Source organism: Phyllostomus discolor, chromosome 6 (assembly GCF_004126475.2).
Source record: "Phyllostomus discolor isolate MPI-MPIP mPhyDis1 chromosome 6, mPhyDis1.pri.v3, whole genome shotgun sequence".
NCBI classification, from domain to species: Eukaryota; Metazoa; Chordata; class Mammalia; order Chiroptera; family Phyllostomidae; genus Phyllostomus; species Phyllostomus discolor.
Window position 1 is genome coordinate 162,627,806 of NC_040908.2, and position 124,575 is coordinate 162,752,380.

The 124,575-nt window shown below is 59.6% G+C and overlaps 1 protein-coding gene and 1 long non-coding RNA gene across 12 annotated transcripts; one reads left to right on the top strand and one right to left on the bottom strand.

The window, feature by feature from the left end:
- Positions 1-930: 930 nt before the first annotated feature.
- On the top strand, positions 931-14,919 carry LOC118501368. Its single transcript, XR_004904012.1, has 3 exons — positions 931-1,063; positions 13,509-13,514; positions 14,906-14,919. It is a non-coding gene; the product is annotated as an uncharacterized LOC118501368 (long non-coding RNA).
- SYT7 (synaptotagmin 7) lies at positions 1,070-59,182 on the bottom strand. 11 transcript variants are annotated; one of them, XM_028517148.2, is made up of 13 exons: positions 58,790-59,182; positions 34,848-34,951; positions 30,501-30,580; positions 26,885-27,016; positions 25,740-25,964; positions 21,604-21,972; positions 17,857-17,979; positions 12,744-12,879; positions 8,665-8,935; positions 5,573-5,742; positions 5,019-5,133; positions 4,265-4,464; positions 1,070-2,040 (listed from the first exon to the last, which is right to left on the bottom strand). In XM_028517148.2, exons 1-13 carry the CDS (start codon positions 58,818-58,820, stop codon positions 1,936-1,938), a joined length of 2,061 nt encoding a protein of 686 aa, XP_028372949.1. In that variant the 5' UTR covers positions 58,821-59,182; the 3' UTR covers positions 1,070-1,935. The 11 variants fall into 11 exon arrangements, with proteins under 11 accessions (XP_028372949.1, XP_035885434.1, XP_035885435.1 ...); XM_036029541.1 differs by lacking the exon at positions 26,885-27,016; XM_036029542.1 differs by lacking the exon at positions 25,740-25,964.
- Positions 59,183-124,575: the final 65,393 nt, after the last annotated feature.

The following is a 124,575-nucleotide window of genomic DNA, read 5'->3' on the forward strand; positions in this document are numbered from 1 at the left end:
ATAGAGAAAAATGTGGATTTACAAGGAATGTGGGTGACTATCTGCTGTACATGAGCACTTCTCACTCTACAAAAGGATTCACCTACTTTGTATGGTGTTCCTCCAGATCCAAGGGGAAGGGATGGGGGCAGGAGTGAGATTCAACGTCAGAAAATTTCGATATGGGCAAAAACGTGACCCGTCTACTGCAGAATGCTCAGCTCAAGGGGAAGCCTACTGAAGGAGAATGGTTCTCAGATGCCCATACTTTTGCTTTGCTCTCCTTTCCTGGGGCGGGGGGGGGGCGGGGGGGGGGGTCAGCCCCATCTAGGGTAGAACTGTGGTCAGAGGCTGCGGTCACCGACTGCGGTGTCCGGGCGCCACCTGGCGGTGTGTGCTGGGAATGTCAGGTCCGGACTCGCAGACCTCTGGACTCGCAGCTGTCCCCTAGCAGTCTTGTATCAATACCAGGACCCGCATGGGGATGAGCGAGTGTAAGCAGGGATCCTCATGAAATCTGCCGTCTCCAGGGGGAAGCCAGCTCTAGTCTCTGCAGCAACGGGGGCAGAGAAGCCATAGCTTCTGTGTGCGTGGGGCAACCTCAGAACTCACAAAATCCTGGCGTTCTCCCTGCTTCCTTGGCCTGAACTGAGAGGGGCAGAAGGAGCTGCTCTGAAGGGTGAGGGTGGGGGGGAGCAGTGGAGAAGGTGAGGAGACACTCTTGCAGAAGGCTGGGTGGTGCAGGACCAGAGACAGTGACCGGGGATGGAAGGGAGGGTCTGTGAGCGTGGAGGATGGAGGGGTGGAGGAATGTGTGTGTGTTGGAGGGGGGGGGGCTCTGCAGACAGAAAGGGTGAAAAGGGAAGGAAGCTGGGAATCATGTGGAGTATTGCCAGCGGGGCTGGGATGTGAGATCCGGGACGAAGAAGGGTGTCTCTGGGATAAGGGTGTTAGGGAAGAACTAGTGGGGGCTTGGGACCCCAAGGAGGAAGGGAGAAGGTGGGTCCTGGTGGAACGGGGATACACACAGTAGGTGCCTCAAAGGTGTGAAACCATGTTCACTAGATGAAATCACTGGGGAAGGGTGCGGGAGACAGGAGGGGAAACAGTGGGAGGCAGCCCCAGTCTCAGCTCAGCTCAGGTCTGCCCCTCTGCCCCACCCTCCCCTCCCCCATCCCTGCCACTCAACCTCACCTGCCCCCTGCCCTCTGCCTCCTCCCCTGTCCCCTGGCTCAGTGCACTGTCCTCTCCGGGCCTCCAGCCCTGCCCCGCGTCACGAAACCCTGCCCTCTCCTCACAGTCTTCAGCACTGCGGGCCCCAGGGGGACAGGGAGCGAGCTCCCCACCCCACACAGACATGCACACTCACACGCACACACACACACAGTGGACACGACACAAGTACACAGGGCTGCGGCTCCAGGACCCCAGAGGGCGCTGTATACTATCCTTGGCATTCAGGGCCCAGCCGGCACCTGAAACTGCCCTGGGTCAGGCCTCTCCTGGCCAGGCCGGGGCCAAACACCTCAGCCTCCCCTCTCCTGGGCCCAGGCCGAGGGGGCAGCCTCTCTCCACTCCAGGCACTGCCTTAAAGAAAACGGGGGACCGTGCCCACCTGGCGGGCCTCTGGAGGGAACTGCTTGTCTGTCTGCCTGCCTGTCTGGCTGTCTGGCTCTCACGACCTCCCCCACTTCTTTAGTATCAGCAAGTCAGGAAGGAAAGGGGCAAAGCAGGAAAATGGCTCCCAGAGCCCCTCCCCCAGAGCTGGACTGGCGGGGGATGGGGCTGGTACTTCCTAGAAATGGGGCCCAAGTGCTTTCCGGGACCCCTCCCTGGCCAAGCCGCAGGGTCCTCCCCTCACCCACGGCAGGGGGACCAGGCTGGGCGTTGTGCATAAAGTGGCGAGGGCGTGATGGGGACCCGGTCCCTCGGCCCCCTGGGCCTCCTCTGGCCCACTCAGGCCTTCAGCTGGTGCCACTGGGCCACGGGCTGCCGGGGACGGGCAATCATGTCCTTCCAGTGCTTCACCTCCCCAGGCCCGCTCTTCCAGGACAGGTAGATCTGGGGAGAGAGAGTGGCGGGGGCAGCATTAGTGGCTCACTCTGAGGCATTGTCCCCTGCCCCCACGAGGGGCTGACACTCCATCTCCACAGCTCCAAAACGGCCCCTCCCCTGGGACCGGGGGGGGGGGCCAGGGGGCTTCCTCAGGCAGGGACACTATGGGCCCTCAGGTGGGGCCCTATGTCCCAGAGCCCCACCACCCCCACCCCGGCCTTCCCCTGCCAGCCTGACCGACTTTCTTCTGGGAGCCAGGGCAGGCACGGCCCTTCCCAGTTAGACCTCCAACCTGTTTTGCAGCGGGCGGGGGCGGGGCGTAGGGGCGTTTAAGTGGGGGTGGGGGCAGTTGGCGTCCATGCTCTCCCCTCCCCCGAGGGTTGGGCACTATCTCTCCTTGACATGACCACTCCCGCCCCCTGGGCCTTGACTACACCCTGGGAGCTGAGCCTGGAGCTTTGCACACAGAGGCCATCAAGTCCCGTCCTGCGAGGCAGGTGTATTATCTCCATTTCACAGGTGGAGAAACTAAGGTGCGGAGCGTTAAGAGACTTACTGCAGTCCCAGGATTTATAAGTGGTGCCGAGGGATTTAAGCCCAGGCCTGGGGCTCGACACTCCCAGCCTGATCCCGTCGGCCTCTGTGTTAGGGGGTTCGCAGCCTTAGGGGGGGCCACACGCGTGATCCCCAGCTTGTGTGGGTGGCTGGCTACGGGGCTCCCTAAGCGACCTGGGCCAGAGCCAGGACAGACTCACCTCCGCCTTACTTCAGCCCACAGACAGCAGGGCTGCTTCAATGGGAGCTATAATTGGTATCTACGGAACTCCCTACTCCAAAAGGCTAAGCTGCAGAACAGCTCAGAAGTAGGTAACAGTTCCTTGGCCCAAGGCCCTCAGCCTGCGCCGGTCAAGGAGGGGCCAAGCAGGCCCCAGCCCCCACCCAGAACACACAGTCCTGCTGGGATTTGGGTGACCTGCTCCTGGAGATCTATCTCACCTGGAACCGTCTCACGGGTGACCACAGGTCCACCAGCTGTGCGCCCTGGGCCTCGCTAGACAGCAGGCAGGGCCGGCCCCCCTCTGCGAGGCTGCTGCTTCCCTCACCGCCAGCGGCTGCATTCTCCATCCCCTTCTGGGGGAGGGACGCCTCCACCTGGGCCCCCTTCCCTGTGGGGATTCTTCCTGTTTCCCCCACATGGGGCCAGGCCCCCCCCCACTCCGGCTCACCCAATGTCTGCCCTTGCCTGCTCCGGGCATCTCCCCTTCCTCTCTGCCCGCCCTGGTCCCGCACGGTTCCAGGTCAGACCTCCACATCTGAATGCACGCACGGGCCCTTCGTGGGGCGGTTTCAGAAGTGACTTTTATTGTAATAGTAGCCAACCTGCACGATCCGAGTGCCGTGCTACGACATGTCTCCCCTGTGTTCCTGAGCCCCCCAGCACGCTGCGAGGCTGGGGCTGTCCTGCTCAGTTTAAGGGGGCGGGGGATGAGGCTCAGGAAGGTTACGGCTGTCAGCAGCCAGAGCTGGGACCTGGACCCTGGCAGTCTCACTCCCAAACCCACCCTCCTAACACGGAACCTTAAAGAAGCACAGCAACGAACATTTCAGAGTAGCAACATGGAAGGCTGTATGGATGTCACGGGAGCACAGCCTGGAAAAACCCAAGGCCAGGCGCGGATGCGCTGGCTAATATACGAATAGGAGAGGCCACTTTTTACACGGAGAACATCCACCTATCGCAGCCACCCTTACACCGCCCTGTGAAGCGCTGCGGGGTGGGTATCGGCAGCTGCGTTTCACAGAGGAGAGTGCTGAAGCTCAGAGAGGCAGGTGACTTGCCCGAGGTCACACAGCCTCTTAGCAGCAGGGGAGGTGGGAAGTGCAGCCAGATGTCCGGCGTCTGCGGCTCCCCACACGGCCCCCCGCAGAGCCCGCCCTCTGCAGATGGGACCCTGGGCGACTCTGCTCGGAGGTCCTTCCCCTGAAGGTCTTTTTGGGATCCCAGGCAATTCCTCCTTCCATGTCCTCTCCCCGCTGCCTTTCCAGCTGTCTGTCTCAGCTGGCGGGTCCACAGGACGACACGGGGGGAATCCCGTCCTGTCCCCTCATATTCAGAGGTCCACAGCGGGGAAGGGACTGACCCCGTCTCTCCCACTGTGCGGCCCTGGGCTCAGCGGCTACCGCACCCCGCTGCTCCCTGGGAGCACACACCCTGGCCGGGCGCCCCTACCTTGCCGATGACGTCGTTGCGGCTGAGCTTGTCCTTGTCCATGACGGTGATGACGATGGTCGTCTCCCTCAGCTTCTCCGTGGGGATATCGAAGGCAAAGGACTCGTTGAAGATGGGGTTCAGGTTCCTCTTCATCGTCACCGTCTTCTTCTTCTCCACCCGCTTGTCCTTGTACATCAGCCACACCTTCACGTAGGGGTCTGGGAACCAGGGGGGGGAGGGGTCAGGGGAGCAGCGGGGTGGCTCCCCAGGATGCCCTTCTCCCTCCAGGGGTGGGAGCTGGGGCCGGAGGGGCTGTGTGCTTTCTGCAGAGGGCCAGGAGAGCCCCGGGCGAGCCTCAGGGGATCAGCGGGTGCAGGAGTGGGAGGGACCTCAGCCGTCACTCCTTCCTTCCTTCCTTCCTCCCGTGAACACGGACGAGGAAACGGGGCCCCAGAGAGGCCAGGTCCTGCCCGAGGTCGCAGACGAGGCGTGTCGGAGCTGGGGCTGGAAGCCAGCTCTCCCCACCGCAGTGTCCCCTTCCTCACCACTGTGGGACGGACAGAGCCCACGAGGACGCCAACCCACAGGCGGCTCCAAAGGGGGCCACGCCCACCCTCCAGGGGAGAGGAGTTGAGGCCGGAGAGGGGGTGGTGGGCGTGGGAGTCGGGGGTGATGGGGACAGTGTGGACCTGGCCGTCCCCACCCAGTGTGACACCCGTGTCCCCAGGACCTCCCCAGCCCGTCTGCCTCCTGCCTCCGGGAGCCCCAGAACCTGATGTGCCCCCGATGTCCATGGCTTTGAGGTTCCGAGCTTTGATGATGTTCACGATGATGGAGTTGGCAGAGGGGTTGTAGCAGAGAGACAGGAGCAGCTCCCCCCGGCTCCCCTGGGAGGCAAAGGGGACGGGTGAGGCCGGGCCACGCCTCCCGGCTCCCCGCAAAGGGGACCAGGGGCAGGAAAGGGTATCCAGCCCTCTGACCTGCCCCATAGTCCCAGGCACCCCTCCACCTCAACTTGGGTGCTTGCGCCCCCTCTGCCTGTCACCTCAGTCCTGCTTAGTCTTCCCTCCTCTGGCAGGTCTGTGCCCAGCCCCCTCCCTGAGCAGAGCCAGGTTCTTCGCCACAGCTCAGGTGGGTCCCCCGAGTGCCAGGCCCCGGTGCTGAGAGTGCTGGCGGGAGCTCCGCCCCCTCCAGGCTGCCCCTCTGCACCCCTCTGCACCCCTCTGCACTCCTGACCTTCCCGAGACCGAGGGGCGACCAGGCCCGGGTCTGTCGGCCCTGTCCGCCAGCTCCCCCCAACCAGGGGCCCACCGCTGGGGGCCTTACACTCCCATCGCTGCATGGCTTCAGATCCTTCCAGAAGGTCTGCATCTGGGTCAGGTCCACCTTGTTGAGGGGGATGGACACCTCCCCAATGGGGTCGTTGCGGCTGAAGCGGTCATAGTCCAGGACCTGGAGGTAGAGGACCCTCTGCACCACCTTCTCGTAGGGGAAACCTGAGGGACAGACAGTGCAGGCGACCAGTGGGACGGGGGGCCCCCTGGGGCCTGGGCGGCGGTTGGGGGGGGGGCTTCTGGGCAGGAAGGCCAGTGAGGAGGAGTGGGGCCGGCTCTGTCCCTGCAGGCTGCTGCCCGCCCAGCACAGCGGGCCACACCTGCATTCAGGCCCTCCTGAGGCCTTAGCCAGGACTGTCACTGCCTCATCTGTGTCTCGCTACGACGGTTCTCCGCGGTGGACGGCCTCCTGTCCTTTTGACGGGCAAGGAGACTGAGGCTCAGAGGGCTTGCATCACCTGCCCGAAGTCCCACAGATACCGCAGAGCAGAACCGGCACCATCCATTCATTCGCTCATTCATCTCGCCTCCACCTCTGGGGCTGGACTGCGGTCCCCTCGCTCTGTGGGCAGCCCTGCCGCCACCGATTGTCCTGAGGCAAGTCTGGGCACGCGGCCCAGCCCGAGGTGAGCAGGGCGGCCACACAGGAAGCCCTGGAGGGCCCCGCAGAGGGAAACGGCAAAGTCACCACCGTCCGAGTGGACGTGGGACCTGGGGCTCCGCACTTCCCTTCTCACCCTCCCCACACATCAGCCTGTCCTTCCGACCTTCCTCCCCGGATCCCACAGCTGTCCCCTTCTCCACCGTACCCTCCCTCCTCCACGCCACCGGCACCGCCGGCCAGCCGAGACAGTCACAAGAGTCTCCAAACCGCCCTCCCCGCGCGCTCACTTTCTGCTCCTGTCCATTCTCAACACCGTGGCCAGAGTGAGCTTTTAAAAATAGAAATCGCATCATAACACTCCTGCTTAAAGCCTCTCAGTGGCTCCCAGTGCACTTAGAATAAAAGCCGTGCGCTGAGCTCGCTCCCACAACTTGGCTGGCTGCGCTGGCCCGCTCGTCTTGGGACCACTCTCCACTCAGTGGCTGGGCTCCGGCCACCCCCCAACCCCCTGAGCCCCAGCCCCCTTCACTGCTTCTCCTGCTAGGCAGCCGGGCTGGCCCCCACCACACCCCGTCTCCACTTTCTCTCCTGGCATCCCGGCCAGGGTCAGGCCCCCTGTCCTGCATGCTGACGACATATTCCTTTGGCAGCTGACATCACAGGCTGCGATGGAGATTTATCTGTTTCCTTGAGCCTGACTCTCTCACCAGGCTAGGATTTCCAGGAAGGTATCTCGGTCCTCAACCACCGGATCTCAGCATCTAACGCTGTTTCTGGCACGTGGTAGGCACCCGATAAATATTTGTTAAGTGAATCGATAACTGAACAAGTAAGTGCCGGTGCAATGGCCCGATGGAGCCGCGGGTGTGGGCTGTGTGGAGGGGGAGCTGCGGCTGGAGGGGGAGCCAGGGAAGGAGCTTGGATGGGAGGGATGGGCCAGGTCCCAGGACTCCAGGGGATGGTCTGAAGCTGGAGCTGTTGGACCCTGGGGGGAGGGGCCGGCCTGGGAGGTGCAGGGCACACAGACCAGCCTGGGGGCCTGCGGGGATCAGACCCTGAACCAGGGTAGGAGCAAGAAGGAGAGAGGACACCACACCTCAGCCCAACTGATGGAGAGGGTGAGCTCTGGGGGATTCTAGCGCCATCAGCCAGAGACGCTAGGAGCGCAGAGGAGCCTCAGACAGGAGCAGGTGCACTAGAAGATGACGTCCTATGTTCCTTGGACATCTGGCCTCATATCGAGGGGGACTGTATCAGCTTGGAGTACTCCAGGGACCTTGCCCAGGTGGCCCTTGGCATCTCTTCAGGTGACTTGCATGACAAGTGTTCTGGCAATGCTGCAGGTTCCAAGAGGCCCTTGCACTTGAAGAGTTAGCTCTGTTCAACGCCAGAGGAGGCAGGCTCCTATTTGGCAAACTCCTATTCATCCATCACAACCCATCCCGAATGGCCCTTCTTCTGGGAAATGGTCTTCAGCACCACCCGGGGGAGCTCATACTGGTGCCTGCAGCACCTGTCACGCAGTGCATGGCCTAATTATTTACACATCTCCACGTCTCTGTCCTCCATTCGACCAGCAATGCCACCATTCTGTTCTTCGCCCCCAGTGCCCAGAAAGTGCCTGGCCCAGAGTTAATGCTAGAAGGTTCACGAAGGGAACAGTGGATTAGGGCTGTTCCCATAAGCCTGACCCCACTAACTGGCCCCACGCACCTCTGGATGGCTGAGCCTCTTGCTGGCTGCGCCATCTCTAAACCGACCCCCACGCTCCCCTGGGGAGGAGGAAGGTCCAGAAACACAGGAGCACCCACTAGCTCACCCTCAATGGTTTATTTGGTGGGAGAGCTGGCTGCTGCCTTGCAGAAGGGGTGGGGTGCCAGATCACTGGGACACCAGGTGGAAGAGAGTCCCCGGGGTGCATACCGAAGGTTCCGGAGAGCCAGGGCCCTGGGATTTGCTCTCACTGGTGGAACAGGGCTGTTGGGCGTTGTTCCCGTGCATCTGGGGGGCACTGTGGTGAGCACAGAGAGGCTCGGGAACTTGCTCCACATCACACAGCTGGTAAGTGGCAGAGCTGGGATTCAAACTCAGGAAGCCTGGGCCCTACATACCCTGTGCTCTTAATCACTACCCTGTGGTCGCTCCAGGTGCTCCCCCTGCAGAGGCTGTGGGTGCCTCCCTCCTTCCTGCCCTCCTGAGATGAGTCCTGTGTTTGAGCCGAAGGCCCGGGGGCAGCCCAGCTCTCCTCCTGAGCCTCTGGCTGTGAGGCCGGCTCCACCCAGCGCTCTGGCCTCATCCCAGGTCGACATGGCACGCAGCAGGTTAACTGGGCAGGGCACGAGCTGCGAGGGCCTTGTGTGTGTATGTGTCTGCACACGTGCTTGTGTGCCTGTGGTCACGTGTATACAGGTATGTGGTGGGGTGGGGTGATCATGGGGGGGAGACAGGCCCTGGGTGGGCGGGGGCAGCACCAGCCTCACCTTCAAAGAGGAAGGTCTCGTTCCAGTGGGGGTTCAGGTTCTTCCTCTTCACCTTGGTCTCCAGCTTGTGCTTCTTGTCTGGCAGCAGGTAGATCTTGACAAAGGGGTCGCTGGTGCCGCTGAAGTCCTTGGCCGGCAGCTCCTGGGCCTTCATGATCTTCACGGTGAGCGTGGACTCCTGGAAGTTGTAGCCGACGCTGAACTGGATCCGGCCCAGGTTCTCTCGGCTGCAGCCCTCGTGGGCCTCATCCTCCTCAGAGCCTGGGGAGAGCTGCGGGCAGGGCAGAGGCCGGCAGGCAGCGTTGGGGGGGTTCTGCTTCCCCAGAGCCCCCCCCACTGCAGCCCAGCACAGTTAGGAGGCCCCTCTGTGCCCCAGGCCAGGCCAGCCCGGTGGCTGAGAGAGCTGCACTCTTCCCAGTCACCATGGGGGGCTGGGGAGGCCCGCCCCACACTCACACCCAGGTGAGGACGCTGAGACACAGGGCAAGTGCCTGGGAAAGGCTCACACAGGGAGGGAGGGCGGGGCCAGCCCCTGTCTCCTGAACCCCAGGGCAGCACACACCTCCCTCCCCAGCCTCCCCGGACGCCCCGGGTCTGCTGCCCTCTTTGCTCCGACACAGGCCGCCCTCGCCTCCGCGGTCACCCCTGAGCTGGCTCGCCCTGGGCTCCCTCCTCCAGCTTCCCACCCTCCCACAGCTCTGCGGGGCGTTTTTGTGTGTTTTGTGAAACACACCAACCCAGGAAGCTGGGCTGCCAAACCGAGGAGGGAGATTGTTCACGTCTCAAAAGAACGGGCCGTGATATTTCTCCGGAAAGTGACTTCCTCAGAGTTCTGAGGGAGATGTGATTTATAAAATGAGAAGAGGTGAGTTTTCAGAAGCGATGCCTACGTGCGTAAGGCAGGGGCATGACAAACACAGAGTCCCGGGCCCGAGGCGCTGGGAACCTGAGGTGACCGGGTTTGGGGACCTGGGGGATGGGCAGCAGAGTTGTTGAGAAGATGCCTCTGAGCGCTGCACAGCTTGCTGAGGACCGTACCCCACGCAGCCCCCGCCCCTCAGGGGCCCCACTTGGGCTGACCCGGCCACCGACAGATATGCGGATGGGGGTTGGGGTGCACGGGCGTCTCACTCCCAGGCTGACACTGAGGCAGGAAGCAGCTGGGGGCGGGTCTCCCATCCAAGCCTTCTCAGCGGTGGCTGCTCACTGGGAATATCTGGGTAGGCCCTAGAACACGGCCCACTGCTGGCCACCTGGGTGCCACCCTGTACCCCGCCCCCCAACCAGGAGGTCCATATGGCCCTTCTTTCCTCCCGGAGAGGTGGCCCCAAGCTCTGAAATACTAAATAATGCAGGTGATAAGAATATGTCTAGTGTGCACCTGCCACGGCAAAAGACTCTTACATCACCTTCTTACCTATCCCTGACAACAGCGGCAAAGCGGTTATCACCACTCTTGCTGAGGAGACTGGCTCAGAGAGGCTGAGTCACATGCCCAAGACTGCACAGCAGTGTGAACCCTCTCTGGCTGGAAGGCCCACTCTTTCTACCAAAACAGGTCCACAGCCCAGGGTAATGTTGGGTACCCCCCCACGCCAGCGAGGACGCAACTGCCCCAGGTGAGAAGCATCCAAGTCATACAAATAATAGGATCTGCCACGTGCCTGGCCCTGCCCTGTGCCGGGCGCCTGGCCCTCACACTCCCTGGCCACCATGAGCACCCTTCCAGCTCTCCTCACTGTCACTCTCATTTCCCGCCTGGAGCTGGGAAGGGGCTGGGCGGCCCGCCACGACCCTCTTCCTCACAGTGGAAGAGGGTCCCTCCGGTCCCTGCCCGCTGCCCGCCCCCACTGGCCTATCCAGGCATCCCTGCAAGCTCCACCCCACGGGCCCTGAGAGAGCGGCTTCCCTACCCAGACCCAGTCCCCCCCCCCACCTGCTCCTTCCCTCTCCAGGCCCCTGTGAACTCGGTTTCTGTGTCCACAGAATGGGACCGTGAGACCTAGCTTGTGGGGTTCCTGGGAGGGTTAAACAAACGGGTTCTGGCCCCTGCCACGGTGCTGCTCTGCGGTCTGGGCCCTGCCACTGCTGCCCTGGGGCCTGCCAAGACCTCTAGTCCCTTCTCGCTCCTCCCACAGTTGGGGCGGAGTCCCTGGTGACTGGAGTCCAGGTGGCCCCAGCCCCACCTGACGGCTCTCCGGTCACTTGGCTCTTGGCTCCCCAACAAGATGGCCTGGGAGTGGGGGTGGGGTGGGCCAAGTGGGCTTCACCATGGAAGCAGGCAGTGAGTTTGTGCTGGCTTCCAGCCCTGGAGCCCTAATTAACCAGCTGGGGCAGCTCCAAGAGCTGTTTCCAAGGCAACTGGGCTGGCCACCCCCACCACGCCCCAGGGGAGGTGCTGTCTGAGCCCCTGCTCAAGTAGAAGCCTCCAAAAGCATTTGAGTAGCGTTATGGTGGGGTGACTCGGGTTCGGGCAGGGGTGTGGCCCAGCCTCCCCTCTGACCCTTCTTCCTCTGGCCAGCTGTGGGTGCCCCCACTCCTTTTCCTGACCCTCAGCTCCCGACAGCCTGGGGCCGGGAGATCAGACAGAGGTTTACTTCTGGCCTGCTTGGCTGCTGCTAATGACCTGCCTTTGGCTGGGCAATAGGGCCTGCCTGCCTTTCTCTGAGGGTCCTGTGAAGGGGCTGGAGGCCTGTACTCCCTCCCTCTGCCCAGGCTGGCGGCCCCTCCCTGGGAGCCGCAAGGGGCAGGCAAGCTGGCTGGGAAAGGACTGTCCCTTCTGGGAACCTGGCTACTGGGGAGCGGTGCAGCTATTGCAGAGAATGTGCAGAAAGACAGGACGGCCTGTGGCGATGGCCTGTGCAGAGAGGGCAATGGCCGAGCCATCCGCATGGGTAAAGGACAGATGAGACGGTCAGGGAGAGCCAGGCACGCGAGGGCCTGCAGGGCAGGGCACAGGGGAAAGGTGAGGAGGCCCAAGGAAGACCCGACCTGGAACAGGGAAAACCTGATGCTACAATCTGCACCCAAGGGAAACGCAGACCCTGAGACCCACCTCAGGCCTGAGGCCAGGGGGTCTGCATTTTAACAAGATCCCTGGGCTGGGCTAGAAAGCATGGTGGGGTGGGCGTGCGGGTGGATGGCTAGGCCAACTGGAATCCTAAATGGCAAGGGGTGGGGCCTAGGGGCTCCGGGGGCCTCAGGGAGGGTGGGGGCTGCGGGGCCAAGGCAGTGGGCAAGGGAACTCTGGATGGAATGGTGTCTGTACTGGCAAGGGCCCGAGAGCCACCCCACCCCCTCCTTTTCTCTGTGGGAGGGGAGCCCAGTCCAGGGAGGGGAGGGGACTTGTCCCAGGTTACGTCCAGCAGGAGCACAGCTGGCACTGGGTTCCCACTCTCACACCCTCCCCAAGCCCCCCTGGGGCTTCTGAGCTACAACAGCTGCACTGACTCCTGCCAGGCCTTTGGAAAACATAGGCGGGGCAAATGGCTGTGACTCGTTGATGCTGCCACCAGGGGGCAAAATGTGAAAGCCCCCACCAACTGCCTGGGTGAAAAAAATGCCCCAGAATCCCAGGGCTGGGATCCTGGTGGGGTGAGGTATGGACAGGAAAACTGCAGCACCCACAGTTCCTGCTCTCCTGTTCTCGCTGGCCCAAGGCAGTGGGGGATGGGAAGGCCTTTGGGACGCGGGTTCGAGGCCTGCTCCAGAGGCAGCTCTGCCTCAGACCTCTGCCCAAGGGGGTGCCCCTCTGGGAAATGAGGCACCTCCTGTCTCTGGTCCTCTGCCCACTGGCCCTTCCTTCGAGGACCATGAAGCCCTCTCCCGTGAGAAGGTTTTCTCAGGCCCCTGTTCAGCCCGGAAAGATGCTGGAGGAGGGCAGTGTTCCTATTTCCACTTGACCAGTGAGGAAACTGAGGCAGGAGAGCCCGTTCTCATGAAATAGCTGGGCATCACGCTGGTGCCCCTACCTGAGTGGACGGCCCCCACGCTGTCCCCAGTTTCTGTACATGCAGCACCCCCCCATGCCCCCCGCCCAGCTGCTGTGTGGGCCCCCGGCCGCCCCCTACCCTCCTCACCATGAGCATCTCGCTGGTGAGGGAGTTGACGAGGTCCGAGACGGAGGAGCGGGGCTCGGTCCGGCGGTCCGACTCGTCGTGAGGCGTCTGGCTGGGCACGGGGGCCGTGGTCACCGCCTTCCCTCCTGCAGGCAACCTGGGGGCAGGGTGGGGTCCCGGGTGAGCGGGACTGGAGGTGGGCGGGGCTGGCAGGGCGCCACGGCCTGGGCGGTGGTGGCAGGACCTTCTCTGAGACCTGAGCAGCTGCCACCTCCTGCAGGTCGGCAGGACCTGTGCTCCTGTGCTCAGGGAGGTCTGGCTCCCATCCCCCTACCCGTTCCAGCGCAGTCAGCCTTGGCCGCCCCTGTATATGCTGTATGGGGGGGGGGTCCTCCCACTCCACCTATTCCCCAGAAAACCCCCACCCCTCACTCACAACTTGCCTGGCGGTCTCCGAGTGTGCCTCCCTCCCCAGAGGCCCCCGGCATCCCTGCCCGCCCCAGCCGGGGAGGGGAGGCTGCGGGGTGGGTGTCCAGGTGGCCTCTCTGCATCATTACCCTCCGCAAACACACCCCGAGTGCCTATCTCCCGGATGCCCCACCTGTGTTTGTTCGGGCTCAGCCAGCACACAGGTGCCCTTCGGGCACCAGGCTGACCAGGTGAGGTCAGCACCAGTGTCCACACAGCTCTGTCCAGCAGAACGTTCTCTGGTGACAGCAGTGGTTTATCACCTGTGCTGCCCACGGGTGGCCACGGAGCATTTGCAATGTGGCCGGTGCGACTGAGAACTGAGTTTTTCATTTGGTTTGACTGAAACTCACTTAGAGTTAAATAGCCACCTGTTGGGTAGGGTAAGCCGTCACCCTTGGCTCTTCAGTCCCCACCCTCTCCCGGCTCGGAGGCCTGCACACTTGAGAAGGCTCTCCCTCAGGGTTGGAGAAAGATGGGGTACCGCCCAGAAACCCCTGATCTGACCGTTCCACGAGAGGCCCTGTCTGCACCCCAACTCCACACTGTTTCCAGGGAGCCAGACGGTCTGGCCCAGCAGCTGGGTGGTGAGCCCAGGCTCCGTCTCACTGGGCTCAGGAAGGGGGACTAAAAGCCTGTCCAGGGACCAGCTTGGAACATCCCATGAGGAGGAGAGATGGGGCAGGCAGCATGGAGGAGACCGGGACACTGGCAGCGTGGGGCTCGGGACAGGCTACAACGGAACAGCTTTGAGAGGGCCAGAGCCAGACGTGGAGGCCACACAGGCTGGACACAAGCCACGGCCCTTGGTACGGACCAGCCACCAGCACACAATTGGCCAAGACAGACACAGACAGACATGCACGGAATAGGCCAGGTCCTGGAAGGGAGACACCAGAATGCACGGAATAGGCCAGGTCCTGGAGGGGAGACACCAGGACCCAACACACAGCAGGGTGCGCGTGCGCACAAACACACCCACACAAGTGCACAGAAGCCCGACTGACACTCAGGGGACAGGGAGAGAGTGGCACAGGCGACAGGCAGGTCGACCAGAGCAGCAAGGTGACACCCGCCCAGGGGTACACACACATTGAGCCCAACAGGAAACCCAAGGCGGGGGGAGGCCCGAGCATGCCAAGGTGTGCTGGTGCGTGGGGACGGACTGCAACAGGAGAGCAGGGCGCAGTCTCAGGGACTCGCACCCTGACGACCGGGCGCCGTGAGAACTGGGCCTTGCCTGGACGACACGGAAACGCCCCCGCCCAACGCGGGCACTCGAGGGCGCCCCTCCCAGAGGCGCGGCCACAGCAGAGCACGCACGCACGCACACGGACACACCTGGGCAGACACACACATACACACACACACACGCACACATGGGCGCACACACGGACACACGGGCGGGCACGTGCTCACGCAGGCAGGCACGGGGAGGAAGAGGAGACTGAAATAGCTGGAGAGGTAAAGTCAGGTTAAAAATAGAGGGTAGAGGAGGAGAGAGCGGAGATTGACTGCTGAAGGTATGAGAAAGTCAGAGTTATTTTGGCCACACCACTGCATCAGCACAGCTGCAAAGCAGCCTGGGAAAAGATGGTCAGCGCCACGGAAGCTACTGGAGGTTACAGGACAGAGAGAGACAGAGAGACAAGCGCACAGAGAGGCGGAGGGAGAGGCGGAGGGGCCCGTCACCGGCCCAGGGGCATCCCTGTGAGGAGCAGATGGGAGGAAGGATGGGGGGAGAGAGAGAGGCCAAGAAAGGTTAGTTGGAGACGAGCGAAGGAGGCTGCAGGGTGCACGAGGGGACAAAGAGGAGCGAGGCGCCGAGAGGACAGGCAGAGAGGAGGCGGGGGCACACACCGCAACAGGAGGGACACGGTGACTTTGGGGCAAGGAGAGCGATGGGGGGGCGGTCAGGTCCTGGCCTGGGCCCCTGGCCCACCGCGGTGGGGGCGGGGCCATGATGGAAACCATTTGGATCCCAAGCAGCAGTGGTGAAAGGGATGGCTGACAGCATGAGGTGGGGATGGTGCAGGGCGGATGGGTGAAGGTGCAGTGGGGGGCGTGTGAGTGCCAGGGGCCGCCTTGGCCTCCCTCCCTCCCTCCCTTCCTCCCGGGCCCAAGATCAATCTGAAGTCGTTGGGACCCAGGGCACTGAGGCCCAGGGGCCGGGAGATCCTGCACAGGGGGCTTCCCAGCCACCAAGAATCCTGGGAGTAGGGACAGGGACCCACCCCTTCCGTCTTCGAGTTTCTTGCTAGACGCACCCCCATTTCTCATGGGACCTGAAGGGGCCGCTCTTCCCACCCCTACCCCAGGGTCCTCCTGTCCCCCTGGAGCCTTGCGCTAACAGACCCTGGGGGCAGAAAGTCCTCCCCAACGACAGCCAAGGGCCCCCCAGCCCTGATCCCGGAGACGGGGTGGAAAGGCGGGCAGTGGGTCTGGAGACAGAAGCCGAAGAGGAAGGGACAGCTGACCTACGACTAACACTCCAAGGTCCCAGGAGCCGGGGGCCCAGAGGGCTGAAGCCCTAAGGCAGGCGCCTGGTGCCCAGGGGGTGGGGCCGGTGCCAGCCCTGGGGTGGGCAGAGTGCTGGAGAGGAGGCGCTGGGGTATGGACGCCCTTGCAAGCTCCCCGGAGGCCATGAGAAATGAGCGCCAGGATGGATGGGGGTGACCGGCTGGGAAGAGCGTGGGGCCACTCGGAAAGTCAGGCTGGGTCCGGTGAGGGCCCCGAGGCCGGCACCGCCACGCCCCCTTTCCCAGAAAGGCGGGGTGGGGGGGGGGAGCTGAGGCAATGATCAGAAAGGATGGCGGTGTCATAATGTGGGGTGAGGCCTAAGTGGCAAAGAGGTAAAAATAGGCCGGGGGGGGGGGGGGGCGGGGTGAAGATGGAGCCGGTTAATTAACACATGGGTGATGTGAAATCTCGTTTCCAGCCTGCATCTGCTGCCTCACACTTCACACCTTTCCAGGCAAGGGCCCGGGTGCTCCGCAGGCTTTCTGAGCCCGACCCCCACCCCTGCAGCCTCCCGCCCGCCCACCCTCTGCTGCTGGCCCTGGGCCCACGGCCCTCAAGCCTGCCCGTAGCCCCAGCCTAGGAAGCCAGGACTTCTGTAGCGCCAGGTGAGTCGGGGTGGCGGGCTCTGTTCCTTCCAGACCCCAGGGCTCGGGCTCCGGGTGGGATACCACCTGTGTCACCGAGTGACAGAGCTGGTCCCCCCTCCCCTCCTCACCCCCACTCTGTGGGGGACTTCAGCTTTGCCCAACACACACATGCAACTGTAGCCCTGGACGGGAAGACATGAGAGGGCTGGTCCCCAGAAGCCACCGGAGGGCCAGGCAGGTCAGCGGTCTCGCTGGGCCCACCCTTCCCTAACCCCCAGGCCCCTGGCAGCAGCCTGGGACCGTCCCTTCCTGTACCTGAGGGCCTCGCAGGGAACAGGTGCCAGGGTCCCTGCCTGGCTGGTGGGACCTGACAAGTGTCCAGCCTGAGGGCCTGTCCCCTCATGAGAAACTTAGCGTGTCTGAGCTGCAAAGGGCCACCCCATCCAACCCTCCCACTGATAGACAAGGAACCAGTGGCCCAGGAGGGGCCGGGACAGGCTGAACCGGAGCTAGAAGGCGGGGTCCTGGCCGCCGGGCCACACGCTGTCCTGTATGCAGCTCAGGGCTTCAGGCTGAGGAGAGGCAGACCTGGCCAGAGTGAGGGGCCCTCCTCCCACGAGCACGGGCGTGTGGCCGGGTGAGCGGGGGGCCACCAGACCAGACGCAGGATCACCCCGCCTTCCTGGTGCTGCTGGAGCCTGGGCCTTCCAGCTCTCCCCGTCCCCTTCGCCACGAGAATGCTCCATGCCCTCCCTGAGATGGGGGCGTCCGGAGATGCTTCCCTGAGCCCCCCGGTGGCCGAGGCTGTGGCCGGTCAAATGCCCAGCCCCCTGTGTAGCCTGCGCTGTGGCCACAGGGGCTATCACTGGTCCCCACGGGGCCCTGAAGCCAGCGGCTGGGCTCCCAGTGACAGGTTCCTCTTGGCCCCTCACCCCGGCCCCTCCTCTTGGTACCTCAGGTTCAGGGTCTGCCTCCCTGGTTCTTTCTGGCCACCGGGCCCTTCCCCTGCCCCAGACCCTTCCCCACCAGGGACTCTTCTTCCACCAGCGTGCAGCAGCTGGCCACACCTGTGCAGCAGGGGGTGCGACCATCGCCCCAGCAGGGCCTCCAGGCAAGAGGGAGGTTGGGGTGGCGGGGATGAGGGAGAACAGGCTGGCGCCCCTTCCCTGACATCCCCCCCGGCCCACCAACCACCGAAGAAACTGGGATTTCTGGGTCAGGGCAGAGATGAAAGATGAGGGGGCAGCGGGAGGGAGCCAAGCGGGAGAATGGGGCAGAAAGGCTGGCTTGCTCCGGGCGAGGGCAAGCATGCCCGGGGAGCAGGCTTGATCCAGAATGGTCCCAGGACGGCCGCACTGGCCTCAGACCCGAGAAGCACCACCAGGGTGGCCGTGTGGGAGGGCGCCGGCTGGGGTGGGGGGGTGGGGGGGCAGTCCTGCCGCTCCAGCATCCGTGGAAGGCACCGCCACCTCTTCCAGCAGCAGCCGGGCCGGTCGAGGCGGGCAGCCTCTCTGCGCATCCTTCTCTGCGCCGCGGCAGGCCCTCGCCTGAGCGCGTACCTCTTGTCCCCCTGAGCGTTCTGGTTCTGCTGGGTTCCTGGGTTTTGCAGGTCAGGGATATTGGCAAAGTCATCCTGTTCCGAAAGCCCTAAGACCAAGGATAGCACCACCATCCGGCCTTCCCTGCCCGGGGTGGGCAGCCCGCCAGCCGGGGGAAAAGGAGGAGGCCCCACGGACGGGGGCAGGGAGGGGAAGGAGAGAGAGACAGAGACAGAGACAAAAAGAGAGAAGAAACAAGCGTAAGAAACGGGCCCTGCAGGAGAGAAACCGAACTTCAGCACTGTCAACAGCTGTAGAGCAGAGCAGGGGGCGGGGAGGGAGGCGGGCAATGGAGGACGGGGCGGATGTCCACGGTCTGAGACCCAGCGAGCCTGGGCCGGGGGGGGGGGGGGGGGCAGGGGGTGGCGGGGCAGAGCGAGATTCTCCGAAGAGAAAAGGGGAAGGGGGTCAGGCAGAGGCCTGCTGAGAATGGCCTGGGACAGGGACTCCCTGAGGGGACCTTGGGGGAAGGCTGAGGGGAGTGGAGCCCGGGCCCTGAGACGTGGCAGACTTCCAAAGGCTAATTCGTCTCCAGCTGAACCAAGGCCAGGGGCTACTGGCTTTGACCATCTGGGCCCCCGGGAGGAGAAGGAGGGGCCCCGTCGCTGTCCTGCTGTGGGACTGTGCAGGCAGGTGTGGCTCCCAGCTGGGAGATTCTTAGAAAGTTTGGAAGTCCAGTGGGCACTGCGCTCTGTGCTTATGGAGAAGCCGCTCGGAAAGACATGTCTTGGTCATGGCCAGCTAGGCGTGCTTGCTGCCAGGAGGGGTCTTAGGAGCTTCCTGCCCTGGGTGTCTGGACACACAGCCCATCAGAGGGAAATGGAGGTCCCTTCCGGCGTCTGGTGTACTGGCCAGCCCGGGCCTTCTGTGTCCCCTTCCTGGAGATCCAGGGAACAGCTGCCAAGGCCATCCCTTGGGGAAACAGTCCAGAAGGCACCAAAAAGCAAAGACGGAGTTTGAGAAAGTGCAAGAACTTGGCAAGTCTGGAGACGTCCCAGCAGGACTCGAGGGAGCCCGCGTCTGAGCCAGCACAGCCCGGAGAAGGCGGGACGGTCCAGGCAGAGCAGCGCGAGCAGACCAGGAAAAGGCGAGGCCGTTGTCTTGGAGCTCACGTGTGGGCAGCAGCCTGGGGCCAGAGGTCAGGGTGGGACATCCTTAGTGTGGAGCATTCTCGGAAAACTGCTGCTGGGCAACTGCCCGCGTGCCTGCTGCCCCTCAACACCACCTGAGTTCACAGGCATTTTCTGGGAGCTCATCCAGCGTCGGGTCTCTCATCCGACGAAGGGGAGGGAGTCTCGGGTGGCATGGGCATGAAAGCATCTCCAGAGGGTCCCAGGGAAAGATGCTATGTTGGCGGAATATTCTGGAGAGGGGTGAGATCCTGGGTCAGGAAGTCCACCATTTCCACCTCCATCCAGGAGGGCAAGGCAATGATAAGCAGCTGGCTAAGGCTTTGTCCCCAAGAAGGTGTCAACTAGGGAACTCTAGCAGGAAGGATATGACCTCTGGGGGGAGGGCGGGGCACAGAGGTCTTGGAAAACGGGAGCTGGCATTGGGGGGATGGAAGAGGGGGAAGCTCAGTGGTCGCACGGTCTTCTCTGTCGCTGTGTCTTTGTCCTAGGCATGGCCACTCCAGGCTGACACTTGCACTAGCATCTACCTTTGGGGACGGATCCTCACTTCCTTTGTTCTCTGCCCACCGGTACTGTTTTGGAGTTGGTAAAATTCCATTTGGCTGCTTGGGAGCTGGTTGAGCTGGGGGAAGGCAAACCCAGCGAAAACAACATGTTTTTATCCTGGTTAATGCCTTTTTCAGACACTCCTTTTGCTCTTCTTAAAAACAAAACGGCTCCTCTGCAGAAATTCCCGATTTGTCATTCTCTCCGACTGCAGGCCAGGCAAGGGCAAGAATGGGGGGCAAGACGGGGAGAGTCAGGGGGAAGCTGGTGGTGCTGGGTGGTCCCATCCATTCAACAGGAGAAACGCCTCCCTCCCTGAGAGAGGGCGTGGGATTTTGCGGGGCTGGCCGTGGCTAGCCTTCTCACCCTGACCCTCTCTCTACCTGGGCCTTAGAAACTAAACTGTAAGGCAGGGGTCAGGGGTCAAGGGGCAGCAAACGACAGCTGGCGGCCTATGTTTGTACAGCCCGCATGCCGAGAACGGTTGGCCCATTTTTAAATGTGATCAAGGCTGCAACGCCTAAAATACTTCTGATCCACCCTTCACGCAACTGGCCAGCCCCTGCTGCGAGAGACGACGAGTGGGGTTGCCGGGGAAGCAGGGGGTGCAGGGGCCTGGCTGGCTTTCGGCTCCGTTCAGGCCGCAGCAGAACCAGTTCCCTTCACTCTCCTGATCCACGCCAGGGCCGCCGCACCTGCCTCAAAGCAAACTGCAGCCTGGAAGCTGGGAGGCTGTGCTGGGCCCCTGGTCTCATGCCCAAGGGTCCCCGGGCGGGGAGGAGCCCCCATGGGTGTGCTGCCTGGAGTTGCCGGGTAGAGTTGCAGGTGGCACGTCCCGCCAGCCTGTGGCCACCGGTCACTTGCACGAGTGAGGGAAGCCAGCGTGGGCACGGCCTCTTCCGTTGGATGCTTCTGCCAGGGGCCGTGCTCCCGGCTGCCCTGGAGACTTGGGCTGGGGTCCAGCCAGAGAGGCAGAAAGCCCTGAGGGACCTGCTTGCCTTCAGAATGCCCACATCCTGCCAATGAGCTGAGGCCTTGAGCTTGGCCTTCTCCTTCCTCCTCCCTTTCTCTTCTCCCGGGCTCGGTGTGCTGGTCTCCTGCTCGGGAAAACCGCTCCCAAGAAAGACCTGGGCGAGGGGAACGGCCCCCAGAGCCTGGAAGGAAGGTCGCGTTAGGCCCCAGAAGGCGGTGACAGGAGGGGTGGAAGACCAGACCTGCCCTGGGCTCTGAGAGTGAGCACAGGGGCCCAGAGGGGGCGCTGGGGAGCGGAGTGGGTGCTCCAGGTGGGAGGGCCCTAGGTGGGGCGGGGGCACGTAGCTGGGGGAATGGCTGAGGTCAGGTACTGATGACGAGCTGTTACCTCTCAGACCTGTACACTTGAAAGAAGATTCTGATTTAGCAACAAGGTTCTCTAAAGCACTGGGAGGAACACCCGAGATTTTTCCTCAGGGGATGGATGGGTCAGTATGGGAGCCAGGGCCTGAGCGGAGGACAGCTGGCTGGCTGCAGAAGGTCTGAGAGGCAGAGGACGGATGGGGCCTGTGGTAGGGGTGGGGCAGGGAGAGGGAGGGAGGAAGTGTGGGGGAGGGAGGGAAGACGTGAACTGGAGGGAAGGAGGCAGGGCCTGGGAGGCAAGTGGAAGGAGACCAGGTCTGGGAGGAGGGGAGGGCAGAGGTCACAGGAGGAGACAGGGAGGCTGGCAGGGAGGCCACAAGCAGCCTGGGTCTAGTCCGGAAGAGGAGACAGACCTGGGGCCTCAGCAGCTTCTCTAGCGCCTCCACTGACCCTTAGGAGGGAGCTTCTCCGAGCCCTGAGACGCCAGGGTCCTCAGAGGGGCGGCTCAGACACGAATCATTCTGTGGGGGGCTTCCGGCTTGGACTATAAGCCACAAGAGACTGGAAAGGGGGTGGCCGAGTCTGCCGGGCACCCTGCTCCGGAAATGGAGGGCCAGCGGTTCCCAAGGAGATGTAGGGGAGAGAGGCTGGGTCGGGGGGGTGGGGGGCCGGCCGGCTCGAGGGGGGGACTTACAGGAAGGATTTCATGTCCAAGCCTCGGTTTCGAATCTGCCCCACCACGTGGTCCCAGCTGCCCGGGTTGGAGCGGCTGCGGCCAGCAGCCGCCCGGTACTTGGAGCCGGCCGAGGCGCCCTGCCGAGCCTGGCCCCTGCCATAGGCCCGGGGGTTGGGGCCGGGCGCTGAGGCCGTGTGGGCCTGCAGCTGGCCCAGGCTCTGGCTGGTGGTGGGCTGGCTGGGCTGCCGGCCCCGCTGGTGCTGGCTCAGCGGCTGCTGCAGGCTCTGCTGCCGCATCAGGGTGCGGGGTCGCTGGCATTTCGGCTCTCCCGTGGAGCTGGGGATAGACTCAAGGGTAGTGGCCGTGGACAGGGTGGAGTCCTCGAAACTTGGGGTGGGTGGAGGAGAGGAGAGAAAGGAGAAGCAGGTGAAGGGATCACAGTGGAGAAGAAAGAAGCCTAGAGCCAGGACTAGGAGGCCCGAGGGCAGGGCGCGTGCTGCTGGACCTCGCCGGGCCTCCATCGCAGTTGTCGCTGCTGCAGTTGCCGCCGCCGCCACCTCACCCAGGAGGCCGGAAAGCCCCGAGCCCACCCGGAGGCCCCCAGGTTGGCCCCGTCCAGCCCTCCCTCTGGCTTTGGCTCAGCTTAACGCCCAGGTACCTCCTGTCTGAGCAGACCTCTCGGCTGGTCTGATGGGCCCCGGAAGCTTCCGAGGCTGCTGCATGGCGAAGGCAGGTCCCCAAGGCCCTGCGGCCGCCTGTCATGTTGGAATGAGAGGGGGTGGGGGGAGCTGCTGCCGTCCCCGCCCGCTGTCTCACTGGGGGACCACAGGAAAGTCTGCCTCTGTGTTCTAAGTGCTCCTGGCCTTTGGGGACATGAGGAAATCCAGGCCAGGGCAGAGCTGGCCTAGTAATGCATGGTGAATCGAGGGAAGGTGGCAATTCACATGCTTTGTCCACAGAGGCTGGGAGTGTCCTTGGGCTCCCAGACCTCTGTTCTGTGGCTGGGGCTACCTCAGGATTCAAGTTCTGGTGCAGATCTTTGCCCTCCTTGCGGGGGTTACTGTTCCCGAGAGGAAGCGTCCCCTCTTGGTGTCTTTGGGAATGGCCGCTAGTTGGAGAAGGGAACCCAGGGGAGGGGCAGACGGGGTGGGAGCCCCAGGGACCACTTGTCTGGCCACTCTGCACACTCCTGATGGGAAACAGGGTGACTGTCCTGTCCTCTGTGCATCTGAAAGAGGGCATTTCACGGGCCCACCGGCCTCTCAGAAAAACACTGGGACGAGGCGGCGGGCCAGGACAGGAGATAGGACAAGGCTAATCAGAGGCGGTATGAGGTCAGAGACCTGGGTTCAAAGCCCATCCCTGCCACTTCCGACTTTGGGGACTTTGGAAAAGTGAGTCCACCTCTCAGTTTCTCCATCTGTAAGATGGGAGTGAAAAGGAATCTGAACTGCCCCTGTCGCCTGGCGGCCGTGAGGACCTAACGAGGCCAGAGCCCGGGGTGTGCGGTGCAGCCAGAGCTCCCGCGCCAGGAGTGGCTGCAGCGTCTCAGGGGACGGAGGCAGACGGGGTCCGAGGCCCCGGGCCTCCCCTGGGCGGCTGCCTGCTTCACGGCCCAGCTGGAGATTTTAGCACATCCAATGGGCAGGGCCTGGGTCTCCGGGGTCCCAACCTCTTCCTCTGTCCCTTCCCTCTGTCTCCAGGTCCAGTGGTCTAGGGCAGGGGTGGGCAAGATCTGGGTCCTGGGCCAATTGTTTTTTTTAAATAAAGTTTTATTGGAACATAGCCATGGCCATTAATTTATAGGCACACCTCATTTTGCTGAGTTTGCTTTACTGTGCTTTGCAGGTATGGTGGGTTGTTTTTTCTTTTTTTTTACACACATCGCAGGTTCGTGACAACCCCGGGTTGAGCAAGTCGGTAAGTGCCATTTTTTTTAGCAACCAAGTATTTTTAATCAAGGTACGTGCATTCTTTTGAGGCATAATAGACAACGGCACAGTGTAAATGTCACTGTTATGTGCACTGGGAAACCAAAACAAATGCACGTGACGTGCTTCATTGTGACGCACGCTTTGCTGCGTGGTCTGGAATGGAACGGGAAGGATCTCCGAGGTTTGCCTGCACATCCGTCTATGGCTGCTCTGGGCTGCAACGGTGGGGCTCGGTGATTGGGAAAGAGAGACTACATGACTGGCAAGGCCTATTTCCTATCGGGCCCTTTGCAGAGAAAGCTTGTCGATTTGTAGTCTAGGGCCATGGGGCGGCCGTGCACCTCAGAGCTGCCCAAGGGAGGGGGCCCCAGGGCCCTTGGAACCGCTTTCACCACTGCAGCCAGACCTCAGCTCTGTTCACGCCCTGAGCCTACCCTGGGAACCAAAGGACAACAGTTAGGCTGCCCCTGTGGGCTGAGAGAGAGAGAAGAGAAAGAGAGAGAGAGAGAGAGAGAGAGAATAAGAGGGAGAGAAAGTCAGAGAATAGCAGAGAGAGAGAGAAAGAGAAAGAGAGAGAGAGAGAGAGAGAGAGAGAGAGAGAGAGAGAGACATGGCTTTAGCCGGGGTCTTGGGCAGGGAGCAGCCTTTCCTGGCTCAGGCCTGGAGTCAGAGCTACCCCCGGGTGGGAAGGGCCTGGCTGGCCAGATAGGCCCACGGCTCTCTGGGGAGGGCAGAGGCAGCGGGAGGACGGCACCTAGGTGGCCTCCTCCTCCCTGCTGACCTCATTTTGGTTTCCTATCATATCCAAAATTAGTCCGGTTTACAACCTCTCCGTCACAGGGAACTAAAATTGGTCTCCCTAGGCCTGGAGCCAGGGGATGGCACGCAGGCGTCAGCCGGCCTGGAGTCTGTGGTCGGAGCAGCCTGGCGCAGGCGAGCGCTGGGCCTGCCTTTCCGGGGGAGCGTGGCCCTTCCCTCCGGCCTCTCCTGAGGACGATGTCAGGGGCAAAAAAAATCGGCCTGTCTTCCCCCAAGGCCAAAACAGCAAAGGAGACTGCAGCACGGTGGGCCTCAGAGGTCCCCATGGTAGAAATCACAGGCCTCGGGAAGAGAACGGGGAGGGCCCAGAACTGAGCAAACAGGACAGCCCAGCAGCTAAGAAGGGGTCAGGGCTGCTGGCCTTCTCAGTGAGAAGCTGGCCCCTCAGCCAGGAACAAGGCAGTTCTAACAGCTGGGATTGGAACCGGTGTCCCAACAGGTGAGCGTGGTTGTGGTTCAAAGGGTTTCGAGCCCGGGGGGACGCAGAAGCTTCTGAAAGCCGAGATGAGACTAAGGCGTCCCCACGGTGGGGCAGAGGGCAGCACACGATCTGCCGAGAGCAGGGGCCAGCCCCGCATCCATCGCCCACGAGAGCGGCTGCCCGTGCCTGACGAGCTCAGACAGCTACTAAAAAGGAAGTGGTGCCTCAGCCTGACATCCAGAACTCCCTTGTCAGAAAAAAGGAGCTGGCTGGGCCTCGGTGACCCAGCCTCCAGGAACATACAGCCCCAACACCTGACAGCCTGCTGACCAAGAGCGGGGACAGCCAGCGGGGGTGGCTGAGATGAGGATGAGCCAGTAATGGGGCCGGCCCGGCTGCTGACGGCGGGCCTGTGGCACGGATGGCGTTATGGTGGAAGCAAGACTGAGACAAGCCAATGGAGTGGCCCGATGGTCAGAAATGGCGTGGCCCAACCTCTGGGTCTAGAGCCACCTGCTGGCTGTAAGAGGGAAGGCCCGGTGGCAGATGAGTGGCATAAAACAGGCTGAAGAGTGGGGCGGCTCCCCAAGGATGGGATGGTCCAGGAGCTGAACGGCCAGCTGCCCATGGTGGGGTGGGTGACTGACGGCTGAGATGCGGCAGCCAATCGAAGAGGATGGGATGACCCAGGGGCTGAAATGAAGCTGCCTGGGGGGCAGGAGATGGCATGACCTGGTCACTGGGCAAAGGAAGAGACTGATGGGGTAGCCGCCAGAGGCTGAGACGCGACACTGCATGGTTGTTGGTTGTGCTGGATGGCAAGGACGATGGGGGGGGAGTCTCATGAAGGGATGGAATGAGCCAGGGGCCGAGGACGGCACCTCTGGGGGCAGCAGCGGGCATGCCGGGGGTCCCGCTGTCCACCCTGGCGGGGACAGGCCTGAGCTCGTGGCTCTGGCGGCCGTGGGGCCATCACTCACTTGGACAAGTTGAGCTTCCCTGCGGCCAGGTGGCTCTGCACCGTCCGCCAGCGGCCTCTCCCCGCCTTGCCACCGCTGCCCGGCTCGCTGGGGGCGGTGCCGCCGCTTCTCAAGGCGTCCTCTCCAGGTGGTGGCCCCGGTGCCGGCTTCTCCCCCAGCCGGCCTTCCCGCTCCACCGCCAGCCCCGCTGCGGCGGCCACTTTGGCGCCGGACAGGAGGGTGCCACTGGAGGCGTGCGCGAGGCAGCCGGGCCAGAGGAGCACCGGGGGTGGCGGTGGGGGAGAGAGGGCAGGACACACGTGGGGGTGGGGGTGGGGTGGAAGAGGAGAAAAAACAATCACAGATAAAAGGAAGAAAGAGACAGCGAGAGAGGAGGAGGAGAGAGACAGACAGACAAGAGACAGACAGAGAGAGAGAGAGAGACATCAGCACTGCAAATGGGTTAACCGCAGAGCCTGCAGAGAGGAGAGAGGGGCACCGGCGGGCTGGGGCTGGAGAACAACGCACCACGACAACGGAGGGGGGCCCCTCCCCACCGCCTGGGGAAGGGGCGGCGGGGGTGGGGGGTGGGCAGCCACCTCCGACTCTATCCCACAGGACAACGAAGGGTTAACGACGGAGGAAGAGCGGGCTGTCCAGGCCAGGAGGCCCCCAGGCAGGGAAAGAGAGAAAGCCGAGTTAGTCAGAGTTCATCACCACCACCACCATCACCGCCACCACCTCCGCGACCGACCGGAGACCACCACCACCACCAAGCAGCAGGGCAGCAGCACGCAGCAGGGAGGGAAGCTGAGCCACACCGAGAGGGAGGGACCAAAACGGGCAACCCCATCCTGACTGCACAGAGGGGTGGGGCCCCGAGGGGACCAGCGGGGGGGGGGGGGGGGGGGGCTGGTGGTGTGGCTGCGAGGGGGCTCTCCTGCGTGGCTGGCCCTGGGGTGGGGACGGGGGACGGGCGGGCAGGCGAGGGAGGGCGCAGGAGGGGTTGCTCGTCTCCATGGTCAGCCTGCCCATGGGGTGCAGGGGGAGGGGAGTGGGGGAGGGGAGCAGGAGGAGGAGAACTGGGGGGCTGGGGAGGGGAGGAGGGCGTGCGCGGAAAACTCGATACTCGGTACGGTATGATCAAACCAGGTAAAGTCACTCACTTGAGGGACAGTCGTGGGTCGCCATAAGGGGCGTAGGGTGAAATGTTTAGAATAAACTCCTTGGGAGGGTAGGAGCTCCATTTCTGCTGCACTGTGCTCTCATTGTTATTCCAAAAGTCTCTGTCTAGGTCGCTGGAGGGGCAGAGAGAGAGGGGAGAAAACAGGGAGATACAAGGAGAAACAAGAACTGCCAGTCCTGGGGGGGGCAGAGGGGCCGGTCTGGGCACGCAGAGGGCAGGATGGGCCAGGATCGGCTCCTGCGGGAGGAAGAGAGGCAGGCGGGCTCCCGGCCGGCGCCCCTGGCACGGGCACACGCACACACGTGCCCACACACACACACACGCACACTCGAGGGCGGGAGAAGCCCATGCGGAGAGGAGGCAAGCTGCAGGAGGGTGACTGGAGTCTCGCACCCTGGGAGGCTGGTGGGAGAGAGAGAGATGGTGAGAGAGGCGGGGTGGGGGAGGGCCTGGGGAGCAGGCCCCGTGGGATGCAGTGGAGGATGGGGGGGGGGGAGAGGCTGCTGGTTTCTGGCTAAAACGAGCTGAAACGTAGATCGGATCCTGCTGCCAACTTCCTGGGCCCCGCCTCCCATGGCCTCAGTCTCCCCACCTGTCACACCGGGAGGCTGGCTGTTAACTGCTAAGTCGTCATCTGTCCCAGGGTGGGCCAGGGGCCGAAGTTCTGGACCCCCAGGTTCTCCCCTTTTCCCCCCACCTCCACTGAGCAGCCCCTTCTTTGTCTCCCTCCCACTGGTCGGAGGACCCCTAGTCTCCTCTGTTCTCCCCCTCCCGTGGCAAAGGCTGGGACGCAGCCTCCACAGGAGGTGGGCGGGACCTCAGCCGAGTTCGAGACCCTCTGCTCATTGCCAATATGATGGTTGGGTCACCCCCCACCCTCCCCAGAAAAGAGGAGCATCTCCAGGCCCCTGACCTTGCTGAGGGTGTGACAAGGGCCCTTCGGGTCCTCTGCATTGGGGCCTGTGTGAAGGGAGCCCGCCCCTCTTCGAGGGACAATGGGCAGACCCAGCCTCGGACCCTCGGCACGTCCCTGGCTGGGCCTCCTGGCCTGGAAGGGCGCCTCTGCCCCGGTCTCCCCACCCCCCATTGCTCCTCAGTATGTCCCGTGGAAGCAGACGTGCCGGCAGAGCACGGAGATGGTGGTGATTTCCACGGGAGGCGGGCAGCAGAAGCCTCGGCTGCCAGAAGCCATGGCCTGGAAACCCCAGGAGCCAAAGCCAAATTTGACCATGACCTCAGTTCTCAATCTCAGCAGATGAGCAAGTACAGAAAGACAGAGAGGCACTTCGCTGCCACCACGGGTCCCCTTGGACCTCCCTGGTGTGGACAGGGTCTCTGCCCATAGGACACCTTGGAAATGTCTCACAGGGACCCTGTGACCAGGTTCAAAGCCAAAGCCCTGAGCCAACTCACAGGCGGGGGGGGACCAGGAGTGGGAGAGGAGGGACAGACGCTCAGCATCGAAAGGCCTCTCCCTGGGGAGGTTCCCTGGACAGAAGACCCTCTTGTCACCAGAGATGTCCCTTAGTCCCAGCTCTCGAGGGCAACAGAGAGATGGAGCAGTTGGAAGGCCTCCCTCCCCTTGCCCCCTTCCAATGTCCAAACTCAAGGGCCATCCAACCCTAGGTCCTGGAGAGAAAGACCCACCCTGGGGTCACCACCACCAGGCTGTCCTCCCATCCTGTGTTCCAAGGAGCTCCAAGGTCCCTCGGGCTGTCGGCTGCAGGGCTGGGAACGAGGACCTGTGAGCAGGTTTGTGACACACAGGTCGCTCCCATGCGGGGCTTCTCAGGGCCTTTAAGGCGCCAGTGAGTATAGTGGGCCATGTTTCCCAAACTCGGTTGCCCGTGAACCCCTTGACTTGCAGAATACCCGGGCATCATTTCCAGGGCACAAGGGCCCTGAGGAACACAGTCTGGGAAGCACTGCTGAAGAATGCATCCGCCCAGGACTTTTGACAAGCCAATCGCTTTCACAGAGGTCGTAAGCCCTGGGGAGACTGTGCTCTGGGTAAAGCCTGCTTCCTGCCACTGCCCTGGCTTTGGGCCCCGGCAAGAGGCAAAGGCCTAGGAACCCCGGGGACATGTAGACACAGTGGCTTCCTCCTCCTGGGGCAGAGGGTCTGCCAGCTCAGCAGGGTGGGGCGGGCATGGGCTGCAGAGAGGCGGGGGACAGCCCACGGCTGCCCTTACCTTGTCTTAGAGAGCCCTCACGGGTTCCGGCCCCACTGCCCACCCAACCCCTTGTGGGGAGTCCCATCTCCCCGTGTGGGTCCTTTCTAGGACTTCTGGTCCTGACACACACTCCCCTGCCCAGGAAGGTTATGTTCCCCTGGCGGAGCCAGGCCCGCCCGTCCCCCGACCCCTCACCCCACCCTGGACCAGGGCTGCAAACGCAGGGGCCTGCCCTGGAGGCAGCACAGGTGCTGCGCTGGCCCCGGCTCCTCTCACAGGGCGCCTCTGCCTTCAGAAAGCCTGCGGCCCCGGGCTCTGCGACAGCCCCCGGAGACCTGCCAGCTCTGGCTTTGAAGACTGGAGGGCCTGCAACCAAACCCAGCTTCAAAGGCTTCCCGCGGCGGCCTCCAGAGCCTCCTCCAGAGCCGCCTCCCCGCCCCCAGCCTTGGCCTGGCCCGCCCCTCCACTAACCTGCCCCACCCCCACCCCAGACACACACTGGCGGCTTCTGTGAAGGCCCCAAACAGGGTCAGAGCAAGAGATGAAAAGAGGGGAGGGGGTGAGGAGGGGCAGAGAGGCGCTCCCTCAGGAGCAGGAGAGAGGAAGAAGGGGAAGAGGAAGAGAGAGAAGGAGAAAGACGGACAAGGGAAGGGCGGGGAGGACCGGGCAATGGGAAGGGGGTGGAAGGGGGGCCGGGACAGGCTGGGGGTGCCTGCCCCTCAGCTGGCAGGCTCCGATAGAGGGGCCCTTGGCCCTACCTCGGCCTGACAGCCACCCAGCAAAGGCCTGGGCGTGGCAGGGGAAGGGGCCGGGGCCACTGGCCAGAGGGCACAGAGCTCTCTAGAGAGAGCCCCCCCATTCCCAGTGTGGGGTAAGAGGGCTTCCACTGGTGTCTCCCAGTGACCCCCAGCTGTGGGCTGGCCCAGGTCGTCCACAGTGGAAGGCAGACCTGATCACTTGAAAGGCCTCTTCGAGCAACATGGGGAAACCCAGGCGACGCAGAGGCAGCGAGACCTTCAGTGGGGATGGGGGACGAGGGAGGGGGGAGCTTCCCCCTTTACCAGCTTCCCTGGAGCAGCCCAGCACTGGGCTGCACCCCTCGAGGTCGCCCTGAGGACCCTGACAGGGTCTGAGGAAAGAGCAGGGGAGCTGGGCAGGGGGTGGGCATGGTGTGTGTGATGCGAGGGTGGGATGGAGGAACCAGCAACCAGGGTCGGGAGAGCAGCCAGAAGACAGGGTTGTGGGCCCTGGGACACTGTGAGGGTCTGGGGGGCACCAGCAGAGAAGGTGGAGCCCTGGAGCCCCCCGCTGAGGTGCAGGGCATGTGGGGGTCGGGAGAGAGCAGATCTGGGGAGGGGCAGGGGCTCCTCCCACCTGGGCTGCCTGCGCACCCCCACCCCAGGCTCCGAGGCTGGCACCTACTTGATGGCCTTCTTCTCGCTGCGCCCGCGCCCTGAGTCTGGCGTGCCCACCGTCTCCAGGGAGCTCTTGTAGCGTGTGCCCTGTGGAGAGAGCACCGCGTCACTCCCGGCACCAGGGCCGCGCCCTCCCTGCCCCCCCCCACAGAAAGGGCTCCCCCCAGGGAAGGGGAGCAGACTGGGGCCCCACCTTGGCAACAAGGTCAGGGGCCACGGTGTGACCCTGCCACCACTGAGGGGTGTCAGCTCCACTGATGCAGGCTCTTTGGTTGGCAGCTTCTGGGCTTCATCGGGCCCTAGGACTTGCCCACCCCCCGACCTGCACTCCATCCCGGACCCCAGGAATGGGGCCTCTCCTGTCCTTCTGTCTCCTGGGGCCCTGGCTAGACTCCCAGAAACATATCTCCCTCTGCCACAGACAGATGGCTCTCAGGCGCCTGGCCACGTCACACTGGCCACGTCACATCGGCCATGTCACTGCCCCCAGATGGTGGGGGCGGCATCCTGCAGGGCAAGGTTGGCAGCGACCAGTGGCCACCAGTGACGTGAGCCACGGGGGCGGGTAGAGGGCCTGTGCTCCGTCCTACCCAGGCTGTGTCCCCCACTGCCTGGGGCTCCCCGGGGTCCTCACGCCCCGGGGCTGGGAGGTAGGGCACGGCCTGAGCACTCTCCCTTGTGAGGAGGCAGCCGTAGGGAGACAGGCTGCCCACCGCCGGCTCTGAGGCTGCGGACAGCCCCCGAGGTTCCTCATACCACCATGAGCTGGGGGGGCGGTGGGAGGGGCAGGGCGGAATGGGGTGGGCGTGCTGGGGCCCTGGCAAGAAGAAGGGGCCCGGCTGCAGCAGTGACTGGGCCCGCTGCCCGGAAGGTGAGCACCATTCACCTTCTTGGTTTGGGTTTCTAAATTTAGCTCATGCAGAGCCTGGCACCATTAACATTCCTGGCTGCCACCAAGCATCCTCAGTGGCCCCATGGGCCACAGGCCCGGGGCTGGAGTGGGTGGCGGGGGAATGGGATTTGGGCAGGGACTGGGGTTGCCCCCGCTGACCGTTCTCCCGCTGGGCACTGGCCAGTCCGGGCCCAGCGGGGACACAGGCACGTACATGTGTGCGGGCACACACACACTTCCCCACACCCAGTCGTGGGCACTGACACCACAGCCACAACAGTCAATTATTCCATCCTCCCCAGAGCAAAATGCAGGCCGCACAGCCGTGCTCCCTGGGCGGCCGCCAGCCGCAGCCCCTCCCCAGGCACCGGCCACCTGTGCGGGGCAGTGGCAGTGGAGCTCCCCGGGAGGGGGTGCGTGTGGAGTCGGGTGGGGGGAGTCCTCATTCCACCTTCAGCACCCCTAGGTCTCTGGGGCGCCAGGATCCTGGTCTGAGCAGAGCCCCACACTCCCTGTGTCACCCAGGTCAAGTCCCTGGCCCTCTCTGGCTGCCCCGCCCCCCCTCCCTCTGGAGTGGTGTGGTGCACAGGATGAGCCCCAGGGTCCTCGGGCTTCAAGCCTCTCATCACAGGTAGTATCCTTTCACTCCTCACTGACTCCGCCTCCCACACCTGGGGGGACATCACCCCCACACCTGGCGGGGCATCACCCCCAAGGATGGGGACTGTGCGGCCTCTGGTACTCGGTGTGGAAGCTGGTGCCCAGCAGTTCTCAAAGCCATCGCACGGGAGCACCCCTCTGGTGTGCCACCCACCCTGAGGTCCAAGCCCTGAGCGGGAGGGTCAAGGGTTAAAACACAGAACTGCTGGCTCCCCTGGGTCCACAAAAGCACCCCCTTCTCAGCTCCATCTCTGACCCCTCCCAGTGCTACCCAGAAGTTTAAATCCCAAACAATTCTTCGTTCCAACTGGGATGATCAGAGCCCAGAGCCCCTCCATGGTGGCCAAAGGCCCTTCTTGGGGTGACCCTCAGGCAGGAGCCCCACCTCCAATACTCTCTAGCCTTTCAGGCGGTGTGGGGCCCCTGCTGAGGGCCCCCAACCCCACCCTCACCTTCTTTCCTCCTTCTTCCTAGTCTTGGCAGGGAACTTGCCCCACGCATCATCCGCTTCTAAGGCTGATCAGCTGTCCTGCCCCGAGGCCAAGCATGGCTGGGGAGGGCTGGCCCCCGGTTCACCCACGGCCCCAGCCTGCTCCTCCTTCTCCCATGGGTCAGAGAACCTTCCCCTCAGGCTGCAACTATCACCACAGCAGGAACTGGGGTGATATGGGGGGGCAGGAACTGGAACAGGACTTGATTTAGGGGGCTGGGGGAAGTTAATGGGGCAAGGACAGGACCCCCCGGCGGGGCCCAGCCGATGTCAGGTGGCCCCAGAGGAGCCTATGCCACCAGCCCGCTGGGCCTGATCTGGAAAAAGCCAGCTGGAGATTAAGGAAGTTATTAATGTTTGGAAATGGGATCTGGGCTGTCAGGGTATATCACGTCACTGCTGCTGAGGGGACAGGCAGGCAAGGAGAGCCCAGCGACTGCGCAGGGGCATTTGAAAGCCCCTTCCACGGAGCGTGGAGACAGTCTGGGCGAAAAGCTGCCTGGCTTCTGCAGTGCCGGGGGTGGGGGGTGGCAGGGGAGGGGAGGGGTGGTAGCAGGGTGGAGGGCCTGGGCAGCTCTAAGGAGCAAGTCCAAACGCACAGACTGTGGTCTGGGCCCCTGGGGAAGTTCCTCGGGCTGTGAGGAGGGGCTGAGGCCAGGGACGGGTCCACGTCTCTCAGCTGCCCACCTGCCACCAAAGCTGTTATCTTTGCACTCCTGTCCCCAGGTGAGTGGGGGCGGGGTGAGGCTCTCGCTTCGCACACATGCTGCAGCACTTACCAGGGGAGGCTGGGACAGTGGACGGACGGGCACATCAGCTCACTCACGGATCTGATGAGACCATCCACCTATCCCCGTGCAGGAGGAACAAGACACACACTCCTGCAACAGTGCCCTCAGAGGTGACACACTCAGCACAAAGATCCCCCCCACTCAAGGTCACCAGCAGCACCTGTTCACACACCTTCACCTTCCCGCCCCCCCCCCGCCCCCCCCCGCAATGCACACAGACAGCCTGACGGGCCCAACTAGACACACAGGGCTGCAGTGTGTGCTCAGCCACTCCCACAGCCTCCGAGGACACTTGCATCCACAGGCACGTGGCCAAGTCCCCCCCCTCCCCCTCCCCTGAAATTCTGAGACAGACGCAGCCACAGGAGATCCAGGAACAATGCAGGGCGGCCAGCCTGGCTCCACCTGCACGCAGGGAGCAGCCGGGTCCTGCAAACACTCACACACACTCCTTCCTCTGCGGGGCAGGGCTGGCGTCTCCAAGGCTGCCGCTCCCCACAGGAAGGAGCCGCCTGAAGCTTTGTCTCCGGACAGAGAGTCAAATGCCAGTTTCTGAGTTTGCCCTTCCTGAAGGAAGCATGCTGGGTCCTCCCTGGGGGCATCTGCCCCTTCTCTTTCATAGGAGTGGGGCATGAAACCCCGACCACCCCCCCCCCCCACCACACACACAGAGTCCACAGCCACAGCCCCACCCCCTTGTCCTTAAGGCCCCTCTGCGGCTGGGCTGGGAGTGAATGCGGTTCCCAGAGACCCTTCTACATCTCACCCCGGGAAGCTCCCACACGTGGGACGCCTCCCGGCCCACCTTTGGTGGTGTCCCCACGCATCTCCCCCAAGTCCCCACCGCACTTCTGGGCTGGGGCGGCAGGGCAGGGAATGCGTCAGGGTCTCTTGGGGCAGCCGCCCTCCGGGAGGGAGCTGCGGGCTGCAGGAGGGCGGCTCAGCCCAGCTCCCCCTCCCGGTGCCCCCGGTGATGAATGTCCCTCCTGACGGTCTCATTACTTATTGAGGGCCTAATCCTGCTCGTTAATTCCTCAGTCCTCGTTAAAAATGAAAAGAAGCCGTTTGTGCTTGTACAAACCGGGAGAATCAGGATGAATGTTCAGGCGCTAGGGGCGGGGCGGGGTGGGCACAGTCGCTTCATTGGCCAGGTTACCCGGCTTGGCCACGCCCTGCCCTGGGGGCGGGCAGCGCGCAGAGGGGCGTTTGGATTCTCAGTCTGCGCGGGTGTGTGCCTGCTTCCTGCGGCTGGAGGTGGGGCACGTGTGCGTGGAGTTGCGCTGGTGAGAATGCTCCGGGGACCCATGTCTATCCACGAATGTCCCTAGGTGTGTAGCTCTAGGTGTACACACAGACATACGGGGCCAACACCCAGGCGAACGTAATGAGCACCTGCGGTGTGAATTTCTGCCAGGGTGCCTGACCATGTGGGCGGGCGGGTGGGTCATCCTCAGGCGCCCTGGAGAGCACTCGCGAGCCTGTAATCGGGGGAGTGGGATGCAGGGCCCTCAGGAACCTCACCAGTTTGCGCTGACACCAGTGGCAGAGGCCGCAGAGGATGACAGTGAAGCTAAGGCTGACGGTGATGATGGCGGAAACCAGCAGGACATCGCGGGTGGGCGCCCCTAGAGAGGACATGCACAGGTCAGATCCTCACTGGCCAGGGTCGGCCACCCTCTCTCTGCCCAGGGCCCGGCCCTTCCATCTGGTCCCCACCCTGGGAGCTCTGAGCCCCAAGTTCTACTCAGAGCTCTGCCTGACCGGCTGACCCTGGGAAGGCTCTTCCCCTCTCCGTGCCTCAGTTTGCTCATCCGTAAAATGGGGGAATGGGGCATGTGAGCAGGTTGACGTCTCTCCTGCTCCCTCCCCCTGCATGGGCCCTGGGTGAGCCCACGGGAGCCCTTCCACCCCCGCAACCTGACGTCTCAGACGGAGAAGCCAGCGTGCCCCTAGCTCAGCCAGGCTTCGCAGGCCCTTCCAATCCCGCTGAAAGGGCCACTGCTCCTACCAGGCCACTCTTTCCACACCCCCCACCCCACCCCACCCCACCCTCTGAGGCCACAACTCCAGCTGAAATTGCCCAAAGGGTTATTATTAGCTCTTGCAACTCCTCTGAGGACCTCTGTCCTATGGGCACTCACAGACTCTCTTAAGTGTCTGGACAAGACTCAGCAGCCACATACAGAGTCACAGAGGAAATCTCGGGCACCCTCTGATCAGCCCCCCCCCCCCCTTTAGCCCAGCTTTCCCTGGGCTGGAAGTGCACCCAGCTGGCCTCTGCACACCCGGCCCTCCCCACCCCCAGTCCCGGGGTGCCTTCTGTGATCTCCTGAATGCCCACAGGGGCCGCCCTGTGAGCAGCTCCCATTCCAAGAGCTCAGGGGTCCCGTGCTCCAGGCACGGAAGTCTTCCTGGATCTGCCCTGGGAGGAAAAGTCCGTGTTTCTGTGCAGACCCTGCCTCCTGCTCGCTGTGTGGCTTTGGACGCGTCTCATAACCGGTTGTCTCCCCTGCAATGCGAAGTAAACCTCCTCCCCACCTTCTCACAGGTGGCTGTAAACATGAGCCCAAACCAAGCATAAGGCAGGCGCAACCTGACCAGGAGCGAGCGTGTGGGGGAGTCCTAGCGAGCACGGCACAGACACGCGTGCTCTCCGTAAACATGTGCGCAGTGGGACGCGTCCTAGAGTCAAGGAGATGCTGTTTATTTACAGAGGAGCCTGCGTGGGCTGCTCGGTGCCAGTGATGACGGTAATTAAGAGTTGACAATAGCTGTCTGGTCCTGGTTCCTGTGGTTTTAGCTTCCCGGCTCCAGTCTCTCTTGTGTGGCTGCGGGGCCCCAGGAGAAGGGCCCAGGGTCACCCCCAGCTCCCAGGGCCTTTGGGGCTCCCTCCCATCACCACTCCAGTGCCCTGGGCACCTGGTTCACTATGCACTCTCCCCAGAATCCTGCTTGGACACCCCCTGCCTTCCCAAGTTCCTGAGCCTTCCAGCGGTGGGAAGAGGCCATCCTTACCTGTCCCCCATCTATCTACCTGTCAGGCCAATGGCATCTCCTCTTGGCCTGAGCCTACAGCCTCAGCCCCCACGAGGCTCCTGCACCTGGGAGCTCCGACCCGGACAACCTGCAGACACTGAAGAACTGGTCTTGCCCTTCCCTTACCAGAGCAGAGGAACGAATTTGTCAGAGTTCTCAGGCCAAAGGGGAGGCCTCCATCTTCAAACTCCAGGCTTGGGGCAGGGGCGGTGCAGGGGGATGGGACAAGTGGGGAGACTGATGGCCAGAATTCTGCAGGGTGTGCCACCAGGGCCCCAAGGCTCAAGGCTGTGGTGGGAAGACAGGCAAGTGTGTCTTCTGGGAAGAGGCCAGCACTTCTTCCAGCTCTGTCCACAGGAACTGCCCCTGCCCCTTGGAAGGGTCTGGGGGTGGGGTGGGGTTTGGGACAGCAGCCGACCCCACACCTCTCTTGGTTGAACTCCCTTTGCAATAAAGTAAATTCCACTCTTGCGTCGAGCTCCCTGCAACCACTATCTATTGAGAATCTACCATGCAGCCCTGGAGACAGGCAAGAATCCAGCTAATGACTCCTCAGCGTGTCGGGTGCCCCAGAACCAGTGAGCGGCAAGACACCAGCCTGGGGCCCCAGACTCCAAGTACAGGGTCCAGCACAAATGGCGCCCCCCCTCCCTTTTTTTTTTTTTTTTACAAAATCTGTTATTACAAAATCATAAGCATGTGATTCTGTAACCTAACAATATCACACTCAAGCACATCACATGACGTTTTAGGCGAAGTGTTCAAGTTCAAACGACAGAGTAGCACGCCCACATTGTCACCCCCACCAACCACGCTGCAGCAGGCCTCACGCCGGCCGGACGCCATGCCAGAGAAAAGGCCCAAGCGGGGAGGACAGCCTCTGCCTCTTTTTTAAAAATTACTTTTTTAACATTTACAATTCTTTTGAATCTATTTTTCAGTTACAGTCCACAAGCTACATAGCCGTGTGGCCTTGGACCAGCGTCCTAACCACCGCGTCTCCATTCTCTCCTCCCTGAAGCAAAGACATGAATGGCATATGACCTGTGGGACTGTCGTCGGCACTCACTGGGCAGGGCTGGTTATGGGGGCCACTGGTGCTGGTGTTGTTTCGGCTGCAAACACCCGAGGGCTCTGGGAGCACGGATGAAGACGTGGTCGCTGGACCAGGGAGCTGCCTGGGAATGCTTCCTGGGGGAGGTGGTATTGGGTATGGTCTGGGGGGGGGCGTGAGGGAGGCATGGCATTCTGGGCAGAGGGAGCAGCGAGAGCAAAGGTGAGGAGGCGGTAAGGAGGGCCAGGCAGGTTGTCTGAGGAGCTGGACCTGGTTATGGGGAATGAGGCGTGGAGACCGGGCTGGTGAGGAGCGCAGGGCCTGACGGAAGGGTTTGCTGTGTTCGCCCTGCACGGGCGCCAGGGAAGGTGTGTGAGTGGGGGAGGGACGGGCTCAGAGGGGGTGCTAGTGAGCTCGTGACCTGGTAGCCGTGCTGGGGTGATAGGAGGCTGCACTCTGGGTGGGTTTCTCCACACACACACGCGCACACACACGCACCCATACGCACATACACACACTTCTCTTAGTCACAGGGCAATTCTCTAAGGGGTCGCCTCCCGGGAGTTCCCTACTCTCTTTGACAAACAGGATCCTTTTCAGAAGCTGCTCCTCAACCTCTGCTATAAGCTGGAGAGACCCTGAGGGCAGAGCCTGTCACTCCCAGGAGCTGGGGGCACCCTCCAACTGGTCCTCAGAGACCCAGGGGACTTCCATTTAAGCAATTAGCATCCCATGGCGTGCAGAACGAGCATCACGCCTGATGCCTCCGAGAACAGGGCTGAGCCCCCATGCTGGCCTCTGCCAGCCGTTGTGGCCACGGGCAAAGGCCCTCATCTTCTCAGAGGCCAGTGCCCTCATCTGTGCCCGAGCTGACCCTTCCTTGTTCTGATGGCCACCGAGCTGGTGTTCTAGGCGCTCCATGTGAGGTAACAGCTTAGTCCGCACAACAACTGAAGTAAGCACCACGATTGTCCCCATTTTACAGATGGGGAAGCTGAGGCTCCAGAGGGGCCAAGTTACCTTGTCCAAAATCATCAGAGAGCAGATGGCAGAGCCAGAGTCCCAACCCAGGCAGTCTGGCTCAGGGCTATGCGCTTTGCTTTGTGTGCTCTTGAGAATGCATAGGGCTCCTGGCAATTTCTCAAACGATATGGAGGTGGGTGCTGAGCAGCTGAGGCTGTGGTCCCACCAGTCCTCTTCAACCGAAGCAGCATCATTTCCCTGTCTCACGTCTGGGGCTTTTGCAGACAACTGGAAAGGGGCTGTGTTGTTCGGAACCCTGAGCAACACCGAGGCCCTTTGGTCCCTTCAGTGGCCCTGAGGTCCCCTGCAGCAGGGGTGGGTGCCATCATCGTCTCCCAGGCAGCTGACCCCTCTCACAGATGCCCTAGCATCTCGGGGACAGCCCAGGAAGCTCGGGAGAAACCCACGCTTGCCACTGCAGATCTGTATTCGCTGATGCTGTGAGTACAAGTGACACGACGAGCTCGGCTAACACGAGACGCTGCCATCAAGGGGAACGGGCGTGATCTCACCTGCCAGCCAGAGTGGAACCATGCCCAGAGCACGGAGCCACTGTCTCGGGCTGGAAGGAACCTCGGAAGCCACGGGTCAGGCCCCCTCAGTGTACGGACCCCCAGGGGGCCCCACGGGTGCCAGGGAGCTGCTTCTGCAAGAGTCAGGCCCTCCATGGATGGGCGCTGCTGGGGGTGGGGCTGCTCTGCGTGTGCTGCGCTGAGTCCGTCTCTCTAGAACTTTCCCTCACGGCCCTAGCCTTGCCCTCCAGAGCTGCTGGAACAAGCAGGCTTCCTCCGCCACTCGACAGGCCTCCAAATCCCTGCCGACAGCTCCTCATGTCCCTTGCAGTCTTCTCCAGGCAAAGCGCCCCGGCCCTTCGAAACCCTTTCTCATATGACATACATGGTTTCAAGTCCTCTTAGCGTCAGCTATTAACATTCGGGGAAAGAAAATATTGCAGCCCTCGTCAGCCTTTGGACAGAGCGAGCTCCACGGACCTACCCTTGGGCTAGAGGAGACGTCCTGGGCCCCAGGGGGTGAGACGCAGACAAGGGCAGACAGGTGACATGGGGAGACCAAGGAGGCAAGGTGAGCCGGGAGCACGGAGACCAGGCCTCCTGGGTCCCAGCCCAGGGCTGTCCTGGGAGTGACATGTGAGCTCGGGCGCGTGGCCGCCCCTGCCCCTGCGCTCAGGCCTGTGGGGGGCATGCCAGCTGATGAATGGTCATCTGATGGAGTCCTGTAGGCTTTGCCAGGCCCTGTGGCAAAGCCTGGCCATGCCACTCCCCAAGGGGCTCTCAGGGTAAAGCTCCAGGAGGTGGCCCACCTCTGAGGGCAGACAAGACGCTCACACACAGTCTCCCTCTAGTGCGTCGGCTCTCCTGGCTGCCACAGTCTTTCCAGAACCCAGGACAGAGCCGAGCATATAGAAGGTGCTCAATAAAAGCTTGTTGAAAGAATGAATGAGGAGGCCTCTAGGAATAATGCTAATAATAGAGGCTACCATGCATTAAGCATCTGCTGTGTACCAGACTACAGCGTCCAGGAAGGCAGCGGCTATATCTGCTTTGCTCACTCCAGGATCCTCCGTGACAGGCCGACATACAGGAGACACTCAGTAAATATTTGTTGAATGTTCAACGCTTGTATGCAATGCAAGTTATCTCACTTGTCACCCAAACAAGATGGGAAAGGCTGCAGTGACAGAGTTTTGAGAGCCTGTCTTTCACACACACACCAGGACTCCTTCCGTCTTTCCCTCATGCCCATCTTTGCCTGATAATTCCTAATTTTCCTAGACCCAGGTGACAAGCACCTCCTCCAGGAAGCCTTCCATAATCTCCCCAGTAGGAATTAACTTCTCCTGCCCCTGAGCTCCCCTCACAACCGTGCCTGCCCTTCTTGAGGGTACAGTGCCAGGGCTCTGGAGCCAGACTGTCTGGGCTCAAGTTCTGGCTCTTCTTCTGTCAAGCCATGTGACCAAACCTCCGCATGCCTTGGTTTCCCACCTGTAAACGGGAACGAATAATAGTACAGGTCTCAGAGAGCTGTGGTGGGGTTTAAAGGAATTAGCACATATAATGTGCTCAGCACAGTGCCTGGCACAAGATGAGTAGGCAATAAGTACCAGCTATTGTCCCAGTGTCACCACCTCTAGCTCAGCGTGAGGCGCTGGGACATGGAGCTGGCAGTCAATGACTGTCGAAGGCAATACCGAACTGGATACACAGCTATTTCCCCTGCAGGGCAGCAGAGGCCAGGGGTCACGTCTCCCTCGATTCTGTGCCCCGCCCAGGCCAGTCCTGACTCAGGACCTGGGCCAGGGCTTGACCACGGGCAGGAATCTGTGAATGGTGATGGCAAGGAGTGCGAAGGGCCGAGGCACGAGGCACAGGGGTGGGGGTGCGGTGGGGTTGGGTGGGGGTGGGGGTGACATCCGTCAGCCAGGATGGGTTCAGGTGTGAACTGAAGACCTGACCCTGTCCCTTTGCTGGGGATCTGCCCCCACTCCCAATCTTCTCTCATCTCCTCAGCAAGCCATGATTTATGGATGAGCAGAATCAACAGGCCTGCTGGCTGCTGGGATGCCTGGAGAGCTGCTGGAGAGGGGAAGGACTTCTGTGGGCAAGCTCAGCAGCCCCCCTGGGGAACGTGAGGGGATCCAGAGGTGGAGCAGTTGCACACGCACAGGCCACAGACACGGACACCCATGGCTCTCTCTCTCTCTCGCACACTCACACACATGTGCACACGTCATGGAGACACCCTTGGTACAGACACCCATGCTCACACACAGCACATGCACGGACAGCCATGCATGCATAATACCCACCTGAGCCACAGAGACTCACTCCTTGCACAAACACCCATGCTCACACACGCACACACACATGCATGGTCATGCATGGCCATGGCCATGAGCAGATGCCCAGCCCACTCTGCCGTCCATGGGTTGTCTGGGTACTCAGGCACTTCCTCTAACCTGAAATTTTCTCCCTAGGCCCATTATCGGTCTACTCAGATTCTGTCTGTCCTTCTGAGGCAGAGCAGTGGGGCAAAACGCAGACTTAGAAGCAGATGACCAGGGTTCCAGTCCCACCTCTGGCCTGGGCCAGTGACCCTGGAACAGCCCGTTCTGGGTCCAATTGCTTTACGTTTAAATGATGACAGTAAGCGCCGACCTCCGCTGCTGGGTCCTGTCAGGATCAAGGGGCAGTTCCCATTAACTGAGCACATGCCTTTTGTGCCAGGGAGGTTGTATGCACCGTCTGGTGTCATCTGACAGCCTTGCGCCGTCACTGCTCCTGTTTTGCAGAGGAAGAACAGGCATGGAGAATTAAGGCCACTTGAGGCCTGTCCTTCACCACGGCTGCAGCGGCCTTCTCGGAGCTGAAGGATGTGAACGGCGTTCTGTAGGATGCTGCACGCACCATACCACCTGGCCACACCCAGCTGTTCTCCTCTTCCTTTCCACACCTGAGGCTCTGCACACGCCCCTCCCTTGCCTGAATGCCCTTCCTCCTATTCTCTACCCTCAAGGTCCTAGATGGAAACAACCTTCATGCCCTCCCTATTTTCTTATGCTTCCCTTGTCCACTATGGGCGATTCTTCCTTGGGTTAATAATTAGTTCCCCACTGGACCAACCTGGAGGGTGACCCAGATACTCATCTCTGTAGCCCAAGTGCTGGACACAGGAAGGCGGATAAATAAGTGTTGGAACAATGATGAAGTTATTCAAGGCCCAAGTAATCCCACCTCTTCAGGAAGCTCTCCAGATGACAGGCACTCACAGCAGTCTCTTGTCTCTCCAAACCTGAATTAACTGCCCACCACCCCCTTTTTCTTGGGGGTAGTCCTGTTGCCGACGCAGGGCCAATGGGATAAGATCCTGTCTCCCTGTTGCTTGGGGTCTGTCCTGGTCCACAGCCCAGGACACAGTACAGGGAGGCTGCAGGATGTGCTGGAAGTCTGTGCCCACAGGCTCTTTCCCCAGAATCAGTTTGCTCTTCTGCTCTCGGACTGTGACACGCACACTCCCCACACACAGCCCTTCCAAAGTTGTCCCAACACCCCACACATCCTCCCAACCCAGACTGCTCCCCTCTTTCGGGCATCCCCAGATCCCAGGCCCTGGTCTCCTTCCCAAGTGCCTTTAATCCTAGTAACCAGTGTACGCTCAACACTGACTCGTGTTCACAGTCCTCAGCACCCCCCTGAAGGTAAATACTCCTATGCTCATTGTTACAGAGAGGCAGACTGAGGCTCAGAAGGGTCACTATCTGCCCGAGAGCATGCAGCAGAAGAGAGATCGAGCTGTCAGACGCCAAACACTGCAGGTCTCACTCTGGCCCACCCCCTGGAGCTGCACCTTGAAAACGCGTGGCTCCAAGGAGAGCAGGAAGAGGGACACAGAGTGAGCACAAAATAAAGAGGAGCAGGGGTGGGGGGGCAGGCAGGGCTTTTCTGCTTTCCTGAGAGTTTTTACCGGATAGCCACACCCAAGTTCCCCCAAGCGTTTTCAGAGGTCCCTCTCCCCACTGCACAACCCTCCAGGCGCCTTCCTCCCTCCTCAGCCCAGGAACAGGTTGCAGGTGGAGCGCCCGAGGCTGGACAGAGAGCAGAAGAGGAGGGCGGAGTGCCGGAGGGCTTGCCCAGGGCCCTGTCTCTGCTGTGGTGACGGGTGGCATTTCGGAGGTAATGCAGAGTGATGTCGGAGGTGGCAGGGACCACATCTGCCAGCACAGTCCCGTCCTGACGCCACCTCCTCCCACCTGATTCTGCTCCAGGACGGATCCTGCCCCAGCACCTCCAACCCCCCCCCCCACCGCCCCGCCCGACCCATCCCCTAGTGGCTGCAGGTGACGTTCCAAACCAGGCGTGTTTCCTGCACCAGGTGGAAGGCTGAAAGCCGGAGTCCACAGGTTTCTCTGGGAAGGGGGAGCTCTTTCCCCTGCCGCTCTTTATTTGCGCTCACTCGGAGTCCTTCTTCTCTCCCTGCTCTCCTTGGAGCGACTTGTTTCAAAGGGCTCAGCCCCAGGGGCGTGGAATGGAGTGAGGGCTGCAGGGTTTGAGGTCCAGCCCTGGCCTCACTTTCCTCTGCAGAGCAGTTGAAATGGAGAGAGGCGGGAGGGCATTTGCAGGTGCAGAGCCTACCAGCCCCAGGGCTATTTGGGCATGGGAAGGGGGTGCAGATGTGGTGCCCTCCCACCTCCCTTCCTCCCACTGACCCAGCGCACGCACGCACGCACACACACAGAGCTAGAAAAAGGCACAGTCGGGAGAGAGCAACAGAAAACCAATGAGCTAAACTCCGAACCCCAGACAGCCAGGCACAATGCCAGGCCTCCTGTCACGATGAATTCTCTGCCCTCTCTCCACACAAAACTCCTGCTCCGGCCACCCACCTTGGGAATGGGGGCAGCTCATTTCTTGCTACAGGAGCAAAGAAATGAGATGGGCGGGTAGAAGAAAAAAGAAAAAGAAGGGGAAGAGAGCCAGATACTCATTTCCCAGAAAGCCGGGCCTCAGCCCTGCCCCACACACACTCCCGTCTCTCTGAGTGTCCTTCAGAAAGCAGCGGAGGCGTCCACAGCCCCTCCGGCCTCAGCCGGGTGGGAACAGGGCTGGGAAAGAGGGAGGCTTGAGGGCAATTGTTTCGGAAAGTTACAAGTAGCTGAAAATAGGGCTTAGCACGAGCAAGCCTCCTCAAACCTTGACTGTAATAAAAACAGATAATGCGTGAGTGAGCTAGGGAGAGCGTGCTGGCAGGGGCCGCAGAGGCCGGCTGGATGCAGACAGTTTAGGATTCAGAGGAGATGCCAAGTGAGTAAAACAGCGAATGAAGGATTATCTGGATGGCCAGGAGCCGTTCCAGCAAGAAATTGGATGGGGACATGTCAGGATCCACAATCACTCTGACTCCTCGTCAGGGAGCGAGGCTGGCGAGCTACAAGGGCCCCCATCCACCCCTTCTCTACCATCTGCTCTCTCTTCCAGCAGGGAGCCTGGCCTTGGTAAATAATGGTTCACATTGCTCAGTGCGGCACAGTTTACAAAGTGCTCCAGAGTTTACTGAGGGTTTCGCATCCATTGTCGTGGTTAATGGAGGTGATGGATGTATCTTCTTCTCCCCGGAGACCCTTTCCCCCCTCATCGCAGCCACCCCCCCACCTCCCACAATCCCTGGCTCAGGGAAAGCCTGTGCATCCGGCTTCAGGCTTTAACCTCAGAAGAGGGGGAGAGGGAGGCAGACCCTCTGCAGACTCTGGAAATCTACTGAGTCCAGAAGACACCGGGGTCAGAGCCATTCGGGACGAACAGGGCCAGGTGCCAGCTCTGAGCGGGGAGCCCAAGCTGAAGAGTGTCCAGCCAGAAGTTAGCCCAGAACCTGCCATCCTCCCACTGCCCCATCCCAAGGCTGATGAGCTGCCAGGGCCGTCAGGAAAATAATCACATCCATCCGAGGGCAGGAGCGCAGGGAAGGAGGAGCGCGGCTGGAGGGCCTCTCCACCGGGAGCGCGGAGCGGGGGCAGGATCAGGGACGTGTGATGATTAAGTGCGGGCCTTGACCACTAGTTACTCCTATGAATAATACATCGTTGCGCCTCGGCCTAAATCAGCATCTTATTGGTATTAATAATACATGGCTGCAGAGAAGCCGGGGTGGGAAGAGTGAGCAATAGTTTATTGGAGGGTCTCAGAGCACTTCAGGGTCCCTCACGTTGGTGACTCGACTTCACCTCCCCAAGTTCACAGGCTTCTCTACAGGCCTGGTCACCTGTCCCGCTCCGGCACCCTCCCACCCGAGGGAAGCCACAGGGGCTAGGCGTCTTGCGTCCTAATATTCAGATTATTGTCCTGGGGTTTGGTGGCACAGAGATACACTTAATCTTTGTCCACTCGAGAACTCTTAGGGATGCACCATTACGAGAAGCTGCTCCCAAAGGTGTTTAGGAAGGAGGGGGCTAGTGAGTGGGAATTTGGTCTGTGGGAGTCATGGGTGGAAGGAGACCACTGGGGATCTGAGTCCAATTCTGACATCCACTGCGCCTATGAGTGTGTGGCCTTAGGCACTAACGCAATTCTCTGGTCCTAAGTCGCCTTGTTGGAATATAGGCTGGCCGAGACTCCCTATCAGAGGTGCCTGCATCACAAGTAGGACAGCGCCAGGAGCTCGCATCCTGAGCTCTGTCCGTGGTGCTGAACCGGCCGCCTGCCCCTGTCCGCGGTGCTGAAACAAGACAGTTCTGGGACAGGGCCCTCCTCCAAGCTACCCTTTGCGTTGCTCCTGGCGAGCGGGATCGACCAACTGGAACCCTTTTCAGGACTGCAACATAGTGGTCCCACCTTTTGCTGCCAGTTCCTCCCCAATCAGCCTTAACCAAACCCGCTGGCGGGGGACCTTAAGAACTCCCTTCCCCCACACCCGCTCTGGGGTGAGGCCCCCAGTCAACAGTACAACTTGAGATAAAAAGAGCCTCCCTGCCGTTGTAAATGCCACATCCCATTCCCTCAAGGGGAGCTTGCCATACCGCCTCCTGGAGGTTGGCGTGGGCACTGCACTCAGAGCAGAAGCACAGAAGGTCCCCAGGGGTGGCACTGGGTGAATGAGGAAGAAGTGGCAGACTGTCCAGGCCCCACCACCCCTCACCCTTCCCTGGGCAATCTAGAGCTTTGAGCTTGCAGCGCTGCCCAACCCCATGCTCCACACTGTCCAGCCGTGTTCGGCGCCTTGGGGCACCAGGCTGCCCAGAAGCCTCAACCCAGGTGGCCAGGTGAAACTCCTCGCTCCCTCCTCCCTTCTTGCAGTCTCCTCCCATGGAGGTCAGTCCTACCAAGATGAGCACAAGACCTGTAACGTCCCTTCCCCGGGCAGAGACTCCCTGCCTCACACCCACCCAAATAAGACACTTGCCCACAGCCCCTCCCTAGAGAAAAGCGGAGTCAGAGGGGAAGGCGACACCTACAACCCACTCCCGTCCCCCAGCCCCATAGGTGGGTGCTCCTCGAGAAGCAGACCTGCGGCCTTTCTAGGGGCTGCTTGATATTAGCCTCACTGATGGCAAAAACTCCCCTCTAAAAGAAAAGCAAAACAAAGAAAACCACCTGAAGACAACACTCCCAATCACGGCTTCTCTGCATCCAGGCAGCGAGCGAAGATAATAGCCTTTAATTACAGCAGACACTATAGCCGATGTCATTTATTGAGCACTTACTACAGGCAAGGCTATACGGGAAGAGCCCTGCCAGCATTATCTCATTTAGCCTTACAACGCCCTTGGGGAAACATCATGACCAGCATCCTGCAGATGACAACAGCAGGGCTCGGAGAGGTGAGGTGACCACTCGGGGCGGTGCCGCTGGTGACTGTGGAGGCTGGCGTGGGAAAGCACACCTGTCTGCCTTTCATGCCGCAGCTCAGCTGGGAGGCTCCACCTGTGCCGGAAGGCTCGCTGCCCCTCAGTTGGTTCCAGGACCACCTCCCCACCATCCTCACGTCTTAGCGGAGAGCCGCACAGAGGAAAGATGGGAATGCGCACACTCCTGCAGCACTTTACAGTCTGCAGAGACTTTTACAGCCACTGTCCAAATCGACCCTCGTGATACTGAGGATCTCGCTTGATTTTACAGGAAGGAAAACTAAGGCTCAAAGGAGTTAAGTGGCTCGCCCCGTCACACAGGAGTGAAGCCAGAACTCAGATGAAGACGGATGTGGGACTCCCAGGCCAGTGCTGTCTGCCCTCCTCACAAGGCTGGGGTCCTGGGAGCAAGCCAGGGTGGGGGTCTATAGGCCTTCCTCTCCAGAGGGGTTTCCTGAGGCCCTGACCTGGGCCACTTCCCTCCTCCTGCTCCCTAGGGGCCATCCGTGGGTTCAGCTCTCACTTGGAGTCTCGATTTCTCATTCTAAATGAAAAAATTATTTCCAGGCAATTACTTCCTGCTAATTAGGAGGCAAGACTGCCAGTCCCTGGGCCCTGGGCTGACCCCTTTTCTCCACTCACAGGGGTGGTGGGTTGTTGAGGTACGAGGCGGCAGCACCAGCCACAGAACCTGCCTGGATTGTCCCCATCAGCTGAAGGAGGCCAGGAAACTTTTGAGGGCAGCAGGGGTGGGGGCTGGGGGAGGAGTAAGAAGTGCCAAAGAACAGAAAGAAGGGAGAGGCAGGCTGCTGGGGTGGGAGGGACTCTGAAGTGGGAGGGCCAGGGGACGAGAGGCTGGAAGGGGACTGGACATGCCGTGCAGAGCAAGTGGGAGCCCTGGGCTGCGGAGCGGCAGGGGAAGCCAGGAAGGGAAGAGCCAGGGAAATGGGGACACGTGCAGCATCACAGGAAGGGAGAAGGAGGAACCTCAGGAAGCAGAGAGACAGACGAAGGGGGGAAATCTCCCCTCGGCAGAGGGAGGGGAAGGAAGAGAGCACTCTGGAAAATGGTCAAGATGACAGAAGTGGAAGAGGCAGACGGGGTGGGGGGGATGCTGGGAGACTCCAGGAAGGGGAAGGAGAGAGGAAGGACGAGGGGAAGGAGGAACTGCTGGAGGGAAGCCCTGGGGAGAAGGGGAGGAGAGCAGGGGAGGACGGCTGGAGTGGTAGCTCCCAGGGCCCCAAGTAGGGCTCTCTCTACGTCATTGTCCTTGAGCCTCCCCCAATGTCAGCGCCCAGCCAGCCGGGCCTGCATGCCCTCCTACGCACCCACAGGTACGGGCAGGCATAATGGCAGGCCACCAGCCAGCTCAGGGCCCGGATGCTCCACCTATCCAGGGCAGCCGGCCCACCTCTCTTCCTGCCAACTGGCCACCCCCTCCCGTGGGCTGAGCCAGGGACCCTCCTGGGCCACAGAGCAGCATGGGCAGGATGCTCTGGGACTGTGTGGTCCCACCTCCCCAATTTATAAAGGAAGGATGAAGGCCCAGAGAGTTCATGGTGCTTGTCCAAGGTCATGTAGCAAGTGGGTGATGAGGCCAGGTCCAGAGGGCTCAGTGGGACCCAGTGCTGGGTCCCACTCCCTCCTGGGCAAAGCTAATAACAGAGGGCAAAGCCAGTAACAGAAGGCAAAGACAGGTCTTGGTTGCCAGCAAGTCCGTCCCGGATCAGTGTAAGCCTCATGGAGTATGGGGTGGCAGGCGGAAGGGAACCAGGGCATCCAGGGGCTGGCAGGGAAGCCTGGAAAGTCACCATGTATGGAGCACTGGGTGGGCGGGAGGGTTCCACAGGGGTTATGATTGCAGCTGACATTCCCGAGCACTTACTAGGTGCCGTGTTCCAGCCACTTACAGTGTTACCTGCAGAATCTCATGCGATTCCCACAATAACCCTGCGAAGCATGTGTTACCGTGATTCGATCAAAGGGAAGGAACTGAGACTCAAGGGTGACTGACCAAGCCCACAGGCTAACCAGTGCCCCGGTTCTAACTCAGGTGGCTGGCCACGGCCCTGAGGACCCCTCTATCCTGGCTTCGTCGAATGATGCTCAGATCCCGGAGTTCCCAAGATCCCAGCCCAGCCCAGCCCTGGTGGAATCAAGGCCCCCAATGCCAATGCGGTTACAATCCCGTGTTGCAGGGGCTTCTTGTGGCTTAAAAGGGGCAGCACTGGGAGGCCCTAGACTCAAACAAGCCCTGTAATAAGGTCCTGGGGTCTGGGTTCTAGTTTTGGCTCTGCCACTAACTTACTGCAAGACTTTGGGCAGCTCATTCGCCCTCTTTGAACTTGGTGCTCCCACCTGCGTCATCAAAGGGGAGGGCCAGCCAGTAAGGGCTAGTGCGCGTGTGGTGCTAACTCTGTGACAGGCTCAGTTCTAGGCGGTTTACATGCATTCACGCATCAGGCCCTCCCAGCCACCCTCTGAAGGAGGCGCTATTACTGTCTCCGTTGGACAGTGGGGAAACGCGTCAGTGAAAGGTGGATTCACTTGACCGGCGTCCCAAAGCCGATCCATACGTGGCCGATCGGGTGTTTGAACCCGATTATTTTCAACTCAGAGCCCCTGCCCTGGCTGTCACTCCACATTCTTTCCCTAGTGGCTCTCTCAGCCCCTACTTGGTGCCCTAGAGAGGTCTGCCTAGGTCCCCCTGCACAGGCACACATGCCATCATGTTCCCACATGAGAAGCACACACGTGTGCTTCCATCATGTATGTGCACGGCATGGCGTATGTTTGCTTCCACACTTGCTCCCGTGCTTTCACGCAATTGCTGGCTGGAACAGCCATGCTCGGTCCCACGACTGTCCGGCACCAAGAACGGGTCACGTCCAGCAGGTCCGCACGCACGCACGCACGCACGCACGCACGTCTCCCTTTCTGAGCGCTGGCTGATGCACGGGGGCTGTGCCACGCCTCAGCACACAGCCACGTGGCAGTGACGTGGGCCACCACACCCCTTCTCGTCTGCCCCCCACTAGTGCCTGGGTGACTCACACGCCACATCTCACACCTGCCGGCACCGCCCCCCCCGCCCCCCCCCCCACTGCCGCCCTCCGCGCTGCCTTCCTCACACCTCTCCCCTAACAGAAGGGGGCACCTTCTCCAGGAAGGAAGCAGGCACACGCCCAGCGCCCACGGCCAGAGGATGCCAGCCAACTGGGTGGCGTAGAGGGAGACAGAGGCGTTGGCCAGAGGCTCTGGGGGCCCTGGGTCCCCCGTACCTGTCAGAGACTGAGCCCTCCCTTAGGTCTGAGTGCCAGGGTTGAGTTCTCAGTGAAGAAAACCCCCCTTTATCATTGCCACACGTGGGGCCAGATGGGGGAACTGGGGACCTCTGCCCATCCTTCTCAAGCAGGACTGGGGGGACCGCGAGGGTTTCTCTGGCCAAGTTATCACTGCACCCCCACCACCCCATCCCTGGTCCCTGCTCTCTCCTCCCCCTGCCCAAGCATCTCGGAGTTCTGGGTATTTTTAGGCCTCAGCTGACAGGCTGTGAAATCGCTCCCTTCGCACCTCCCCAACCAGGCGGGGGCTGGAGAGGGAGGGATGGGGCTGGGGGGGGCACACAGCCAATTCATCAGGCTCCTCCAGGGCTGGCAGGTGCCAAGCAGGGGGTGAGGGCTGCTTCCCCTGAGGGAGAGGGTCCTGCCACGGTGCCTGCAGAGGGGGCACAGGGTGGGGAGGAGGCCGCACCCCGCTACAGGGACCTGAGAACGAAGGGTGCAGGGGACATCTTGAGCACGGAGGGAGGCACTGGGGACACCCTCCGAGTCCAGCTCTGCCGCCAGTACCCGTTTCCGGCGCTCCCTTCCAAGTGATGGGCTGAGAGACAGGCTGGCCCGGATCCTAGTGGGAAAAGAGGGGCACCAGGCAGTGTGGGCCGGTGGTTAAAACCTAGGCTTTGGAGCGAGGCGGACCTGCATTCATCCCTGTTGTGCTGAGTGACATGGTGAGACACTCCACCTCCTGGGCCTCAGTTTCCTCACCTGCACCACAGTGATCATGATATCTCCCCGACAGGACGGCTGTGAAGATCCAATGGAGTGAGGTGTGCGAGGAACAGTGCGGCCGGAGGACCTACCAGGCACCGCCAGGAGATTCTCCTTGGCCACTTCCCACGACCTGCACGTCCTCCGGGCCTCCCCTTCCCTGGGCTGCGTCCTTGACTGTGAGGCGGCCTGTAGTTCATCCTGGCATCAGGCTCTCTGGTCTGGTGACCCTCCCCACTAGGGGAACAAATCCCCAGCTAAGGTGGGTAGGCAATGTCAGCACCCCCCCCACACACCCCTGCTTCCTGCTGCAGGGGACACCTGAGCATCGTTTGTGCACACCGACCCGAACACCAACACGTGAGGGTGCCGTCAGCATCAGCGCCGAGGCGTGAGGTGTTTACCCACAGAGGGACAACCCCCTGGGGAAGTGAGAAGACATACCCATGCCCCGATATGAAGGGGCCACTGTGTCAGGGGCCATGGGCACAGAGGGGTGGGGGAGCGCACCTAGTTGCCCTGGAAACAGGTTGGCTCTGGAGCTCAGGCCTGGCAGCTGGAGTGAGCCATGGGGCTCTTCCAGGGCCTGGCCCCGACGCCCACGGTGAGGGCTGGGGCGACATATCCCAACCTCAGGAGCAGTAACTGTGTCCCCTGGACCCTGGGCCTGCCTTCCTTAGCTCCGTATCCTCCCTAGAAGGCTTTCTCCGATACCCCAGCTCTCCAGGGCAGCCCCCTGGGGTGTCCACCCACACCCATCTGTACCAGGCTGCCACCCCCCCCTGACTGCCCATCACCCGCCACAAACTTTCGGCGGGCAGGGCCCCCGTCCGGCAGGACGCTGCAGACCTGCTAGTGTGGGAGCTGTGGGCCCGGCCCTGCGCAGGTGAGAGGCCCTCCACCCTGCCACAGCGCTCACAGTCTCCCAAGAGAGCCATTGGAACACTGTCCGTTGCTCCGTTTTTGAAATCCATCTTTTCTATTTCAGAATGCTGGGGCCTTCATCATGGGGCCTGTCCTCCCTCTCCCAAGCCCTCGCCCCCACAGCCACCCACCCCCAAAGGCCTCCCTTGCAGCCACGCTCAAATGCTCACTGGTGCCACCCGGCCAGGACTGGTCTCACCTGCAGGCCAATCGCCGGTGCTGTCCCCATGGCACCAAGCGCCTCGCCCCTGCTTGCTCACGGGGCAAGTTTGTATCTTCCTTCGAGACCTGAGGCCCTGGGCCCAAAGCTTACTCTGGGGTCTGGCGGGGTGGCTGGAATCTCAAACTGCTTCTAACCGTATGCCCCCTCCAGCTGTCCTGGCGGCAATGGACAGACCCTGCCTAGGTGAAGCCCTCCCCGCTCCTCCTCCTCCTCCCCCGGGGCCGGAGCCAGGCTCGTCCTCCTCGGAGCTTCCGGAACCCGCATCCCACACATCAATCACTCGGTTCGGGATAATGCCGATAACAGCTGCTGTTGGCTGAGTGTTTACTATGTGCTGGGCCCTCTGCTAACGGCGTTTCCTGCCTTATCTTGCCTCATCCTCCAGCCCCACGGGAGGGAACAACCATGGTGATACCCACTTCGCAGAGGAGGAAACTGAGGCAAGAGGGGTAGAGTCACTTGCTTCAAAGACACAGCAGCAAAAGCCCCTGCCAGGGGTCGAGCGGACCCCTGGGGCCGTTTGACCCCAGAGACGTGGCTGAAGCGAGCCGACTTCTGCTGTGCAGGCGCACGTGCTTAGCATATCCTGAGCGCTCCACAAGGAAGAACCCCCTAGGATTGCGCTCTGTGATTATCGGCGGGGGTGGAACGGGGCATGTGCAGCCGGCTTCCTCGAGTGGCACCCTGTAAAAGCATGAAACCCCCACTCCTGGAGGAAGGAAGTGAGGGCCCAGAGGAGCCCTGAGTAGCCATGGGGGTCGGGATGGCAAGCAGGTATGCAGGGAGCCCCAATATTCAGACCCAGTGGACCTGGGGCGCCAGCGGGTGCTGGCGGGAGCAAGTGCTCGAAAGGGCCACAGGGGCCCAGTTGGGCAGAGTGGGAGCAGGCCCTCTGTGTGCTGACCGAGCCGGCCACCACTCTCCGGCCCCGCTGACACCACCCTGTGGTAATGAGACGGATCCAATTTGTACCCACGGCCCCGCCGGGAGCAGCTGCCGCGGCAGGGTTTGAAGTAATTTAATTGGACATATTAGCCACACAGCTCTCTCCTCCGCTCCCCGCGTGCAGGGCCTCACGCAAGCACTCTCGTGGCCTCCCACGCCAGCCTCCCCTGTCTGGGGGCAGGGTGCGGGCTGCTCCAGCCAGCACCGTGAGACCCTCCCCTGCTGGGGCCGACCCCTTGACACCCCGGGGCTTCTGGGAATCCAGAACCAGAGGGCGGGCTGGGCTCCGTAGGCCCCAAGTTCCTCCCTTTCTCCGATGCAGGTGGCCACCATGGGAGCCCCTGGGGCCGCAGCCCTGACCCGTCCCTCCAGTCTCCGCTGACAGGCTGAACAGAACGGGGCACTCCCTCTTCTCCCCCAGCCAGCCTAAGAGCCCCCAGCTTCCTACACTCCACGGAGGGCACGGAAGGAGCAGGGCCACCAAGATGGGGGGGGTTGGGCGGGACGGGGGGTGGCAGTCCTCCTCTTGGAGCTCTGATGGAGGGGCGCGTGCACACACACGCACAGAATCGGACCCAGACACAAGCACACACACGCACGCTGACCGACCCACATGCCGGTGTGGAAATGCCCGCACCGTGCACACCAGAGTGCCAGCACCGCATCCGTGCTCCTGCATGCAGCACAGCCGGGGAGGCCGTGCTTCCCGAAGATGGAGGCCTCTGAGGCAGCCACGCTGGCAGGTGGGAGGGTGGGGCAGGGGGCAGGTGGGCGGGGCCCCCGGAGGGCACAGACCCTGCCCACCAAGCTGGGGACAGGGGCCCAGGGCTGGGGAAGTGCCCCTTCACCAGTGCTTCCCATCGCGGCTCCCTGCGCACCTCCACACACCTCGTTACAGGCAAGCTCATTAGCTGCTGTTTACAGCGGGCACAGCACTCAGATGCGCACGGCTGTTAAGGTGGCCTGTCCAGCTGCCACCTGCACCTCGCCGCACGCAGGTACACACACAGCACAGTGCTTCTCCCCACTGGCCCCGCCACACAAGTCGCTCCCAGTCCAGCTGTGCAGGTGACACACCTTCCCAAGTGGCCCCACCAGGTGGAGGCTGCCGAGCCCCACTGGAGAAGGCCTCACGGGCCAGCCTGCGCTCCAGCCCACTGGGTCCAGAATGCCAGGCGCCAGCTCTGGGCGCCATCCAGCCCCTTCCACAGGTCCCATGCCGTCTGCCAATGCCGTTGCAAGCCTGGGGGAATTCTGCTGGGTGAGACCGACGCCCTGCCCTCCAGACACACGTTGGACAGGGCCCAGCAAGACTGCTGCCCCTGAGGCCTGGAAGGTCAGCGACTCCCATGTCCACGCAACTGGCACAGTCCGCCTGGCACCCTTGGCTGGGGTTCCCTGGCAAGGAAGGCAGGTACTGGGCTGGGCCTGGCACAGGCTGGCCCTGGCACCTGGCCAGACCAGTGACCGTCCCAACAGAGAGTGCTGACCTTACCAGCTGCATGTGCCACCTGTGGGGCCCTGCCCAAGGGTCAGGGGGCTCATCCATGCTGGGCTGCCCGTGCCCACGTGGGAGGCCCCGGTGCCCCTGAGGAGGCTGTGCAGTTGACTCCCCTTCCAGCCAAGAACCCCGCTCAGGGCTCTTGGGGACCTCCCACCCTCCACGAGGCCCCTCAGCACTCCTCTCCCTGCTGTTCCGGCCTCACTCCCCCGGGGGACGCAGTTATTGAAAACGGTCCATCAGACTCAATAAGGATTCAAAGTCCCTGAGAGAATAGGGGTGGGCAGGGAGTGGGAGTCGGGGAGAGGGAGGGGGAGCCACCCACTCCTCTCCGCCTTTCCCTAAAGACCTCTTGCAACAGCAGGGCTCGATGCGGGGAGAGCCCGCCACAGACACTCTGTATTCCTTGCTCCCTGGGACTGAGCTTGGGGTCAGCAAGGGGCAGGTCCCAGCTGTCCAGGGCCTGTCTTTGCTCACCTGACACCCACATGTTCCCGTGCCTTCCAGCCGTCCCTCACCTGTCACCTGCTGGCCTGTGTGCTCCCACCCCAATCCAGCCTAGTCTAGCCCCTCTTCCCCAACTAGGAGGGGCTTTGAGGCTACCCCCCCTACCCTGCACCATCGCACAGTCCTTGAGCACCCTGCCCATGGGTCAAGCTGTCCCCACGAGGCCATGCAACAGCATGAACCAAAGCCAAGGGGGTCCTGTCTCCATGGGAGACACTATGGCTTGGGAGCGCTGGCTACCCTGACCCAAGTCCCACAGAGGCCATCCCTGCCGCCCCGAGTTTCACACCTGCTCTGCCTCGGGTGCCCCTCTAGGCCATGGCCTGTTGGGACACCCTGTGATCTTCAGTCCCAGACTCTGACCCGAGCCCAGGGAGAGGCCAGGGAGGCCTGGGTCAGTGCAGAAGGGGCAGGTGAGGGGTGGGTAGAGGAAGGTAGTGGGGAGTCTGTCAGTGAAACGGTCCAACAGAGGCAGGCAGGCCTGCTTGGACCACCCCACACCCCAGCCCGGGCCCCAGCCCCGATCTGCTCTGTCAGCCGCACCCCTAGCTCCTGCCCCACACGTCACCCAACAGCCAGTGCCCCTAACTTGTGCCCAGAGGATGCCCAGTGGCCTGGGTGATCTCATGGATCCTTCTGCCTCGAGAGAGGAGACCCACAGTGCCCAGGCCCCCAGCCCAGGCAGCGTGCCCCCCACATTCCCCGGGAATGACCTGCCTGGCAGAGCTGCCCCAGGGAGCAGAGCCCGCTAACAGGTGGAACAGACGAGACCTGAGGCACTGCTGCCCCAGGGACAGGCTCGCAGAGGGCCGGGGCAGGGCGGACCACCCTCAGGACCTGACCTCCCTCCCCACACTGCCGTGCAGGCTCAGACTTCCCCTCCCTGGCCCCGATCGCCGGCTCGCTGCAAGGTCACCTCTCCCTCCCTCCCTCCCTGCTGCCACCCTGCCTGCCCACTGCAACGCTGACCCCTGCAGGCCTGCTGAGGTCCTGCCTGGCCTGGGGACAGGCATCTGAGGGACACAGGGAGGCCTGGCCAGGCCAGCCTGGGAATGAAGGGAAGAAAGCCGAGCACAGGGAGAAGGCCACATGCCCAGGGAAGGCGGCAGAGGTGAGTGTGCAGGCGCGGCTGGGGAAGGCCGGGCAGAGTATGGAGCAGAAGCCCGATGGGAGTCTTTGTTCTTCACTGGGCTCTGGCTTTTTCCCACAGTCCCTTGCTTCAGCCTTGATAGATCTGGGAGAGAACTGCCTGGGCACCGGGGCCCCAAGTGGGAAGGGAACTGAGCCTCTCCTGTTGAGTGAGGATCTTTGCAGTAGGCTAAGCCCTATAGAGACATGCTGAGTGAGTGGGCTGTGAAGGTGGAGGGTGGGGGTACTACAGGGACCCTCTGGAGCCAGCTTGGGACATGGGGGGACAGGAGACTCATAACAAATGTTATAGGCTTGGGCCGCAGGTGTTCCCGGGAGTGGGCTGGAGGGACGAGGATGTAAAAGGTACTGGCCCCTGGGGGACCAGAGAGGCTGAATCACACAGGAATTAATCTGCGTATCTCACTCCCACCTGGTGCCAGCCAGAGGAAAGATGGGGGAATAGAAGTGGGGGACATGTAGCCCTGGCTGGGGGAGCAGAGTCTGGGGGTCTGGGGTGAGCTGGGGGGTGAGGGGAAGTCCAGTCCGGAACTGTAGGGGTGGTAGGAGGTAGGCAGGGGTGCTGGGGGCACAGAGGCCAGAGTGAGGTCTCTGGTCTCACAGAGACCCCCGGGGCTGAGAGAAGAAGCAGACTCTGCCCCCTGCAGGCTGTGGCTGACCCCGTCTGGCCCAGCGCCCACACCAGAGAGAAGGAGACCTCAGGCCGGCCTGTTTCCCCAGAGCTGCCCCTGCCACGGTGCTGGTGGGCCCTGCAGCTGCGGCGGGAGTGGGCCAGGCAGGTGTTCCCCTGCCCCAGACACAGAGGCCCCTTTGCAGAGTGGGGAGAGGGTAAGGTCCAGGCCCTTTGCCTAGCAGATGCCAAAAAGGTAAAGTTGGCCTCTGTGCAGAGGGCAGAGGTGCTCGAAGGAGGGCTGATGTCATGGTGTCCAGAGCTGGGATGGGGAAGAGGGTTGGAGAGGGGACGAGGGCACAGCCCCAGGCCACAGCCCCAGGCCACTGACCTAACAGGAGAGGGGAGGCTGCCAGACTGGCCAGGCAAGGGGAGGGGAGTGTCCTTCCTGCCTCTCCCCTTCCATCCTCATACCCCAGAGCTGGTCTCTGAACTAAGCTATTGGCTTCTGAGGGGGCAACCCAAGCAGGAGAATGCCTCTGCCCTTGGTCCGAGTACTGGCAGCTGGCAGCTGCTTGGGGGAAGATACCAAGGCAGGCAGGCGACCCGGGACCAGACAGGTGAGGGGAGGAATCTCCGAAGGTGGTGGCCCATCAGCCGTCACCTGCCGGATGTACATAGATGGGAATGAGGTTCCGGGGAGGGAGACTGAGTCTCTTTCGCTGTTAGGCCGGCGTGCGGAGTGAGTGCAATGCCTGGCACCAGTAGGTGTCCCTCACTGGATTCAGCTGCAATGACTTGACAGGGGTGAGAGCTGACTCTTCAGGAGGCAGAGACAGGCTGAGACTGCCCCCCAGGGAACGAGCAGAGTGGGGCTGGAGCCAGAGCAGGCGAAGCAGGCGCTCACTGAACTGCCCTCAAAAGCTCTGGGGCTCCAGGTCCCTTCTGTCGAGGGTCTTAGAGCTGCTCCCTCCCCATCCCCCAAAGACCCCCACCCCCAGGACATTGGCATCAGTAACCCCAGAGACTCTCATCTGAGAGCCAGGCTTCAGGCTGGGTGTTGTGCTTTCAGCATCAGAGAGAAAGCCAGAGACTTGAGACCCTGCTGCTGGAACTGGCAGACTGGGAGTGCTGGGCCTGGGGTGGGGCACCCCTGGAGGGACCCGAGATGAGCCTGGGCAGGAGCTGCAGGGGACCTGCCTACAGGTGGGCACTGCGTGAGGAGGCGTCGGGAGCCGAAGAGGAGATGGCAGAGCAATTGCCCAAGGCAGGAAGCAAGGTTCCTGGCTTGGCTTCCAAGATGCCAGGATGCCTAGCAGACGTGGGCTCCAGGCCACTCCCCGGGCTCCAGCTCGGGAGAAATGCAAAGGAGCGCGGCCCCTCCCCCTCCCTCCCCCGGCAGGACTCGAGTGAGTTTGGGGTTCTTGGCTTCCCCCCTCCCCAAGCCAAGGAGATCATTCCCCTGGCACCCCCATCCTCATCAATCTCATCAATCTCTTTCCCTTCAGGTACTCCTGCCTCCCTCCTCAAGGCTCCAGCGGTCCCTCCCCCCAGCCCCCTCCCCTGCTGCTGCACCAGATTCCCGCTTGCCCCCTGGCACCCTCTCAATTCACAGTTGGCACCGCCGATGTCACTCCACTCCCCAGTGCCCGCAACCTTAGTCAAGAGCTTCCCGGGATCCTTGTCCTGGGGTCTCCCAGCGCCGGCACCTCCCCTTTCAGGGCACTGGTGCTGGGGACCCGGGGATGCCTGAGGGCACTGCCCGGCTCCCGCGGGGGCAGCGGCTCCTCGCTCCGCCACACACGTTGTCCTTGGGCTGCTGGGGTTGGCGAAGGGGGGGGGGGGGAGGTCCTTGTGGGGACACTGCGAAGCTGGCGCCGGGCATCCAGCCTGGCAGTGCTCAGACTACGGGATCCGGGGTCCGAGCCGCTGTCGCTCAAGCCCGCGCCCCCGGGCTGGGATGACCCTGCGGGGAAGTCTGCGCGGCTCCAGCGGCCCTAGGCTGGGGCTCCGAGACGGCGCCCCGCGCTGCCGCCGTCCTGCCCGCCGGTGCGGGGCGCCCCAGCCCGCGCGGGGCCGCGCTTACCTGGGCTGGCTGCCTCCGGGTCCCGGTACATGGTCCCCTCGTTGCCGGCTCCCTCCGGGCTCCTCAGAGCCGCCCGTGGCCGCGCGCTGCTCCGCCGCCGCTGCAGGGCATGGGGCCGGGCGACCCCCGGGGGCGGGTCCGAGGGCGGGGGCCGCGCGGGCTGCACCGAGCCGCGGAGCTGGGGAGCGGGGGCCGCCCGCCAGCCCTCCCGCCCGCCCGCCGAGCACGCTGCCGCCGCCGCCGAGCCGCGCCGAGCCGCCTCCCTCCGGCCTGCGCGCCGCGTGTGCGCGCCGGAGCGTGTGTGAGTGTGTGTGTGTGTACGAGGCCGTGTGTATGTGTGTGTGAGCGAGTGTGTGAGCGCGCCCGGGGCACCGCCGGCGCCGCCCGCCTGCTGCCGAAAGCCCCGGCCACCGCCGCTGCGCCCGCTGCTGCCCGCTGCCGGCCGCCCGCCGCACTGCAGCCCGCGCCCTCCGCTGCCCGGAGCCGCCCCGAGGGCACGGCCGCCGCCCCGCGCCCCGCCCTCCGGCAGCCCCGCGGTGGCGACCCGGGGCCCTCCCGCTGGGTTCTTTGAGCCTGCTAGTCGCGCCGCACTGCGCGGCCCACTCGGCCAGTGCGCTCCTGCTGGCAGCGGCCTCGAACCTGCCAGGACCGCGGAGCCGGCCACCTCCTCCGAAGTGCCCTTTGACTCCGCTCCAAGAGGCGTCAAAATCCCATCCAGGTTTTCCACTTGGTGGCGTCTCGAGGGCGTCAGCTCGGGACTCCGCCACGCGACGGTCGGGACAGACGGGCTGGTGTATGCAAAAACCAGGAGTGGATTTTTTTTTTTTTTTTTTTTTTTTTTTTGCCAGGCTGAGCCTGGATCCGCTACTCTGGCCATTCCCCAAGCTTGCACACAGATGGAACCGAAAAGTCTAGGATGGTCACCCTTGGTGGGGGAGTAGGCTAAGTGACCCTCCTCATTTAACCCAGTCCCACAAAAGAAAACAGGCCTTACAGCCTGTGCTCATCCGCCTCCCGCACAGCCCCTCCACTACCTGCCCCGCCTTTTCCTTGACCTTGCTTCAGTGGGTAGGAAGGAAATCCCCCCTTGTCCTTCCATCCCTGGGCTCTCTTGGCCCTCTCTGCCCCTCCGTCAGCTCAGCTCAGTCCAAATCTGGTGAGCCCTAGTTCTTCTTTCTGCAGAATCAGAATGGTATGATTATGTGGCAGAAAAGGGCCCTTCTCCCCCAGCATTGGAAGGGCCTGGAACCAAACCATTGGTCGTTTCGGGTACGGAGACCTCGTGTACATGCCTATGCCCCTAATCAACAACACGGCCACCATCATCATCCCCACCCCCAACACACAGACGCACAAACACACTCCCACACAAGGAGATGCCGACACTGAAGCGTCACACAGCACAGAGCCTGCTCCCACCCTGAACTGAAGGGGGTTGGCAGGAAGGCACACTCCCAGGCCTGCTATAGCATCCTGCCCCCCACCCCCTCCCCCACTGAGGATGCAGCTCACAGGCGACCCAGCCTTTCCAGAGTCAAGGTTTCCTACTTCTACCCTGAGAAATTCACCTAATTTTATACTGCACAGCACATACCCAGCCACACCTCTACCCTCCCCCAGTGCAGCGGGCAGGGGCAGCCAGCACCCACAGGGACAGACCTCCGTCTCAAGTCTCTCCCAACACACACATACACATACACCATCCCCTTGAACTTACGTGGAGCCTGTCACACACACCCCTCCACCCACAGGTTTCCGGTTGAGAAACAGATAAAGAAGTCCCCCCCCCTCCCCTAGCAAACCTTCATGAAGTCTGTTCCAGTGGAGAACAGATTTCCTTGGATTGAATATTCTAATTAAAAATGGAAGGATAAAAGGCATTTGTAGGTTTTAGCCCACAATTCCTCAGTGGCCATCCATCCATCTCAGCCTTCATCCCCTGGTCCAGGGCCATCATGTTTCACATGCCCACATGCAGCCGAGTATCCATACACCCCCTTTTGGCAAACCCCAGAAAGCCAAGCCAACAGATTGGGACTTCAAGGTGTCTAGCTTGGCTCCTTCCCACTTCCTCCCTCAGCTGCCTCTCCTTGCCTTAGCAAAGAGCAAACAGTACGCCTCACCCCCCCCACCCCCCACCCCATCCACGGCACTACACAGAACTGTTCCCTGTTCAGGAATCTCCCCCCAACCCCATCAACCCAAGAGTCCAGAAGGGGATAGTGGAACTCACCACTGCAACTCAACAGATCTTCATACGCACCTGGAATCATGGAGTTTTCCAGAGGTGGGGGGGGGGGCGCACATCTGAGAGATGACCCCGGCCCCCGCTCAGGGGACTGATGGCAAAGATAAGGCCTCCAGGGCAGGAAGGAATTGATTCAGGGAGTGAAAGGCCCCAGAGCTAACCCAGGGAGCTGATGAGAGAGCCAGGAGTAGAATCCTTGGTCTTGACGCCCCGACTTCGGTCACTGTGAGATTCTGGAGAAGGCCTGTGGTTGCTCCCATCCGAGAGCTTATAGCCTGTCCCCTACAGAAATGGAAACCCCAATCTCGCTCACTCTCAGTGGCTATGAGACAACCCTTGTACCACAATATCAGCACTGGAGCACCACCAGACATACCGGCTAAACTCCGGGAGACTCTGTGATGGAAACTGAGGCTCCGGGGCACTGGGCGTCTTTTTATACCCTGCCTGTGTCTCTGACACAGTGAAGCTTTGAGGACGCCCTTTCTCTGGGCCTCGGTCACTTTGTCTAGAGGACACAGACTCACGGGAAGAGGAAAGAATACAGATTTGTGTAGTTCTGTCTTTCCTAGCTTCGTGACCCTCGGCAGACTGCATGACATCTCTGGGCCTCTCTTTCCTCGTCCATACAATGGCGATCCTGGTAGCCTCTGTTTCCTTCTACTATTATAAAGATTAAATGAGATGATACAATTAAAGCACTTGAAATGCTACATAGAACACAGAACTTATGGACAGATATTGAATGCCATTATGGTTATTTGTTTACCCTTAAGAGAGACACCAGAGATGCCCCATTTGCATGTTTTGCTTATCAAGGAAGTTCTTCCAGATGTCTAACCTCGAGCCATTCTGCTGCATTTAAAAGCTACTGTCTTCTGCTGGAGAGCATCAATGAGAGCCAAGCCAGCTGTGCGTTCCTGTCTTCGGAGCACTCACGGAGGACTGGGCCCTGGCAGGGAATGAAGTCTAGGAGTGAGCGGGTCCTCTGAGAAAGGAGATCAGAGGGTATGCATCCCCCCTGTTCTGCCCCTGGTCTTGTCCCTTGCAGGGGCTGGGCACTGGGCCTGCGGTGTTCTGCCTCTCTCCTGCGGCCCCCCAGAGAGGCCCTCTCATGCCGTGATACTGCAGGCCCCTGCGTCCTAGGTTCCATGACGTGCCAGGAAATGCCTGCAGCACCTGGTTCACCGTGGACTCTCTCTGCGTCCCATGGACCCTCAGGCCTGTTTCCAATCTGGTGCTGTCGTCAGGGCCCAGGTGACCTGGGTCGGCTTCGGGAGAAATTCAAAGCCGGAAGGGACAGTCTGTCCCTCAGGAGAGACGCCAGGCCTGCGCTCCTGTAAACAGGGCCCCCGAGGACGATTCCTGGCACTGTTGCTAGGCCACGGCTGGGAGGCAGGGCCCCTGGGTTCCCCTTTGGCCTCTACCTGGTGCGGTCTCCGGTGCTGCTGTCCCATGCGGCTCCTGGCCCGCCCCCCACAGCCCATCCCTTTGGCCATGGCTGAATTATTAATATAATTGCTGAGGAAGCCTTTTGTGCAGCTCACGTGGCAGAACAAACACACCTCTCTCCTCGCTGCCACCGTCCATGGAGCGAGAGACGCAGCCTGACCGTTTGCCTGATCCAGGACGAGGGAGCCCAGACACCAGCCAGCAAACAGCTGGGAAGGGCAGCAGAGCCCGCTGATGCACCAGCCCAGGGGCCAGGACCTGCTCTGCCACCTTGTCCCTGCAGTGACTCCCGTCCCCCCTGTCTTCCCAGTCCTCCTCGGTGGAGGATGAGGTCTGGAGAAGGTAAAAGCATAAAATTCACAGAAGTCACCTCCCCCACAAAAGACGCGACGGCAAGCACCTGCTGCCATCTCTAGGCCCTCTTCGTCTCAAAGGACGCTGAATCAAGGCTTGCGGGTTACTCTTCTCTCCAGACCCAGGAACCCCTGCATCTCGGGGGCCACCCAGGGTCCCCAGACGTCCCACTCCTGCCTGGCCCTGCTTGGGAGACCTGATACTGAAGACGCAGGTTTGGCTCACGGCCTCCAGGGAAGAACCCTGGACTTGAACCCTGGTCCTGCCTCTGCCACTAAGTAGCTGGTTGGCCTTCACGGGTGACTTGATGTCTCTGGGCCTCAGTTTTCGCATCCATGAAATAGGGCTAAATAATCGCACCACCTCGGTATGCGAGAGTACACCGGGGAGATGGCTGGGCGAGGCTGAGCGTCTTTCCTGACTCCCTTGGAGTGACCCTGGGTCCAGGGACCCCGCCCCAAGCTGACCTTCCATAGCCCAGGGTCCCTGTTCCTCACCCTCCATTGCGGTCGCAGGTCCAGAAACACTCTCGCGCCGGAAAGCCACACCTCAACCCTGGCCACACCCCCAGCTTTCACCGTGCGACCTCCTCTCCTTCCAGATTCTGGCCCCCAGTCTTTCTCCGCAGTCATCCTCACACCCCCTCTAAGTGCTTTGGCTCAGCCCCTCAAACCTTTGCCACCCCAAAAGATAAAAGCTGGTTCCCCTTTTCCTGGCCAGCCCCTGCTTGGGACAGCTCAAGCCTCAATGGGAGTCGTGGGCTTGGGCCTCTGTTTTGAGACGCCCCTACCTTTCTGAGTCCTGGGAGGCTCTGGGCCCTGCGGTTTACTTAGAGCCGTGAGACTAGAGAGATGCCCTGTCAGGAGGCACAGTAGAGGCACCTCAGCTTGTCCATCACGAGCTGGGTGACCTGGGATGAATCGCACAACCCTTCGGAGCCTCTGTTTGCCAGTCTGTACCATAAGAATGTTGGTGTGTAATCTTGATTCGGCCTCGGACTCCTTTGGGAATCGAATGAACCCTGTGGACCCGTCCTCCCTGGGAAAATGCACATCCAAATACAGACCCCGTAATCGGGCGGGGGAGTCGTGCAGGCTGCAGATGAGAATTCCTGTCCTACAGAACTGCACGGTCGCCCCCAGCTCTGGCGGTCCGAGCCCCCTTCTCTGCCCTTCTCACCCTCCATGAGGTGATTCTTGGGTCGTGGTGGGGGTGGGCTTGGGGTCTGTCCCCAGCATTTCCCCCTCCTGCCTGCAGAGTCCCTGCCCCCTGCACTCCCTGAGTTTGGAGCCAGCTCGCCGGCCGCTGCTCAGACCCGCGGTTCAGTCCCTCTCGGAGCCCATGGAACAGGCTTCACCTGCCTTTCAAGGTATTTAAAGGTTCTTTGACCAAGTGCCTTTTGATCCTCTGCTGACGAGAACCAAGCAGAGGCTCTCTCACCGGCAGCCCCTCTCCCCCACATGTATTAGTGACTAAGCTCTTTTGATATTGCAGAAACTTTCTGTGGATTGTTCAAAGCCCTGGCCCTTGTGGCCACATTTCCCGGAGACTCACACCGGTCAGCTCCAGCCGCCACTGCCCACTCCAGCGGTGGCCTAGTTAATGGGGCCTCCTGGCACCAGGGGGCTCTGGGGGGTGACTGCAGGACCCCAGCCCTGAGCCCAGCCGGTAGAGAACTGCTTCCGTCAAGCCCCACTCCTGCCAGGGAGCCCCCGCCTGGTTCGGGGAGCCTGGGGTCTGAGTACACATCCCCCAGACGCCAATGGAACACCTTTCTTCCCCCTGCCCAACGGAGGCTGCACAGATGCGCATGCGGCCTGTGGGATCCAGTAACCTGTTCCGGGTGTCCGGTAAATAGCATCCCTTAGCCTGAGCCTGGGAAGGGGAAACTGAGGCTTTGAGTCGTCCAGGGTCCAGGCCTCCGTGACTGAGGGACAGGAGCCGGCATCCGTCAACTCAAGACCTTCACCAGCCCGGCCAGGCCCCATCACAGCGGGTGCCGCTCCTTCCCCAGAGCCTCCAAGAAGGCCCTGGGGTGGGCCCCTTGTGTGTGTGTGTGTGTGTGTGTGTGTGTGTGTGTGTAGGGAGTGGTGGGGACTTGGGCTCAGGGCCACCACCGCCCCTCAACGGGTACCCCCAGCACCGCCTTCTTCTTGCCAACTTGGACCCACCCACCCAGAGCTCACAGAAGTCTCCGCGCAGTCCAGTCCAGTGGGCTGGCGGGGATGCGCGAGTCTGGTGGGGGGTGCCTGGGAGCTGAGCCAGCGGGGCCAGAAGAAAGGGGGTTCATCCATGTCCCTCCTCGCTGCGGAGAAGGACCCACTGGTGCCTCCAGCTGGGGGTGTGACACGCCCTGAGGGAGCTCCACCCCTATTCCTGCACCAAAGGCTCCATCCCTGCGCCCCAGGGGGAGTTCAAGAAGGCAGTGGGGGTGGGCTCCCATTTCCCAGCAGGGGCAGGATTATCAGCCTCCAGAGAGCTGTGACTGGCCCAGTTTCATGATGCCTGGCTCTGCGCTTGCAGGGACAACAGGAGGGACCCTGGTGCTCGAGGAGATGGGTGAGTTTAGGTCACTAGGCCCCCCTCCCTCGCTCAGGGCTCTGGCGGCTGCTGGACTCGTTGACCTAGCCAGACTGAGAGCCAGAACCCAGTCCCGGCCCTGTAATAATCATAATCGCTGCAGCCACCATTTATTGAGCTCCGAGGGCTTGCCAGGCCCAAGTGCCAAGTGCATAACACACATTATCCCGCTTAATAGTCCCAGCAACCTGATGAAGAAGTCCGGTTGGGATCCCCTGGGGAAGGGGAGGAAGCTGAGGATCGGAGGGGTGTGGCTGACCTGGGGTCACACAGTCAGAAGCGATGAGGGAGGCAGGCAGCTGGGAGTCCCACCCAGCTCTGACCAGGTCTAGAGCCCCAGCACTCAACCACTGGGCTTTGCTGCCTTTCAACTTGGAACTTTCCTGAAGCTGGGCGGGCACCAGGGCCGGCTGTTCAGCTCATGAAAGGTGAGGGAGCAGCAGAGGTGGGGCAGCACTGGGAAAGAGGGGGGAAGATAGGGGGCTACCCCCTTTCCTCCTGGATGCCCCCTCTTCCTGCTCCTACCCCTCCCCAACTGTGGGCACTCCCTGGGGCTCTGTCCTTAGCTGTTATCTCCTTTCTCTCTCCACACTCTCTCCTGCATGAGCTCATCCACTCCCACGGCCTGAGCTCTTGCTTCAGCCCGACTCCTAACTCTGTCTCTGGGGCCCTGACCTCCCTCCCAAGCTGGTATCTGCCTTCCTCATCAAGCGTCCCCACCCAGATGGAGGGAACTCATTACCTTCCTTGGGAAGCAGCCCCTCCCTGGGAGAGAGGCCCCATCACTCTCCTGAGCTCCTGATCAGCTCCCCAAAGCCTCCTGCTGACCTCCCCCCGCACCCCCCCTCCCCGGCAAATCGGTTTCCAGATCCCTCAGACCCGACCGTCCTCAATGGAACCTCACACACCCTCATCACAGACTTGGCAGCCGCCTCCCTAAGTCAGACACCCACAGCCTTCTCACCCTCCGCCTCGGCAGCCTCGGCAGCTGGGCCTGACCAGTGGCCTGCTTTCTCCATTCCAGTCCAGTGCCCTTGCTCACTGTGATTTTCTGGTATTCTGCTCCTGCTGCTCCCAGCAACGCGGCCCTCAGCCTTCGGTTGCTGCCCGCTGCCTGTGGGATCCAAAGCAGGAAACTGCCTGCCTGGAGTGCCCCCCCAGGGTGGGGCCTCTGCCCTCCTTGTCTCGCCCCATGTGCCACCTTCAGCTAAAATTTGTTCCTGACTTTCTTCCATGTCTTTCCACCCTCCAAACCCCATCTCAAATGCCACTTCCTCCAGGCAGCTGCCCCTGATTGTCCCAGGTGAGTCTGAGCTGTCCTCCTTTGTAGCCCCACGGCACTCCTTCAGCCCTGCTTGGATGGACTTGCCTACTTCAGTAGCATTTGTGTGCCTCTCCATCCTGCTCCCTGGCCACTGCCCCCACCCATGCAGTGGGTCAGGAGCTCTTTAAAGTCAAGGATCGCCCATGACTATCCGTTCTCATCTTCCTTCCTTCACTTTAAATATATATATATTTGATTTATTTTCAGAGAGAGGGGAAGGGAAGGAGATAGAGAGGGAGAGAAATAGCAATGTGTGGCTGCCTGTCATGTGCCACCCCGCCCCCCACCACTGGGGACCTGGCCCTTGGCCCAGGCACGTGCCCTGACTGGGAATCGAACTGGCAACCCTTTGGTTCATGTCTAGCACTCAATCCACTGAGCCACACCAGCCAGGGCTACTTTTTAACTGATCCATTCAGCAGACCTACTACTACTGTGTGAGAGCTACTGCCTATACAGAATCCCAACTCTGGGCTCCTCCCCTCGGTAACTGGCATACAGTGGGACAAGTCCTTTAGTGGGGGGTGCCCAGGACACATCTAGGGGGCATGTCTGCCCTGGACAAGCCTTTCTCCAGGCTCCTGAATGCCAGACCCTGGCCTAGGCACTGTAGGGGAATGAAGCTTGAATAAGACCAAGCCTTGCCCTCCGGGACAGTGGATACATAGAAACAGTGCATGTACAAATGCTGGTATGAACACAGGGCTCTGAAACCATAGAAGGCAGAACGATGACTTTGGTGCTGGAAAAATCCAGAGACTTCCCATGCCCAGTCCTCGCACCCAGTGGGAGCCTCTTTAACACTTGCTGAAATGAATTGGATGGGAGGAGGGAGGGCACATCATAGAGACTGAAGGGGAAAACGAATGCTATGAAGGACGATGGCAGAGCATCGTCACAACATCCGCACACAGTGGTGCTGCTACCCCTTCTAGAGTGGGGGGGCTTGTGGAGGAGTGAGCTTGTGGATATGCAGGCCTCTGAACCACCCGGAAGAAAGGATACGTGTGTGTGTGTGTATGTATGGGGATCCCTCAAAACTGGAATTATCTTCAGAAGAGCGGGCCCCTAGTAGTACAGGCTTCCCCTGTTAGGTGAGTGTCCTAGGAACCCATCTGCATCAGTGTGCCAGCTGGTGTAGTTGTGAGAGGCTGCGTTCGGCTTCAGTGAATTTTTTTTTGAGATTCTTTCAACATGTTTGCCCATTGCATGATGGGTGATTCATGAGCATACCTGCCCACACTGTGCTGAGTGTCCAACAGTTTTTGACCAAGACCGGCATGACCCTCACGCCCCGTCCTCCCTATTCACGGGATCTCACCCCAGCAAGTCTTTTTTTGTTGTTTCCCTGGGTGAAAAAAGTCCTCAAAGGGAAACATCTTGACCATGTGGAGGAAGTGACACACAAAACAGCAGAAGCACCAAAGGGATCAAAATTCAGGAGCTCAAAAACCGTTTTGAGCAATGGAAAAAAAATGCCTCCATAGGTGTATTGCATCCAATGGAGAGTACTGAGAAGGCGACTGAAGTTTAAGCATGGAAGAATAAACACACAAGTTTTTACAAATAAATTCCGCCTTTGGGGTCCTCCTTAGTGTAGACACATGTGAATATCTATGGGCGACGTTATTAGTCCGTCCTGCTGGACCAGGAAGTCCTTTTCAGAAGCCTCAGTCTCTCCCTGGGAGAGTCAGGCATTCCCTGTGACAACCCGATTCTCTCTCTGGGCCTCAGTTTCCCCGTCTGCAACATGGGGCTGTGGGATGAGATGATCCTGAGTGTCTCTGACTCTTCCAGGGAGACGCTCTGTGGGACGCTCTGTGCTCTGCTGCCCACCACACCCTGGGCTGAGCTCAGAAGTCCCCGTGATGTCACAAAGGCCCCTCCCAGTCCTGTTTGTCCTTCTTCTGGCCAAACAAGGCCGTGCAGAAAGCGAGGCGTGTGTGGGCTTTTCCGCCAGAAGTTTCCCTGTAAATTTTGGGTCACAGACTTGAGGCCTGTATTCTGTAAAAGCCCCCTGTGTGGGCCCCCCCCACCTTCCATCCCAGATCCAAGGTCTGGGTTCCCCCAGGGAAACCCCACCCTTCTCCAAATCACCATGGGCTTCTCCCGTTATGGCCAGAGAAGCGTTGGGGCACAAGATGCTCACCGTGAGAGGGGATGGAGGCTGCAGCAGGGGAGAGAGAAGCTTCCATCATAAACCCCCTTTCTCCCCTGGACGTGTGCTCCCCGCTGTGCCCTGGGCTACGCTAGCGAGCCACCCTTGACCCGGTGAATCAGGCACACCTCAGCCATGTCCCCGCCTACCTGTTTTCCTCACCTGCACATTGAACTGGCGACAAGGCCTGGCCGTCCCCACCGCCCAGGGGTTCTCTCTCCAGTCCTTCCCAACGCTCTGCCCCCATTTACTGCCCTGGCCTGGGTCCTCTCATGTCTCACCGGCTTCCGCCCTGTGTCGCCTCCTCTGGCTCCAGGTGGCTCCCCTTCCCTCCACGGTCCTACGGGCATCAGAGCACAGGTGTGACCATGCTGCTTTTCAGCTTGAAGCCCTTCGAGCTCACTACCTGTCTGACAGGCAGGGCCCTTCCTGACCTAACCAGGGAGACAAAGCCGTCTCTGAAAGGGTTCTTAGGGTGAAAAGAACTCGCTAAAGGATGGTGGCGGGGTGGGGGTGCGTTTCAGAGAAGGAACAGCGAGTGAGACCCCTGGGAGACTGGCAGGAGCCTGGGGTGGGTGCCCAGGGGGTGTCAGACACACCTGCCACGTGCCAGACACGCTTCTCGTCCTGGGTGTATGGCAGTGACCCCAATGGAGATCCTGCCCTGTGCGAGCAGGCATCTAGGAGCGGGGGGAGAGACAATCAGCAAAAAAGCCAAATAAGTAAATGTCACGGAGTGTCAGAAGGTGGCGGGTGTTGCGGGAAACGAAAGGGTAGGGAGAAGCAAGGGCTCTCTGGGATGCAGGGGGTGGACTGCCACACTGGGACGGGGTGGTCAAGGTTGGCCTTCCTGGCAGGTGACCCTGGAGCAGAGACCTGAGGGAGGGGTCTCGCCCTGGGGCTGTCTGGGTAACTGCACCAGGGACAGGCAAAGCCAGAGCCTCGGCCCTGAGGTGGGGCTGAGCCTGCGAGGCCAGGCCGGGAGAACAGCCAGGAGGCTTGTGGGGCTGGGGCACAGGGAGTCAGGGGGAGAGGACCAGCAGAGGAAGTCGGGGACACAAGGGGCAGGGGGAGGGGAGGTCACTGTAAGAAGTCGGGGGAGGGGAAGCCTCCGGAGCGCTTTGTGGAGGGGAGGGACAGGAGCTGACTGCCAGGGTCACTCTGGCTGTGTGGGGGAGCGGGGACACTTAGGAGGCTGTGGCCGTCGTCCAGGCAGGAAAGGAGGCGGCTGAGACTGGGGTGGGTCCGGTGGGGGTGGTGGCGAGTGCTTGGCGTCAGCGTCTGTTTTGAAGGCAGGACCGATAGGGTTTCCTGACCGATTGGAAGTGGGCTGCGAGCAAAAGGGAGGAGGCGGCGGTCACCTCTGAGCTTCCGGCCTGAGTGACGGAAGGATGGGGTCACCACGCACCAGACGGGACGTGTGTGCTGGGGCAACGTGTCTCAGTCTTCTTTCATTCTCACGCACCCACACGGACACTTTCCTTCGTTCTTGCCTCCAATCACCTGCCCCCAAGAACTTTTAATACCGCAGTTACAGTGTGCATATGTTTATGTACTTGGCTTTTTGGAGAATGACAAACCGTTGCAATATCTAAGAATTTTTGCCACCCCCCCCCCCCAAGAACAAGTTTTCACCCCCTCGGGAGAGAAGGCGCCCCCGTGGAGAACGTCAGAGTGAGCGGCACACGGGAGGGCCAGAGCTCGGGCTCACACAAAACAGGCTTGCGGTCCGCTCCGGGGGCAGGTGAGGAGGAGACGGTCAGGCACCTGAGCTCCCAGCTGGAGGAACGGGTCGGGTGCTTAGAGGGGCAAGACCAGGTGAGAAGGCCAGGGCAGTGAGCACAGACAGAGTCCAGGATGGGCAACTGGGTTTGGGGGGGCACCCCACAGTGAGAGGCCAGGGAACAGAGCAGAGACCGGCCGAGGAGACCCAGCAGGAATGGCCAGAGAGGCTGGAGAACACCAACTGGACACAGTGGAGGGGCTGGGAAGCCCGGTGGAAAGGGTGTTTCAGGGGAAGGGAGTGCCAGGCTGTGCCAAAGGCTGCAGGGAGGACGCAGGGCAGCAGGACTGAGACGTGACCGCTGGGGTGAGCTACGCAGAGCCCGTTGGAGAGGTTGGCCGGAGCACTTTCGATGGAGGGGTGGGCGTGAAAGCCAGATTGGGGGTGAGTTTGAGAGACCCAGGAAGAGAGCGGTGGATGGCGTGCTGGCCAATCCCAGGGGTGCTCCTGCCGAGGGGGACAGGGAGATAGGGGCCAGCTGGCCGGGAGGGTGGCGTCCAGCAAGCAGGGGTTAGATGGGGGGGGAGGGCTGGGAGTCTGTTCTCCGACAGGGCCATCTGGTGGAGAGGGCAAGGCAGAAGACCCGGGGGGAGGAGAGCGTGGGGACTTGCTGGACCCACGTCCTCCAGCGAGCAGAGGGCTCTGGTGCCGAGTGGGGGTGGGAGTGGGGGTGACTCGCCTCGTAGTCTCACAGGACCAGGGAGGAAGGGCTTGCCGGCACAGACGCCGGAGGGGGCCGCTGTGCCCGTGCGGATCGGAGAGACCAGATTGTCTGGGGGGGTGGGCAACACGGTCAACAGCGGAGAGGGAGGGTGGGGAGGTCCCCCCGAACCGGGTGTGAGGCAGCCTGGGGAGAAACGGTCCCGGGAGCCTCTGCCGCAGGGGGCCTCTGCCCCAGCACTGGCCCAGGCTGGCTGCCCACCTCTGGGCCCCCAGGGTCCCCCCCGCAACCCTCCCTCTTTGAGGAGAGGGTCTCCTCCCTTCCTTGGCACTCTAGTCACCAGCAAGGGCTGTGCAGCCAGGCAGCCAACACTTGAAGTACCCTCAGCCGTGCTGTGCAACCTTGGGCAAGTCTCCTTTCTAATGTCCCCGCGCCTCAGCCTCCTCGGTTTTGAAATAGGAGCCATGGTGGGAGAAAAGCACCGTTGTTGGGCTCTTGTGTACCTGTCGCCTGGCCTGGGGCGGGAGGAGGGCTTGGTAAAGGAGGAGAGACGGTGTGAGTGAGGGGAGGGACTCGCTCTGGGCCCCTGCAGCCTGAGGAAGAGCAGGGAGAAGAGGGCTGGCGTCAGGTCTGTGTGCCACCACCGCCGAGGAAGAACCCTGTGCACCCCCCTCCCCCCCACAGTGTTCTGCCCCCATCACATGGTGGGGGCCCTGACATAGCTCTCCCATAGGTGGGCTTGGGACAAACCCTCCCATGCAGCCCAGGGTGGTCCCTGACTCCGCCCACACAGCCAGGCCCCTGGTCACCCCCTCAGCAAAGCCCACCAGGGCAGGCAAGGACAGAAGGGCTGGAGTTGGCACCTCCTCCCCAAGCTCCACCCTGGAAAATTTCTCCCTAGCCTGGGCTTCCTGTCCCCCACCCACCCCCGCCCCAGCCCCCAGAGGCCATTTCCTCCAATGGTCAGGGCAGGATGTTGCCTTCTCTGTCCAGAGCCCCGAGCTTTCTGGACTTGGCAGACTTCTAGATCTGGGCTTTGGGTACCTCCTAGAAAACAGCCCACTGGCTAGCCCCTGTCAGGAGGCTGTGGTGCAGGGGCTATGCCGAGGGGGTGTCCTCGGTGTGTGTCTGTGTGTGCAGGACGGGACAGGAGGGTTCATGGGGGCAAATATGGCCTTGCCCCGCTCCAGCGGGCTGGCCACACACTGTGGAAAGACCGTGGGGTGGGAGCGGGCACCCAGGGAGGGGCTCACAGCCTGGCAGGGGGACCTGCTTGTCCGTAGTGGACGGACAAGCAAGATCTTGCTCCAAGAACTTGACTGGCCCCCCATCCCCCTGCAGCCTGGAGGCGGCAATAAAGCCTCCCTCACCCTCACGAGGGGCCTGTGAGGAGCGAGAGCTAATGGCCAGAATGGGCTTCAAGGCCTGTTATGAGATCCACAATGTTCCTTACCATTCCCAGATGCCTGCTGGGAGGGGCGGGGAGGCGGCTGCTAAATGCCAGGTAGCGGTAAGACCAGAGTGCAGGCAGGGGCCAATGAAGCCCTCCGTAAGCTCACCCCCTTAATGACCCAGCCATCAGCTTTGTTCTCAGGCCCGGCGGAGGCCGGCACTGACGCCAGGCTGCCCTGATTACTCATGTGCCCTGCAAGCAGGCGGCCTAACACAGCCCAGACTCCCAGGAGCTCCGCAGAGGCCAGCTGCTACCCATTCCCACCCCTCGGGGCCAGCCCTGCCCCCACTCCCCACGCTGGGTACCCTGGAGGGAAAGGGTCAGCGCCCTCGGGCAGAGCCTTGGCTCAGGGTCCTGGAGCAGTTCCTGGAGCTGGGGGACTTCGGTCATGACTTCGCAATGCCCTCCCCGTACTGCGGGACGAGCCCAAACAGAACGGACATGGGATCTGCCTGACAATGCACAGCCGTTCCTTCGAGGACAGTGGCCGCCTCCCTCGGCAACAGCCAGGCTCCTCCACTTCCCTTCAGGGGACCCCGGAATCGAAGAAGTTACCCCTCTCTTTGTCCACCAGTGACGTCGAGCCAGAAACATCATGGCCAAGTGGCGATGGTGACTGCCCCCTTTCCTGAGCACCCGTGGCGTGGCAGGCGGTGTTCTGGGCGTGAGGACTCCGGCCAGCGAATGAGGCCGAGTCTACCGTCTAACCCTGTGGGGCTCACGTTACTGCATTAAATCCTTATAAGCCCCTTTGTGATCAGGGTTGTGATTCCCACTTTACAGATGAAGAAACTGAGGCTCTGAGAGGCTAGGGAGTGAAGGGAGGCCCCATAGCCAGTGAGCGGCAGAGCCGGAACTCCAGCCCAGGTGTGTGGGACTCCATCCACAGCCTGGCCCCTCAACCACCGGTATCCCAGGAAGAGACTGGCCTGGCCATCAGAAGACACACACTGTCCACGCACTGGGCTCTAGGCATTGGGACAGGCTCCCCCTCCCTGGGCCTCCGTTCTGTCACCCAGAGATGTTCCAAAAGGTTCCTGCCAGCATTTCTGTGATCCTGGGGTATCAAAAGGCCTGCAAGTCTGGCTTCCTGGAAGATCCAGGTGGGAATTCCTCTGCTCCTACCCCTGTGCCCCTGTGGGTGGGGCAGGAACCTAGCCCGCCCAGGGACAAACCTTTGCAGCGTGTGGGGGGAGCAGCAGCAGTCAGTGGTCAGGCTTGGACCTGACCCTGTCGGGGCCTGGCCTGGCTTTGCCGCAGTCCTCACGGGGGTCCAGCCTCCCAGCCCCGCCGCTGGCCCCAGCCCTGGGACTGGACTCCAAAGGCCCCAGAGGCAGTCCTCACTCTGCCTCCTTTAACTTGCTGTGTTGCCTCAGGGAAGCCCAGGCCCCTCTCTCGGGGCCTCCCTTTTCATGCTTATTGGACGAGACCGTGTCTGATGTCCCGCCTGACTCTGCCAGTCTGCTTCCATAAGCTTGCTCTGTCCTTCCTGGGGGCCCTGCACTTTCTGAGAATTAAGCCGGGCTCAGCATGTCTGCTGGGCTTGGACTCCATGTCCCCCTACCCCACCCTCTCGGGCCCCGCCCACCCGCACCCTCTCCCTAAAAACCAGGAAGGGAAAAATGACGGGTCTCAAGCTGCTCCTAGGGCTCCCCTTCACCCCTCTGTTCCCCCTTGCTCCCCCCACCCCTAGGCTCCGAGTCCCCAGCCCCAGCGCGAGCATGAGGGGTGTCTCCTGCACCCCCTCCCCCACTAGTCCAGGGGGAGGGAAGACAGGGGGTGGGGAGACGGGGCGGGCAGCCAGAAGATCGTGACAGGTAGGGAGCGGGAACTCCACGGAGACGAGAAAGCGTCTCATCGTGGGCACGCCTGCCAGATTGTGGGAGGATCGTTCCTTTCCTTCTTTTTTTATCTCCATCCAAAATGGCTGGGAGGGAAGGGGGTTCAGGAAGAGACATTCCTGAGCTGGGAGACAGGGGCCTGGGCTCAGACTGGTGGGCACTGACATCTGGGGTCCCCCCCCATCCCATCCCTGCAGACCCAAGCCCCAGTCAAGGCTGCACCCTTGGCTGGGCAGGGGAAGGCCCAGCCTGCTTTCCTCTCCTCCAGGTCTCCCGTAATATGAACCATGTGAGCTGGAGGGCCCCATCCCATTTAACAGATGAGGCGACTGAGGCTCAGTGGAGAAGTGACTGGCAGATCTGGGGGCCTGGGACACGCGGCCAGTCTCCTGTGAGTTCTCTGGCCTTTTCAGGCAGAGAGAGGGGGTTGGGAAACTGACTCAAAAGGAGGGAATCATCTCTTCTTTTATTCAAGGGGTGGGAAGAGCCAGGCAGTAGGGAGGAGCAAAGGGACCAACCCACCTACTGAGAGCTCCCAGAATACGCTGTGCCTCTGCTACAGTCCAGACCTCCATCTGAGCTGCTCCCTCTTCCTGGAACGCTCTCCTCCACCTGGATAACGCCTACTGTTCAAGTCGTCGTTTAGACGTCACCTCCTCTAGGAAGCCTTCCCTGGTTTTCCCAGGGTCAGGCAGCCCTGATGTGTGTTCCCACTGCTCCCTAGGCTTCCCCCTGCCCCATCAGGATACTACCACCTGCTCTATAGTGGCGTTTCTCCCCATCAGACTGGGAGCTCCTTGAGGGTAAGGCGGTGCCGTATTAGCCTCTAATATCTGTATCCCACTACCCAGCGTTGGGGGGGGGGTACACAGTTTGCCTCAAGAGTTATTTGTTGAATGGCCGAATGACTGAATGGACACCTATAGAGGTCAACTGTGTCCCAGGCCTGTGCAGGGGGTCCGACAGTTAAGAAGACTCTGCCCCCTTCCGTGGAGCACCCACATGCACAGCAGCCCGGTCCGGAGCAAGCCTGGACACAGTGCGATGGGAGCTGAGAGGGGGAAGGGGCAGCGCTGGAGAAAGGATCCTTAGAAGCTCTGGCAAGGAGTGTGAGGGCCTGGAGTGACTACTAGTTCAGGCCAGGTGCTTAGGTGCTGGGGGGAACTGCACTGGCTTAGCAACCCACGAGTAGGTTGCTTTGCCCCTAGTCTGAGACCAAACCTGTGAGCGCACTCGAGAAGGGGCCGTTGGACAGGGAGGTCAGATCCCATTATTGCCATTTCCAGCTGAGACCAGAAAGGGCAGGCATCATCATGCCTCAGGTAACACAGCCGGAGCAGGGGCTCCCAGCCAGGGCCACCCACGGCCCTGCTCCATGCCCCCCAACCTGGCAGCCTCCTGGTTCCGGGCAACAAGCTGCCCCAGGGCTTGGAGATGCAGCACAAGAGGGAGATGACAATAAAAGCTTATCAAGCAGCGTGTAGGAGGCAGCCACAGATTTCAGCGGCCAAGTAATCTGCGCCTAATGTTCACTTAGCGGAGCAGGAGCCTCGGAAACGTCCGCGCCCGAGGTCTGACCCCGCAGCGGTCACTCGGCGTTCCTAGAGCTCCGTGCCCGGGCTGCGGTGCCGCTGGGAGCGTTTTCAGACGCCAACCACCGTGGCGGCCCTGGCTGGCTGCTCCTGGGGCGGGGAAAGGAGCATCTTTTTTGGTCCTGAAGAGGCCATTCAGTGTGGAGACAGAGCTGCCCACTTACAGAGCGGGGGACCGCGGAGGCTGGTCTAACCCGCCGCGGAGGGATTTCAGAGCCTGGTTTTTACTCATGGGCTGCTCCTGCTGCTGTGCGCCCTTCGCCCCCTCCCCCGAGGGGGCAGAGGAGACGGATCCCGCCCTCACCCAGCCACCCACTGGGGCAGTGAGGTCCGACGTGGGCCACACTGGGGTCAACCTCACCTCTGAGCCCACATGCAAGACCTTGGGACTTGCCTCTGCCCTGTCTCCCTATGTGATCTCAGGCCAGTCCTCAGCCCCCCGGACTCAGTTTCCCCATCTGTCAAGACCCCATCCTTCTGCACTAGCTTACACGTGATGAATGAGGCAACGCCCCACACCGACCCTCCCCCTGCTCTGCCTCTCCTGTTCTCTGCAGTAGCACCGGGCCTTCGTTTTGCTCACCGTGATGACATCTCGGCCCCACAGCAGTGCCTATCACATAGTAGGTGCTCAATAAATTGTGGTGGCTTCTCAACTCCCAGCAAGTACCCCCCTGCCCTCTACAGGTCTCCCTGACTGATGAACACCGCCCCCCGCCCCTGCCCAGTCCCCCAAGTCCTGTGTGGGCCCCTCCTGTGAGGGGCTGCACTGCAGACCCCTGGGCATGTGCCGGTATGCAAATCTGGAGCCCTGTTTCGAGTCCACCTTCTCCTTTCCATAGTGGGTGCGTGGGAGCCATCCGTGTCTTCTTTTAGATCCCCCAGCACGACTAGGATGAGAGCCAGGCCTCGGTGGTACAGCCAGTGCTCCATGAGTTGTTTACAGTCTGCCCCTGACTCACCCACCGCAGCGGGAGAAGGCTGGGCCCGGGCTGGGCCCGGGCTGGGCCCAGGCTGGGCCCAGGCATGGGGACGCAAGGGAGGCCATAGTCTGAAAAGCCCCCTGGGATCCTGGAACACATGGGTGTGGGGGGAGGCCCCTCAGAACAGCCCTGGACTAGGGGAGCCAGCCCAGGGATTTGAGGGGCCCAGGCTGGGCCAGGCTGGGTCAGGACCGAGATGCGAGCTGGCAAACCCTTTATCATCAGGGCTGGGAGCTGCAGCCCTGAGATGAATCAGCCCAGGTCTTGACCTTCAGGAGCTCGCAGGGGCGTGAAGAAGGGGGTGGGTATCCCAGGCTCTAATGGAGATAGCCCCTGGGGGTGTGGGGATGCAGATGACGTCATGGTCGCTCCCCCAGCAGGGGAGGCTTCTCGGAGGAGGGGCTTTCTTGGCAGAGGGGCAGCACCTGCAAAGACACAGAGGACGTGCTCAAACACCAGCCACCAGCGTGGGGTGGGACACGGGCCCCGCCCTCCTGCGCTGTGCCAGTGGCCACTTCCTGTCCTCTCACGGATGGTTCATCTGTGAAAGCGAAGGTGGCATCGCTTGGGTAGGTGGTTAGGGGTGGTCCTACAAGTTTCCCACGGGCCTCTCTACCCGACAGAGATTCTGTGGGAGCGCGAGGGGGGTGAGGCGTCAATGGGGCAGGGATCTGGGTGGCAGTGAGGTCATGGTGGCTGGCAGACAGGACAAACAGGACTGTCTGTTTAGGCAAGGAGGGGAGCGGGGAGTGGGCACTGCCAGCCAATTAGACGGTCTCTCCAGGCCCAGTGTTTGCTGATGGAATAAGGGAGTCAGGTGTGTCAACAGCGGGGAGCGAGGTGGCCCTGAACTGCACACACATGGGCTGTCCCTGCAGGGAGTCATCGAGAGCACCTCGAGGGGCGCGGCTGGCGGGAGCCCCTGGAGCCTGACACGCGGCACACCCGTTACCGGAGGTGCGTGGAGAGTGAGGCCCAGCCTGGGTCTCCCGTCCTCTCTCTCTGCTTCTGGCTCGGCCTGAGGAGGGGGCCAGCAGGGTGTGGCCGCCCCCTCTCGGAGCCGGGAGGGCCGCTGCTCCTGTTCCTGACAGGCCCTCGACCTCCCCTGGGGACGTCCCGCCACATGGATTCTAGTCTTGACTCTGCCACCAGCTTGCTGGGCGACCCCAGTCAGACCCTTCCCTCTCTCGACTTCAGTTTTGTTCTCTGACAAGGAGAGGCAGGCAGGCAGGGAGAGAAGCACCTTAGCAGTTTCCCAAAGGAACCCCCCCTCTTCTCTTGGGCCGGAGCAGCCTGCTTTAAGCAGTTTGCCTCGTGATCCCTCCTTGCACCAAGCAGTTGCTGAGCGCCCGCTCCACTCCAGGCGGGTACAAAGTCCAATAAGTCAGCCAGGTCTCCCAGCCCCCCCAAAGTTCCCTGTTTAGAAGGGGAGCCCCCAGTCCCAGAGCCTGCTCTGGGGCCACGTGGGGCTCCGTGGCTCTGCAAGACGGCTCCAGAGCGGTGTGGCCCCAGCGCCACTACATGCTCTCCGGGCAACTTTATGTAACCCCTTGTGCCTCGGGTCCCTCATCTTTGGACTGAGTGGAAGAAGCGCGCACCTGGGAGACCGTCTGGCATAAAGCTTTCCAAGGCTGCTTGGCGGGTGCTGTGTATGTCTAGGTTGCTGCTGTTATTACCAAGGATCTCGAGGGCTCCTCCCCGTTTTAGGAAGGCGTGGCCATGGAGAAAAAGTCTCCTGATCCAGGCAGGGGTAGGAGAGAGGGGAGGAGGTCCCCCATATTTGTGGACAGCCTGGGGGTGGGTGGAGCTAAAAGGTGCTGGGAGGCAGGGCCTCTGCCCCTCATGCCTCTGCATCGCGCCCCATCCACACCCCAAAGAAGTCAGCAGTTCAGTTGTCCTCAAATGGACCCTGACACGCACACAGGAGCCCCTGGGTCATGCTGGAAAAACACCTTTCTGCACCGGGACTGGCTGGCCAGGGAAGCAGGGAGGGGCCCGACAGCCACTCCATCATGCAGATGGAGACACCGAGGCTCAAGTGTCAGGAAAACACATTGTTTAATGTCCATCAGGGGCCGGGCAGAGGCCCCAGGCACCCTGAGTCCCCACCTGGACCCCTGCCACACTCGCAGGGAGCAGAGCGAAGCTCAAAGCACCCTAACACCAGGCTAGATGTACCTGAGCTCCACTCCGCCCTTCCAGGGGGCCCAACCCCTTCTGGGTGCACCCTCCCCAGGGGAAGCAGATGGTGCCGAGCCTGCTGAGAACTGGCTGTCCCGGAGCCCAGCTGTTGCACAGATGTGAGCGAGCTGGGGGAAGGGTGGAACCCTTGGCACCTCCGGCCTGAGTCACCCGTCAGCCTGAGAGTGGTAATGAGCAGATTAGAGTTATTACAGCCGAATGACTCGGAGCCTACTGGCTCACCCAAGCAACCGCCAGCAAAGGGCTGATCGCACGCAGCTGCCACGGCTGCCCTCCCACAGACTGAGACTCCGAGGCAGTCTCTGTGGCCTTTACACGCCTCATTAGAGCCTCCTGGGCGTGCCCCGCCAGCCCACTGCCCAGGCTTGGCGGGCGGGGCCCTGGAGCCTGACTTGGAACCTTGATGAGTGGGCACAGGGAAACTGGGGTGAAGTCCCCCTGTCCACCTGGAGCGGAGGCAAGGATAGGATGTGGCAGGCACCCAGCCACCAGGGCCAGTCCTCGCCTGTCTGGTCACCTCCCAGGGGTCTGGAAACAGTGGGGGCCGCCCATCAGGGTCAGGGACGCCCGGGTCTGTGTGAGGGTGGCTCCTCCTTTCTCCTTGGGCTTCCTGCCTTCTTATCTGCCTCCCCTCCAAGAACAGGAACCCACCAGAACCAGCACGTCACGTAGCTTAGGGCTGGGTCCCAGGGTGACGGGACTGGCAACAGCAGAGAGCCGAGACTTAGCGCTCAGCGTGTTCTCGCTGGCCTTGCTCTAAGCACCAGACACGTCTTAATTCCCTCCATTCACAAGGGCCCTGTGAGGTGCATCTTGCCCGTTTACAGATGACGTAAGCCCGGAGCAGCCACGTAACTGGCCCAGGATCGGACAGCTGGTAAGCAGACAGCTGAGCTTCAGGCTAAGCATCCTTATTCCTGTTCTGCTTGTCCCCGGCCCCTGGCCCAGGGCCTCTCTGCCTTAGTCGGTGGCCCAGTGCTCATCCCTCTGGGAGTCACCTTCCAGGAAGACACTTCTCGTCATACTTGTCCCCTAGTCAGACACCTCCTGCTGTGCCCCAGTACTCCCTGGACAGGCTTCTGTCCTGGCATTTGGACCCCATACCTCCCGACCAGCCTTCCTGCCCCCCGTTCCCCATGCCCATCCCCCACATTGCCTAGATTCGAATCTCACATGTCCTGTCTCTTTGGGGAGTGGCCCCGGCTCTATGCTCTTGCATGGGCTGTGCCGCCTTTCTGGAGTGCTCGCACCTGTAGGTTCTGCCCAGCGCCAATGCCACACCTGGCCCGTGAGCTCAGTCAGGATGTACAAGCACCTATGGCACGAAGAGGTGGGGGTGGGAGACAGAAAAGAGGCCAGGGATTTTGGGGGCAGGTGCGTGACTTCAGGGCAAGCCACCAGCTGTCTGAACCTGTTTCTGCAAAATGGGAATATTCATTCAACCTCCTTATGAGGTTCAGAGATGGCATATACGATGGTCCTGGCACACAGTAGGGCTGTCACACCTTTTGTGACAGGTGTGGGGAGGCCCCTTCTCCACTCGTGAAGTGCAGCAAAGACCCTCTGGTGTTGGCAACACAGGAAGAGCCGTCACCTCTCTCCCTGGGGAGCCAGGGAAGCCTCTCCGCTCTGGCCCCACCACTGACAACAGGGGCTTCTGTACTCCAGGCAGCCCCAGTGACCGGTCCTGGCCGAGGGCCCTGCCCCCCTCTCTGGGAACCCAGCACCAAGCAACCCCCTGTCTGGGAGAGGGTGGGAGGCACCCTCCCTAATCCACATCTCTGCTGCCTCAAAGAGAATCCAGGGAGACGGTCTCCTGGCAGCGGAGCTCTTGCTGCCCGCCCCGCATGGGTGTCTGTGATGCTGCCATGCCCGGGGCCCCGCTGCTCCGGCTTCAGGGCTGACTAGACCCTGGGAGTGGGCGCGGGGTCTGGTCAGGGAGGCTAGAGACAGGTCCTGCCCCAGGGGGGACAGGTGCCGGTATGACTCACCCCTGTGGAGTGTGGGCAGGTGAGACAGAGGTCCTGGCCACTCCGGCCCATTCCGTCACAAGGAAAAGCAGCACCTGGCACAGGGACACAGCAGGGACTAAGTGAGGGGGAGAAGCTTCCCCGGTGGCATTGTGAAGGCTGTGGGTGCCAGAGGGCCAGAGTTCCAAGGCAGGGAGTGGCACTTAGCAATCATCACTGGGAAGATGTAGAATGTTCAATCCTTCCTCACACGAGGGGCAGTGGTGACCTCAAGCCCAGGTCCCTCTGCACCCATCCCCACCCCCACCCCCCACCACCCGTGCCCTGTCAGTTGGCCAGCTCTGAGCCAGAATCAGCTGGACATGGGCAGAATGTGACGAGGACAGACCTGTCTCAAGGACTTCACACCGGCTTGGGGACTGGGGACTGTGCAGCCTCAGGCCCAACCGTTTCCCACCTTTGGGGTGGGCTCAGGGTCCCAGGTCTGACCCAACCAGCTCCTGGGGGTCCCACCTTACCACCCAGCTTCTGAGGTTCCCTAATTGCCATTCTCACCCCTGGGAACACGAAGCCAAAACACTTCTGCAGTTCGGTCTCAGTCAGGAGGGTCTAATAAACAAACAACAAAAAAAATGGCCCTGCCTGGTGTGGCTCAGTTGGTTGGGCACCGTTCTGTGAAGCGAAAGGTCGCTGGTTCAAGTCCTGGTCAGGGCACAGGCCTGGGCTGTAGGTTCAGGGCGTGTATGGGGTGTGTACAAGAGGCAACAGATTGCTGTTTCTCTCCTTTTCTCCCTCCCTCCCTTCCCCTGCTCTAAAAATAAATAACAAAATCTTTTAAAAATGGGTATTTTAAAAATAATTTACAGAAATACATTTAAACGTAATTCGCATCTGTATTTTGAATAGGCAATGCATTCACATGATTCAACACTCAACACTCAGAAAGGACATTCAGTGAGAGTCACCCCTTCCCGCTGCCCTGGCAGCCCAGGCCCCTCTCCAGGGGCGGGGGGCGGGGGGACGGGGCTGGCCATCCCCCTGTGTTCTTCCAGAGGTACTCCGTGTACACACCACCACCGTCACACACGTTCTCATTCATTATCCTTTCAAAATGCATCACATCCTGCTCTACACCTGGCTTCCTTCCCTTCAAAATACATCTTGGTTAGTGTTCTCTGTCCGTTGAAAGGCAGGTCCTCATTCTTACTTTATGGCTGCCTGTTACTTCATTGTATGAAGGGACCACGAATTCTTTTTTTTTTTTTTACTTTTTTTAAAATTGCTGTTCAAGTACAGGGGTTACAAATTCTCTTTTTTTAAAAGATTTTTATTTGTTTGTTTTTAGAGTAGGGGAAGGGAGAGAGAAAGGGAGGGAGAGAAACATCAATATGTGGTGGCCCCTCACACGCCCCCTACTGGGCACCTGCCCTGCCACCCAGGCGTGTGTCCTGACTGGGAATTGAACCGGTGACCCTTGACATCACCGTCCGGCACTCACTCCAATGAGTCACACCAGCCAGGGCACAAACTCTTTAACTGATCCCGTATTGAAGAACACTTAGCTTATTTCTAGTCCTTGGTAATCACATTAAATGTTGCAATAGCCCTGTACGCAGGTGACCCAAACGTGTGCTGGCCAACCTGCAGAGAGACTCCCACAGGTGGAACAGCAGGGTGGGCGCGTCCATGTGTACCCACGAAGGGATGGAGAGGGCCAAACTGCCGTCCCCGAGTGGCGCCGTGCCGCGCTCCCACCAGCCGTGTCTGCGTTGGCCTGCTCTACCATGGTTTCGCCAGCATGGCGCTTCACCAAGCTCTGCGCTTGGCCAGTTTGCTGTTTGAAGGATGGTGTGTCCGTGCGATTAGGAATCTCAAAACAGCAGTTTACGTCGGTGGCTGTCCACCGAGCGGGAAGGCGCCCTGCCAGGCTCGGGTTACACGTGACATTGCGCTCCTTTCTCACAAGGACACAGAGAGCAGTTGTCCCACTTTGTATGGGAGGAAACCGAGGCCCGGAGGGGTGAGGGGCTTTCCTGAGGTCTCACAGCCTTGAAGAGGCAGAGTGGAGAGTTGAACCCGGATCGTCCACCTGCTGCCTGTGCTCCTTCTTCATTCTAGGTTGTCTTGCAGCGAAGGGCTACAGAAGATCCTGCAGGCCTTCCTGCCCTCCCCAACCCCATTGGAGCTCTGAGCCCACCCCGAAATATTGCTTCCCCCAGGAGTGGACAGCCCTTCCTGGGGGTGGGCCCTCCCCGAGAAGGACCCCCAGAGCCCCGGCTCTGTCCTCCCAGGGCAGAGGCTCGGGGGCACGCGGGCTGTGCTGGTCCTGAGCTCCTTAGATCGGCATCCCTGGAGGACAGAGCCGGCACCAGCTCCCTTGGCACACGCTGGGGTTTGTTTCTTGGCAGCAAATTCCGCAGGCTGCTCCCCCAGGCCTCTGCCTTTCCAGATCCCTCCCCTTGGCCTCCCCAGGCAACCCACAGCCCCGGCAGCCTGTCCACACCTAGTGCCGGATCCCTCAGGCCTGGCCCTCTGCCCCCCACGGAGCCCATGCTCCTGGAGCTCTCCGTCACAGCCAACAACCAACTGGTGAGTGCGTCCTGACTCCCCCTCAGCATCCACCACACTGCGGGGGGGTCTGGGCCTGTCCATCTGCCTCCCCAGGTTCTCACTGCACTGGGCCCACTGCCTCCTGTAAACTGTGAAGTGCCTCCCAGATCTGCCGGCTCTTCCAGGGCTGGTCTGTATCCCGAGGGAGGATGAGGACCCTCCAGGTGCCAGGAGGGGCCGTTCCCCCTTATTTTATCCGCCTGGAGACTGAACTGAAAGGCCTTTTCTATCAGGCCCCAAAGGGCCTGACAACAGCTCTGAACTCTGACCCCGGCCTGCCCAGCACGGGCGGGGCCAGAGGTTCTGTCACCGGCAGCAGAAACTAGTTCACCGAGTGTCAACAGGATGAAAGGTGCTGATGGTCCAGCAGCCCAGTGAGAGAGAACAGTACAGTAAGTTTGCAGATGAGGATGGAGCTCCCAGAAGTGTTCTGCCCTGGCAGCCTCCGAGGAGGCCATGGACGGTGTCCCCAGGGACTTAGAATGGCGGGTTTGTCACTCAGGCGAGGATACGCTGTTTCAAGCACCCACGGGGTGTCAAGTTCTACGCTGGTTGCCAGGGGCAGGTGGGCGCCGGGAGAGCAAAGAGAGAAGGAAGTCGACTCAGCCATGGGGTTTCCAGACGCGAGGAGGAAGAGGGGGTGGAAGGCCAACTTAGAGAGATTCCGGAGCAGTGTCCTGGTGGTCACTGGCAAGTCTGAGGCCCCGAGAGGCTAGGGGAAGGTCTCAAGGTCACTCAGCAAGCCAGGTGAAGGTCTGGTGCTGAGCCTGGGATTCCTGGCCCAGTCCGCATGGCACGGTACCTGGTACTGCCCAGCAGAGTGGGACATGCATGCACTTACTTACACACACACACACACACACACACACACACACTCTCGGGGCCTGGTACAAGGGGAAGAGGACATCTTTCCAGGCCTGCTGAGCTCAGCGATGTGAAGGAAGATGGCCAGGAAAGGCAGGGGCTGGATGAAGATCAGAGCGCTGATGTCTTCCTGAGACGTAGGTGATGATGGAGACGCGGTTTGAGTCCCAGCTCTGTCGTTCTACGGCCGTGCGATCCTATCGGGGGACTTCCCTCTCCGAACCTCGGTTTCCTCTCCTGGGACAGCAGGAAGGTTTCAGCGGGGCTGTCAGGGGGTTTAGAGCAAAGCCCTCGGCTCATCGCAGGACTCCAGGTTTCCGCGTGTGCATGATCAATGAAGTCTCATTGACGGAATTGGCCCTGGAAAGCATCTGGGCGCAGCCAGAGAAATGGAAAAGAGGATTGGTTGGCGTCCAGTTGTTCTTCCCATGCCCGGCCCCTGGGGTGTCTCAGCCACGGAGCCAGGAAAGCTGACGTTGGAAATCCCAGGCTGGCAGCCGTGTTCCAGCAGGACAGGCCCCAGCCAAAAGCTGAGGCCCCTCCCCCCACGCACAGCCAGGGCCCTCCCTGGGGAAGCCCCAGAGCGACCCCGTTCCAGGCAGGGCCCAGGACATCTGCTGTACCCACGCTGCCCAGGCTGCTGCTTGGCATACAGACAGGCAGGGCGGGCGGGCTGGCCAGCGGGCACTGGGAGTGTAAATTCCACATTTGCATCATGGCTGTTCCTGGTCCCAGGGGCTGCTGACCTTTACAGTTGCTGTCTCAGTCCTTCTTCCCCTTCCAGGGCTCCGAGCTCAACCGGGCTGGGGCTGGCCATCGGATGCTGGAGCCTCATAGAACAACGGGAGGGGTCGGGGGCAGGGGCCACGGGCAGGGGGTTTGGGAGGGGGCTCCCTCCAGACCAGCTTGCCCGCGCCTCTCCGCTCAGGCCGGGGGAGCCCGCTGTCCCATGACTCAGCATCAGGCCCCCACAGCCAGAATCTCCTCCCCCTCCCACTGCGAGTCACTGCCTGACGCACAGGCCCCCGGATTAGCAGTGACACTGGAAATCAGTCGCCCCCGGCTGCCTGTGACGTCTCCCTGGGGATTGCCCTGTCTGTGCTGAGTGGCAGTGATGCTGAGCATGCTGTCAGCTCCTCTGGGCTCAGCAGTCAGGCCTGTCCCCCCGCCACTGAGCCCCATCCCATCTGTGTCCCCTCCGGCCCCAGAGGACTCTTGTCATGGGTGGCGTGGCCAGCCAACCAGCTAGGCCAATTTCCGGAGATGCATCTAGATTAAAATCCACCTACAGGCCCTCCAGGAGAGCAGGCTCTGCCCTGGGTCCCCAAAACACAGAGATAGGGAAGCTGAGTGCTGCCCTTGGGGCTCGCAATCAGAAAACAGAATTTATTCATTGTTATTGTCCGTCGCATGGATTGCTCTTGGGCCAGCTGCTGGCGATGCTTTGAGGAGCATTTTTGCATTGAACTTGTCCGTTCAGGGGGATGCTGAAGTCTAACCCCCAGGACCTCAGAATAGGACCTTATTTGGAAAAGGGACATCACAGATGCCATCGAGTTAAGGGGAGGTCACACTGAAGGAGGGTGCCCCATAGTCCACTATGACGGGTGTCCCGAGAAGGAAGAAGGCAGCCATGTGATGAAGACACTGACACGAGCGGAGAGCACCATGTCCACGTGACGGGGGAGGCGGGGATGGAGATGTGGCTGCGAGTCCAGGCACCCCAGGATTGCTGGCCACCCCCAGAAGCTCGGAAGGGCAAGTGGCAGGTCCTCCCCCATAGGTTTCAGAGGGAGCAGGGCCCGGCTGACGCCCCGGTTTTAGACCCCTGGCCCCCAGAACGGTGGGGTTAGACAATCCACGTCCGTGGTTGTGTGGCGCCCAGGCTGCGGTGCTCGGGGCCAGCAGCCCTCAGAGGTGAATACAGTGAGTGAGAGGGTCTGGGCGCGGGTTAACGAGAATGTGTATAATCACAAGACAAAGGTACTCAGGTGACAGTGGCTGACCTTTCCTGACTCTCCGCTCCCTGCGTGGCAGGAACTCTTGGATCCCCCCACCCACTCTGTGAAGTGGACCAGGAGACAAGGAGTCTGTCCTCAGGGCCTCTGGCCTCAGCTGTCCAGGGCACAGGGGAGGGGGACGATGAAGTGCCACCCACCTGGCCCCAACTGCTTCCCAGACTCCTCTGGGAGGGCCCCACCTGTCACTCAGAGACATCACCAGAGAGGAAAAGGCCCCTTTGGGCCCTTACATGGGGGCCCACCCCGCTGCTCAGCCAGCTTAGCCTGGGTCCTGGGATGAGCCGTGAGCAAGGCCACCGGTCCTTGTGCTCCCTGAGCTCCTTCTCGAGGGCAGCCCAGAGAGACAAAGGAGCCTACAGGAGGAGGAGGAGGAGAACCAGGGAAAGGAGTGTTCCAGAAAGTGGGCCTTTCCCAGGCAGAGGCCTGGCTGGCTCCGCAAGGAGAATGAGACGCAAAGGAGAGAGGGAGGCTGGAGCCATCGAAGGCCCGTCCCTGGGGCCTGTGGAGTCCCGTGGTGTTCCACGGAGGTGCGGGGGTGTGTGGGGTGCGCAGTGGCCGCCTGGGGGCTGCACGTTCAGGCCAGGAGGGAGCAGGCACTGGTCTCAAGGCTCTCTCGGCTGAAACATCGGAGGCCAAGCCCGCAGCTTTAAAACAGCTGTGCGGAGTGAGCGCCAAGCGCATGCGCACATTCAGGAGGCACAGCCCAGGGAAGGTCTGCCGTGTCCCGCAGTCCCACTTCCAGACTCGGGTCCAGGGCCCGTTCGCTGCTCCTCTTCATGTACTGACTCCTCCTTCCCGTGGTTCTCGGGAACCAACGCTATATCCACAAAAACGCCCGTGCTGGCGGACAGGCACTCATCTCGCCACATTTAAACAATTCGCGTCACTCTTGAGGGCGTCCCTATAAATTCAGGCATAACAGGCGTGGGTGCGATCCTCACGCTTTGCATTACCGCCTAGATGGGCTCCGAACACCAGAATCGCTAGCAGTGTCATTTTGTCAAAAATGTTTAATGACATTTCATTAACATTTCAAAAAAAATAATAAAAATTCAGATCTGATTTAAATGTTTTATGGGTTATAATGTAACTTGTGTTCTGCCTCTTCATTTCGATCAATAATTTTTGACATTTCAGAAAAACACCTTTTTGAAGCATATTTTTAAAATTCTAAATGTACAGCCATTTATCTTTATTTTTAAGCTTTTATCTATTTATTTTTAGAGAGGGGAAGGAAGGGAGAAAAAGAGAGGGAGAGAAACATCACCTGGCCCACAACCCAGGCATGTGCCCTGACCGGGAATCGAACCAGCAACCCTCTGGTTCACAGACTGGCGCTCAATCCACTGAGCCACACCAGCTAGGACCTATTTATCTTTTTGATGAAAACCAATATTTCTTTCGTTATTTTAGATTAGTCCTGTGACCAGAACACCAATTAGCAACTTCGGTGAGAGGGCGAGTGTGAACATTTCTGCGGAACACAACTGTAATCATTTGAGTTATGTACGTCTTGGTTTCCTCGCTTGTCCAAACACAGCCGGTTCATCGGCGCAACACCCAAACACGCCAGCTTTCGTGCCTAGACAAACCATCGCTTTGTACACACTTTTCAGTTTCGCCACTACGGAGGGGTGTTTGTCAAGGTAAGAGAAGGGAACATATTTTATTTAACAGCTTGTTTGCTCGGTTTTTAAATATTTAAACATATGGTATGTGGGTCTCCATTTGTGCTCCTGCAAATATTAGAGGCGGATCTGCTTTTTTTAAAAAAAGTAACAGCTTTATTGATACTTTATAGCAGAATTCGCATACCATGAAGTGTACCCTCTTCAAGGAAAAAGTTTGGTGGCATTTGACGTATTTATACAGTTACCTATCCATCACTAACTACTACCTGATTCCGGAACACTGACGCCACCCCCCAGAGGGACCCTGCTGTCACTTCCCATCCGCCCCCGGCTCCCAGCCCCTGGAAATCACCAAGCTCCTTCCTGTTTCTACGCTTTGCCCGTTCTGGGTGCTTCATGTAGTGGAATCCCACGACAAGTAGTTTGTAGTGCCTGGCTCTTTTACTTAGCACAGCTGATAGGGGTTTAAGACTTGGGAAAATTTAACTTAAGGTAAATAGTCATAAATCTAGCAAGTAATGTGTATGTTAAGTTTTTGTTTCAGTAACTACAGATAAGGCCCATTCTGGTGCCTGGGATTCAGCAGTTGACCTCCTGACTGGGGATTACCTGAGTCTGGAGACGTCTGTACCAGGAAGAAGCAAGCGACCACCCTTCCCCCTTGGAGGCAACTGTTGAATTTCAAAGGCTTTCGCTGACACCTTGTTTGCCCTCCCCCAAACCCCTTATAAAAGACCTGGCTGGGAAAGAGAGAGGGAGATGGTTTGTTAGGGTATGAACCCGCCATCAGATCGCCGGCCATCTGAATAAAGCGCCTATAAAAGATTCAATCACTGTCATTGCTTATTGGATTTGGTAGTGACAGGCAGCCCGAACGCCAGTGTCTTTTCCGGTTACACAGCGTCTTCAAGGCTCGTGTGGCGGTAGCATGTGGAATGCCAGCTCGTCCTTTCATCCCTCTTGGGGGCTGAATAATATTCCATTGTAAGGACAGACCACATCTTGTTTAGCCAATCGTCAGCCGACCGGTGTGTGGATCGTTTCCACTTTGGTGCTGTTACGAGTAGAGCTGCTAGGAACATTCACATACAATTTTTTTTTTGTTTGTTTGCATATGTTTTCAGTTCTCTTGGGTCTCTACCTAGGAGTGGAATTGCCGGGCCGTGTGGTCGGTCACTCTGTCGTTTAACTTTTCGAGGAACCGCCGGACTGTCTTCCAAAGCGGCTGCGCCGTTGTGCCTTCCCACCAGCAGTGCGCACGGGCTCCGATCTCTTCGCCTCCTTGTCAGCACTTGTGATTGTCGGTCTCTGTGATTCCAGCCACCCTACGGGGGGTGGAAGGGCATCTCACGGTGGTTTTGATTGGCTTTGGCCTGATGACGAATGATGCTGAGCATCTTTCCTGGACGTATTGGCTGTTCGCGTATCTTCTTTGGAGAAGTATCCGTGCAAATCCTTTGCCTGCTTTTTAACTGGGAAATTCAGGTCTGGCTTTAATGCTTACAGAGAGACAGCAACAATCCTTACGAGCCCAAGACAGGAGCCTCACGCTTGCCTCAACACTAGTCTGTGCGTTTCGAGGTGGCCTCACTCACCTCGTAGTCTTTGTAGAGGTTCTTACCACATCCAGTGCTGCTTCTCCTCTTGGCAAAGCCTTCCTGGTGGCTTTTCTCTGGTCACAGAGTAGTAACTGCACTCACCGCTGTGGGCCGGCCAGCTGTGGCCATGGCTGAGAACATGGCTCTCAGGCCAGCCGGCCAGCTTCGTCCCCAGCCCCCGCAAGCCCCAGCTATGCGAACCAGAAGAGCCAACTTCTCCGCTCCCTGCTCTGTGAGATGGGATGGATGATGCCTTTCCTGATGTGGACCCCGGCTCGTGGGGTCCGCGTCACTATGGATTAAATATGAGACAAATTCACACGGACTACCAAATCCTGTGGAGGAAAAGGAGCGACTACCAAATCCTGTGGAGGAAAAGGAACCGCATGGCTTTTCTCTCAAGGGGAGCGAAAGCCTTGGCCCTCGCTCCAGTGAGCTTTTATTGTCTTCTGGGGCACATTACAAGAAGGTCCTCATTAACTATGCACAGGCTCGCTTTAGGTGGTTACCTTTTACAGAAAACAAAGGAGAGGATGCTGCTAATCACATCACAGAAGAGGCATATTTGCAAATGAAAAGGCAAAAGTAGCTGAACCGTTACACTCATCCTCAGAAGGTTTAGCACGGTTTTTAGGAAGTTACTTTGCAGTAAATGTCCTCAATTCAGGGTGAGGGAGTGTTAGCAAAAAGCAAGACTCACAGCGGCCTAGGTACATTGCAGGCCTGATTCTCCACGGGAGAACCTATCCGTGGGCGTGGGTCCTGTGCATCTCCCAGTGGGAGCTGGGCCCACGCCACGCGGAGCGGCCTCCCACACTTCCTGCAGAGCTGCCGGAGGACTCGCTGAGAACATAGGGATCAGTCCTATTGCTCCCTTTGCCTGATCAATACTCGGTGGCTTTCCTGGGCAGAGCACGTCCAACGACAACAGCAGCAAACTTCAGGCCTGGACCTTCCGTTTATGGGAGGTGTTCCCTGGAGGGTGCCCTTGGGGCGTTCGGCTAAATGTCACCTTCCTGTGACCCCCACCCTCGGGGTCCCAGGGCCGCAGGGGCGGTGTCCAGGCCCAGGGAGCTGCTGCGCCTCAGGCCCTCCAGCCTGGGGTGAAAAGGCTGAGGGTTCGCCCACCTCCTCCGGCCTCAGCTGTCTGTCCACTCCTCCCTCTCCTCCCCTCTGGGTCCCACACGCCTCCTCCCTCTTGCCCAAGTGGCGTGTGACTGCTCAGGGGATGTGAGAGGCAGCTGGAAAGTGACACAATACCCCTTAATTACCCTTGTTTCTCCAGATCCCGGCACCTAAATTTAGCCGGCAGAGCCTGGGCAGGGGTTGAGGGGGTGGGGGGGGGAGGGCTGACCCAGCTCTTCCCACCTAGAAGACCCCCCCACCAACACGACAGGGGCAAAACAATGAGGCCCCAGAGAGGGGTTCTCACCCCAGCCCCTGCTTCCCGCTGCCCTGGGGGCGGGCCCTGGACTCTCTGAGAGTGGGGCAGTGGCACCAGGATCAGCAGGGAGCCTTCCTGCCGTAGCTGGCATCCAGGGCGGCAAGTCCTGGTGGAGCTGAATGCCGCCTGCCCACCCTTGCCCGTCGGCGACGGGCAAGCCTGAGAGGGAGGGCGGGACACAGCGGCCAGAGCGCCAGAGACTCAGGCTCTGAGAATCAGACAGCCCCGGGCTCCAGCTTCCGCTCTGCCACCTGCCAACCGCGTGACACCAGGCAAGTGGGCAAACCTCTCTGGGTGTGTCTCCTCATCTGAAAAATGGGGACAATCACAGGCTCTCCCGAGTGAGGTTGCTCATGAAGTCGAAGTGAGGCGGTATGTGTGAGGTACGCCGCACCACCACGCAGGCGTCCGGCGGGCTCCACCGTGGTCGGCATGGAAGTTGCTGGACACGCACAGGGAAGACGCAGGCCTCTGGGCTCACACTCTTCCTTCGTCAGGGACTCTGGGTGCCTGTGCTTCAGGCGAGGGTGCTGAGGCAGAGGGAGGGTGAGGACCAGGCCCAAGGTCACCAGGCTAGCTGACTGTAAGACTGGGGGATTGGAGCCTGGGCCTGCAGGCACCAGAGCTCCCGGCAGCTGGGCTCTTCCTTGCATAGCTTTGCAGAGGGGGCCTCACCTCTTCCGAGTCTGTCTCAAGGCCCACCCCCTCCAGGGAGCCTTCCTGGCTGACTGCAGGGCAGGTCCCTTCCTGTTGCACCATGACCTCCTCCCAGGCTCCAGGGCATGTTCTAGAAGGAAACTGGTGCCTGCCCTGCACGTTGCCTGTGACCTTACAGGACAGGGTCGGCGTGAAGTCTCTGCTCTTTGGGATGAACAGACAAAAGGGCAGCCAGCAGGTGGGACGAGAAAAGTGAGTCGGTGTAGAGGTTGGACCCGGGAGGGGGGGGGGGGGGAGAGTCAGCTGAGGGGAAGTGCTCCTGGCCCCCTCCACACCCCAGAGGTGGGTGGAGGCAGCTTCACCTCGGAGCCGGGAGGCCAGATGTCCTGGTCAGGAATGGGGGGCCCCAGGCTATGTGAAGATGTGAAGCCTGGGATAGATACCCCATTTCTACGTCCCTGGGCCTCAGTTCCTCACGGGCAGAATGGGGCAGAAAAGGCCAGCCCCTCAGTGGTGGGGAGAGGGTGAAGTGAGACAACTGGCTGCATGCCCGCCCTGTGCAGTGTGCCCTGCCCTGGGCCCCTGGAGGTGGCTGGGGCCTTCAGCTTGGTGGGAAAGCCGGGCAGAGGCTGAATCTCCTGTTTCACCTGAGACAGCCACTCAGGTGTGGCGCCTCTGGGTGGGGTGCTTCCCAGGTTCAGCTCCAACACACACACACACACACACACACACACACACACATACGGACACACAGATCCTGCTTCTTGGCCACGCTGGAGCCTCTAGGAATGACCCCGAGGGGCACCTGTGGGAAGTGCCAGGGGCAGCACCCCCTCTACCACGCTGATCCTGGTGCCCCCACACCACCCACACCGGGCTGTCATCAGGACACCCGGCCCTTACTGCCTCCTTGAAAACCCCCAGGGAGTCGTTGTCATCAGCCCATGTCACAGGGAGGAAACCAGGACACCGAGGGCTGAAGGGATGTCCCAGAAGGGACAGAACTTGGATTCGGACCCGGGCAGCCTGGCCCCAGGGTCTGTGCTGGAAACCACTGAAGTCTTCTGCCTCCCCGCACGGGATGCGCCCTTCCTGCTGGGCTGGAGTAATTACACAGCTTTACAGCGTGTAATCAAATCCAGGCAGCCGGGCTCCCTCACCCCGCACCCTCCACCTCAGCCTGCTGCCGTGCAGTACCTGGGGCAGATCCCACCCCCCACCTGCCGGGAGAGGCCTCCCTCCAGCAGCCAGGGGGTGGGGATGGCTGAGGCACCCCGCCCAGCACCGGCACAGGGACGATGGGTGGGCTGGGCCCTGGTGGCAGCCCTGTGCAGTCCTGGCAGACCCCCCCACCCCGGCCCACCCCCAGAGTTTGCTCTGCAGGTGTGGCCTGACCCACAAGCTCTGGGAGCCGCACAAGCCACTCCTGCAGGCAAATGAAAGACTCAGAGACAGGACAACGACAACATGAGGAGGGAACTGTTTCCCAGCTGCCTCCCTCCCCGGACACCACTCCCACCCTGGATCCAGTAAGTGGCGTGACCGTGCAGAGCAGTGCCTGGGCCTTTAATGACCGTTTTCTCAGCTACGCAGGGAGCACCTCCCGGAAAGGGCTCCATCCATTAAAGCCTTGGCCAAGGGCTGCGTTCTCCCCGCTTTCCATGCCAGCCGAGGGAAGGGGGCATGTGTCCAGGTCTCTCGCAGAAAGTGGAACACTAGCGGGTCTTCGTGAAGCGGCAACTATTGTCATTATTGTGTCGCCGTGGGAGAGGAAAGACCACACAACCCTGGGCACTGGGAGGGGGCTGAACAGGACCCGCCTGGGACGCCGAGGTGGCTGGCTCTGGTTTCTCTGTGCCCGCACTCCTCCAACGGCCAGTGGCTCAGCGGGCGTGTGGGCCTCAGGTGGGGAGAGGAGGCCCTGAATCGTGGCATTCGGGCTCGTCTGGTTGGGGGGCCTGGCTCAGGGAACCAAGCTCTCTCAGGGGGTTGCACATTATCTCCAACAAAAGCTCATTTCTAAGCATTCTACTGAAACTGCAGGGAAGGAAGGTTCTGGAACGTGTCCAGTGACTGAGGGATGATACCTGGAAGGTAATTGTAATGTGTCTGTTATTACCTGGTCAGAGGTGTGAATACCCCTGGGGTTTTCCTTTTTAAATTGTGTTTGTGGATTTATTTCTGTGGCAGAACAATCGAATGCTAAGGGCTCTTAAGCTTCCCCTCTGACATGTGTGTTGTTTAGGATTATGTTCAGCTGAAGAAGATTTAAAAAACCCAAAGAAATAGTGTGTTAAACAATATAGCAGCTTATTTTTCTTCCAGGCAAACAACACTTGGAGGTATCTAGTCCAGGGCTGATGTGGCAGCTCCATAAACATCAGGACCCAGGTCCCTTCCTTCCTTCCTGTTGCTTGGTCACCCTCAACACGTGGCGTCTGCCTCGTGGTCCAAGATGGCTGCTCCAGCTCCAGCAATCACAGGCATGCTCCAGCCAGCCTTTGAAGGACGCTGCTCCTTACATCCCAGGTGGCAGACTTGTTCACATGGTCATAGTGAGCTGTAACAGAGGCGGGGAAATATAGTCTTCATTTCGAGTGGTTTTGTGTCCAGCTAATAAAAAGCAGGGTTTCTATGGCAAAGAAGACAGTGAGAACAGATACTGGGGAGCAGTCAGCAGTCTCCGGCACACCATAATGCTCTTCCACTCCATCGGGGAGGGATGGCCATGCGCTTGCTGACCCAGCGCCCCAGGCCGCCTGCAGTTTCCCTGGACTTGTTCTCGTGTGTTGCTCTCAGCTCCCCTTCCCAAAACCAGAAGCACCCTGGAAAGCAAGAGGGAGAAACAATCTAGGGTGCCTCCTAGTGAGAGCGAGATGTGGACCCCAGAACCAAGCCCTTACCCCGGCATTCAAGGCCTCTGGTCATCAGGTTTCTCACCTCTCATCGCCCCATGTAGCCTTTGCCCGGCCACCGAGTCACTCACCTGCTCCATTTCTTATGTCCCCAGAGTGTCCCCTCTGCCTGATCACCCCTCGCAGACCTCCTCTGCCAGGGAGACCCCCTGCTCCACCTGGAAGACTCACCACGGAACTGTTGCCTTGTCAGAGTAGCCTCGCTGGGCCCCTCTGGGGAGAATCAGAATCCCTGTCTCCTGCCCTCCCTTGGGCTTCCGGAGCCTTCCGTCATCCCTCTATTTATAGCCTGCTCAAGTCAGGTGCCCCTGGACACGTCGCTGGGAGGGAGGGAAGGGCCCTGGGCTGGGAGAACAGGTTCTGGAACCTGCCTGGGGAAGGGCTGGGATTTTTCCAGGACGACTCCTCTGGCCCATAACCCCCTCATGCCTCAGTCTCCTGGGGCGACCGGGCCCCCACACCTGCAGCAGCCCTTCTCGGTACCTTTCTCCTCGGCTTGGCTACGTGTCCTGGAGCCCGGGCTGTGCTCACCTCCCCCCACCGAACCCAGAGCCTAGCCCTGGGCCTGACCCTGCCTCCACCCTCGCAGGCTGACCCGAGTAACGGTCTCCGTGCTGGGGAGAGGGTGGAGCAGACTCAGGCCTGCTCTGGGGGAGGCTCCTGCCGGGGAGAGCCCGAGCAGGTGGAGGGCTGGCTGTCCCTCTGGGGAACCAAGGAGGCTCTCTTCTCTGACACCAGCTTCCTCCCTGCTTCCCTGGCAAGCCCACACCACCCTCCCGAGAGCTGGGAAGAGAGAGAAGGACCCACACTCGGGGTCCCTGTCCCCTCCTGACCTCCCCCAGCTCAGCTCCTCTTGGGCACCGAAGCACCTCCAGGTCACCTCCATGCCAGCTCCTGCTGGGTCCTTCCACCTCTCTGAGCCTTTGCTCGACCCCCTTCCTCAAAGCACAGCCTCCCCACTCCTCCCCCCCACCTAGGCCTCTCCTCGCCCCCAGCTCTCCTGTTCCTCCTATGCTCTGCCAATCAGAGTTGAGAGCCAGAGTGACCTGGAGGTCCTGAGCCCCATCCACAGCCCCTCTGCCCCCCTTCCCCCTTAAACACCCACTTGCTGGTAGAGATGGCAACACCAATGCCAACCACATCCACCAGCTGTCAGCTGAGTGCCTCCCCAGCCTGGCCCTCACTGCTTGGACCAAGCCCTTGACCCTTGAGCAATGGGACGGACACTGGGGAAGGCTCAGACGTTTTGTCGCCACCGAGGCTCAGAGGCCCAGCTGGCCAGGAACTTCCCGCATGTCGTGGGGCCGCGTGAGAGGCTGAGCCTAGAGCCCCCACCCTGAACCTCTCCTGAACCAGGACTGGGCTTGGACGTTTAGAATCAGATAGACCTGGCTGTGTGACCTTGAGCAAGTTTGTAACCCTCTCTGAGCCTCTGATATTTATGGCTGACTCTAATCTGACACAGGGGACTCACAAGGGACCTGAGGAAGGGATCTGTGGGTTTGAGACCCCTCTCTTACCTCCCTCCCCTTGGAAAGTGAAGGCAGGAGGCTGCTCCAGGGGGCAGGTTAGGAGGAGGACAGAGGACCAATGTGACTTCCAACCTTGTCCCAGGAGTTGGCCCCCAGCCCCACCCAGCTCAGAGACCACTCAGGGGGGACCGCACAGGCTGAGGATGAAGGTGCTGGTGCCAACAAGAAGAAACAGCCTAGAGCGCCTCTTAGTGGACGCCAAGGGAATGTCTGCCCCCGCAGCAGACACATACAGCCCCTTCATGGATGGCCCTCAGCTTGGAGCAGGGGTCCAGTACTGACCCCTCACTGCCAGCTGTAGCAAAAGTCACCCCCGCTCCGGTAACCTCAATGTCCTCATCCCCCAAGTAGAGATAATGATCACAACACCACCGCACGGGACCACAGCGAGGTGCCACCCTGTCTTCCCACGGTCGTGTTTGCCAAGGTCCAGAAAGTCAGGGCCGCAGCTAGCTGGTGTGAGCACCCCGTGCGGACTCCTGGTCCGTGCTCTTTCCACTCCCGGGTGCCTTCAGCATGACCTTGGCCTCTCCGGGCCTGCTCATTCCTCCGGGCGGCTCTGGGCACTTTCAGATGCTCTGGTGCCATGAGCACACGGGTCCCAGGAACAAGCTTGCATTGCATCCAGCCAACCTTCCTGCCGACAGTTAGGGGGCGGGATTTCTTTTGCAGCGCTCGCAGGGGTATCTTTATCCCCATCTTCTCTCCAAAAGACAGAAGCCTGCGTGAGCCCCGAGGTGGCCGTGATGTCCTCCAGCTGGGGCCCTGGGACGCTGTCCCTGAGCATGCGGCCCTTGGGTCCTCTTTTCTGTTCCAGTCAGAGAACTGCGTGCGTGTGTGCGTGCGTGTGCATGTGTGTGTGTGCGTGTGTGTTGTGGAGGCCAAGAAAACAGCTTCCTCAATAGGGAAGGGGGAGCCCCCAGCCCCAGAAGACCCACTTATCTGATGGCTAACGTGGTGAAAGGGGACCTTCCTGAAATGAATGCTGGGTAAGGGTCGCTCCTGAATGCCTCTTCCTTGTGACGGGAGCTACCCGGGGCCCGGAGTGGACTGCAGAGGGATGGGGCCCAGCCTCATACTGTGGTTGCATCTCTTTCTACAGGGGCTGTGTGCTCATTGGGGGTGGGGGGAGAAGGAGGGGACAGGGGTGGACTGGAGCTCTCCGGCTCCCTGGTGCTAGGTCCCTATCCATAGGGCCCCCAAAACTCCTCTTACATCCTAGGAGGGTTCCAGGGCTTCCTGAGAATCTGAGGGGCCATGCTCATGAACTTGTATATACTGTGGCACCCCAGCTTTTAAGAGATACCCACAAACACAGACACGCAGCCAGGCAAAGACAGGAACTGTGCAGCCCCAGAACCCTGCAGAGACACACTCTCACTCTCACTCTCTCTCTCTCTCTCTCTCTCTCTCTGTCTCTCTCTCTCTCAAACACACACACACACACACACACACACACACACAGGCGACAGGAAGGGAGCAGGGTCCACAGGACACCGTCAGCCCTGGGGAGTGGGCGGAGAGCCAGGGATGTGCTCGGATAGGCGGGAAACCCTGGGTTCTTGTGCAAGTGGAGCCATGCCCCCTCACTTTGCCCTGACTCTGGCCCCAGGCGTCCAGGTCAGGGTGGAGCCAGCCCTGGAGGCCCTCACTGCCCCCCCACCCGCCCACAGCCCGCCCCAGCGAAAAGGGGCTTTCACCTTCTCCCTGGGTGCTCCTCCCCACCCTCTTCACATTCTCACCTTTCACTGTTCTCTCAGCTCAGCCCTCCCCTCCCCTCCCCTCCCCTCTTCAGCCCTGGTGGGGGTGGGGGGGACAGTGTCCTCAGCCTGGAGCCCTTCCCACGGTGCCCCTGCCCTTGCCTTCGCCCCAGTCCTTGACAAACACCAGCTCAGCATCCAGGGCCCAGGGCACCGCTTCTTGTCTGAGACGCCCTCCTGCCCCCCATCCCGCCCCACCCCAGGCAGAATCGCTCTCTGCCTCCCGGAGCCCAGGGACCCTGCCCAGGCCCGAGCCGCAGCTCCACGGCCTCCCTGTCGTCTCGCTCCCCAGACGCACCTGACTCCCTGACTCAGTGCCTTTCCTCCGTTTTGTTCCAAGGGCAACGGGAGGCCACTCGGCGGCTTTCATGGAGCCGTGCGAGGATCGGGTTTGTGATCTAGAAAGGTCACTGGGGCAGCTGCGCGGTGGAGGGAGGCCAGGAGAGTGGGGGGTGCGTGGGCTTGGGGTTCCAGAAGTGGAGGCCAAGGTGGGGGCAGCGGACAGGTTTGGGAGATGTTCAGGGTCTAGCCTCTCCCCCACCAGGGGGGTCCCCGAGCGGCCATGCACCAGATTCCCAGGGGAGAATCTATTTTTAAAAATAGATTCCTAGGCTCTGCTCCAGACAAAACCGAACTAGGATCTCAGGGGTCAGAGCAGAGTCTGTGTTATTTTTTTTTTTTTACCGTGGCAGAAAACCACCTAACGCGAAATGTACAATCTGGACCGTTCACACGGCTGTGAGGCAGAGCTCCACAATGCCTTTCATCTCACAGACCTGGAGCTCGACAGCCACGAAGCACCACCCCTCCCCGCGCCCCTGGGGACCAGCGTTCCGCTGGCCGTCTCCGTGAACTTGACCGCTTCAGATGCCCCAGGTCAGTGGAACCAGGCAGTAGCCATCTTTCTGGGACTGGGAGCTGCATTGGGCTGATCCCCCAGGCAGTTCTGATGCACCTGGTGCACAGCCCGGGGTGTGAAGCCCCCGCCCACGTCACTGATGCCGATAGGGCCCCCCTCTGTCTGTCTCTGTGCGCTCAGGGGCAAAGCCAGAGCCTCTGGCCTTGGGGGTGTTTCGTCGTCCTCCGTCCTCCGGGGAAGCTGGGCTCCCACAGGCCCTGGCAGCCTGCTGAAGTCAGACCAAGTCACAGCCCGAATCATGATTCATTTTCATGGTCTATGTTTTTCGGTGTTTGGGGTCCTGGCTGTTCCGAGTCTGGTCCTGAACCAGCAGCGTCAGACCCCTGGGAGCCGGCGGGAAAGGCAGACTCTCGGGCTCTCCCGGGCGGTGGAGTCAGAAGCGGCGTTTTAACAGGCTCCTCGGGGGTCTGTGCGCACAGCCAAGTCTGGGAAGCGCCGCGACACCAGGGCTTACGGAGGAGGTCCTCGGGGGGGCGGGGGGAGGTGGCCCGGGCTGAGGTGGGTTGGCGTCGTCTCTCCCATTCTACTGCCGAGTGGTCGCCTTTGAATAAAGCTGTCCCCACACACCTGTCAAAGGCCGTTTGCCCCAGGGCAGCCCCCGGGGGGGTTAGCCCCTGGACCTCGGTCACCCATCTCATGGTTTGCTCTCCTGGCCTCAGCCACATGTGCCCAGGGCCTGGACCCCTGCGTGGGGAACCGGCCAGCTCCGTCACAGCCTGGCTCTGGGGGGACGGCTCTGTGCTTGTCCTCCCCGCCCCCACTTCCAGCAGGGCCCCGGCTCTTGTGACGTCCCAGCCATGCCATCTGGTCCTCACAGCAACTCTGACAGGTCACGGTTGTAACGATGTCTTACCGATTACTTACTAAGCACCAGGCACCAAGAAAGGGGTGCAGTCCTCCCAGAACCCCGCGAGGTCACCACAGGGCCTGTCCCCACTTGGAAGACAGGGAAACTGGGGCTCAGAAAGCTGAGGTGACTGGTGGGGGTCCTGGGAGTCCTGGGTGCTGGCCCGGGATTCCAACTCGAGTCTGTCTGCTGGGGCTGACTTCCTGCCTGGATACCACCGTGCTTGCTGTCTTTTTCACAGATGAGGACACTGAAGTTTAGTTGTGACCGGCCCAGGGTCCCATGGCTGCCCAGTGCTGGACCTGGGACTCGAACTCAGGACTGTGTGCCCACTGTGACTGAATTCTCAGCGGCAGGGCCTGCTTCCCTCGCCCCGTTTCACAGACGTGGGAGCCGAGGTTCGGAAGCAGAGCCCATCAACCCCAGCAGGTGAGAATCTCTGCGTGCTGGTCGGCCTGCCCTATTTCCAGCCACCTGTGCTGCCCCCTGGTGTCATGGCCCCCTCCGCCCGGGCTGTCGTCTCCGTGACAACTGGCACAGAGGGACCAGGGCCCCGGAGCCACCACTGCAGCCTGGAATGTGCAGGGAGCTCAGCACCGTATGGGGGGAGTGGTGGAACGTGACACTTCTCGGTGCCACGGCTCCGTGTCCGAGCAGGGGAGCGGATCGGGCACCTGGGCACGGGAGGTGGCAGAACGCAGCTACTGTCAGCAGATCACGAAGCAGTGGGAGTGGAAACTGACAGCTCACCCACCTGGGCACTGAGCTGGGACAGAGGCTGGGGCAGGACGGGGCTGCAAAGCTCCGGGACCACCCCTGGTGAGCCAGGCAGGAAGGGGCGGGCCTTTCAGCAGACTCCCCGGCCAACGGCAGGATGAATAGAGGCAAAGGCATGGACTCAAAGAGCCTGACCCATCACCAGCTCCACAGCTGTAGGTGAGCCCCTTACCCTCCCTGGGCCTGGGTTCCTCATCTATGAAACGTGGACGGTCACAGCACCTCTGGCATTGCCGTGAGCAGGTAGGAGCGTTAGCATATATAACATGCCTAGCACCTGGGAAATGTCACCATCCGGGTTGACGAAGTCCAGGAGAGACAATTCGCACCTGGCTGCTGACAGGACCAGATGAATGATGCATAGCCAAAGCATGGAGTGCCCTGCATGCAGTGAGCTCCGTATCAATAATAGGAATTATTACTCGGGGCAGGGCTGGCTACATCATTTGCAGGGCCCAGTGCAAAATGAAAATGTGGGGCTCTTGTGCAAAACTTCCTCAGAATTTCAGGATGGCGACAGCAGGACACTGAACCAAGCCTGTGGCCCCGTGCAACCGCCCAGTCACGTGAAGCTGGTCCTGACTGGGACACAGGACACTCTGCTGTCCGTCATCCTGAAGGTGGCCTGTCTGCTCGAAGCTGGAGCTGGGTGGGAGCTTTCCTACCCCGCCTCCTCTGGTGTCCAGATGACCCCCTGGTTACCGGGTGCTCTGGAGAGCCCCCTCTCCGTAGCCTGGTTGCAGATTCATTTGTCCTGTACGAGAGAAGCCCTTGGGTCCGTCCTGCCTTCTGCACCCTTCCCAACAAGCCCAGGATTCCCGAATGTTAGGGCAAAGGGCCCTGTGAGATCATCCCCATGCCCACACCCAGACTGGCAGGTCCCGCCATGGATGCACGGGGCCCATGCAGGGCAGGACGCAGCTCTGACTCCCAGGCTGGGAGCTCTGTCTCATGGCAGCAGCTCTAACTCCCGGGGAGGGGGGGGGCTCTGCGGTGGGGGAAGGATGTGCCAAGGAGGCACATTCACTCACAGCTCAGCCTGGGACCTCCCCACAGGGGACAGCGGGAGAATTTGTGTCTTGTTGTCTTCTCTGTGTTTATTGCAGTGGGGGCAGATTGCTTTTGTAATAACAGGAAAAACACCCTTCACTTAAGGAGAAACACAGCATCCTCGTAGGAACCCAGAAGATGAGCCCTTGGGGTAAACCGTGTTGAGAGGGAAGGCAAAAATGCAGAGATGGTTAGATTAGAGCAACTGATCTATCTGTCGTCATTCTTGCTGTCGTTGCTCCTGGATGTTCAGTTCCTCAGTGGGAGCCCTGGCTGGAGAGGGTAAGAGGATCAAATCCCAGCTGGGCTCTGAGATCCTGGGGGAGGAGCTGCGTGTGTGTGTGTGTGTGTGTGTGTGTGCAAGAGTAAGAATCTGAGGGGAAACCAAAACACACAAACTGGAATCATCTTCTGGAGGGCAGGCCCCTTGTAGCTTTGTGAGTGTTCTAGGAACCCATCCGTATCAGTGTGCCATCTGGCGTTGTTGTGAGAGGCTGTGTGTGGCTTCAGAATTTCTTTTGAAGACTTACTTTTTCAAGGATTTACAAGCAAATCTGCCTACACCACACTGAGTGTTCAGCAGTTTTTGACCCCAAAATGGCATGACTCCCGTGCCCCGCCCTTCCCATTCACCCAATCTCACCTCAAGTCACTTTATTTTTGTTTCCTCGGATAATAAAAGTCCTCACAGGTAAACGTTTTGCCAATGTGGAGGAGGAGAAAAAAAAACAAAAACCCACAGAAGCACTAAAAGGCATCAAAATCAATGAGTTCAAGAACTGTTTTGAGCAGTGGAAAAACTGTCTTGATAGGTGTATTGTATCAAATGGAGAGTACGTTGAAGGTGACTGAAGTTTAAACGTGTAAGGATAAATACACAATTTTTTTAAATAAATAAATTTCGGTGTTTTTTGGGTTCCCCCTCATGCAGTGTGATTTTGTGAGTGACTGTGTGTACGAGTGTGGGGTGGGGGGGGATGGGGGAACAGTCGGTCCCACCGGAAGTCAGGCCCAGGTGCCTGGGGTAGGGTCCAGGGACCGGGTGTGTGTGGGGCGGGCGGGGGAGGGGATGAGATGAGAATGCAGACCTTGGAACCAGGCAGAGTCAGGCTGCAATCCCAGCCCCACCAAGACTCAGCACTTCACTCCCTGAGCTGCATTTTCTCGTGTATCAAATGGAGAAAACTCCGTCTGCTTCACGGGGTCGTAGCTGTGGGGATTAGAGAAAAAATTTGAACCGGCACAAAAGATTAATTAGCACAGAGTAGGTGTTCAGACACTGTGAAACCCCTTTCCCCCCAACCCTAACCCCTCCCTCTTACACTGCCGTTGCCCCGGACCGTTTCAGGAGCCGGTCCTTACCGGGACCTGTAACCTGACCCCAGGGGCAAGCAGAGGGCACCCTGGAGGCCAAGGCATGGCATCCCACTCCAGTCACCACCTAACAGGGGCTTTTGGCCAGGGACCTTCCTCCAATCTAGCTGGCCCTTGCCGGCGGAGCCTTCTAAGGAACCCTGGAGTAGCCATTTGGCGGAGCATGGAGACCCCTAGTGGCCCCATGGGGGACTGCACCTTTCCTAGTGAAACCTCGCACCTGGAGAGGGGCTGCTCTAGGGCCGTGGGACGCCCCCTCTCTGGCTCAGTGAACATTTCTTGGGCCGATGTTCAGCGCCAGGCTTGTGGGTGGTGCTGGCGAAGCGGGAGGGGCTGACATCCACCCCAGAGAAGCCCACGCCGGGAAAGTTGCAGAGGCTGGGTCGTCCCACCCCTACCCACACACAGCCCCACAGAAGAGCACTTGGGGGTCAGTGAGACGACCTAGGGAAAGACACCCCCTCTCCTGAATCTCTCTGCATCTGCCTCGTGGAAATGATGTCCCAAAGAGCCCCTGGAATGAGCAAGAGTTTTAAAAGAATTATGATTATTAAAGGTATAAGACGGGTGCCTGGGGTCGGGGTCACACTCCCTTGCTCCTCTCCACGTGCTCTGAAAACCGACAGACACTTGCTTAACACAGGTGCTTGCGATATGCCAGGTGCTGGGAGAAGCCCTTTGCACAGGGCGCCTCACCTGGTCTCTGAGGAACAGGTACTGCTGGCCCGTGGCTGAGGGAGCCGGTGCTCAAGGGGGTTCAGGTGAGCAGGTGGAGTTGGGACATGACCCCAGGTACACCTGCCTCAGAGCCCACGCTCCTGTGCATGAGGCAAGGTGTCTGCCTCGTGGGGCAGCCGGTGACTTACCTGGTAGACTGACTCGCCTCTCTGGGCCTCAGAGCCCTTCTCGGCCTGTCCTCACGTTTTGCTTTGTGTTGTTTGTTTGCTGCTGTGTTTTAAGACCGTGTTCCCAGCCCGGCTGCACCGGGTTCACTGGGGTCACTCGGGCACATCCTGGGCAGGGGGATCTAGAAAGCTTCCCAGGAGAGTCCAGTGAGCACCGAGGGCTGAGGAGGACCTCTTGGGTCATGGCGTAGACATTAAACTCCATTCTGCTAGGATTAAGCCTCAGAGTCTCCCTTCCTCCCCCTGTGCCCAGGTATTCTTGACTATTTTATTATGTATTTGTTAGATAAAAATTCTTCCCTTTCAAATGTACAGTTCGGCGGGTTCTAGTGTATTCACACGTCTGTGCAACCATCCCTTCTACCATATTGCACAACATTTTAATCACCCCCCCTCAAAAAACCTTGCACTGCCCTGGCTGGTGTGGCTCAGCGGGTTGAGCGCCAGCCTGTAAACCAAAAGGTCGCCAGTCAGGGCACATGCGTGGGTTTCGGACCAGGTCTCCAGTAGGGGGCGCTTGAGGGACAACCAGACATTGATGTTTCTCTCCCTCTCTTTCTCCTTCTCTTCTCCTTCCTCTAAAAATAAGTAAATAAAATCTTTTTTTAAAAAAAGCAAGAAACCTTGCACCTGCTGGCAGTTGCTCCCCCTTGTGTCTCCCTCTGGTCCTCGCTGATCGACTCTCCATCTCCATGATTTACCTGTTCTGGACATTTCACGTAAATGGGATCCCACCAAATGTGGCTTTTTGTGTCCAGCTTTTTAAATTTACCATAATAGTTCTTAAGGTTCGTCCATGTTGTGACATGTACCAGTATTTCATTCCTTTTTCATTCCATTCCTTTTTTTAAAAAGACTTATTTATTTATTTTTAGAGAGGGAAGGGAGGGAGAAAGAGAGAGAGAGAGAAACATCAATGTGCGGTTGCTGGGGGCCATGGCCTGCGACCCAGGCATGTGCCCTGACTTGGAATCGAACCTGCGATGCTTTGGTTCGCAGCCCATGCTCAATCCACTGAGCTACGCCAGCCAGGTGTATTCCATTCCTTTTTATTGCTGAATACTATTCCATGGTCCAGATGTGCCACTTTTTTGAAATCTATTCAGTAGTTGACTGATGGTTTTAAGGCTCTTACATTCTCTGGCCAAGAGAAGGGACGCGATTTACCCAGGTGACAGGGCCAGCCACTGCCTCTCCAGCCTGCGTGGAGGAAAACCTGGAGGAGAAGGGAGGCGAGAGCCCACCCCGGAGAGCTCCGAGGGGACAGGCCGGGGTCGACCCTCAGCTGCAGTGAGGGGTGGGCCTCCCCTGTGCGCCCACCTCCTTCGGTGAAGCCAACCAGGGAGCGGACGCAGCTGCACCTGCAGGGCTGCAGCGTCAGGGCACAGCGGAACAGCGCCCAACAGAATGAACCTGGGCATCTATCTGTGAAGACTTTGTGCAGAGTCACGCCACATCCATCCCAGGGCGTGGCATGCAGTTGACAACGATGCAGTGACCACTGACTTCTGTTACAGTGCGGGCCCTGTTCGCACGTTTCCCTCCAGCGCTGACCCTCTCTGCGCTTCAGGCAGCCCTGCAAGGTGGGGGCCCTTGTGGTCGCTGTGTCAAATGAGGAGATGGAAGCCGAGAGCAGTTAAGGAACTTGCCCAGCATGGCGCAGCTAGAGAGCGGTGGGGCTGGAGTCTGAACCAGGGGCCCGTTGCTCAGTGCCTCCGCTCTATCACCCTGTGAGGGTAGAGAGAACACTGACATGAGGAATCGTGCACGGGACACTGGTTCAGGGAATACATCGGATTATGGAGCAGAAGGCAGAGCAAGAATCCCAAGGACAGGCCAGACAGAGGCAAGGGGAGATCTCTGCACAGTTGCATGACCAGTAGTTTCTACATTCTGCCCCAGCTGCTGTGGCTCAGTGGATTGAGCGCTGGCCTACGAACCGAAAGGTCGCCGGTTCGATTCCCACTCAGGGCACATGCCTGGGTAGTGGGCCAGCTCTCCAGCAGGGGGCATGCGAGAGGCAACTGGTGGTTGTGTCTCTCGCGCATCGATGTTTCCCTCTCTTTCTCTCCCCTTCCCCTCTCTCTAAAAATAAATAAATAAAATCTTTTAATTAAAAAAAAAGAGTAATTTCTACATTCTGCCTTGTGGTTGTGATGCCCCCATGTTCTGTGAGGAGCACGGCCTTGTTTCCGGGGGGGAGTTCAGCACCCCGTACTCCCTGCGGGGGCCGTTCTGCGGTACTCGCCACACTCACCAAAGTGTTTGCCGTTGGCCCCTGTACCTGGTCCTGAGTGCACGTTTTGCCCTACGGTCAGGGTTGAGCGTGGATGCTGTATGAGACCAGGCATTGTAGCGTTGCTTATTACACACAGTGAAAGCTGGGGACAACTTACACGTGCATCTTACGGAGGTCCGGTTAAACAGACTTTCGGAAGGAATCCTCTACAGCTGTAAAACATACTAAGAAAGCACCCGACACCGCTAGGGAAAGAGCATTGAGATATTTTTAATGGAGAGATCAAGATGCATGGTCTTGTGTATTAATGTAGTTACCTCTGTATATGAAAGAGAGGGAGGGAGAAAATATATTTTGGGTCTGCTTGTATTTTTTCATAACAGTCATGGAAGGCAGGGTGACAAGATATTGAACGGCCAGCACAGAGCAGAGGACAACTGGCCCCCTAACCCCTGCCCAGGGGACACCCAGCGAACTAAAGGAGGGGCCTCCTGTGGAGGCGGAAAAAGGGGGTGACCAGGACGGGGATGGGGAAGAGACTGACTTCTCAGCCTCTGCTTTTTTATACTGTTTTAGTTTTTGAACCGTGGGACTGCATTTTCTGGTCCAAAAAAAAAATAATGTTCAAAACACCATACACAAAATACTTGCTTCCCTTCCTGCTGCTCCATCCCTGGGACCTGGGGACAGCTTGGAGTGGGGAGGGCTTGGTGGGCCGCAGGGGGCTCTCTGGGTGTTGGGGCAGCCCCTGGAGGCTGCACCCCCTCAGTCCCCGGCTGTCTGGCGCTCCGGCTCAGGGCTGAAGCCCTGGACTGTCTCCAGGGCATCGGCCCCCCCCCCCCCCCCCCCCGCACGGTGTATAGGAGAGGACGTAAGAGGCAGGGCTGTTGCTCCCCTTCTCAAAGACCCTTCAAGCTTCCTGTTGGGGGCAAAGACCCCAGGGGTTTCTTGGCTTGGCACAGTGCCTGGCACATAGTAGGCTCTTTAGTAAGCTTCTTTTTAAAAAATTAATTGCCGCCCCCTTGCCCGCCGGATTATTTCACCCTGGGGATGGTAAGCCTCTTACCCACACAGATCTACAGACTTGCCCTGGTGACTTAAGTGTGGATTTGCCAGACAAGGATCCATATTACCTTCATCAGATAATCAGATTATTCCTTCCTTTACATCTGGGGGAGTTCAGGGCATTACAGAGGGGAAGGAGAGCATGAAACATCCACCCCCTTGGACAGGCATTTATCAAGTACCTGGCTTAGGCTCTGCAAGGCAGCATGCCCTTGGACTTCTCTCCTAGGGCAGCCCGTTCTCGTGCCCCCACCTCCTCTCAGGGGGCACTTGTCATAGCTAAGGTTTGCCGAGCACTCACACAAAGCCTCTCCCTCGGTCCTCCCCAGAGCCTGGTACAGGCAATGCTGTCGTTATTTGATGCCTGCAGGTGCAAGTGACACGAAACAGACTTAGAGTTGCTTAAGCAGGAGGAGATTGTATGGACTTGTACAACGGAAGGTTAGTGGGCTTCAGGCATGGTGAGATCAAGGCTCTGGCTGTTTCTCTGCCTCCCTCTGTATCCCCTTGGTCCTCAGGGTATCCTCCCTCATGGCCACGAGATGGCCACCAGGAGCAGCCTGGACAGTGTGTTTCCTCATCCGTGTCCAGCACAGACTCAGTTTCCAGGGCTCCCTCTCAATAGTAAGGAAGTTTCTTCCCCCAAAGCTGCCAGTAAGCCTCACCTCATATCTCATTAGCATACACTGGCTTAGGCCCGCCCACCCCACCATCCGGTGGTTCTCAGCCCTGGAACTGCTCATCAGAATCACACCGGGAGGGGCTGGAAAAGAGTGCATGGCACTCAGGCCCTTCCCAAGTCCTAGTAAACCAGAAACTCGGCGGGTGGGGCCCCGGCACCAGCATTTCCCCAAAACTTCCCAGTTATTTCTAACGAACAACGAGGGCCTCAGGGGGAGGCTTTGGGGGTTGTGCCCTAAAGAAGCCATCTGCCCAGCGACGGAGAGCCTGGCCGGGCTGAGTGAAGACACTGTCAGCAATCCTCGCACCGGTGGCCGCGGCTGTCCGCTGGACCCCGAGGCCCACGGCACACCAGCAATTAGTAATTTTAATAAATCCTGTAATTTTCTTGTGAATAGCCTAATTACATTGCTCAGCAATTTGTGTATGTGCTAAAAGCATTAATTTGTCAAATGTAAACATCTAAAATATGCCACAGTTTTTGTAAGCCGTGTTAGCAAGTCTCGGTTTTTTTTTTTCTTTGTTTGTTTGTTTCGTAAGCTGGGAGGTTCCCAAACTGGAAGTGGCCCAGGCCTCGTGGCTCCTGAGAGAGTCTCAGCCTGAATTCTGGCCACGTGCGGAGTCCCCGGCCTGGGGCCCTTCCCTTCTGGGGAAGTTGGAATTTCTCATCCCAGTTCTTCATTGCCTTCCAGTGACATTACCTCTCTCCCGTGGCTTCACGGTGGGTGAAGGGCACTCACTCGCAGCTCTGGACTTTAAGCTTGGTCACATGACTTGCTCTGACCAGTGGGGATCAGATGCACAGAGGCTTGAAAGGGCTTCCACAGACGAGCCTGCCCCCTTGCACATCCGCCACAGCCACTGGCAGAACACAGGTGGCTGCTGTCCTTTCGGTTGGGGGCCCCAGCGTGAGACACGCATCCAAGCTGAGCCAGACCTGTACCTGGAGCAGAGCCTCATTGCCAAGCCCAGCCTAGCTGCAGACCCACCCGTGTGTGAACACGCAAGTGGCGATTTAAGCCACCAGGTGCTGGGGTGCTTTGTTACGCAGCATGAGTGTGGTGTTCGCTGCCTACGTCGCCTCACGCCCCTTCTCAGACTGTGTGGTGCACACACGTACCAGCCCCAGGCTCTCTTGGTTCCGGAGAACACTGGGGCCCTGGCACAGTGGCAAGGAGTTCTGGACTGAGAATGTTTTCCATCTGGGACCTAGTGACAGCCCCTAGGGTTCATGAGGCTTGTGGCCAGGCCTTCGTCTAAGCATCGTGATCACGAGAACTGGTTATTTTGGAACCTGCTGGGTTCTGAAAGTCAGCTCTGCCCCTTACATGCTGTGTGACCTCGAACAGGTCACCTAACTTCTCTGGGCCTCAGGTACCCCAGCTGGAAAATGAGAACAATAAATGTGTAGCTGCCTCTGTCATGCAGGGAAAGCGTGTTAATTTCTGTAAAGTGCCTACGGCCGTGCCTGGCGTGTAGTAAACGGTATAGAAGTGTGGGCTCTTGTTGTTAAGCATCCTCCATGCATTTCATTTTTCTCAATGAAGCGAGTGCAGAACCTCGTCACTGCATTGTGGGTAAGGGAAGCGAGGTTAAGAGAGGTCAAATGACTTGTCCAAGGTTACGCAACGTATGAATCACTGAGCCGAGATATGGAAACACTTCTGCCTGGTGATTCCAGACCACGTTTTTACCCCCATCTCTCCCACATTAGTGCAGGCTGGGTGCACATCCGTCTGCAATGGGTGTCGATGGAGGAGTGCAGGCGTGGCTAGCCGGAAAGCAGGCTGGCCGGCGACTGGAACTCCTTACCAAGTGTTCTCCTCACCTCACCTGGCTTGTGACTGGGTGGAGGACTGGTAGATGAGTGGGGACCCCCTCCAGGATGGTTTGGGGAGATGGGGTGCATTGGGAGCGGCCCTGGGTTGGGGGCTGGTCCTGCACGGAAGCCCTGGCTCTGCTGCGTCCCACGGTGTGCCCCAAAGCCAGCCGCTTCCCGAACTCTCCAAGACTCAGTTTCCTTCAACTCTGAACAGGTTTCTGCGAAGGAGAGCCAGGGGAGCCTCCGGGTGGCCAAAGCCAGGGCCACCTTCCGAGGCCCGGAGCCTCCGCTCTGTCCTTTGCTCCCTGCAAACAGACTCCCTCCTTCCCAGAGGGAAACCTGAGCCCTGCTGAGCTGGCACCTGCCAGGGACCTGACCACGGTGTCCTCCCAGCCCCCACGGCCAAGGCGTGCCCTAGGCTTGACCCACAGGCTGGGCCCAGGGGACTCCATGGCCAGAGAGGCCCAGGTCTGTCCTGAGGAAGAAGGTCAGACAGAGCCCCGGAGCTAGGCGGAGGGCAAAGAGAAAGGACCTGAAGACAGGGTCCAGGGATCATGCTCGAGCCCTAGTCACTTTGCCACATGAAGCTTCACTTTCCTTGAGATGGGAACCCCGGTTCCCTTGTGCTTTGAGGCTGTGCAGCAGCTCCAAAGGGGGTCCTGCAGGGGCCTGTGCTCCAAAAGGCTGCTGTCTGGACCTGAGGCCCGTGTCTGGAAGTGACGGCAAGGAGCCCAAGTAGCCCTTCTAGCGTGGAAGACCCTCCAGCCCGGCCCTGTCGGGAAACCACTGTCCACCCTCCCTCAGTGTCACCCACGAGACATTAGGTGGCATCTGGTGTGAGGCACTGTGAAGTGTCGCCGTCACCCACGGTGCGTGCTCACCCCAAAACAGCTAATAACTCAAGTTTCCCGGGAGCACGGGAGACAAAGGAATGAATCTAACAAGGGGGAAACAAGGAGACAAGTTCTGGAAGTGGCGCGTTTTGCAAGGCAACCTATTCAGTCTTCACGAGTCACGTCACTGTCGTAAGGAAACAGACCTGAGGGCATCCAAGCAGAGGGGTCCTGACAGCACCCTGGTTTGCTTGAATCAGCGGAAAGGACGTCTGGGGGACAGTGAGGAAGAGTAAATGTAGGCTATACACTAGACTTTAAAGAATGCATTGACATCGAGAGGCCAAGATTGTTAACTAAAAAAAAAAAAAAAGCAAATTGCATGGCAACAAGGACACTATGATCTTGTTTGCATGAAAAAGACATCCACATGCATAAACAAGAGTTCTGGGAGGAGAGACAATAAGGTGTTTTTCAGTGATCCTCCCCAGAGGGTAGGAATCCAGGGGTTTGATGTTCATTTTGCTTATCTGTGTGTGCTCCAACTTTTTGCCATGCCATCGTCAAAGGTTATTTTAAACTAGAGAAGTTCCCTGCATGGTCCCCAGCTCCGACAGTCTCCTCTGGGCTCAGCCTCCTCTCCCAGCCTCTGCCCCAGCTGGCACCCGCCATTACCACGGCCACGCATGTGGTGTCTCTGGTCACAGCTTCCTCCACCCGCCACCCCCTGCTCTTTCCGTCCCATCCCATCCCTGTGTGGAGGAGTGTCCACGGAATCACAGGAACACTCCGGCTCTCCCTCGGTGCTCCCTCCCTCCCCCTCCCCTGCGGAGGAGGGACTTACCTGATGGCAGACTTGGGAAGGCGCTCTCGGGCAAGCAGGGCCCAGCCCCTTCTGTTTCAGAAGGCCCTACTGGCCTGCTCCTGCCTGGCAGTCAGGAGCCCCTGACGTCCCCACCTGGGCCAGGATCGGGCTGGTTTCAGTGGGTGAATGTCAGGTTCAAGGCTGGGAGAGTAGGAAACCCATTTGGCAACGGATCCGAAGTGGCAGCCACAGGGAACTATTTTGATCTCTCTCTGTCTGGCTGTTGTGTGTTTCTCCTCTCAGTCGGTTCCAAACTTGGATGGGGAAGAGGCGTGTTCTTTACTGGATCCTCTAAAACCTAACATCTTGCTCTCTCTCTCCCGCAATGGCCACTGTTTCCCAGTGGAAGCCAATCTTCTAAAGGTGGAACCTCGGGACTGAGTTTCTACTGAAGAGGAGAGAAACAGGAAGTCCTTGGGTCCCGCCAGAAGTCTGGAGGTGAGGGCGGTGGTGGGGACTGGGCATCCGGGCAGTGGAAACGGTGTGCGGGAGGGGAGCAGGAGTCCAGGTGAGCCTGTGCTCTGAGCATGCCTCCAGGGGGCCCTGCGGCCAGGCCAGGGGACCCTGACTCCAACCGAGGCAAACGTGGGACCACAGAAGCGTTCCAAGTCAAAGGGGGCCCAGTCACCTTCGTCTACTGTGGACATCTCTTGGGGGCGCTCTGTGAGGACAGATCAGGGAGGAGGTGGCACGGGAGCAAAGAGACCCGCCGTGGGGTTGCTAGCCCAGAACGCTGACAGTGGAGAGGAGAAGAGCCCTTGGAGAGAACAAACGACGGCAGCAGCCTCTACACGGGAGCGAGCTGAGAACCGCATTTCAGAAACAGATCGCCCCCTGTCAGCCGGAGCTCAGTAATGCAGAGACCGGCCCTCGAGCAGTGGTTCTGAGCCCCGCCCCCTTCGCCAAGCGGAAACGGAATTCGTAAATAATCACCTACACGTTTTTTAAAAAGTCCCTCTGATATCCTAACCACACATAATATGCAGGAGAACTAAAAGGAAAGGCATCTAGGATACAATAATAAAGGATGGACATATACAGGCGAGCCGACTGCAGCGGGAGACGGGGTGCCGTGGCCTGAGACTCGCTCCCAGAGGTGGCGCTGCAGGGAGCACAGCGGCCAAGGAGGCAGACGGTGCGGGTGGTCCCGACGGTGACTCAGACGCCGGCAGAGTGGAGCTGCTGCTGCTGGTGACGTGAAGCGCGCAGCGCGTCTTGGCAAAATCCCAAGCAAAACAAAGGACAATATTCTGTTTTGGGGAACGAAATAGTCACATTCCTAGGAAATTCTGTGTGTGTCAAAGGCATGCAAAAATTACTCTGTGTTTACACGTAAGCAGGTTACACACGCACACACACACCGTTGTGACAAGGGAAATGCCCTTGCAGGTCCCGGAGACTCCTTCGGAGGGGCTGTCTTGGCCTCACGGAGCATCACTGTCTTAGAGCCTCTTGCACAATGACAGCAACCGAGGCCAAGGGGTGGATGCCCTGAGCAACCAATTCTTCATCTTCTCCTGGTGGCTGCGACAGGAGTGGGAGGCTGTGGGGTTGCAGGGGAGAGTCCAAGCCCGGAGAGATGGCGTCAGGCCCAGGCCAGAGGCGACAGCTGGCTGGTGAGCCGTTTCCCGTGATGGGGATGGACAAGAGACGCCCAACGTGGTCAGGTCCACGGGTCGGTTGTAGATTGTTGTGAGGTGGGGCTGTAATTTCCTCCTCTGTCCCCAAACCTCCCATAAAGCCAGTTATACACAACAGCACTCGGTACGGGGATGAATCAGAATGATGGCTCGTGCCCCCTGCCCGCCAGTGCTGGGTGCTTTAAACACCTGAACGCACGTGACCTGAAGCCAGCTTGAAGAGTGAGGGCCGCACTTGCCTCGTTTTATAACGAGAAAACTGGAGCCCAGAGAGAAGGCACCTTGCCCAAGGTCAGTCAGCCGGTCTGTCAATGGCAGAACTGGGCTTTGAACTCCGGCAGGCTGGTTCACCCGCCCTCAGCCAGAGCCAGGCACCCAGGCACAGGGAAGGGCCGTGGAGGGGAGCCGCAGTGGCAGGTGGGGACCTGGACGTGGGGGCAGATGGCTGGACAAGAGGTCACAGGAGACGATGAACATCCATTGGAGATTCCCAGAGACATCGAGAGGATGCTGGGCTTTCTCAGTGCAAAGAAGAGGGACTCAAGCCGTTCCTACCCGGTTTTCCAGAGACGGGTGGCGCCAGGCAGGTGGGAGCCTGGAAGCATTCTGTTCCCCCTCTCTGGGGAGCCCCCACACGGTCACATTGGCTTATATCCAGGGCCCGCCTGAACTCTTGTTTTCTGAACTCACATTTCAACAGCTTGACCTATTCCCACCCTGTTTAATAGCTCTGTTTTTTATGTATTCATTGGCTTACAAGATAAAACACGAAAGGCTGCTGTGAATTCATTCAGTGAATTTGAACGTTATTAATCACAATGACATCCACGTACGTGTGAACAACATTACCTACGTGGACACCAAAGGCCACAGTGCTCCGGGAGCCCGCCAACAGCGCTGGGTTAAGGGCACGGATGGGACCTGGGGAAAGGCACCGAGGGGCAGCTGATGCATCAGCCACACAACCCCCTCACCACCCTGACCCGGCTCCAGGCCGCCCCACTGGGGAGGGGACACCACCCAAGGACACCACAGCAGTCCTGATCTGTGTCACCTGCTCCTGGCTGGTACGTCTCCTGAAGAAAGGCTTTGACTTGGTTGGTGGTCCTAAGGCCACACTGTTTTGGGTCCCTGCACCTCATCCGTGTGTGTGTGTGTGTGTGTGTCTGTGTGTGTTGAGCCCCCCCCGTTCCACAGGCTGACGACCCGGTCCTGCCAGACTGCCCCCACTTCAGATGCCAACCGCCAGTCCAGGTTGTGGCCTGTGCTTCTGACCGACCGTCTGGATATCAGAGCTTCCCATGACCCTTCCTCGGGTTTAATTAATTTGCTGGAATGGCTCACAGAACTCAGGAAACAAGTTTATCCTCTAGATTACTGGTTTATTACAAAGGATATTAGAGGACATGAGCAAACACCAGATGGAGAGATACTGGGATTGGGGCGCCGAACAAAGGGGACTTTGTCCTTGCGGAGCTTGGGACCAGGCACGGTGGCATGTGGCAGTGCTCTGGTGCCCCCAGACATGGGAGCTCTCTGAACCCTGCCCTTTCAGAGTTTTGTGGACGCTTCGTTCCATAGAGGTGACTGATTCAATTGTTGGCCGGTGGTGATTGGCTCCACCTCCAGCCCCTCACTCCCTGGAAACCAGGGAGTGAGGCTGCAAGTTCCAACCCTCTCTTCAGGGTTGGTTCCCCTGGCAACCAGCCCCTATCTTCCGGTGCTTTCCAAAGGTCACCTCATTAGCATAAACCCAGTCTTGGTGGAAAGGGACTTGTATGAATAGCAAGACACGTCGTATTTCACCTTCATGGATCTGAAGCGATTTCAGGAACCCGGGACAAAAGACCAAATATTATAACAAAAGAGGCTCCCATAGTTGCTCTTAGGGCAAAGACGGTTCCATCTGAATGACCGAAAATGTATTTCTTATGAATCACAATATTGCACACCCATTGTGGGGTGACTCCATGTCGGGGAGCTTGGAGTAGCCCCCCCCCCCGCCCCGCTCCAGGCAGTGCACTGACCTTCTGCCCATACAGAGGTGCCTGTGCACTGGGGGCCAGCCCAGAGCAATCTGCTCTGACCAGCTGGACCACTGCCGCGGATGGGGATGGAAACAAAAGGTGGCTGGAGGAGTGGCTAAAGCAGAAAGAAATGGCCATACCAAGGGTTGGCAAGGATGTGGAGCAACTGGAATGCTCATGCGTGGTTGATGGGAGTGTGAATTGGTAAAACTATTTTGTAAAACTGGAGGAACTGGGCAAACCTAACATACATATACCCTGAGACCCAGCAAATCTGCTCCTAGGAATATACAAGACAGAAAGGCAGACATGGGTGCACGTGCATGCTCCCCAAGAAGTGCACCCAAATGTATGTAGCAACAGGTATGTAAAAAAGGTAATATCTATCTATTTATCTATAGAATGGATAAATATTAGGTCGAACCTTAGGAAATGGTCTTTTTTGGAGATAATAAGGTTGCAATGAGCAATTTCATGTGATGAATCCTGGTAGGCTGTGGTATGCTCACGAGATGGAATACTACAAGGCCATGAAAAAGAACACGACATGCAATACTATGGATGAACCTCACAGATAAAACAGTGAGTCGAAGAAGCCAGTCACCCAAATAAACTCACTCTATGGCTCCATTTCTTTGCTGTTCTAGAACAGGCAGCATTTCCCATGATGGTCCCAGTCAGAATGGTGGTTCCTTTGGGTGGCACTGACAGGGGGTGGAATGCACCAAAGTTCTTCTGGGATTCTGGAATGTTCTAAGTGTTGGTCTGGATAATGGTAACCTGGCTGATGAATAAACTAATCAAGTTGTACACACTTAGGATTAGTATGTAACTTTTACCTCAATAGAAAAAAACTTCAACTTACTTAAAAGTGGTCAATAAACACATGAGAAGATACTCCACATCACTAACCATCAGGGAAATCCAAATCAAAACCACAATGAGCTACAACTTCACACCCATTCGGACGACTGTTTAAAAAGAATGTTGGTGTGTATGTAGAAGAATTGCATTTCCTTTGGTGGGAAACAGTAGGGAGACTTCTCAAAGAATTAAACACAAAATTACCACATGAGCCAGTAGTTCTACACCTGGGTGTTACAAGCAGGACCATAGGCCCAGCTACTCCCTGCATCCCAGACTACGATTTCACTTCATCACAGTTCGGGCTCTTCCAGAAATGGAGCCGTAAACCAGCCAGTCGGGAATCTGCTGATCAGCACCACTGAGCTCACCTGCCTCCTACGACCCCCACCACCCTCTACGGGAAAGCAACTTTGTGATAACCAGCCTGCTTCTGTGCTTAGTGTTTATTGTATAACTTCCTTGTGCTCACTTCCTTCTGCCTGTACACACGTCTTTCACGCTGTAAAGCTCCTTAGAGCCCCTTTCTGTCTGCTAGATTGGATGCTGCCCGATACAGATCATTTTTTTTTTGCTTAAAACTCTTAAAATTTTAATATACCTCTGTTTATCTTTTAACATGGGTATATACTCAAAATAATTGAAGGCAGGGGCTTGATCAGATATTTGTACATTCATGTTTATAGCATCATCATCATCATCATTGTTATCATCATCATCATGATCACCAAAGGTCTAAACAACCCACATGCCCACCGATGGATGAAAGGTTGTACATACATGGGATGGAATATTATGCAGCCTTAAAAAGGAGTGAAGCTTTGGTACATGTTACAACATGGATGTACCTGGAAGACATCATGCTAAGTGACACAAGCCAGGCACAAGAGGACAGACACTGTAGGATTCCACTGTGGGTGAGGGAGAAAACCTCCTCTACCCTTGTAGGTTCTTCTGGCTGGTCTGTTACGTCTGCATGAGACGGTTTAACAAGAGGAAACAACCCAGTTTAATTACATACGTATATACGGGAACCCTGCATGCACGAGCGTCAGAGATACCAGACACAGGAGAGGCCCCAGACGGGAGGGGAGAACGAAGCATTTACGGCGCTCTGAGCCAAGGATGCGGTAAGGCGCCTTGGGGCTTCAGGGCAGAGGAAGGGCTTCCGCAGAACATGGAGAGCAGATGCTTGGTGATTAGAAGTCTGCCCTGCCCTGCAGATGGCGCATAAAAAAGAAGTTATTTCTGGTGATAACTCTTAGAGATAAGACTCCAATTCGAATTCTCTTTTTTAAAAAATGTCAGCACATCAGGGGCACAGGGATACCAGGTGGGGGCTCCTATCCCCTGCTTCCCTGATGGGCCTGAGATGGATAGAGACTTTCATTCTTTGAATCCAAAACCCCTCAGAGTCAACCAGGAAGGGCCAAGAGGAGCAGAGGGCAGAAGGGCCTGTGGCAGGGCGGTTTGCCGCGGGGGCCCTGGTGGTTCCGGCTGCTCCTCCAGGAGGGGAGGGCAGAACTCACGTGACTTCAGCAGCGAAGAAGCGGTGCCACTCTCACGGTGGATCCCAGCCTCTGCTACAGGCTGGAGCTCCCCTGGGGGGCTTTAAAAACCCCTGAGGCCTGAGTCCAACCTCGGGGACTTGGCTGCCCTGGGCCTGGGCTGCAGCCACGACTGTAATTTGCTAAGTGGACAACCAGTGGCCTGGCAGGAGGCTGTGGCTGCTCGGAGGCCAAACAAGGGGATTCACGGAGGCCAAATGGGTCAGAGGGCGGCCAGCTCTGCCCAGGGGACAAACAGGCTGTGTTCCCAACAGCACGAGCACTTGGAGGACTTGGGGCTCCAGAAAGGCCCGCCCGGTAATGAAGCAGGCAGGGAGTAACACCCCCTCCCCAGGCCCCACCCCCACCCCCACCTAGGACCACCAGGTAAAATAAAGGATGAATTTTAAATGTATTAAATTCAAATTTAATTTGTCATCCTGTTTTTTTTTTTTTTTAATTGCTATTTTTTTATGTGCTACATCTGGCAACCCTGCCCCACCCCACCACTGGGCTGGGAGTCAAGAGCCCCAGTCTCAGGTCCCCGCTCTGATTCTCACCCGTCGTCAGGGGCCTCGGGCAATTCCCTGATTCCCCCGCCCCCCTCACCGCACCCCGAGCCCTGCTCTCCTCAAGACTCCCCACCACGCACCTCGGGGCCAGGCTGACTGTTTCCAGGGCAGTGCGCATGACTCACGGGTCCCTGGGAAGGCAGCAGGCTGCCTGTGAAGCAAAGCAGGGCCTTCCTCTCCCAGAGACCAGCACTTCCCTCCTGCGGCCCGATCCAGATGAAGAGCTCTGAAGGGTCTCCTGGCCCCTGAGAGGCTGGTGGATGAGACTGACGTCGAGGGCAGAACTCGGGCCGTGGGGGTCTCCAGGGGGTGTGTGCTCCTCTCACTCCTGTCTTCTTCCTCCTTCCTCCCCTCCCCGCTCTCCGACACCCGCACTGCATCCAGGCAGCCACTGCTCTTCCCTATCAAGCAGAAAGTTTCTTTGACCTTGAGCAGGTAGCTGCTGTGGTCCTACTAGGGGCCGGGCATGAGGGCTAAGTGCTGAGGACACAGTGGTGACCCTGTCCCCGTCCACATGCAGCTTCTGGACTGGGGATGGGGTGGGGGCGGGGGGCAAACTCAGCCACTTCAGTGGGCATGTCACAGCGAACCCTGACAAGCGCCCAGACGAAAAGAAGAGAATGCCCAGGTGCTCACTGGCGATAGGGAAGCTGACTGGTTTCCTCGAGGAATCGATGTCTAAAGAGCTGGGGAGGGGGAGGGCCATCCAGCAGAGGGAACAGCACATGCAGAGGCGACCTCTGAGGAACAGCCAGCGTGGCTGAAATGGCCGGAGGATGGAGGGCAGAGCAGAGGGTGGCCTGAGATGGGAGTGGACACGGCAGTGCCAGACACACTGGGTGGTAGAGGCCACGAGAAGAATGTGAGTCTTAGCCTGTTTTACGACCCAGCAGTTTCACTGCGAAGCGGTGTTTACCTGTATTAGTGTCTGATTGCTGCTGTAACAAATTGCCACTAACTTGGTGACTTAAAACAAAACGAATCTGTTGTCCTGTAGTTTTGAATGAAGGTCAGGAGTCCAAAATGAGCCTCACTGCACTGAAATCAAGGTGTCCTCAGGGCTGGGCTCCTCCCAGAGGCCCTGGGGCATGACCTACTTCCTTGCCTTTTCCAGCCCTCAGAGGCTGCTCACCTTCAAAGCCACCCAATGGCCGGTGGAGTCTCTCATGCTGCCCTCTGTCTGGATCTCTCACTCGGCTTCTCTCTCTGACTTACAAAGACCCTTGTGATTACTTGGACCCCCCCACAGGTCATCCAGAAGAATCTCCTCATCCCAGGGTCAGCTGATCAACAACCCAAATTTCATCTGCAGCCATAATTCCCCCTTGCCACGTCATCTAATGTGTTCACAGGTCCTGAAGAGTGACGTGGACATCACCGAGGGACCGTTACTCAGCCAACCACGCAAGCCAAGATTGCACAAGGGTGTTCATCACCCTTAGTCATCAGGGCCCTGAACTTGAAAAAGCCACACATCCATCGATGGCAGGCTAGAAAACAAATCATGCTATCGTGTTCATCTAATGAAACATTACACAGCAATAAAAAGAATGAGCTACCAATCCAAGTACTCCCATGGTTAAATCTCACAGACATAACGCTGAGCAAAAGAAGTCGGACATAGGAGTGCCCGCTAGGTGATTGCACGTGCGGAAAGCTCAGGAACAGGCAGCACTACCCAATGGCAGAGAAGTCCAAGTGCGATTGCTCCTGGGGGTGGGTATTGATGGCAAAGGGCACAAAGAGAGGGAAATGCACTGTGCCTTCATCTGGGTGTACTCATAGGGACGCACGCATGTGGAAATTCCTCTAGCTGTACGTTTCACTGTGTACACTTAAAAAATTGCATCTGTATTTTAGGAGCTATAAGAAACCACAGCCAGCTTTTGAGCAGCGACACGACATAATCTGGTGTTTGTTTATAAAAAGTCACTCTAACTGCTGGGTGGTAAGTAGCTGAGAAGTGAGAGCCACTGCAGTTGCCCGAAGAGAGAAAAAGGTGCCCTAGACTTGGGTGGGTATTTTCAAAGATATTGGGGAGGAAGGATCAGCAGGACCCGATTTAGGATATGTTGGATAGATGGATGGGTGGACAGGTGGAAGAGCTGATAAATAGAGAGGTGGGTGGATGGATGGGTAGAGAGATGGATGGGTGTGTGGGTGAGTGGGTACCTGGGTAAGTGGATGGAGGAATGGGTGGATGAATGAATGAGTAGTCGGCAGGTAGGTGGGTAATAGACAGGCTGGGTGGAAGGCTGTGTGAACGGAGGAATGAGGGGATGAATGAATGGGTGGGCGAAGAGGCAGGGGGGAGAATGAGTGAGTGGGTGAATGAGTGGATAGATAAACACCCTCAAGAGGACAGACTCTCGACTCCTGTTGCTGGTGTCCAGAAAGTACAGATGAATCACAGTAGTCAGCCACCACGCAAGCCTTCCCCTGAGACATCTGTGTTTACTCTTCTGTAGCTCCCCAGTGCCCCGAGGAGAAAAATTAGTTACTATAATGCCCATCAGGGAGCAGACACACATAGGCTGGTTTAATGAGATGCAAGGATCCCCCAGTCCTCTGGGCATCACAGTGAAAGCGCTGGCGACACCCAAGTGAATGGAGGACGAGCCAGCAATGGAAAAACCTCCCAGAACTTCCCCTTGGATGCCACCAGTCCTCTCTCTCTTCCCTGTCCCCACCACCACCCAAACCGCCACCATTGTCTTCCCTTCCAGTGTCCCCACCATCATCACCGCATCATGATTCAGATTTGGTGAGACTGCGAATTGCGCTCACTCAGGTAAAAGGCACGCGCTTCCAGGCTCCTTTCTGATGGGAGGGAACAACTTGTCCCTTGCACAGGACCTCAGCACATCCTGGTGGTGGCTGTCTTTTAATCCCTGGGCTGCCGGTTGGCTCAACCACGAGGTCCAGCCCCACCACCACCACCACTTCCAGGCTATGGGTCCCTGTGACCCATTCCTGCATCTCATAGCAGGAAGAACAAGAAGGCAGGGGGATTGGCAGTTTTCAGAGGGAAGAAGGGCTAAAATCCTGCCAGGAGATGCCTCTGGGAGCCACAGCTGCCTCCAGGTGCCCTAAACCCCAACTCACATGCATTTCCTAGACCTCAGAGACTGGCTCATTTCTCTCTCCGGGGGTGTCTAACAGCACAGCCCTCCAGAGCTTTTCTCTCCTGTCCCCAGGCAGGCTGAGTTTGTGCTCTTGGGGTAAACAATGTTCCCCTGTGTTGTCAGATGCATGCCTCTTTACCTGGTGCCACCACCAGGTGAGTGATTCCTTCTCACTCACCCCATCACAGGGCAAGGCAGTCAGGGGAGTGGTGCCCCGCTCGGGAACGCTGCAGTTGTCTTTTTGCAGGAGGTTTTTACCCTGATGCAGTCACTGGCCAAACCATCCCATGGACTCAGGGTGGCAGCGAGCACCCTACAACATTCAGGGGTGGAGGGGGCCTAGCCTCGGGGTATGGACAGTGATCTCACACTGGCTGCAGGAAAAGTCACACTCACTCTCTCACTCGGGGGCCTCTCTGGATTACAGCTAGGCTAAAGTCCCCGCGCTCCAGAGCTGTGATTTCATCCAGTTATCCTATACCTTGCAACCGAGCTAAAATATAGTCATTGGATCTCCTGCAGCCATGAGCAGACATTTGATCCTTTAAAACCCTGCAGCTCTCAACCCCCACCCCCTGCCTGGTCCTAAATCGGTGTGCCATTTTGGCTGTCCCTCCCTTGAGCTGTCAGAAAAGGCGGTCGGTCACTCAATCCCCGGGACCGCGGGGCGATGCAGGCGGGGGGACTGGTACCCTGCTCAGGAATTCCGCAGTTGTCCCTTTGCAGGAGGCTTTACCCTGATGCAATCATTGGCTGAACCATCCCCTTCCGCAGCTGCTGGGAGCAGGGCACAGCTGTGCCAGCTGTCAGAGACAGATTACGCTATGCAGCTCGGCTGTGACTCACATTCCAGCACAGTGGAAATGCACAAAAGTCATACGCTGTTTCGGGGGCGCCAAAAAATCGACTTGGTTTTGTCTTGCAAGCTGTTCAGCTTGCAGAGCATGGGGCAGACGGAGGAAGGGGGTGGGGAGGAGACGAGGGAAGCAGATCTGTCTCCAGTCGACGCTGCCTGTCACACACCCTCCGTCGCTCTAATAACAACACTCAGCATTTAATCAGCCCCTCTGTGGAAGCAGACGATGCCACACGTGTTAATTAGTTAATCCACACGGCCCCTCTGGGAGGAGGAGCCGTGTTATTATCCCCACTGGGACTCAGAGGGAAACTGAGGCCAGAGTGGGGGTTTGGCACTATGCTGAGGAAACACAGCCCGGCAGTGGGGCCAGAACCAGTCTGTGCTGGTTGCCCACTCTGTTGCCCTCCCTCTTGTCCTCCTCCTCCCATCTGCTTAGAGCACCCGCGGCTGTCTCCCAAGACACCTGGCCGAGCCCCGTCAGGAGCCCTTGGAGGGAAGGGCAGCCTGGTGGTAGCCGGACTGGGTCAGGCCCCCAGGGAGCCTGTGCTGGGAACCAGACACCTCTGATGGTATGTTTCTTCCAAAGGTCTCAGAACCAGGGGCGGAGGTGGCGATGGAGACTGTCGCCATCGTCATAACGTTCACTGTCCGCCTCCTGTTCGGGCAGCTCCGGGTTTCCAGTGTCTGATGGTTTCAGAACGGAAGGGAGGAACTTTCCCACCAGGAGGTGCTATGGCGGCTCCACGAATTGGAAGCAGACCGCCGCCCGGCCGTTTGGGGACCCTCGGATCCCACGTACGCCATGCAGGAGGGGTACGGGTGGAACTCAGGGTCCCCACGGAGCAGCACCGCCTACGTTATCGTGCCCAGAGGCGAACGTAGGTGGACCCCTGCTGCGATGCTTTACGGCCAGGATGCCCCCTGGCTCCGGCCCCCGAGGATGGAGACTTGGGTCAGTCCACAGGGCAGAGTCCTGACCAAATGGGATGCAGGCAGAGGCAAGTGGGACAGGGAACCGCGAGTCGGGAAAGGAAGTCATGAACACCTCGTCAGAGTCTGTGACCCACTGAAAAAATAAAGGCTATGGCCTTGCCCTGGCTGGCGTAGCTCAGTGGATTGAGCGTGGGCTGCGAACCAAAGCATCGCAGGTTCGATTCCCAGTCAGGGCACATGCCTGGGTTGCAGGCCATGGCTCCCAGCAACCGCACATTGATGTTTCTCTCTCTCTCTCTTTCTCCCTCCCTTCCCTCTCTAAAAATAAATAAATAAAATCTTTAAAAAAAATAAAGAGTGCGGCCTTTACCTGTATTTCCTCGCTGGTGCTGAAGCTGCTCCAGGTGGAATAAGGAGCCCCTCCCCACTTTTCTTTTTCAGTAGGAATGATCACAGTGTAAAAGCACTTCTCATATCTTTCCTCCCCCCATCTTTACAATAGCACTGCTTCTCAGGTGTTAATGTGCACACAGATCACCTGGGCATCTCATTCATCTGCCGAGATTCCTGGGCCCGAGATTCTGCATTTTCAGCAAGCTCCCAGATGGTGCCAAGGCTGCCCTTTGAGTAGTAGGACTTCAAAGGACATACTTTTGATGGTTAAACTGACCCTTTAATTCAGTTGTTAAAGGCCCAGATGGGATCGCCAGAGAACTTGAAGAGACAGGAACATCACCTCAACGATCTCGGACTTGGATCTTGAATGCGACATCAAGTCTGGAGGTGGCTGAACAGGGGCTGTTGGGACTTGTTTGGGGAGGACAGCTTTGATTGAATGGATGTGTGTATGCACCTGTGTGAACTGGCCGCCAAGGGTGGGGGCGTGGAATGTAGTGGACAGTCTTTGGACGGGCGGTCCCGGTCCTGATTCCTCCTTGTCTGAGGACTCCCCTCACTCACGGAGGAGTGGGCTGCCATGGTCGCCTCCCAGGGCACCTTGTCCCCTGGCCTCAGCTGACTGACCATGGCCCAAGCTGGACTGTTCATATTTTTTTCTTCTGGGAATCTAGAACTTTGAACCAAGGGACATTCGGTTTGGCAGGGTTTTGTTTTAAATATTATCTGGAGATTCTGCAGTTTTTAAAAAGATTTTATTTATTTATTTTTAGAGAGGGAAGGGAGGGAGAAAAAGGGAGAGTGGAACATCAA

What these genes read in the sequence shown, in the direction of transcription:
- SYT7 (XM_028517148.2), bottom strand. Translation starts at nt 58,820, where the DNA reads ATGTACCGGGACCCGGAGGCAGCCAGCCCAG. An exon ending in AGCGAGAAGAAGGCCATCAA is followed by an intron (nt 27,017 to 30,500) that starts GTAGGTGCCAGC and finishes CTGCCCCTCCAG; the next exon opens with CGACCTAGACAGAGACTTTT. An exon ending in GGACATCGGGGGCACATCAG is followed by an intron (nt 4,465 to 5,018) that starts GTTCTGGGGCTC and finishes CCTGGTTCCCAG; the next exon opens with ACCCCTACGTGAAGGTGTGG.